Raw genomic sequence first — 144,179 nt, 5'->3', positions numbered from 1 at the left:
GAATCTAAAAATCTTACTCTTACTATGTTTGACATATTCTGTTATTTGGAATTTCAGGGACAAGTCTCAGCATGAAAGGGCACAAATCCTGGGGAATCATAATTCACCATTGTGTGATGTGGATTTAAATGTAAGTTGTGGTGAAATATTTTCGTTGGGTTAATTCTTACAAACTCGATCCTTATTTAAGTATATCATCCTAAATTTTCCATGGTGTTATCATGAAGCAGAATGAGCATGATTCATTAAATGCACTCTTGGAGATGGTGAATGGTTCACATGTGTTGTACTAATTCTCAATTCCATTCCTGAATACACTATGCAGTTCTTCACTTCTTCTCTAGCATCTGTTTACTTTAATTTTTTTGAGGATTCCTTTTTTAGATGTCCTCAACAGGCATCCTGCTTTCCTTACTTGTTGAGCATGTATAATGATTATCTTCCTTTTTATCACAGGAAATTCTTAATTTCGAGGTGTTTGCACGGCACTTGACTAATGAAGAACAGCAGCAGTTGCTAAAATATCTACCTCCTTTTGATACTGCCAAACTTCCAGACAGGTTAGTGCTGTGCTACATTATTGTGGGCGAGTATGGTGAGACAATAAATGATATTTCTATTTAGGAGAAGAGCCAGCCACTAGATATGCTGTTGTTGGCCAACTTTCTATATGCATTGGCAGATCAAAGCAATGTTTATAGTGTTTAGATCTGCAGAAACTAAAATAATTCCAGTTTATTCCCATCTCATTTAGCTTGCAAAATATATGTTAGCGTGGAGGAAGGTCACTGAAAATTCATATGATCATATTGGTAGTGCTGGTACTAGAACTGCTCTATTTGTTGTGTGTGTTTGTGTATGAGTGTGATGTAGATAGAGCTTAAGAATGTGACCAAGAATCCTGTCATCTTTCATGCACATTGCATTTTCTTCTAATTGTACAGAAAGGATTTCAAGAAGTTGAGTTATGTTCTAGGATTAATGATGGTTTATCTTCCATTTTCAGCATCAGAAGCATGTTTGATAGCTCTCAATTTAAGGAGAATATATCTTGCTTTCAACAACTGCTTGTGGAAGGGGTCTTTGATCTCTCCTTGTCAGGAGCTAAGCCTGAAGAATGTAATACATTGAAAAGGCTGACATTGTCCAATCTGTTGAAATCCAAATGGGTGGAGCATTATCATCAACTCAAGGTTTGAATTTCTTGTCCAGAATAGGAATGTCTTTACATAAGTATGTTGTATATAATTTTATTCCCTGGACAGTGGGTCTACAAATGTATTCCTACTTATGGTCTCTTTTTGGCTACAAAAGTGTAAAAATGCTACTGGAAAGTCACTTGTTGGAAGAGGATCAAATGTCATTGCATCAAGTAATTCAATTGCTGCCAAGAGATTACATGACAGCTTGGGTCAAAAAATTCCAGGTGAGACAATATATGTTAATGCTGGAGATATTGCTGTACATAATGGAGCTTCTTCTGTCATTTCTTTTTAACAAGCAAATAACTACTGATTTTCTATACTGGCATCTGATCTCGAGGATTTTACTTCAAAATGCTAAGAGAAAACCTTTTGTTAATGTGTGGCTTGTGCTCATACAAATGGGGAGAGAGAAATTAATTGTTTCCAACCTATACTGCAATTTTGGTGTATGAACTATGAACTGTGGAAAGAGAGATTCTAATTCTTCTATCATCATATCAGTTCAAGTTCTCTGAGGTGGGAAAACATAGATGTATTGTAAGGCTTCTGTCGTTATATTAGTTTTTCCGCATCATAAAGATTTTATATCACATAGATGGAGCACATTAGTTTGCTCACATACTGAGACATGCTAACTACAATTAGAAATTGCCCACCTGCAGGACATAATCCGTGATTATATCTTTGTAGGCAATTGCCAGCTGTATTTGAATTTTATTATCTCTTCATTTTCAGTTTTGTCATTTCTTTTTTATCTTTTTTTTTTTTGGTCCCCCATGTGTGCTTGGGCAGTAGTGGTTTGAATAGTGTGTTAGAAACTGGTCAGTTACTAAGCGGATACATACAATCCAAATTACATTATGGTATGAGCACTGAAAGTTAGCATGATCGTCTTCTTCACGTGTCACATTTGCATTAACCTTTTTCAGAATTTCAGTTGGAACTATTCTCAAAGTAGGGTTTTTTTCTTTCATCAGATGTAAAGGTGATGAAGAGCCCCAAAAGGATTAACATGAAGGCTACGTATGAAAACAAAGAAGTCATGGACAATGATGGCTCTTGCTTTAGTCCAAGAAGCCTATTTGCCTTGCCTCCTGATAGTGGCTCCCTCATGTTGGATTCTTTCCATTATGTTGATGAAAGTTCGGATCAGGATCTGCTACTGCATGTGCCATCCAATGGCTCATTTCCGCAGGCAGAGCTCCTTCATCCAACTTTAAGTTATGGGCAGCAGGCAAGCACTAGCAGTAGCTCAACATACCCACGTCTGGTCCGTCCCTGACAAAGTTTGAGAAATCAGTACTTTACTACTTTTGATCAGTAGGTCTATATAGATTCAACTTTTGCCAAATTCAGTGACTAGGTTACAATCTCTGAATGAGGTTTGATGGTTGCTGCTTTTTTCCCTTTGATAATTTCAAACTCTGGTGTGCTAAGGGACGAATATGGATGGGGCTTTTTTGTATAGGTTGACGACAGATTGTAATATATAGTTAAAAATGCACAAGGGATGGTGATTTCAAGAGTTATGTATGCAGTTTTAGTACTTGTATTGCTAAATAACTTCACAGACACTCAAAGCCTTGTTTCCACATGTTGCTGAGGGGAAAGATTAAAAAATAATAATAAAAAAGGGAAATGGAAAATAAAAGAAAAAAATAAAGGAGAAATTATCTTAAAAAAGTGACAAATGCATATCTGCAGAGTAGGATTTTCGAATATGATGAAGTGGGGAATAATGTGGAAAGAGTTGTGATTGAGGAGTGCAATTCTTGAAAACAAATTTTGATCTTGACTACCTATATCTAGGTGAAAATTTTCACCTATAGTTTCTTCCATCTTGGCTGTGGCAATTGTCAAAACTAAATCAAATTGGAAATCAAAGTAGCTTATCTGACTTTTTCTTTTGCTTTTTGAAGTTTTTTCTGTTAGTGGGTGTATGTGAAAGGTTGAAATCTGAAAATTTTTCTCAAAGCAGATTTTGGTGGGCAATAGTTATGAATTCAAATAAGGATATTCATAGCTATGAGTATTTCCTTCTACCATTAAGGCAAAAAAAAAAAAAACTCCGCCTAAGTAGTTTGTGCTTAGGAGGTCCCAAGCCCGGATAAAGGAGGAGGGTTGCGGTAGGTGACAAGCAGCGTAAAAATTTCGTTACACCTTATGATATGGATTCAAATGATATAAACGTTGAGGCGTCCTCTATTTACAATGCGCTACATTGGAGCCCGGGTGTAGTGAAAAATATGCAAGGGTGTAGGGTATTCACCGAAAGAGACGCGCTATGTCGGCGCCTGGGTGTGTTGTTAAATAAGCAAGGGTTCCCACATCATGGACGAGTGTGAGTAAAGAAGTTAGTCCATAGGACAGATAGTAGAACAGATAGTGGAATAGAATACAAGATAGGCATAGAGAACAATAAAAGATATCATAGAAGGGGATCAATTAGGAAAGAATAGGATAAGAGGAGAATCAGGGTTGGCACTTGGAATATTTGATCACCTACATGAAAATTAATGGAGCTTGTGGATACCTTGAAAAGGAGAAGAGTGAATATTGCTTGCATTTAGGAGACTAAATGGGCAGGAGAGAAAAATAAGGAAGTGGGTAATTCAGGGTACAAACTGTGGTTTACAGGAAAGGAGAAAAACAAAAATGGAGTGGGCATAATTATAGACAGGACATTGAAAGATACTGTAATAGTTGTGAAAAGAGTATGAGATAGAATTATACTGGTAAAACTAGTATTAGAAGGAGAAATAATAAATGCAGTTAATGCTTATGCCCCACAAATAGGACTAGATAGTGAGAGTAAACAAAGGTTTTGGGAAGATATGGATGATCTAATACAAAGCAATATGAATGAAGAGAATATTTTCATCCGTGGAGATTTGAATGGACATGTAGGAAGTGATAGGCAATGTTATGAGAATGTTCATGGAGGTTTTGGTTTTGGCAGCCGAAATGAGGAGGGAAAAAACATTATGGATTTTGCTATGGCATGCGACCTAATACTAGCAAATACCTACTTTATAAAAAGAGGGTCACATTTAGTGACTTTCAAAAGTGGGCAACATAGAAGCCAAATTGACTTCCTCTTAACCAGGAAGACAAATAGACCCTATGCAAGGATTTGAAGGTCATTCTGGGAGAGGCTTTAACAAGTCGACATCGGTTAGTGGTATTGGATGTCAAGTTTAGGAACAATTCAAGTAAGATTAGAACAAATAATGTAGCTCGAAAAAAGTGATAGACGTTTAAAGGAGTAAAGCAAGTGAAGTTCAAAAATAAACTTCTCGAGTCCGAAGCATGGAAGCTAGATATAGAAGCCAATGGTATGTGGATACAGATGACATCAAAGATTAGAGAAATAGCTAGAAAAGTACTTGGAAAGTCTAGAGGACATGGACCATACTCAAAAGAGAGATGGTGGTGGAATGAAAAAGTACAAAATACAGTGAAGAGAAAGAAGAAATGGTTTAAGAAATTACTTAAGCGTGATAATAATGAGGCATATGAACTGTACAAGATAGCAAAGAAAGAGGCAAAAAAGACAGTTAGTCAAGTAAGAGCACGGGCCTTTGAAAAGTTATATGAGAAACTTGAAACTAAAGAAGGGAGAAAGATATTTATAGATTAGCAAGGAGGAGAGGAAAAAATGTCAAAATTTCAATCAAGTTAGGTGCATTAAAGATAAAGAAGGAAAAGTGTTGGTGAAAGATGAGGACATTACAGAAAGATGGAGAAATTATTTTGATGATCTCTTTAATAATAGTCAAAATGGTAATAACGTGAATATAAATTATAAAGCAATAGAAAAGAATGTGAATTATACTAGAAGGATTAGATTTTTAGAAGTAAAGGAAACACTTAAGAGAATGAAAGTGGATAAAGCCTGTGGACCCGATGAAATACCAATTGAAGTGTGGAAGTATTTGGGAGATATGAGAGTGGCATGGTTAATTAAATTATTTAATAAAATTCTAAATTCAAAGAAAATGCCTGATGAATGGATGAGGAGTATTTTAGTATCTATTTTTAAAAATAAGGGAGACATACAGAGTTGCTAAAACTATAGGGGAATTAAACTCATGAGCTATACTATGAAGTTGTGGGAGAGAGTTGTGGAACATCGACTACGTCATGATATTTCTATCTCTCTCAATCAATTTGGCTTCATGCCCGGTCGTTCAACTATGGAAGCGATCTTTTTCATTAGAAGTTTGATGGAGAAATATAGAGATAAGAAGAAAGATCTACACATGATTTTTATTGATTTGGAAAAGGCTTATGATAGTATTCCAAGATATATCTTATGGAGAGTGTTAAAACAAAAGATGGTATCTATTATGTATATACAAGTGTTGAAAGATATGTATGAAGGAGCAATTACTATTGTGCGCACAGTGGGAGGGGACACAAGAGATTTTCTTATCTCAATTGGATTACACCAAGGTTCAGCTATAAGTCCTTGCCTTTTTATATTAGTTTTAGATAAATTGATAAAACATATACAAGAGAGTATCCCTTGGTGCATGATGTTTACAGATGATATAGTTCTGATAGATGAGATGCGGGAAGGAGTCAATAGAAAGCTAGAGCTTTGGAGAAGTACTTTAGAGTTTAAGGGATTTAAGTTAAGTAGAACGAAGACAATACATGCATTGCAAGTTCAGTGAAGGCCAAACTGGTAATAGGGAAGGAGTTAGTTTGGATGGAGTGGTACTGTCCCAAAGTAATCACTTTAAATATCTTGATTCAGTCCTTCAAGTAGTTGGGGGATGTGAGGAGGATGTGAGTCATAGGATTAAAGCTGGATGATTGAAGTGGAGACGTGCTACGGGAGTTTTATGTGATTGTAAGATTCCCAATAAGTTGAAAGGAAAATTTTACCGTACAGCCATACGACCGGCTATGTTATATGGTAGTGAGTGTTGGGCACCGAAGGAGTCGTATGTGTCTAAGCTAAGAGTTGCGGAGATAAGAATGTTAAGGTGGATGAGTAGCCATACTAGACTAGATAAAATCTGTAATGAGAGTATTAGAGAAAAGGTAGAAGCGGTGCCAATTGAGGATAAGTTTAGAGAAGGGAGATTAAAGTGGTTTGATCATATGAAGCGTAGACATACGGAAGCTCCAGTTAGACAAGTAGAACACATTAGGTTAGAGGATAGAAAAAAAAAGAAGGGGTAGACCTAAACTGACTTGGAGAAGAGTAGTACAACATGACCTAGAAGCATTACACATTTTTTAGTATTTAACCCAAAGTCGTTTAGAGTGTAGAAAGAGAATCCATATAGCCTATCCCAATTTTTTTGGATAAAGACTTAGTTGAGTTGAGTTGAGTTGTATTAAGGAAAAAAAAAAAAAAGATGAAATATGAGTTTCAACTTTATCATCTACCTAGTGACATTTTCTATAAATCAATAGCTGCAAAAAATTTCTGCTTTAATGCGTCTATCAAGCACAACCTTTTGTTTGTTTGTTTTTATTTTTATTTTTTGGGTGAAAGGAAAGATGTCAAAAGATCATCCTTATGAAATGAATTTGGAGTTCAGAGCCTCAAAACCCTTGTGGAAGTGTTTGTTAAATGGTCATATCTGCTTGACAAAGGTAAATATTAACAGTTGGTCATAAACCGACCATATGCAATATCCACACGGCAGATTTTTGAGCAAGTGTATAGGTAAATAACTTACTTTAGTAATAATTCAATCAAACATGGATAAAATAATATTGTTGAACAATTCAAATCTGGCCTTTTATCTTTTTTCACGTGATGATATCTTCCAGTGGTTGAGGAGTGGTGCCTCCTAAATCCAATCTAATTCAGATAATTTCTCCCAGTGGGGCAGACGAAGCAATCATCCATCTCATAACACTGTTAAGATCCCTGGAAATATGCTTGAAAATGGGTCACAGATCACAAGGTATGCTTGCTAAGGCTATCCTCTATTGGGGCCTACAGGGTAAACAAAACATGACATTTCTTCTCTCCTTTTACACTACTTGTTTGGGAGGCTAATTAGGATGTAAAATATACCAGTTTATTAATAAGAAAACAACCAGTAACCTAAATTTAATGTGAAGACCTTATCTTTTGAAAACCTGCTCATATCAAACACCATTATTAATTGAAGTCATACCATGCCACTATAATCTTACAGCAGAGGTTGTAATGCATGCATCATAGTGGGCCAACCATACTGCTGGATCTTAAACAGGGAAGCCAAGATTTTCGCTTTGCAAATTTAGGTTTACCTACTACACGCGTTAAAATAAACTTTTCGCACTAATCCTTTAATGTACATGGAAAATTATGGTACATTAGTAGGTTTCCTTGATTTCAGGGGGAAAACCAATGGAAAAGATGTTACCTTTCGCCCTTTCACCTTGTCTCCTTGACAAGAAGTAGTCATCTAGTGGTTCAAGGTTACTTTTTCTCCAAGGCTTTATGTTTAGTTAAGCAATAAGCTAAGGCTTGACTTTAGACAATTACTAATTCCAAAAAATATTATAATGCAATAAGAGGAAACAGGACGAATAGAAATTGTTATAGCCCATTTTAAGGAACAAGAGTAATTGGAATTTGCAAACTCATTCAAGGATCAATGATGACTGCAATATAAAGCTATTAACAAGACATGCTACAAAATAATTCCAGCAAACAAATTAGTCCAGCAAACAAGCAAAGCATTAGAATGACTTCTAGTTTGCAGATATAGAAGCTGTAAACTAAACAACTCATGCCTCAAAAATTAACCAACCATGCAAAATCCCCTAGAAGACCCGTTTTCACTTGAAACCTACTCCCTCTTATAATCATCATCATCTCCTACTTTGTTTCCCTCATCTGGCTGCTAAGTGCTAAGAAGACCTAAGGAAAATTTATCCCTCGCCTCTTTGCAGCCTCCAAGACGCTCACATTTGCTAGACTAGGATCATAATTATAGTCCTCAGGGAGAATGTTTAACACATCCAATATTGTGACCTCCTTAAAGTTCCTTGAGCACAGAACAACATCATGCACTGCTTCTCCTCCTACATTGGCATTGTTTCTGCACAATGACTTGGGCAATGCATGTCGTGCTCTAACATCTCTTTGTTTTTCCAGAGAATTTGCACCCACGGTGTTAGCGTATCTGAACTTGTCAATATCATCAATGTTCTTTGCCTCATCATCATTCTGCTTTTCTGAAAATTTTGCATTTAAGGATCTCTTTGCACCCATTGGTCCAACATATCTGAACTTGTCAATATCATCAATGTTCTTAGCTTTAATATCATTCTGCTTTTCTGGAAATTTTGCATCTGAGAACCTCTCACTAATATTGCACGGTCTATTAGCTTCATCATCTTCAATCTCTTCATTTCCACCTTCTATTCTACCTTCACTAATCTCTAGAACTGCAATATTTTCTTCAAAATTAGATTCCAGTGCCTCAGTATTAAAATCAAACTTTCTCTTTGCAGAATTATCTCCATGAAATTCCCTATCACCACCATCGACTTCTTCAATTTGATGATTTCGCAGTGACTTTAGGCAGTTGCTTGGACTAAAGCCCTCTAAACCTGAACTGTCAACAATTTCCCCCAAATTCTCTGTTTCTGTGTCTAAAGTATTTTTTGAAGTCTCCAACACCAAATTTTCATCCAAAATTTTTGATTTTTTTGACGAAGACTTCAATTTCTTTACTCTCGCTAATGTTTTCTCTGTTTCAGAGCCAAGACAAAGTTCTGTAGTCAACGAACCCACATTTTTATCCGCAGTTTTTGGTGTTATCAATAGAGACTCGCGTAAATCATCACTTGAAGCTAATTCTCTATTCATAATCCAAGTGTTCAAGGATTCGCAGCCAATTACATCATCCTCATGAGCTCGATCAACAACAGGAGATGAAAGCGAACCTGAATCGATTGCAATCCTATCCGTCAATTCCACTCCTGCGGAAAACCCTAGATCCGTATCCCTTCCCAAATCAACTGCTCTCAAATCATCCGCACAATTACCATCCACGGCCGCAATTTTCTCATTGTTTGCTACTCCCTCGTCCGCCGGATCGTCGCGATTATCGACCGCGACCGTTTGCTGTTGCTCCTCCTGGGATGCTGCCAGAGTGGACTCTTCGGGGGGCGTAATGAAAACGTCGTTATCGCGGGGGATATTATCGTCATCTTGATTCTCCTCAGGAGATTCCGGTGGAGAAACAATCATGATTTCAGTGGAGGCAACGGGGATGTCGCTGGACTCGCCACTGAAAAAGGGTTCATCCTCCGGTTCACCTGCGAACCGGCAACGACGCAAGTGTTCTTCTTGAGAGGAAGAGATGTGGCAGAGCGCTGCCACTGAAGCAAACGGATCGTCTGTCTCCATCTCTGTAAGGTTATCTTGTTAAAAGAAGAGATTGGACTCCAGAGAGAGACAGAGAGTGTGTAATATTTTCGGGCGCCCACGCATCTTATCTCTTCGGGTTGGGGTTTTTTATTTGGATTTTCTTCTTTTATTGTTTGGACTTTCCCGCCCTTTTTTTTTTTTTATGAACGGCGGTGATGATTAGTTGATATATAAGCGTTTCAATTATTTATTTTTCAACTTGATTAAACGATGCGTCGTATTCTCTTTTCTTTTTTTTTTTTAATATATATATTGGGCTTGGGCCGCTGAGCTTATGGTGGTAATCTTATGTTGGCATATAAATTATTAAAAAAAATATTAATTTAAAAAGTTAACATGATTTTTTAGTAAAAAGCAACAAAAGAAGCTAAAAAGTAAGAAGTAAATCGAAGGTTATATTAAATTTTCTTTATTATTAAAAAAAAAAGAGAAATTATAGTCATATATAGCGTTAATTTTTAAAATGAGTAACATATTAGGTTTTCTTCCAAAAAAAAAAGGTTAAATTTATTAAGCTAAGTTCAATACATACAATCAAAAAAAAAATTTATTAAGCTAAATTTATTAAGATATGTAGTGAGATATTATTAAATACATAAATCCTATGTATGATTAAATTTGGTATGACTAATCAAAGTTGTAATGTATTATATTATATATTTAATTATGTTGTTTGATAATACAAAAAAATTTGAGATATTGAAATGATAATTATATAATATAGTTAATTATATATATTTTTTATTTTTATTTATTGTCCATACTATCTCCACTACCACTACTACTTGAGTACTACTATTATTATCACCACTATTCCTACTTTGTTACCACAACTACCACTACCACCATCTATACACTACCACCACTACTCTATTACCACCATTATTATCACTATGACTTGACCGCCAACACTTAGTTATTGTTAACTCTACTATCACTTAACTATTATCACTATCTCATTTTATTACCACCACCACTATCATTTAACTACTGTGTTATCGCTACTATCACCATCACTTAGCTACTATTATCACTCTATTGCCAATCACAATAAACATTACTTATTATTAACATTACAAATAAATTAAATATTAAAATAAAAATTACCATTACATTACACTATTTATATTTTTATTTTATCACTAAACAGAGAAATATAATGATAATTATATTACATTATAACTTAATTATATTATATAATTGATTACATTGTATTATATTACGCTCTATCAAACATAACCTTAGATAATGATGGATTGGATTTTTCCTAAACTCACCACCTAGGTTAGATTTAATTGATATAAAGATGTGAGAATGAATTGATATATATGAAGATGGAACCTTGCATCGTCGGTTGTGCTGTACCCATCGTGAATCTCCTAAACACCACAGTAACCACCAAACTTGGCTTCAAACCCATGAATAAAACGCTCTAATTTTCATTTATTGATTCCTAATCTCTGAGTCATTTTGACAGAGATCTTCTCACTTTAGCAGGCTAAAATGTCTATAAGCTCATAATGAGAGTTAAGTTTTGTTTACACGAGGCCTTTGTATATAAATTCTATCCCTTTTCCCTTGTAATGATGCGTTGAGGAAATTTGATTTAGAAGACACGAGCCATGTATGCATCCAGAAAATTTCCATTTTCTGTTTTCCTCCTCTCCCTTGTTTTCACCACCCTTTGTTCCTCCCTCAACGTCTGGTCTGATTCGAATCTTATCGGGAAGGTTATCGACGAAACAAAAAATGTGACCCAAACCGCAGCCGACCATATAAAAAGCTTCATCGACGGCACAACTTCCACCCTCAATGATACCAAGAACGCGGTGGAACACGTCATTCAGGGGACTACAACCGCCATCGACGACACCAAGAACGCAGCTGAAAACGTCATCAATGGCACTGAAGATGCCTATCATGGAGTTCAAAACGTGGCGAATGACGTGAAAGTCAATGGAGTTTCCCATACGTCACTGCCTGATGAAGAGGGACGTATACTTGCCTTGCTTATTGGCTTCTGTTTATTCAATCTTTGGAATTAAATTTAAAAAATCCATATAGATGAAATTGGTTGTGTGTCTTCTTTTTTTTTTTCCTAGCCCACTGGGCACGCCTACATGAACCTCAACCATCACCCACTGGCAACGGCATTAGCAACTTCAAAAGTTGTGTTTTTTTTAAACGTTACAGAATTTATTTTGATTATTTTTGAGGGATTTTATCACAATCAGATTCAAGATTTTGTGTTGATTGAAAGGAATTTTGTTGAATTTTTAATGGGTTTGCCACTGTTTTTCAATTTTTCCTCAAATATAAATAAAAATAAATATGATTTTTGGATTCTTAATTGTATAATTATTTCTGTTGAATCTAATTTTTATTTTTAATGAAGGATTAAAAAAGAGGAGATTTCAATTTGAGTTTGCCACATAAAGGGCATAATACTGACTCAACCATTCATAAGAGATTATTTAATACATTCGATAAATATATACTCTCTCTCATAGATTCTACTTCTCTAGAATTAAAAAAAAATTGATTTATTTTTTCTTTAAAAGACACTATCTTTTAGTGCACTGATAAATAAATATCAAATAACCTTAAATATAATGCATTTGTGCAAGAGATTTATAAATAATATATAGAAAAAGAAAGAATATTTGATAATCTTATTGTACCAAAAAATATGTACAGTAATCATCTTATGTAGATTAAGAATATAAAATGAAATAAAATTCATTATTAAATTATAGTATTTATCATTGTAAAAAAATCATATATCATGGTAAATTAATAAAAGCGTAAGTGAAAATAAAGAATTTTATAATTAAAAATTAACAAATTTAATCTCGAAAAAAAACTATATAATAAATTATGGCATATTTTTTATATTTAGTACAAAATATACGGAAATATAATTTGTAATAAATAAAAAAATGTAGCTGCGAGGGATTATCAAGAAGAGTAATTTATAAATTAGTACGTGAAAGAATGTGAAAAATTACGTGTCAATCTTTTTTTTAATTCGTAATAATTTAATTTTAAAAATTTAATTCTGTTAACAGATTACTTCATGCATTCAAATTAATATTTAAATCAATTAATTCTGTTAATTTTATTATTTTTTTAATTTAAAATAATTTAATTTATAAAGTATTATTTTATTAATAAAATAGTACTTATATGTACTTTTATATTTTAATACAACTCAACTCAACTCAACTAAGCCTTTATCCCAAAAATTTGGGGTCGGCTATATGGATTCGCTTTTTCCACTCTGAACGATTTTGAGTTAAATCCTCAGAAATGTGTAATGCTTCTAAGTCATGCTGTACTACTCTCCTCCAAGTCAATTTAGGTCTACCCCTTTCTTTCTTTCTATCCTCTAGCCTAATGTGCTCTACTTGTCTAACTGGAGCCTCCGTATGTCTACGCTTCACATGACCAAACCACCTCAATCTCCCTTCTCTCAACTTATCTTCAATTGGCACCACTCCTACCTTTTCTCTAATACTTTCATTACGGACTTTATCTAGTCTAGTATGGCCACTCATCCACCTTAACATTCTCATCTCTGCAACTCTTATCTTAGATGCATACGACTCTTTCAGTGCCCAACACTCACTACCATATAGCATAGCGGTCGTATGGTCATGCGGTAAAATTTTCCTTTTAATTTATTGGGAATCTTACGATCACATAGAACTCCGTGGCACGTCTCCACTTCAACCATCCGGCTTTAATCCTATGACTAACATCCTCCTCACATCCCCATCTACTTGAAGGATGAGCCTAGATATTTAAAGTGATTACTTTGGGACAGTGCCACTCCATTCAAACTAACTCCTTCCCTATCACCAGTTTGGCCTTCACTGAACTTGCAATGCATGTATTCTGTCTTCGTTCTACTTAACTTAAAACCCTTTGACTCTAGAGTACTTCTCCAAAGTTCTAGCTTCCTATTGACTCCTTCTCGTGTCTCATCTATCAGAACAATATCATCCGCAAACATCATGCACCAAGGAATACTCTCTTGTATATGTTTCAGTTCATCTAAAACTAATGTAAAAGGTAAGGGCTTATGGTGATCCTTGGTGTAATCCAATTGAAATCGGAAAATCTCTTGTGTCCCCTCCCATGCGCACAATAGTAGTTGCTCCTTCATACATATCTTTCAATACTTGTATGTACCTAATAGATACCCTCTTTTGTTCTAACGCATTCCATAAGACCTCTCTTGGAATACTATCATAAGCCTTCTCCAAATCAATAAAAACCATGTGTAGATCTTTCTTCCCATCTCTATATTTCTCCATCAAGCTTCTAATGAGAAAGATCGCTTCCATAGTTGAACGACCGGGCATGAAACCAAATTGATTGAGAGAGATAGAAGTATCATGACGTAGTCGATGCTCCACAACTCTCTCCCACAACTTCATAGTATGGCTCATGAGTTTAATTCCCCTATAGTTTGAGCAACTCTGTATGTCTCCTTATTTTTAAAAATAGGTACTAAAATACTCTTCCTCCATTCATCAGGCATTTTCTTTGAGTTTAGAATCTTATTAAATAATTTAGTTAACCATGCCACTCCCATATCTCCCAAATACTTCCACACTTCAATTGGTATTTCATCGGGTCCACAGGCTTTACCTACTTTCATTCTCTTAAGTGCTTCCTTTACTTCTAAAGATCTAATCCTTCTAGTATAATTTACATTCTTTTCTATTGTTCTATAATCTATATTCACGCTATTTCCATTTTGACTATTATTAAAGAGATCATTAAAATAATTTCTCCATCTTTCTTTAATGTCCTCATCTTTCACCAACACTTTTCCTTCTTTATCCTTAATGCACCTAACTTGATTGAGATCTTGACATTTCCTTTCTCTACTCCTTGCTAATCTATAAATATCTTTCTCCCCTTCTTTAGTTCCAAGTTTCTCATATAACTTTTCAAAGGCCTGTGCTCTTGCTTGGCTAACTGCCTTTTTTGCCTCTTTCTTTGCTATCTTGTACTGTTCATATGCCTCATTATTATCACATTTAGGTAATTTCTTATACCATTCCCTTTTTCTCTTCACTGCCTTTTGTACTTCCTCATTCCACCACCATCTCTCTTTGAGGGTGGTCCATGTCCTTTAGACTCCCAAGTACTTTTCTAGCTACTTCTCTAATCTTTGATGCCATCTGTATCCACATATCATTGGCCTCCATATCTAGCTTCCATACTTCGGACTCAAGAAGCTCATTTTTGAACTTCACTTGCTTTACTCCTTTGAACTCCCACCACTTTATTCGAGCTACACTATTTCTTCTGACCTTACTTGAATTGTTCCTAAACTTGACATCCAATACCACCAACCTATGTTGACTTGTTAAAGCCTCTCCTGGAATGACCTTGCAATCCTTGCATAGAGCTCTATTTGTCTTCCTGGTTAAGAGGAAGTCGATTTGGCTTCTATGTTGCCCACTTTTGAAAGTCACTAAATGTGACTCTCTTTTTATAAAGTAGGTATTTGCTAGTATTAGGTCGTATGCCATAGCAAAATCCAGGATGCTTTTTCCCTCCTCATTTCGACTGCCAAAACCAAAACCTCCATGAACATTCTCATAACCTTGCCTATCACTTCCTACATGTCCATTCAAATCTCCACCAATGAAAACATTTTCTTCATTCGGTATGCTTTGCATTAAATCATCCATATCTTCCCAAAACCTTTATTTACTCTCCTTTGTCTAGTCCTATTTGTGGGGCATAAGCACTAACTATATTTATTGTTTCTCCGTCTAGTACTAGCTTTACTAGTATAATTCTATCTCCTACTCTTTTCACATTTACTCTGCGTCTTTCAATGTCCTGTCTATGATTATACCCACTCCGTTCTTGTTTCTCTCCTTTCAGAAACCACAATTTGTACCTGAATTACCCACTTCCTTACTTTTCTCTCCTACCCATTTAGTCTCCTGAATGCAAGCAATATTCACCCTTCTCCTTTCCAAGGCATCCACAAGCTCCATTAATTTTCCTGTAAGTGATCCAACATTCCAAGTACCAACCCTGATCCTCCTCCTATCCTGCTCCTTCCTAATTGGTCTCCTTCTATGATATCTTCTATTATTTTCTATGTCTATCTTGTGTTCTGTTCCACTATTTATTCTATTATCTGTCCTATGGACTAACTTCTTTACCCACACCCGTCCATGATGTGGGAACCCTTGCTCACTTAACACCACACCCGGGCGCCGGCATGGCGCGTCGCTTTCGGTGAACGCCCTACACCCTTGCATATTTCTCACTACACCCGGGCTCCGATGTAGCGCGTCGTTAGTAGAGGACGCCCCAACGTTTATATCATTTGAATCCATATCATAGGGTGTGACGAAATTTTTACGCTGGTTGTCACCTACCGCAACCCTCCTCCTTTATCCGGGCTTGGGACCGGCTAAGCGCAAACTACTTAGGCGGAGTTTACTTTTATATTTTAATAAGATTATTAAATTTTAAAAAATGAAAAATAATATTTTCTTTTAAGAAGAGAAAGTCATTCTCTCTGATCAAGAGAATATTTTTTGTTAACTCATTTTTGTGAGTATCCCAAACGTTAGAAAATGAAAAAAATTATTTTTCATAAAAATATTTTTTTACAAAACCAATGGAGTCTAAGAAATTATTTATTTTATATTTAAATGATTATATATTTTATAAAAATATTAAATATTTTTCATAGTTACAATTATTTAAATATAAAGTACTAAAAATAATTAATTAGATAATAATATACTTTTATAAATATAGTAAACAATAGTTATCAACAAATAATATATTTTACTAATTTTTTAAAATTTGTATACTATAATCTACAGTTTTATAAAAAAAATTATATTGTTTATAGTTATATTTTTCAAAAAATAAATAATTCTAAAATTTTTTTAACATAATTTTCAAGAAAAAAAATATACGAAAAAGTTTATTTAATATGATCCAACATAATCAATTTTGATATTACATAATCATACATAAATCATTTTAATATATAATTTATTTATAATTTGTAAATATTCTAAAAAATCATATTTTAAATTAAAGCTTTATTTAGATTATTTTTATTAAATAAATAATTCGGTTAAAATGAAATTTTAATTTAACACAATTTTTTAAATATAATTTATAATTATTTATAAAATAAAAAGGGAGGGAGAGGTGTAAGATGACATAAGGAAAAAATAATATTAACAAATTTATAAATTTTGGACATTAATGTAAACTAAGTATCTAACAGAGTTAACTGGTGAAAAAAAAAAATTCATATAGCATACTCTAATTAGTTTAAAATTAAGTTTTAGTTGTTATTGTATAAATAATAATATAAAAAATTAAATATTTAGTAAAATATATTGTTTGTTTTTTTTACTATTTAAGAAAACATATTATTGTCTAATTAATTATTTTAAAATAATTTAATATTTTTCATGTCTTGGCTATCTAATTTAAATGTATAAATTTTTGATATAATTGGCCAAATTTTTAAAATTTGTAAAAATTTTATTAATTATTTTTTGAAATTGCAGAAGATTATTATAATTTTATCTAATTTTTTTCCAATCAATTCTTTCACTTTAATTGATCATCAACTACTTTATCTATATTATAATATCCAACATGTAATAAAATTTTTAGTCATTTAGACAAATTGAGTAGCTTAAATCACAAAGTCTCTCTGCTCGTTACGACTAAATCTCATCAATATTTAATGTTAAATGGTCATTAAAATGAATTTATGAAAAGTTGGTAATAATGGTAAAGTTGAATTTTGAATGGCAGCTATAATTAAGTAAAAGAATGAAATTCAATAAAATTTGATAAAATTTTAATGATTTTTAAAAATTTGATTAATTATAGCAGTATTTAAATGTTTGGATTCAATAGATAAAAATGTAAAAATATTTATATATTTTTTTTATAATCATGCCTAATATTTTAAATTTAAATAATTATAATTTTGCAAAATATTTATAACATTTTATAAAATATATAACTATTTAAAGATAAAATAAAAAATTATTTGAATTTAAAATTTAAAATTTAAATTTAAGGATTATTTGTTAATATAATAAAACTTCACGAACTTAATAATTTTAACGAAATTAATGAAAAAAAAAAGATAGATAAATAGATAAAAGGGAAGAAGAAGAATAAATACATTATTTAATAAATAAATTACACACATTCCTAAATACATGAATTATAATATAATTATTTTAATTCATGTACTTAATCTCTTGTTTCTCTAAGTACATGAATTTAACTTACCTTATCTTAATTATTAATTATAGTAATTATCTAGTGAAATCATACACTTCCTAAGAACCTCATCCTGCAATGGTGTCCATGTACTTTACTTTTGTTACTACATCTTGCTTCCTTGACATTCATTTAATACCTTTTACAATTTTGGATTTAAGTCTATCCATTATCTCCCATGTATTATTTTCCTCAATTATTCCAAACTCCTCCTGCATTGTAAATCTCCATTATTCATTCTCTTCAAATTCTGCCTTTTATTTCTTCCATGCTTTCTTTGGATTTTCACAGGCCATTATTTTGGTGAAAATGACTTCTAACACTCTTGAATGAATACACCTTGATTTTCTTGCCATTATCTCTTCATATATTTTAATTTGAGCCATGGTTGGACCTGTCCCTAGTGGAGGAGGATCATCACCAACTTTAACTGTTTCCCATAGGCTTAAAGTCTTCATTTTTATCACCCATGTCAAATAATTTTCACTTGTAAACATTAGAGGTTCAGTCCCTGAGAAGTTGCTGGCAAACATCTTTACTCTCTCTCTCTCTCTCTCTCTCTCTCTCTCTCTCTCTCTCTCTACTGGTGTTTGATTTCTCCCCTTACAAACGCTTAAAATGACATTCTCTTAATGACTTATAAGTCTTTTAAGAAAAGGATTCTAATATCACTTTATATATATATATTTTATACATATCTTTAAATACGTGAATCATTATCTAATCATATTAATTTTTATATTGAAATTTTTATTTTTCTAGTTACATAAATTTAGTAATTATCTAAAAAAATTTTACATTTCCTAATTGAATCTATGGTTAATTTGGATGATAGGGATTAGTCTGTTAGATGAATCAAATTGCAGAAATTAAATTATTATAAATTAAAAATATAAGGACTGACCTGTTGTTTTTAATATGCCTTAGAACTAATTTGTAAATTACCCGAGCAAGATTTATAGCTATTGCCAAACGGCACCGTCTTTAGCACTAAGCTAAATAACACGCATTTCTCCCTTGGCATTTGCAGATCTGCCCTACTGTCCCCTCCTTCCATCCTCACGCCTGCAATATTGCTCCCCCTCTCTCTCTCTCTCTCCGTCTCTCTCTCTCTCTCCGTCTCTCTCTCTCCGTATGTGTTTGGGCACGAATGTTGATTTCCTATAAATTAGGACAGCAACACTTTTAATTACTTGGTCAGTGATCATCTAAACATCCATGGTTTCTTTTTATATGATTTTCTATTCGATATCTGATTTATTTTGAAATCTTATCTGATGGATGAACTTTGTAAGAAACCAAACATTGAGATGCAAATTATGTCTACTTTATTTTGATTAAAGGATTGTTGTTGCATTTAGTTGTTATTTATCATGGGTAGACAGAGCATTTTCCACTACATGCTTATAACTGGGTTTCAGATTTCATATGTTTATTTCCCGGGGAAATGTAGGAAACTTAGGTGATTTACAGATTGAGTTTTACCTGAGATATTAATACAGTGATGTGCCAATTCACACACATATATATAACCTGTTTTTTTTTTTGTTTTATTTATTTTTTTGTTATTCCCTTGGTTACATGTGAGTGCCAAATTGGCCTTGGGGTACACAATAACAATAAGTGTAGCTCATTCCATCACAATGGGATTTGAGCATGGGATTTCACTTGAGGCCCTGTGATAGCATCTTAAGATTAAGGAGAATTTGTTTAGTGTATTGGATTTATAAATATGCTTATGGTATTTTTTGTCACAAACAGCGGGCTGGTTTCATTTCGTATAAATCGCTGCAATTAACTGCGTAATAATGATGATTATTTTCGTTTTAGGTTGTTTCTGGGTGCTGCATCAATTTGTTTCATGAGTTGGAATGGGTTTTGCTGACAATACACTGCAAACAGAATCAAAAAGTGTGGTATCATTCAGCAACTGCAGCCATTCTGAGGGAAAATCGGGAAGACTGCCTATGGAAAATGGTCATTATGATTCTTGTGCTGGTTTGCCTAAGTATAAGCGGCGGAGAGTTTCAGCCGTTAGGGATTTCCCCCCTGGGTGTGGACGATTTGCCCCACGGATCTCTTTGAGACTGAATGGAGAAGCCATTTGTGTTGGTATAGCTGAGAATTCAGTAGACCAGGGGAAGTGTGGTGATGCATTTGGGGATGGAACTAGGCTTGAGTCCCAATCTCCCAAAGTGTTGGAAAATTTGGATCTTACAGATCAGCCAAGGCAAAAAAATCATGTGGAGTCCAAAGCAGAAGCACCAGTGGTATCATCTGATCCGATGGATGGGCTTATTGCAGTAAATATAACACCTGTTAAGATGCCATCGCCAGGAGCTCCAGACACTTTGAGTAATGCGGAGGATATTGAACCATTAAAAACTTTAGAACGTGCAAAGATTGATGTGCCAAAGGATATGGATAAAGTGGATATTTCTGCTCTAGTGGAATCCATGGTCCCACGAAATTATCCTCCTCCTCGGAGGATTTCAGCTTTTAGAGACTTCCCTCCATTTTGTGGAAGAAATGCTCCACGTCTTATTAAAGAGAGTGCAAATATTATTCTTGCTTCTACAGAGAACAGGAATATTGGTAAAGAGAATTGTGCTGAAGAAGAGCTGATGAAATGTGCAGTGAAGACTGATGTGAAGCAAGTGGGAGACAATGTTCAAAATGGAGATGCCCACAAGAATAGATTGGAGAGGAATATTTCTAGTCTGAGATTGGTTAATACTCAAGTTGAATCCGAAGGACCTACTTCTATGGATATGAAGAATCAAGATGAGTATGGAGCTTCTTGTGAGAATGAGATGAAGGTGATCCAAGAGGATTTACCAGAAGAAAGCATCAAATCTCCTCAGGAAAGCATTCAAAATCAATGTGACTTGAAGTCTGAGGCAGCCCCTGAATCAGGAAAGAGAATTATTGGAGGTCTGGAGGATAATTTAGAGATGGATTTTGCGTTTAAGATGGAGAAGAAAAGCTCAGGGAGAAAGCTTTTAGACTTATCTTTCTGTACAAATACAATGTTAGAGGAGGACAAAGAAGGTCTGGAGTTTGCATTGGACAGGGTTGTTGTGCAGGGTCTTATGGCTGCAGGGAATGATCCTTGGAGGCAGGGAAAAATGGCCCATAAATGTAAAACCTTGGCAGGTGGTACAGATAGAGGCAAAGGGAAGAAAAATGATTTCACAATCCAACAACGTTCTGGATCTGCTGTCAGGACAAAGAAGAACAATGTTGATAACTTTGGAGGGACACACATGAAGAAGAATAAGAATTCATCTCCTAGTGGCAAGGCTTATCAAGGCATAGGTCAGATGGTTGTATGGGATACAAAAGATGATGTTCAGCATGGTAGTGTATCTGATGATTTTCAATTGGTTAGGAGTTCTTGTAATTTTGGTGTGACACTTCCTCCTTCCTGTCCCAGCAGTTTGAGTGATAAAGCCGATGGTAATGATGTGTTTGTCACCAGAAACAAAGTTAGGGAAACATTGCGTCTATTCCAAGTTGTCTATAGGAAACTTGTTAAGGAAGAAGAGTCTAAGTCGAAAAATATTAAGAGGCCTGATTTAGCTGCAGCAAATGTTCTTAGAAAAAAAGGAAAATATGTAAACACAAACAAGAACATCATTGGCTCTGTTCCAGGTGTTGAAGTTGGGGATGAGTTTCAGTACAGGGTGGAGCTTAATATTATTGGTCTTCATCGCCAAATTCAAGGAGGTATAGATTTTGTGAAGGAAGGTAATAGTGTCCTTGCAACAAGTATTGTAGCATCTGGGGGCTATGATGATGATATGGATGACTCAGATGTTTTGATATATACGGGTTCAGGAGGGAATGTAAAGGTTGGAGATAAGGAACCCGAAGATCAGAAGCTTGAACGAGGTAATCTTGCTTTGAAGAATAGTGTGGATGCAAAGAATCCTGTGAGGGTCATTCGTGGAGTGTCTGAATCATCCAAAGCAAAAACTAGGACATATGTCTATGATGGACTATATTTGGTGACGAAGTGTTGGCAGGAAATGGGGCAACACGGAAAACTTGTCTTCAAGTTTAGGTTGGATCGAATTCCAGGTCAACCAGAGCTTGCTTGGAAAGTGGTGAAGAAGTCCAAAAAATTTAAAGTACGAGAGGGTCTCTGTGTAGATGATATCTCTAAAGGTAAAGAGTTGATTCCCATTTGTGCTGTGAACACCATAGACGATGAAAAGCCTCCACTGTTTGAATACATCACTCATGTTATATATCCTAATTGGTGCTGCCCTATTCCTCCAAGGGGCTGTGATTGTCCTAATGGCTGCTCTGAAACTGGGAAATGTTCATGTGTGGCAAAAAATGGAGGAGAGATCCCATATAACCATAATGGGGCTATTGTTGAAGCACAACCTCTGGTCTATGAGTGTGGTCCTTCTTGCAAGTGTCCTCCTTCTTGCTACAATAGAGTCAGCCAGAATGGTATCAAGTTCCAGCTTGAAATATTCAAAACTGAATCAAGAGGATGGGGTGTGAGATCTTTAAATTCAATCCCTTCAGGAAGTTTTATCTGTGAGTATGCAGGAGAGCTTCTTGAAGAGAAGGAAGCTGAACAAAGAATTGGCAATGATGATTATTTATTTGATATTGGAAATAACTGCAGTGACAGTTCTCTCTGGGATGGACTTTCAAACCTCCTAACTGAGACAAAATTAAGTTCTTGTGAAGTTATGGAGGAGAGTTGCTTCACCATTGATGCAGCAAAGTATGGCAATGTGGGGAGATTCATCAATCATAGTTGTTCCCCTAATCTCTATGCGCAAAATGTTCTCTATGATCATGAGGACAAGAGAATTCCTCACATAATGCTGTTTGCTGCTGAGAATATTCCTCCCTTGCAAGAGCTAACATACCATTACAATTATACAATAGATCAGGTTCATGATTCTGATGGCAATATAAAGAAGAAGAGTTGCTACTGTGGTTCTTCAGAGTGCACTGGGAGGATGTATTGACGCTGTCTAGCAAAAGAGTTGGATTTAGAAGCAGCTGTGTTTTACTTGTCAAAGTAAGTTGCTCTATGGATTAGAAATAAGTATATATCCATATAAATATGCATACCTCGACTGTTTGTCTATATGTTTCTCTCTCCGTTGTTTGTATTTTGAAGCAAGCATACTTCTTTCTTTTTTTTTTTTGTTTTTTTTTTATGACTAATTCCCTTTTGATAAAAGATGTATGTCTGTATGCATTTCCTTTGTGTATATTTTGAACACGTGTGAGTCCCACATAAAAATGAGAGTATTCATTTGATCTGTATATATGAGCCTTGGTGAACAACTGCTAATGATCCATGTCAGAAAGGGACTATTGTTTTGTTCAATATATATATATATATGGTAACTTGGTAAACTACTACTAATGACTAGACTTGGGGTTAGCCAGGTTTTGATAAGGATATTGAATTTCACTTTTATCATATTCAAGCATTATGGCATTCCATTCCTACTAAGATTCAACTAAACACAATTAATTAGAATCAACTGGCTGAAGTCAAATAGGTAAGGGCTAGTTTCTTGCAGAAGGGTCTCCATGCACCCATTTGTGGGGCCACAATTTTCTTGCCGCAATTTTCTTGATTGTGCTTCTTGTCATGTTGGCAACGTGTGCTAATACATGGATGCAGTGTCTTAATGCTGGAATTAGTTTTGTGCATATTATATTTACTTTGCTGATGCTTAAATTTATGCAGGGATTCTTATGTTTGCGACCAACGAATCGTAACCCCAGTCAGTTGTCATATGTTGTGGTCAATTAAATTAGTGGCTCGGAAGATCATTTGATAATGTAATCTTAGTCTTTGCAAATTCCAAGTGTTGTTTGTTGTGAGTTCTAGGTTTGTATATGCACTGGTAATTTTTAATTATCATCTTTGCAACGCATATAATAGAAAACAGAAGCTCTAGCGTTTTGCCTAGCCATTTTGAACCTATCTTTTTCCCTTCTGGAATATGCAAGTACAGTGCACAGATTATTTATGCAAGGGTGGTATAGTTTATTTTTAAATATCATATTAATTTAAAATAGAGTTCTAAAAATAACATTGCTGCACCCAACTGTGTATAGTTAATGAAATATAAATGGTAAAAAAAATTAGGAGGCACAAACTTGTATAGTGATACTCGTGCAAAAGTATGACAAGTATGCAACTTTATTCTTATCAGGAACTTATGAAAAAGGTACATGAATCCTTTTAATTTAAACATTGCAAATTCTGTGTTTATTGGCTTATGACATGGCAAAAAGACGCAAAAACTTAATGAGAACAATTAACACCCTTAATGGAATAACAACTAAAATCCTCACGACTGCAATTTTAAGTGAGCTGAATGGCTGAATCATATGCAACCCCAGCTCTCCAATCACCTGGAATAGCATTTGTTGCCTGTACCCATTTGAGCCCTGCACTTCCACTCACTTGGAACCTCATGGTAAGGTAACCCTTTGGTGGGTTAGCCATGTCAAAAACTGCTCCATAGGCCCTTCTCATGCCTATCCATTCCTTGCAATCTTCCTGCAATAATCCATTATAATAAAAACACATTATATTTGAAAAAATATATATTTTTTTATTTGTATTTATTTAATAAACTTTAACTCTATAATACTGAAGTTAATACCTGCCATATTTCAACGGCTACAATATCATTTTGGCCTCCTTGGTAGAGAATAACAATGGCCAAGTAATCAGGAAACCTGCTATGCTCATGGATCTTGAACATGATGTTGTAACCGGCGTACCGGCAAGAAATCCTCCGGTATTCTACATTGACGACACCATATGCAAATAATTCTAAGGCCATGTTTGGACGTGCCAATCTTGCATAAGCACTTGTGCTAAGGATGAAGTCGGTGTTGTCACCTTCACCATAGTCAGTCACCACTACATTCACTCCGTCGTCACTGCAAAGTTGTGGTGCCTTGCACCTAACCTGAATAATTATTCAAGAATAAAACCATCATTATCAACACCAACACCACTGTTTAATTAATTATTAATTAGTTAGTGCTTGCTTAAATAATCTTTTTGAACATATTAATTAGAGCAACTATTTTGGTAGGTTTGCCATATATGTGTTGCTCTAAAATTTGAGCATTCATTACCTGATAACAAGCACCACAGCCAGTGCCATTCTTGTACAACCTGGAAACTCCAGCCACATTAGCATCATTGACCTTCCTTCCATATTCTCCAAACCCACAAGCTCCAGCTAAATTACATGTAAATTGAATCAATTAGCATCATAGAACAAAGGCAAAAAATTTTAAAAAATATCATGATTTAATATGCAGACAAGGATTGAGACACATACTTGGTGTCCCTAAGCAATCAGGGCTACCATAGTAAGTTGCCCTAGAGTATGTGAAGCCTTGGGAGTAACATATTGCAGGTAGTATCACCAAGAAACAGAAAAGGCAATAACCATATTTAGACTCCATAGCTTAAAGGGAAGAAGTAATATTAATAGCAAACTAAGCTGAGGAAGAAAGAAATGAAAATGAGAAATGGTACTTATGGGATGGGAAGCTATGGAATTACAATGCCCTATTTATAGGTGAGAACTGAGGCTGCTGTTGAGGCAAATTGCAGCCTTCCTTCTTTCCATTTGGGCTAATAATTAAGGGTGTAGGAAGGAGAGAGATGTGGGAAGATTAGATTAGTGATGTGTCAGTCCGTGCAGGCTCCTGCATTGACCATGGAAGACACCTTTCCATGGTATTAGCAAGAGGATATATTGGCTAAAATCTGCCCAACTTCTTTTTTTATTTTTTATATATTATATTATTTTATAATATATTTTTCCTGTTTAAAATAGGATTTCTTTGAACGCACTTGTAGTAAGGGTTATGGTATTTGTGGTTGGCTGAATCTAAATTAAATAGATTGGTTTCCAAATCCTTTTAAATTGCCTTAAAAGTTTAATTACATTTCTATACTTATTTGAAAACTTTAATTTAATTTAATTTGTTTTTAATTTTTATCTAATTTAATTTAACCTGAAAATTAAGTTCTTAGTTTTTTTGTTTAAATTAAAAAATTTAATCTCAAAATCAAAAAATTAAACTTTTTAATTTTTTATTTAAATAAAAAAATTAAAAAATTTAGCTCATAAATTTTAATTTTTGAACTAAATTAAGTTTAAATTGAAACTTTTAGATTAAATTAAATAAAAAATTAAAAATAAATCAAATTAAACTTTTTTGATAAATATAAAATTAAATTAAATAAAAAAATTAAAAATAAATTAAATTAAAATTTTTTAATAAGTATAAAAATTAAATTGAATATTTCATCATTTCAAATTTGATTTTGAACTGGCTTGAGGGCGATTGATTTGACTTCGGTTGAGAACAAATAAAATTAATGTTTTAGAAAAATTAATTTTAATGAATTGATTATTTAGTAAAAAATAAATAAGAAGTGTAAAACAAATTATTGAATCAAAAGATTGTGTTGTGTATTTTTTTGTTTGAAATAAAAAAAAATTGCATAGAAAAATTAATTATGTTATTTTATTTTTTCATAACTATGTTAATTATATTTATATGCTATTTCTGATTATTTTAAATTGTGATTCAAAAAATTTATTTTCTTAGCTATTGCTCTAATTTCCTTAGTTTTTCTTAATTTTTTTAGTTCAATTACTTTAATCATGTTATTCAAAAACTTATTTCTTAAATAGTTTGGTTAAATTGCTTTAATTATATGCAAAAAAATTTTACCTTATATATAAAATTTTATTTAATTTTCCAAATTATTTTTTTTTTGAAAAAATTCTTCATTTGAATCGAATATGAATTGAATCGATAATTTTGAGAGGAAAGAGGCTAGAATTGTTCGGAAAAAGAAATCATATTACCATTTAATTGCTATATTAAAATAACATAAATTTTTAAAAAATATAGTTACCGTAAATTCAAGTTTATCAAAGGTGTGTTGGTAGCAAATAATGCGGCACTATACTAAATTATGAAACAATGGTTTATTTTGTTTTGACGCTTTGTAATTTGGACTCATTCTTTATGGCCCAAAAGCGCATCTTTCAGATTAGAAGGCTTGTCACTTACATGGTCTTTCACATTTCCCTCTCTTTGTGATGTGGGACTCGGTTTATTACTGCCTCTTACTCTAGATCTCAAGCAACGCCAGCCCTTAACTGCAGCGTTTTTTACGTGGCCACTGTCATTCCGAAGATGTGAGATGTTACAATTATCATTTCAATTAAAATTATAATGAGAGTCTCGTATAGTAATTGTGTATGTAATTTTCTATAAATTGGGTGTTAATATATGTTGGTGTACCCCATCATACTCCGCCCGACTTTTATCATTACTGTGTAGAAGATAATCCATACTTGTATGCCTTAAAAAAAAAAAAAAAAAAGATTAAGCTTTAATTTTTAATATTCTCTTACATCACATGTTTAGGTAGGATTCACTAAGTAATGGAAGACTTGAAATGAGATTGGGATCACAACTGAAATTTAATTAACATAAGAATCATGCAGAAAAATGCTACGAAATATAAAAAATCTTGTCTTTATTTTTATGTAGATAATTCCCTAAATGCATAGGCAGGCTTTGCTTGATAAGATAAATCGGTTGATATAAATTGCATCTAAAAGAAATACAAATCCAAAAGGTTTATAAGGGTAAGAGCCAATTAATTATTCAGTTCTAATCTTCTAATAATATTTAATCTAAGTTTAAGTAAATCTAATTTTCAGCTATTTTTTCACTTTCACTCTTCAATGATAATGATATGATATTAGAGCAGGTGATACTCGAAAGGGTTAGCAAAAGCTAATCCGAATACCACCTAATGGATAAAAAAAGAATAAAAATGACTCATTATATAGTGAAGGTGAATTCAAATTACCATAAGATCTAGGCAATTGGTAGATTGTTGGAGAGTTTATGAAGCTGCTTCTTTTATTTACGTTCAAGGTTGAAACAGGATTTGAACTGTGATCATTTGCAAAACTACTTAGTAACATGAGCTAGGGAATGAGTGCATATCAATTACTTACGTTTAGGTTCCTACAGTAAAGTCGGTTAACAAGCACAACTTAAAAATTTAATTCCTCTAATCTCTTTCGGCTTCTTCCCGGATAGGTACCTGCAATAATTATTGCTCTAGAAATAGCTTGTTGAGCTAAGGGCGAAGCTAATTGGAGGATCCCACCAGCCAGGCCACGTCCATTCAAGCCAACTGGAGTAAAGCGGTGGGCTATAACCAATAGGATTAACGCCACTAACCCATTGTTAGTTTGGTAGGAACGCACTGAAGCAAGGCTGCCAATCTAGGCAAGCATATAGATATTAGCTGTCCCTCGCGTCAATCGTTTGGATAAGAATGGGAAATTTGGTGTGGCAGCACTTGCAAAGATCTTACCAAGTTTTGTTAAACAAGTTGTTATTACAACTTTTTGAGCTTCAACGCACTTGGTCAGTGTTAGTATGCACAAGGCAAAAATGGATACCAAATCTAAGTATAAAATTAGGGCATAAATCAACTTTGGGGAGAAATTGGGGTAGGTGACTGATATTCCTAGTCTTCCACTTGGCAATTTCATAGCAGCCCACCAAGTTGCAAACAAGGAAGCCACTGCCAGTATCCATTACGCATGATTCTCACCCTCCCAAAATGAATCCATTCCTTAGCCATCAGGTTTTATTTATGTTATTGCGTTGCTTTTCTAAATTGAATATTTAGATTCATTGAGAAATTTTACTAGCAACTTAAAACCTCTGCTCTCTCCTTTCTCAACTCCACATAGTGGTGCAAAACAATTCCAGTATTACAAGTTTCAGCCATTCACAAAAAGAGAGAAGGAAACAAACTAAGTAGCTACAATTAAATTGATCTGCATGAAATTACATGCATCAATGCATGTGCATTCATATTTTTGCAATACATTATGTTACAACAAATGCTTGTTATACGTTTAGATTAACCACAGAAACAGCATAATCCATATCTAAAAAAGCTTCAAGGTTATAATATCCACAACCTTGCTCCCATTCAAGGCCACATTCCATTTCTTGGTTCGTTTGTGTCACCGTCAATTCAATATACTTCGCTTCAGCCAAATGCAAATTAACATAACCTAACAACATTCCAGAAAAGAGTTGGAAAAAAAAAATTACAGTTGAAATAATGAACAAGAATTAGCTTATTGATTCGTAATGAATTCAACGATAATTTGACAGTTCACATAGAGGGAGGGAGGGAAAGAGAGAGAGAGAGAGAGAGAGAGAGAGAGAGAGAGAAAGAGAGAGCATAGTTAAGATAGTGACTGTCACTATATTGCCATTATGGCTTATGTAATATGATATCTCTCAACACGGTGCCCTAACCACTGGAGACATAATGGAAGAGATGCTGTTGATATTTGGAACCTTAGATGTGTATGGTTGATAATAAAAAACAAAAAGAATTGCCACCAAGTAGCATCCCCTCCCTACATTTGCTAATTTGAGGATCAAAAAAGGGACCGAGGGTTGTATAGTGGTGAATGAAACTGATGTTACCAGAAAATAAAGTACACCACCAATTAACATTGCCTTTTCAATAATTTCCAATATCAAATCCAACAATCTTACAGAACAATAAAAAATGCATACAATGAAAAAGGCAAATGCAAGGTGTAATAACCCATGTTTAAATGTACAGTCAATCTACAACTTGGCTAATATACTTTTCCAGGTGTCTTTCTACTGAAATTTCAGGAAGAAAGATTCTGTAATAATTTTAAGGTGGCGTGGCCATGAAAAGAACAAGCAATTGCGTTCAGTTCCAGAGTATACTTCAAGTTACATACTAGAGCAGTGGAGTAGTTAAGAATAGCAACAGGTGCTAAGTGGATCCATGAATGTAAGGTATATGATAAGTGATTAAAGATATCCCACAGGATAGGTCATATACAGCTTAATGAGGGGCAGTGAATCATTATGATAATAATAATTTTATCAGTGTGCAGAGGTATTCTGGTCAGCACACTGGTAGTCTATACGTTGCTCCAGCCAGTTACCAAGGCCATACCTAGAGAGGGAGAGGAGGTAGGGGGAAGGGGGGTTGGTGGTTGTCAAAATATGTCTAAAAATAAAAATTTCCAAGATGACCTGCACTTATTCAAGTGACTAAATTCAGTATCAGTCTTAAGCACTGTCAAAATTGTAGTAAGTTTCAAATGTGGCACAAGTGATCAATTTATGGCCTGGTTGAGAATTTAAGGAAAAGTTGAGAATTTTCATACACTTTGTTGGAAGAAAGGAAGCGATGAATGTCACTTATGAACTAATAGATATACTATTATAAAACAATTAAATTTTATGTTCAAAAGAAATTTCACATCATCAAAATCTGACAATGACTTGCAGATGTACCTTCTCTGATTACTCACAACAATCACCAATCTAAATTTCTGTCAATCATATAAGCTGTGCCTTTTTAAGGTCAGAAACAACTCCACGGTCTTTGGTGCTCCTTTCATTATATAGTACCTGCAGAAAATCAAGGAAAAAGTAAACAGTGATGCATGAAACCAAAACAAAATTAAATAACTTTTTTGACTCAAGTACCTTGTCTATGATGCCATATTCAACTGCCTCAGCTGGATTAAAATATTTTGGGCGACTGATGTCTGCTTCAATCTGTTCAGGTGATTTTCCAATATGCTTCGCCAGGAGATTGACCTGTAAGATATATATATATATATATATATATATATATATATATATATATATTTTAAAAATGACCTTTACGATATAGTAGATAGAGGTAGTACATATCTCTCTCCATTGTCATATGTTGATGTATTGTGGCATAATCTATTTTAGGTAACCATTCAGAATGGTTAGAAAAATTATGACCAAACCCTACCAAAGAACTATGATTCCTGGTAGTCAGCAAGTGTGGTATTCTAGAGATTGGAAAAATATAATTAAAATGAGTAATATCTAATCAGACAGAAACACCAAAGCCACTATTAATTTTACCAATTCTGCTTTCACATTCTTGACTTCTTTTCTTGCAAGGTCGACATCTGTTGCTTGACCTTGAAATCTTCCTATTGGCTGTAGATTGGTAGGAAAAAAAGGCCACAAGAATGACAGATCTTCATGTTAGAAGTATCTGGTAGCAATTTATTAAAAGAACAGATTGCAGCATCAAATGGTCAAGAAAACACCTGTTTTATCATGATAGTTGATGAAGGTAGTGCAGATCGATTTCCCTTTGACCCAGCAGCCAGAAGTAAAGCTGCTTCTCCCCAAGCGTTACCAACACAGAGGGTAAATATAGGTGGCTTGACATACCTGCAGCAAAATAAGTCAGCCATATACAAAATAGACAATATAAATTCTCCTTAATAGTAAGGTGGTTTATGGTGTTCATAACAAAATTTTACAGTAAACTTACTGCACATCAAAGAATAGAACACAGACACAGATGAAAGGAACAAATGAACAATTATCTCTATGATTCAAGAGACATGTCTCGCAACAAGCATGTCGTACTCATATCAGAACTAAGTCTATTTCTATGAATATCTGCCGGTGGGCTTTGAAATAAGCAAAGAATCCATGATATGTCCCTATACAATGAATGCAAATATGTGTCTGTAATTTGTGAGGGAAAATAAATTGCGCTTCTAATATGCATATGGCTAAAACTAATTAGAAGATGGTAATTACATATTTAATGCAAAGTTTTCCTTCATATAATTCACATCAAGCTGGCTTACATTAGTAATGAAGGTATTTGTTATTAGGATCCCAGTCAGATTTGGATAATTCATCTCAATACTTAATTGTTAGAATAACCACGTGCTATGTTAAAGTGAACTATCCTTCAATAGTTTAGATCAGATAAAATGAAGAATCCAACCACACAATGCATTGGTACATGCAAGTTGGAAAAATTTAAACCCGATCTTTATGTCCAGTTAGTGTCAAACACAGTAAAATTTCATGGTCAGATGTGTCCATGCTACCATGAGTCCTCAGCATGATTATGACAGAAAAATGCAGGGAAAAAGGAAGAGGTGGTTTTGGGGGGTGGGGGGAGGTGGGGGGGCGGGGACTGGGCGAGGGGGTTTGGGGGAGTGGTGTGGGAGGAGGAGATGGGGTTAAGGATGAATGGCTTAACAGAATTTCATATAAAAAAAAAAAAATTCCATCATGTGGAAGGGCATTAAGCTTATGACCCCATAACATCATAGATTGCAAAAGCCTCTGTCTCATAACCCAGCTTTTCACCACCCTGAAAAACAAAAAGCTTTTGTTAGTGTCATAATCGATTACATAGACACCATAATTCAAGAAACATGCTCTGAGACTCACACACACACATCAGACGAAGGAAAGCTAGATAAAAGAAGAACAGTCAACCTTGGTTGTACCAGTGGAGTTTATATAGAGGTAAATAGGTTTCTCTTCATCCTCATACTGAAGGTAAAGAAATTCTGCAAGTATTAACTCTGTGACAGAAGGTACAAGAGACATGCCCAAGTAAACAATCCGATTCTTGAACAGGTAAGATGCTAAGTCAGGGGGAGGTTGCTCCCACGCACTTCCCCTAGTATAAGGAATAACCTGCCAAAGAAGACTGAAAAATAAACAAACAAATGTTTGCAATATGGGAAATTTTCAGACTTAATGCACAAGAAATATCTCAATTCACCAAGTAATATAGAATTTAGAACAGATTTATGACTTCACAAATTAATGCACAGAAGAACTATCAATCTTACAAGTGCATTTCAGTACTGATTTATTCTGTTGTTCAGATAAAGTTCAAATGAGAGATTAAAGAAGATAGGAATACGAAACAAAATAAATAAGCATCAGTCCTTCAATCACAGGTCAAAAACACTATGCTAAACCCTGTTATTCCTTGGTGGGCAGTGACCGCCAAAAATTATGAAGGAACTTTCACGAATTTTCAGCCCCTTCAAAGGTCTGGCTGGCATGCAATGTGTTGTGACACGTTTACCCTCAACTTTGAGTGTAGTCTCATTTTATTTGATCATATATAAGCTCTGGAACGTACCAATGAGATTAATAACCTTAGCAGAGTGGAAAATGATTCCCAAGTCTTTGGACGGAGGGTAGGAAGAAACAATACTCATTACGCAGTAATCCAAACAACAATGTTTATTCCTTGTGTGGAAAAAAAGCAAGGTAAACCTAAAACAATGGATCAAAAAGGGGAAGCAAAGGAATAAAGAAGCTAAAATTGAACTCACCATAGTGACAACGCTTCTTTTGCCTTTAGAACTGGAAATTGAAGCCGGATTGAGACATTCAGGTCGAATTTTTATGCCGGAGAAGTCGCCGATGACAGTTCCGCCGGCGGCGAAGGGGGACAAGAAGCTTGTTGAGAGAGAAGTTCTAGGAGAAGAGGATAAGGAAGAGAAAGCTAAGGTTCGGTTGGAGCTTGATGTTCGTAATGAAGCCAGTGGCGATGCTAACATGAGCGCGTGGAGCGCCAGGCTCGATGCTGTTGCGGCAGCGAACACCATTGACAGCGTAGCTAATTGCTGAGAGATTGAAATGAAGATGCGGAAACAGAATTGGCCGCCGATGCTCGATGGGTTTTTGCCTGTTAATGGATCACATAGTTACCCAGAAAGCCCAACTATGAAGCACAATATCATTGCCTTAAAGCCCAAAGATAAAAGCCCAATATCATCACAACAAGTAGGCAAAGAGCTTTTCTTTTGGAATATTCGAGCTCATTTTGTTTTAGAAATATTCCATTCAGAAAAATAAATAAACGAGTTTTGCCAAATGGGATATTCGATTAGCCCTAATCTATCTATATCAATTAACTTATTGTAATCCTGAAATTGATTTAATAAAATCGGATAAATTTCAATTGTCACGACTCAATTGCTGGGCCAGACCGGTACTAATACTTGGATTAGCATAAGGTTTCCGAAATCCATAGTAAGCCTAATTAATTCTAATCCAACTATAAAGTCCATAAATATAGTACAATCTTAAGAAAATAAATGAACAGAGTCTGACTATAAATTAGACTGTCCAATAGGGAGTATTAACTCATCCGATCTGTAAACACAAAATATCACAATCTGGGGGGCTCAGCTTACCCTCACAATCTTCAAAGCAAATAAATGATCAAATGGGAGCTCGCCTCCCTCATCCAAAGAAACATCTCATGCATCCAAGCATATCCTCAAAGTCTACAACACCATAAGATTAAGTTATTACAATCCCAGATAAGATTAATATACTACTGGTATATGCGGAGTTTTAAAATATGAAACAGAGAAAATAAAACATAATTAAGCTTTTCTAGTAAACTACGAGAAAGAAAATAGGTTATTATTAAAAAGTTCACCTGTCACCTGAGAAAAATAGTTGAACAAGGGTAAGTAGTTGACTTATAGAGTAAGATATTAATTTTAAATATAATTTCTATATAGAGCTAATGTATTGCTTAGATATGAAATGCAGCATAATCACATAACATTAAATAATTCAAGCAATATTCGTACAAATGATAATTTGGAGTACGCATACACCCGTGTATCACATCAACATATATACATATGGGAGCTGATCCCCTATACAACTCTTTTACTTCCAACACGTGCCAGCAAGGTCAACTCAAGCCGGACTTTCTCTTAATAATTCAAGTGCAGAGGTCAACGAGATCAACTCAAAGCTGTACTCATCCTAACTTATCCGCATATAAGGATCAGGTCCCAGCGAGTCAAACTCTAGTCGTGATTGCCCATCCTACCCATATCCATATCCACACCACACACACACAAACACATACACAGAGCTCCAAATTACCTTAACGCGACACAAGAGGGTGCCTACCATTTTAATATATATAAATGTAGGTGAATGCATGAACATGCCTTGAATATATGATAATATTGAAATTATAAATAAAATCAATATCTACTCACAGAATAACTAAAGATCATTGTGGTGGCTGGGCAGAAGAGGAGGGTTGACTCGGATCACCTAAACAATTATATTAATAAATCTATCAATATTAAATCAAAATAATAATTTAAAGAGTCAAGATATCGTAAGTTTATGTCGAAAATTCGGCAGAGTTTTTCCTGTAGTCAGAACCTACCCAACCTGCAAAGCAACTCAAATAATACTTCCAATTCCAATTGTCTCAGACTCACATCACAATAACATCATACTGCACCTCCTGGGCCCGCTAAACCAACCAAATTAAACTCAAAAATTCTATAAACATGCCCTGCAGTCGTTAGCATTGCTATTAAACTATTACAAAAGAAATTACAATTTTCTGACTATCCATGAATATTTTATAAATTTTATTCTAAACCTAATATTAAGCAAAAAGAGCAACTTGAAAATCGGGTTTACCTACGCTAATTCTTAATGTAACACCCCTATGTTCGGTAGTGCGTTCTACTGTTCCGGTGACAGTGTCTGTCCTGACAACTAGAATGCCTAGAACTACATTTAAAAGTTAGTGAGGAGACATAAAATAATGAAATACAAGAAAAGATAATACAAGAAAAACAAAGGAAAAATAATAGCAATGAAATGAAACTAAGTTAAACGAGCCAGCACCGCAGCGATGGGTGACCGCACGGGGAAGTTACGGCACAGGTAATAGCCGACCCCAGGACCGCAGGGAACCCTCGGAATTCAGTTTCGAGACATAGTTAAAGACTTATTGAAATACAAATGTCATTAGAAATATCAAAGAAAAATTAATTAATTAGTACAAAGAAAAATGAGAAATTGAGAAAATGATAAAAACTCGGTATTACCGAAAAATAGGGAATGCAACCCGAAAGGGGCATTGTGGTCATTTGACATCTCTAGTTTTCTTTTGACCTAAATGTCCATTAAAAATAAATGATATTACACTTTGGAAATGTCATGAAAAATTAAAATGGTGTTACATAATCTAAATAGTAACAGATATGAGGAAAATGTGGGAATTATGGAAAACTTGGATTAAATAAATCATAAACCTCATTAGTGCTCCACTAACATCACCTAAGTGGACCTTTAATCAGTTTTGGGACAGAAAATTCTGTCATCTTCAACCTTGGGACATCCAGCTGAAATTTCCTTTGGAGAAAACTCCATGGCCGATTGAGTGAGAGCTCCATGCAACCTTGGTTAAGTCACTTTTTCCATTAGATTCCTTCACTAAACCTTGTCCACATACCTTGGGCAACATACTTGGAGCAAGAAAGATAAGTTTTGGTGAGGTTTTGAAGAAGTCCAAAAGAGGTAAGTGTGTATTTTCCAATCTTGCTTCATTAAACTTTGAGTGGATGTTGTGGGTAGTTGATTTATGGAAGAATTTTTGAAGTTTGATGTTTTAATGGTGGTACACCATTCGGCAGCCATGAAACCTCACCATGAACAGCTTGTCCTCACATGTAAATGGTAGTTTAAGATGTTGATGTAAGTGTTTATGTGTGTAGGAATGATTTAGACAATGTATACTAAATGTATGTGTAATGGTGCATTTGATTTTGGAAGCTTGAAAGCAAATTTGAAGGAGATGTGTTCATGAGGTGATTCGGCAACCTTAAAGTTTAGTTTGAAATGTGTTGTTTCATGGTTTGGTTTATTGAATTATGTTGTTGTTGGTGGCAGCATGTATATGTGTATAATGGTTTGGAATTGGATATGTAAATGGGGTATGTTCATGTGGTTAAATGGTGTAAATAGACTTTGGAAAATTCTGTGTTATAGTGCGCATATTGAGAATGGTTACAAGCTATCCAAAATGACCAAAATGTGTTGTTAAATGTGTTAATGGTAAGGTACAAACCAGAATTGGCATGAAGGAAGTAATTTGGTAAGTGTTGAATATGTAATTGGTAAGTAATGAGGAGTGTGTAGTAGGGCAGTGTATGTTTTGGCTTAGAACCTTAAGTGTGTGACTCCAATTGATATGAGGCCAATTGGAGGTGAAACTAGGCACAAAAGGTGTCAACTTTCATGAAGGAAGCTTACCTAAATTCTGCCTAGAAGGTGACTTGAAAAATGACCAAATCCGGATTAGTAACTTGAAAGCCTGAAAATTGACCATTTGCGCAACAGTTAGTGTTTTGACCATAACTTACTCAAAACAAGTCCAAATGATCTGAAATTTTTACCATGAATAGACATAGATCTACAATTCTTATCAAGACACCAAAGCCCAGAAATGGCCAGAACCAAACCAAATAGCTTGCACAAGTTTAGGTACCAAAACTGGCCGAAATGAAAATGACCTAAAAATGACCTAAGCCTACCATTTTAGCGCATTCTGTCCAGCATTGGTAAATTGACCATAACTTGGTCTACACAACTCAGAATGACCTGAAATTTTACCCCGCGTGCAATAAGACATAGACCTACAAGTTTGTAGTTTGGACCAAAATCCGAAAACCGAGGGAATTAGATCGTCCGGCTAGGTCAAAAAAGTACACTGAAATCGGGTAAATAGCAATAAAATGCAATACACTTGGAAATGAAATTGGTAACATATACCAACACTAAAGGGCTATAAAATGTGACATATTGATAATATTAGAATTGACTCACTTAGAGTGCATCAAGGGTCAACATTATAGGTTGACTAATGAAATGAATTGAAGGGAATAATACCAAGAAAATTTAAATATTAGATTTTATTGTTAGAAACAAATTCATTGAGTACTGAAATACCTTAAATTGTGTGTTTCAGTTGAAAAGGATATTGAGAAGCATAAGGAACACTGAGTCAGGGCCAAGAGGCATTTATCAAAGGTTTGTGCACAATAACTTTGATTTCTTATTTTCTACTTAAAAATTTATTTGAACATTATAGTTTTAAATTGCTTCTATGCACAATACTTTTTATATTCACTGCTTTTACCAGAAAATTTATTTGGAGAAATGAGTTATGAATAATTTTTTATTGTTTTGGCTTTGGGAATATTATTTGAAAAATATTGTGTTGCCTACTTTACAAATGGAAATTTTGAGATAAAATGTGATTTGTGGTTTGTATGAAATATTGTGATTTGGAATTGTTTTGATTCACACTTAGCATGACAATGTTACTATGTTCCTCCTCCATTTATGGGGTGAGTGTGATTATATTCCTCCCTCTTTGACTTGTCAGTCTGAGGTGAGTGTGGATGAGTACTCATTATCTAGCTAGCTTCCTCCCTCATTGATTTCAATTAATGGGGTGAGTGTGTCTTGTCGTAGTGTACAACACGGCATGTTTAGAAAAGTTTGTGTCATGACCTAAGTTGTATTATTGATTGGCAACACTGTGTTATTTAGTTATTTGATCAAATTGTGTTATTGATTGGCAAAACTGTGTTATTCAGTTACTTGATCAAATTGTGTTATTGATTGGCAAAACTGTGTTATTCAATTGTTTGATCAAATTTGTGTTATATGAACTTCGTAAATTGTAAAATGGAATTGTGAATTATTTGATTTATAAATTGTCAATAAAAGATTTATATATTGCATTTCAAATTGTTATTGTGCACCACTGAGTAAATTTTGCTCAGCGATAGCTTTTCATTCTTTGTGAGTAGACAAGCCCAGATGTGAGACTAGGCTGCTTATACCACATTTTGAGATTTCGCCGGGTATATCGAGTATACTATATTGTGTAGTTTTTGTTGTAATGTATGTGCACTATATGTATATATTGTACTTAGTCTTGAGCAATTGTAAACTAAAATTGTAAACTATTTTGCCTGTAAAAGTATTGTGATAAATTTATCTTATCTTAGTTTTTTTTGAAAACATTGGAAAATTAATTGTTGAACTGAGTTGATAATGTTGAGAAATTTATTGTGTTGAACAAATTATTAGAGTTTGGGATTGAGGAATTATATATTTGAAGTGCTTTTTACAGGTTTTTGAAGAACTGTTTTATTCAAAATACAAATGGCACTCTGTCAAAATATTTATAGAAATTGTTAATACTTTAAATGTGTTATTTGGTTTCACTTCAGTTAAAAAATTTTTAACACCTGTCAATAGTGCTAACCACTATAAAAAGAAGTAAGAAAAGTTTTAAAATCCCTTGTAGTGTATTTAATGGGTTATCAGTAGACGAAGTTGATAATTCATTAGGTGTACTACGGGATCATGTTATGCCTTACAGAGGGGTAGGGTGTGACACTTAAACTTGGAGCACGTCCGAGATGTCTGAAAATAGTGGAAAACACTGTAATATTGACCCCCTTCTGAAGTGTGTTGGGCAGCTCTCCTGTCTGGCCCGAAAATACAGTCTCAATTGCCAGTAGAATTTCCTTGAAACAAGAACACCTACGCGAAACATACATTGCCAAAAGTTAAAATATAATTTTTATTTAATTAAACAGACTCGTTAAATACCAAAAAATTACTACTAAGTTCATGGGACCCATCAAATTTTCTGTCATAACCCAAATTATGAGTCGGACTAGTACTAGGAATTAGGTCAACATAAGGCCCCCAAAGCCTGTAGTAAGCCCAACTAAACACTAACCTATCAGCAGGCCCATATTTGGCCCAATTTTAAGAAATCAACCGGACAGAGTCCTGCCATAAAATAGACTATCCAACGGAGAGTTATTAACTTACCTCACCTATAATCTCAATAAAAATATATTTGGAGAGCTCAGCTCACTCATCAATCATCCACAATCCAGAATAAAATCAATTGGAGCTCAGCTTCCTCATCCATCATAGGTATTCAACCACTCAATTACATATATATAATGTTTAATAAGTTATAATCCCAAATATTAATAAATATTGTAGTCCCAAACTAAATAATATGTTTCTGTACATGAGGAGAGCTAGGATTTATATTTAACAATACAAAACATAAAATTAATAGCAGTAGACTTGCGAAGAATGAAAGCAGGTTAAACACATAGAAAAAAAGCTCTCCTGTAACCTGAAAAAAATAGTGAACAGGAGTGTGCATTCAACTTAGAGAGTAAATATTTATTTTACATACAATCTCTATAACTATTTAATTCTAATGCATCCTTGGAAATGAAATGCATCATCTTCATACAAATCATATTAAGTCACATTAAAGATAATCTGGAGCACTCACGCACCCGTATCAAATCCATACATATATGGAGAGCTTACCTCCCTATCCAGCTCTCTTAATCCAAGGCCTGCCAGCGAGATCAACTCATATGGACTTTCGCTTAATAATCCATATGCGGGGGTCAGCGAGATCAACTCATAGCCGTACTCACTCCGACTTCTTTGAAAAAAAAAAAAGGATCGGGCCCCAAGTGAGACTAGTTCAAGCCGATTTGCCTATCCTACTCGTATCCATATACATCATATACACAATCACTCATACACACAGCTTTAAATTATCAAAACACAGCAAGCAAAGTAATATCCTTAAGTATAAATGCAAAGCAGGGCATGCCTAATATTTAACTACATAAATATAAGTATAAGTGATGCATAAGCATGCCAGAGATATAATAATATTAAAATTATAAATAAAATAAATATCTACTCACAACACTTTAAAGGTTGCTGCGGTGGCTGAACAGAGGAAGAAGGCTGTCCCGGCTTACCTAAACAATATATCAAAATTTATTAATAAACAACTAGAAACAAAGCTGTAGAGAATCAAAAGACAACCATAAGGTTTTGTCGAAAATTCAACAAAGTTCTCCCTATACCTAGGACCTACCCATCCTACAAAAAAATTCAAATAACACTTCTAATTCTTAATTTCCCACAACCACAATACATCAATATCATATGGTCCCTCCTGAGCCCTCCAAATCAATCAAAACTCACAATTTGAAAAAATTATATTTTAGTCTCCGAAACTAACTTTTTAGCAAAAACCACATAAACTAGCTTTAAAAATTCTAAAATTTTGCCCCGTGGTCTTTAGCAATATTACTAAGCTAATACAAAATAAATTATAATTTTTTAACCTACTATGAATATTTTATGGGTTTTTAATCTAATTCAGACACTCGATAATTAAGAAAACTTAAGTTTCGGGTTTACCTACACCAATTTCGACGCTTAGGTCGCGTCCGGGGTGTCTAAAAATGGTGGGGTAGCCTATAATCTCAACCCTATTTTGAAGTTTTTCCGGTAGCTTATTTGTCCGGCCTGAAATTAAAGACCCAAGCAACTGTCGAATTTCCGCGAAACGAGGGTACCTACTCGACCAGGAGTTAGAAAAAAAAAATTTAAGGAATTAATTAAGCTCAATTGAAGCTCAGAAAAATATTACGAATTTCATAAGACCTACCGAAATTTCGATGTTGAAAATGGGTTCCTCACGAAGCTCTCATCGTGTAGAGCACGCTGGTACTCTCAGATTTCCCATAGGGTTTTCGGTTTGGGAGAAATTTAACCCAAAAATTAAAATGGGTTAAAACTTCTCGAGCAAAAATTGGACAAAATACCCGATGAAAATGGGTGATCTTGGTGTCTATGGAAAGCTCTCATCGAGTAGAAGGTGTTTGGGACAAGGCTCTATCCGATTGGTTGCCGGATCGGTCAGATTTTGGCCAGAAAAAGAGGCGGTGCTGCGCGTGACAAGAGAGGTTTGGGGCTTAATTTTTGGTGGTTTCTAGCGGCAGCCGGCGAACGGGAGGGTGCGAGGGTGGTCGCCGGTATGTGGGGGAGGGAGGGGAGAGGCTGGCCAGCTGTGGGAAGGAGGGAGGAGAGAGAAAACGAGAGAGAGAGAGAGAATGTTAGGGCGCGCAGGGAAGAAAGAAGAAAAAGAAGAAAGCCGGCTCGATTCAATCGGTTTGACTCAATCTGAATCGATTCGGCCGATCCGATTCAAAATACACGAAATTGAATTTTTTACTCTGCCCTGAGACTAAAAATGCAGCTCAAAATTTTCAAAAAAATTTTAGAAAACTCAGAAAATTTTTTGGAGTCTAGATATATTTTTAGTTTTGTCATGTGGTCTTTAAATTAATTTTTAAAAATTAACAATGTTTATTGACTTTGAAAAATCAAATCCGATTTCAAAAATTTGAAAAATTCCAAATAAATTTCTAAAATTTTTATACAATAAAATTTTAATATTCACATATAAAATAAGTATTTTAAAAATTAGGGGTGTTATATTTTCATGTCAGAAAAATTTAAAATTGGTGTTGTTGCGAAGCTCTCGATGAGTGGAGCGTGCTGGTGATCTTAGAATCAGAGTGAGGTTCACGGTTTGGGAGAAATTTAGCCCAAAAGTCGAAATGGGCTAAAATTTATTGGGCTTGATTTGCACAAACTGCTCAATAAAAATTGATGAAATAGGTGTCTTTGGAAAGTTCTAGAGGAGTAAAATACGAAGGAAATTGGACTCAGTTTGATTGGTGGTCGGATCGGCCAAAATCTACCCAAGAAGATGAAGTGGCGCGATTTGAAAGGGAAAACTTTGGGAGGCTTCGGTAGGGAAGGGTGGCCGGAGGTGTGCCAACGTGTGGGGGAGTTGGGGTGAGGGGAGGCCGACAGTGGGGATGTAACACCCCAAAATTTTAAATTTTATGAGCATTTTTGGTATTTTAATTTTATTTAAATTTTAGGAATTTTTTTGAGATTTTTCAGATTTTAAAATCGGGTTCTATTTTCCGAAAATATAAACTTTAATGATTTTTAAAAATTAATTTAAAGACCACGTGGCAAAACTAAAAATATATTTGGAGTCTACGTATTTTTCTGAGTTTTTTGGAATTTTTTCGAAATTTTTGGACCTCGTTTTCGGTCAGAGCAGTAAAAATTTAAAATTTTGTATTCGAATCGAATCAGCCGAATCGAATCAGCCGACCGGATCGGACCGGTCGAATCGGACCGGTCTTCTTCTCTTTTTCTTCCTCCCGCGCGCGACGTTCCCTCTTCCTTCTCTCTCTCTCTTTTCTCTCTCCTCCCTCCCCTGCCGCCGGCCAGCCACCCACCTCCTCCTGCCACCCGGCCACGCGCGCCACCTGTCACCCGGCCAGTGCCGCCCGAGCAGCGGAAGCGCTCGCGAATCCCCTCCCTCGCTCGCGCGGCGTTTTGGCTTCTCCGGCCAAAATCCGGCCTATCCGGCCACCAATTGGACCGGGTCTTGTGCCTAAAATCATATACTCGGCGAGAGCTTTCCATAGACACCAAGAACGCCGAAATCCATTGAACGGTTTGTCCGATTTTTGCTCGAGAAGATTTTAGCCCATTTCGACTTTTGGGCTAGATTTCTCAAAAACCGTGAATCGCACGAGAAAACCGAGGGTACCAGCACGCTCCACTCGTCGAGAGCTTCGCGGCGACATAAATTTCAATTTTTTCCCACACCGTTTTATCGGTGGGTCCCACGAAACTTCGCAGTGTTTTTCTAAGTATTTAATGAGCTTAGAAAATTCTGAAAAATTTATGTACTAACCCCCGTGTTATGGGCTTCGTGTAGGTATCCTCGATTCGCGGAAATTCGGCGATTGGCCAGTCTGCGAAATTAGGCGAACTGACCGTTCTGGAAAAATCTCCGAATTGGACCGAGGTTTTGGCTAGCCCCCCATTGTCAGACGTCCCGAGCACGTTCCTGAAGTCGGAATTGGCAAAGGTAAACCCGAACCTTGCTTTTTCGTAATTTTCTAGTGCTTAAATAGGATTAAAAATCCATAAAATATTCATGGTAGCTTAGAAAATTATGATTCTTTTTGCAATAGCTTAATAATATTGTTAAGGACCGCGGGGCAAAGTTTTAGAATTTTTAGAGCTTATTTGGGCAGTTTTTTCAAAAATGGTCAATTATAGGGACTAAATTGAAATTTTACATGTTGTGATGGATGATTGAATTGGTGGGCCCAGGAGGGGCTGTGTGATGCGATTGAGTTGTGGACATATGGATTGTGAATATAGAAGTGTGTTTTGAGCCCTTTTGCAGGTTGGGTAGGTCCTAGGTATAGGGGAGACTCTGCCGGATTTTCGGCACGACTTAGGACGTATTGGTCTTTTTCTTTGTTTGTATTGAGTCAAATTTATTAAATGATTGTAATATAATTGTCGTGGCCAGACGACCTTCTTCCTCCGCCCAGCCGCCACAGTGATTGTCGTCAAGTCTGTGAGTAAAATATTAATTTTAATTGTAATTTCGATATTATTATATATTCAAGCATGCCCATACATCACTTATATGCATATATTTATATAGTTAAACTCTAGGCACGATTTATGTTGCATTGATAACTGTTAAAGTGCCATGAATGTTGTTGCAGTAATTTGGAGCAGTGTGCGTGCGTTGGCGTGCGTGTGATGTGGTGTGGACTATGGATAGGACGGGTAGTCACGGCTTGAGTTCTTCGCTGGGACCCGATCCTTCGAGGGGTAGTCACGGCTTGAGTTCTTCGCTGGGACCCTCGATTTGGTTATTAAGTGGAAGTCCGAGCTGAGTTCTTCGCTGGCACCAGGTTGGATTTAAGAGAGCTGTATAGGGGATCAGCTCCCATATATTATGATTGATGCTACAGGGTGCGTGAGTGCTCCAAATTACCTTTTTGATGCTATGATGTGAATTTATTGCTGATGTTGCATTTCATTCCACAGGTTGCATTAGTTTTAGATAGTTATAGAGATTATGGTTAAAATTGATATTTTACTTTCTGAGTCGAACGCTCACTCCTGTTCAAAAATTTTTACAGGCCATAGGAGGATATTTTATTCTGGGTTAACCTGTTTTTCTACTTCACAGGTTGTTTATCAATATTTGTGTAATTTTATTTACTCCTAGAATTTCCGCATGTGGTAGTAGTAATTATTTGAATTTGGTCTGTAATATTATTATTATGTTGGACCTGTAAACTTAATATTCTATGTCTATTTGATGGATTGGATGAGGGAGCTGAGCTCCCATTTCTTTTATGATGCTATGAGTATGTAGAGGGTGAGCTGAGCTCCCCAATTGAGTATTATTATGTTTACAGGTCGGGTGAGTCGAAAACTCCCCGTTGGGAAGTCCATTTTTATGGCCGGACTCTGTCCGTTTGTTTTCTTGAATTTGGGCCCAAATGGGCCTTAGAGTTGGGTTAATGAATAGTTAGGCTTACTACGGGCCTCGGGGGCTTTAGGCTGGCCCAGGTCCTAGTGCCGGTCCGGCCCATAGGTTGGATCGTGACAAATGTGGTATCAGAGCTTAGGCTCCAGATTCTTAGGGAATGTTGTCTAAAGTGTTGGGAAGAGTCTACTAGGAGTCACATGCGGAAAAATAGGGTCCACATTCGTCTTGCATTGTCATCTTTGCTTCTAGTTTCTGCTTCAAATTATTATGTGTAAATATGAGTCTATAGAACTGTGTAATGTGCAGTTTTGAATTTTGTGGGCTAATGCTGCTGAATTTCAGGAAAATGCGTAGAAGCAGGAGAGCTACCACTGCACCAGAACCAGATGTGCCTGACGAGGTGTCGGACAGATGAGGCGCTTTGCCAGGAGGCGGGGTAGGAAGCCTAAAGTCGCTCAAGTAGAGGAGCAGCCACCCGATCTGAGATCAGATCCTTTATGGCACAGGTCCCATGGACCCCATGGCACTACTCTAGCCGGGTTGCAGAACTATCGACATGATGGCGCAAGATATGGTCCACCCTCCACAAAGCGTGATCCACCGCACCAAGAGGGGAACCTTACAAGCAGATCATAAATTTCAAGAAGTTGGTGCACGGTACTTATGATGTGTCGAGCGATGCATATCGGTTTTGGATTCCTCTGACGGCGAGAAACGAATTACAGTTGGTGATAGAAGGCGATAGAGTGTATGCGGCATGTCATGGGGCCTATGCCTAGACAATGGATGAATGACTACGTGTTACCGGATGGAGGGCTTGACATGGGCTCGGTTGTGGAACTTTTTATCAATCGGTTTGTGCGAGCTTGAGAGATCGAAGCGGTGGGCCTTTGAGGCCTTAAGACGAGAATGGCAGTGCATACATGAATATGCTCTGAAATTTTTGGAATTGAGCAGGTATGCCCCTACAACAGTAACTACAGAGACTATGAAAGTGAAAAGATTCCTAAAGGGCCTGGACAGGAGGTATGCAAACCTGGCCATGATGTCGTCGATCTTTTGATGTGGTAGTTGATCGAGCAGACAGATAGAGATTAGCTATCTTTGTGGATGACAATGGAAGAGCAAAGAAAAGCAGAGCGAGAGGTTCTACGGTGTTCCCCAAATGGGTACTCCGGATAGTGGTGGCGAGTAATTACAGAGGAAAGAGTAGGAACAAGAGAAGTGGTTTTAGACACAAACCACGAGGATTGAACCAGTGCGGATCGGCGGTGATCACGATTCGAGTACAGCGATTGGTGCAGTTCAGATCCTCTTTGCACCGTGTGCAAAGTGTGGAACAGGACATTCAGGACATTGTTTGATGGGGTCGAGTATGCCAGTGTGGCCAACCAGTCACTTTGCTAGGAATGCCCCATGTTGGCCGAGCCACAGATGGAGTCACAGGGTTACATTGCAAATGTTCCTCGCCGATTGTATCCGGTACTTCCAACATGGCGGTGATCGATTCGATGGCCAGGCCGAGGACAAGGGGCGTGGATTTGGAGGCGGTCAGAGGTAGAAGTCGATATCAAGGCTCGCCACTCGGGGTAGGGGTCAAGCTCGGGTTTTCACCACGACCCACCAGGGATGCTCGAGCTTCCAATGCGTTGTGGCGGTATTCTTACAGTACATTCTTATGAGGCTCGTGTTTTGATAGATCCGCACTCATTTGTCTCCCCTGTGTTTGCCATGAGGTTGGGTAGAAACCCTACAACTTTAGAGTGCCCTTTGTCAGTAGCTACCCCACTTAGTGACAACATAGATGTAGATATGGTTTTTCCGGGTAGCCCGGTGGTAGTGGATGGAAAGATCCTCCCAGCAGACTTGGTTCCTTTACCAGTAATGGATTTTGATGTAATCCTGGGGATGGATTGGCTGTCAACTCACTATGCCACTTTAGACTGCAGGAACAAAAAGGTGTATTTCCACATACCTGGTGTGGAAGAGTTTAGCTTTGATGGTGACAGGAGCGTGGCTCCATATAATTTGGTGTCAGCAATTAGTGCCAGAAAAATGTTGAGGAGTGGATGCCAAGGGTATTTGGCATTGGTGAGAGATACATCTGTAGAAGGTGTCAGCATGGAAAATGTTCCTGTTGTCAGAGAATTTATGGATGTATTCCCAGAGGAGCTTCCAGGGTTGCCACCAGGAAGGGAAATAGAGTTTTGCATTGATGTTGTGCCGGGTACAAACCCCATATCAATGCCACCTTACAGGATGGCACCAGCAGAATTGAAAGAGCTGAAGGAGCAACTATAGGAGCTTTTGGACAAGGGTTTCATACGCCCGAGCACTTCACCCTGGGGCGCTCCTGTGCTATTTGTAAGAAAGAAAGATGGGTCATTGAGGTTGTGTATTGACTACAGACAGCTGAACAAGGTGACTGTGAGGAACAAGTATCCACTTCCTCGGATCGATGATTTGTTTGATCAGCTCCAAGGAGCTAGATTCTTTTCCAAGATAGACCTGCGATCAGGCTACCATCAATTGAGAATCAGGAATGAGGACGTGTCCAAAATGGCTTTCAGGACAAGATATGGTCATTATGAGTTCTTGGTGATGTCTTTTGGACTCACTAATGCACCAGCAGCCTTCATGGACTTGATGAACAGGGTGTTCAAGCCATTTTTGGACCGTTTTGTCATCGTATTCATAGATGACATTCTGGTACACTCTCGGACCGAGGAAGAACACGTGTGGCACTTGAGGATGGTGTTGCAGACGTTGAGGGAGCACCAGCTATATGCCAAATTTTCAAAATGTGAATTTTGGCTAGAAAGCATCTCATTCTTGGGACACGTGGTTTCTAGTGACGGCATTCAAGTGGATCCCAAGAAAATTGAAGTCAGAATCGATTGGCTTAGGCCTACAACAGTCACTGAGGTGCGAAGTTTTCTGGGTTTAGCTAGCTACTATAGGCGTTTTATACAAGATTTCTCCAGGATAGCGGCTCCCCTAACTAAGTTGACCAGGAAGAATGTTCCATTCATTTGGACAGATGACTGTGAGGTGAGTTTCCAGAAGCTTAAGAAGTGTCTAACCACTGCCCCTGTGTTGACACTACCTGTGAGTGGTGAAGGATACACCGTGTATTGTGACGCCTCCAGAGTTGGCCTAGGGTGTGTTTTGATGCAGAATGGAAAGGTAGTGGCTTATGCTTCAAGGCAGCTGAAGAGGCATGAGCAGAACTACCCCACCCATGATTTGGAAATGGCGGCTGTAATCTTTGCACTAAAGATTTGGAGACACTATCTGTATGGTGAAGTGTGCGAGATATACACCGACCACAAGAGCTTGAAGTACATCTTCCAACAGAGGGATTTAAACTTGAGACAGAGGAGATGGATGGAGCTTCTGAAAGACTATGATTGCACCATCCAGTACCACCCTGGAAAGGCCAATGTTGTGGCAGATGCCTTGAGCAGAAAATTTTTTGGCAGTTTGGCGCACATTTCAGTAGAGAATAGACTATTGATTCAGGAGGTACATGAGTTGATGGATCAAGGTTTAATCCTAGATCTTTCAGATGAGGGGGTATTGTTGGCTCACTTTTCAGTGAGGCCAGACTTGAGGGACATAGTTAGAGTTTCCCAGCACAGAGACCAACAATTGATGAAGATTATAGAAAGAGTACAGCAAGGTGAAAGTGGTGAGTTTGGATTTGCCAATGATGGCGCCCTAGTGCAAGGTTCTAGGATATGTGTGCCCTGTGACACCCCTTACTCGACTACAGTGTAGCCGAGCAAGTTATGCCACTCAGTGTGTCAGAGCACTCTATTTTATCTTAATTCATTTTTATCATAGTTTGAAAATAACTTGTGAAATATAATTCATTTATTGAAATTGTAATTTATTTGAGGTTCCGAAAATTTTATAGAAAATCTGGCGGAGTACCGGCTAAAAATGGAGAAAACAGTTCTTTGGAACCTGTGAAAAACACTTCCTATGATCATATTCAATCATCTCAACTCCATTTATCAAAATCTCAACAATTATCAATTTCAGTTCTCAATCATCATCTCATTTATTAATCATGTACAAGTCATAAATAGACATCCACTCTTCCATTCACAAATACAATTTTCATTATTTACATGAATATCGAAATTTATTACATAAGTTCAAATACATATGCGAAAATAGAAATTAGTTACAAAATATCAAAATGAAATCTAGTGTCCTACCAATGCACTGTGGAAGGTGAGGTGACACGGACACTATGCAGAACTGTGAACTGCCTTACCGAATCTGTGGTCTACTGGGCCCTCTGTCCAAATCTTTAGTACCTATGCATTGCAAAAGCGACGCGCTAAGCATAAAGCTTAGTGGTGCCAATTGTCGCAATGGATTTTGCGGTCGCCTGGACGATCACTCACCGAAGTGGGAAAGAGTGAGGAGTCGCCACCTTAGTTTTGAGGGAAACTAAAGAAAACCATTTGAGAAGTTAAATTAAAAATGAAACCACTTCAAAACAGAGATTCTAAGTTCGGGGTCCGTAAACGGGTGGGGAAGGTGTTAGGCACCCCACCTCGTCCCTTAATAAGGGTAAGTAGATTTAATTCTGCGTCCTTTATAAATTAGTTAGGAAGGCTTAGACGGCAATGTTAATCCTTTTGGTAGAAGGAATATTTGATTTTTCACTAAATTTGGATCACCCAGATACATAAGTAAATGAGACAACCTTAGTGAACGGGTGTGAGAATCGGATAAGAACTCTCCTCCGATCTCTTTTAAGTTGTTTATTAAAATTTTGAGGGGAGACCGGATAAGAACCCTCCTCCGATCTCCTTTAGAGTTATTTATTAAAATTTTGGGGGGAGACCGGATAAGAACCCTCCTCCGATCTCCTTTAGAGTTATTTGTTAAAATTTAGTTGAGACCGGATAAGAACTCTCCTCCGATCCCTATAGAGTTATTTGTTAAAATTTAGTAGAGACCGGATAAGAACTCTCCTCCGATCCCTATTTAATGTTTATTAAAATTTTGAAGGGAGACCGGATAAGAACTCTCCTCCGATCTCTTTTTACGTTTATTAAAATTTTGGATTGAGACCGGACAAGAACCCTCTTCCGATCTCTTTCAGATTAACAGGAGCCTGGGAGGGATTTCTCCGATCTCCCGGATTTTTAATTTCAACTACATGACATAAGAACCTAAAGCTAAGGATTCTGGCGTTCTAAGATGCTGGGGATAAGGCTTCTCGATACCTTTTGACTAGATAGGGAAAACTAGACTTGATTTACCGACCTTCCATGCGTTCATTTTACCAATATCTATTTATGACCGATCTACTCTGTTTCGTTTACTTTGGTCTTATTCCACTTTATGACATCTTTGTCGAATTACTGTTTACGTCGGCCTAATAGTTTGGCTATCTTCCTGACATGTTATTCATGTTCTCTCTTTTAAAAGAGACCCCTAAGTTGCAGTTACCTATGTTTACTCAACCACTTACATACTACTAGGAGTTAGAAAACTTGCTTTCAAAAAAGATGAAGATTAACAAAAATGAACTGATCACTAAATAGATGGTTTGGGAGTGTCATTCTTTGGGGATCGTTTGTGCAAAAATAGTCTTGAAGAAAGTTGCAGATGTAAGAAGAACACAGGAAAATGCGGAAAGTAAATGCAGACACTTGATAAAACAGTGATATGAGCTCTTACAGTAACATTCTTTGGGGATCGTTTGTGCAAAAGTAGAAAGTCACAGATGTGAGAAGAACAAAGAAAATGCAGAAAGTAAATGTAAGCACTTAATAAAACAGTAGTATGAGCTCTTACCTGTAAGGAGCCAAATATACTAAAATAACTATGGGGTGTCAAATAGTGACAAGGCAACGGAGTGATTGGCCTGAGGGATGGTGTTCCTCGTGAACGGGAGGGTGCTTAGCTAAAATGCGATCAGATCAAGATGAAAAGAACCGAGTGGAATGAAGTTGAGTTTGGACATTTACAACAGCGATGCTAAAAGGCAGAAAGTGAGTGTGTGAACTGATAATGAACACACTGGAAATGTTGAGTTCAAGTATTCAGAATCTTTTCAAGAAAAACACTTGGAAAACTAGTTTCAAAAGTCTTTTGATTGACACTTCTAAGTAGCAGAGTAGCAAACTAAATGAACTTTGAGTTCCTCTGCTATAATAATGACCTCTTGTCTATTTTTGCCCGCCCTTGAGCAGCTTTTTATGCGGTATTTATAGGAATCGGGTGCTCTTCGTGAAGGGTCAGGATTTATTTTGAGGGAGATGGAGGGTCAAGATTTCGAAGGACATGATCGGAGGTTCAGGAATTAAAGAGAATCAAAATGAATGGTTGAGATCACTCTTCATAATATTTGTCCTTTTCTTCTTTCCATCTGACGGTCCCAAATTTCCTTGTCCGGAACGATCCGAGGGTTAAGAGCGAAAGACGCTGGTATTGTCGTCTTCTCTCTTGATCTAAGGGTTCCGGGTTTGTCCTTACAAGTGGGATCAACGGTGGAGATTGGGATGTACAGGACTGTCATGACATACCCTGGCACCTGTCAGCATTGCGGGCGATTCTTAGGCATGCGGTGAGATCTCGTCTGCAACGCCTTAACTACCTCGGCTCTGATTCTGACGATGGTTATTGGGATTTGTCTTATTCTTTTTGCCTACTGATCCCTCCTCTTTCTGATCTCTTTCACATGTTCTTTCCGACCTTTCATGCTGGTCTCCCACCTTCCGATCTACTATTCCGATCTTTTCCCTTCTTCAAGTCCGGTCTGGTCAAAGTATTAATTGTCTCTCGATTCCCGAAGCGTTAAGCCGTTTTCGCCAAAGAATAAATGCTCATTTTCCCTATATATACTCCCGTCGTGAGACATTTCTTTCATCTGATTTTCCTCTCTTCCTTTCTTACTTACCCTGTTCTAGCTGCTCCGGTGGAAGTTCTGGCTATAACTGTGGCTTTGATCTTTTTCCGATGGACTCCTTTACTCACCGACTGAAAATTTACGATCCCGGTGATCGCATGACCTTAACTTACGATGGTGAGAGAACTGGATTTGACCGATCTGTATTGCGGACCTCGGTTGTACCGATCTCGAGTCGCTCAACTGAGTTCATTCGGCTTCTCATCGCATTGGGTGTTCCGACAGCGTCTTTCCTCCACATTGGGTGTTCGGTCGGTTTCGGTGGTAACATCGGTGGCGATGTCTCTCATCTTCATGGGAGTCATAGTCACCCCATCCGAGCCGCACATCTATCCGATGTCAACAGTAGGTCTCTGGTCAAACACGTCTTCTGACTCAGCCACGAGACTAGGCTTTGACATAGGCTTTTTAGATAGGATGTTCCACCGGTCTCTAGAGATCGCCCAAATGATGTAATCCTTCAATGTAATCAGATCTCTAGAGATCGCCCAAATGATGTAATTAGACCTTTATCATAATCTGATCCCTAGAGATCGCCCAAATGATGTAATTATACCATTATCATAATCCGATCCTAGAGATCGCCCAAATGATGTACTCCTAACTTTGGCAAATAAAAATCTTGTTCCTCCAATTATTGCCTTATTTGATTATTTGCTGATCTCTGATATATTTGTCCGATTTGGATTCTAACAAAACGACTCTTAACTGATCTTTTATTCAAAATATTCAACTTATTATGCCGACCTCTACTTAACCGATCTCCTTGGGATGTTCGAGAGACGTGTCAGAACAGCTGGCAGCTCACGTTAACCGATGGACTGCATGGAACTTCGTGAGCATTTAATGCTCGGACTAGTATAAATAGGGGTAAGGGGCTAGCCAGTTGTTCTCTCATTCCATTTTCAATCCCCTGCTCACAACTTCGAAGTTCTCTCGCTTTCTCAAGTTCTTCCGACGCCGATCAGACTCCGGTAAGGGCTTTGATCCTCTTTTAGTTTAAATTCTTTGTTTCTTTTGAAAATGAGCGGTGCCGAAGGTCAGAGAGCGGCGAGCCCTCCTTCCATTCAGTTCTCGTGGTCATCGTCTGATGAAGAAGAGGCAGTTGGGCCAAGCGTTCAACAAGGACCTCCCAGGGTCTCCGCTCCAACTCGGGGGCGGGTCATACCATCAAGGCTCGCACCTTCTTCAGGGAGAGAGACTCTCCCTATAGATGAGCTACCGTCGGTTCTTCGTGAATCCGATCTGCAATCGTTTAGCCAAGAATATAACATTCGACCTGATTCGTACGAGCTAATCAAGTGCCACGGCGATCTTCGTGTCGATCACTCCTTTGAAGAGAATGACATGGTTATGGTGTACGAGGAACAGTTAAAGGCCGGTCTGAGATTCCCTCTAGACGATTTCTATAAGGAGGTCCTAAAACTTCACCGAGCGTGCATTGCTCAAATTCACCCTAACTCGTGGCGGATCTTGGTAGCCTTCAGAGGTCTATGCCGATCTAAGGGAATCAGACCTACGGCTAAAGTGTTCGCCGAGCTGCACAGACTAACTCGCCGAAAGGATGACGAACACTGGTTCTTTTAGGCGAAGCCTCATTGCGGACTCTTTTCCGATCTACCCTCATCCCTTAAGAATTGGAAGAACCGTTTCTTCATTCTGAGGAGCAAAGATCCGAGCTGCTTTGAGGACTTCTCTCGTAGCTGGTGGTACCAGGGGCCCTTGCTTCCAAGGCACATTACCCTGAGTCAGGAGGAAGAGTTAATAGTGATGGATCCAAGAGTCCGCCGCCACTCAAAAGTATTCTTGTTTGGATGCGTGATCACGAGCTGCACCATTGGACTATTCAATTGCTCACCGGCCAAGACCGCGAACTTCCGCTCTCTGACCTCGGCATTGGTATTTTCTATATCTCAGATCTCAGGACCTTAGCGGTCTCACTGACCTTTTCTTTGTGCAGGTATGGCGGGTGGTGAGGGTTCTAGGAAGCGGAAGAAGGAAAGGGAGATCTCCCGGAAGATAAAGGAGATGAAGCGTTCGGAAATGCTTCGAACACCTGGTCGTGAACCTGGGGAAGTACAAGGAGACCCGCCTCCACCTTGAGACCGCCGACCATCGGCCGTCCGATCTCCTCCTAGATCGGAAGAGCAGCCTCCGACTCTTTCAGTTGTCCCAAGCACGGAAAGGGGGCCTTCTCAATCTTCTGGGAGGACCTCCTCTCGTGGCGCCCAAAAGTTAATGGAGTCTTTGAAGAATAACCGGACTGTACGGGAGAACCCTGGTTTTGCCCAAGTCTTGGGGTCTTCCATCTTTCTTCGGGAGGATCGGGACAGGCTATCCTCGAGCAGCCTTGATGATATCTTGACTCACTCCATGAGTCTGAATGTGGAGTGCCTGGTGAATCAGACCATGGTTTGGGAAAAGGTCCAGTGCAGGTAAAGAGATCGGGAAGAAAAATCAGAATTGGCTTCCTCCGATCCCAACTCTCATCCGCTCGGATTATATATCTCAAGTTGAGGGACGGGCAAAGTACTATGAAGACAGGCTGTCCGATCAGACTCGTGTCCTGGCTGAAAGGGATCGGGCTCTAGGAGAAGTCCAGCGCTTGTGCCAACGGCCGCTCAGGTCGCCCAACTCATCGAGGAGCTTAAGGAGAAAGACGAGGAGCTTAAGGCGAAGGATGAGGAGCTTAAGGAGAAGGACGAAGAGATGGTGACAGGGATAGCCGGAGCCTATGTGAATGCTCACAAGGACCTCTTGGCCGAACTCCAGCGCTACCAAGAGGACTTCTCTGGATGGCCGACTGCCCCGAGGGCGATGATGAGGACAGTGAGGAGGAAGCCGAGGGTGAGAGAGAGAGTGAGCAGAATGTAAATCAGGCTGGGGGTGATCCCCCAGCCGAATAACTTGTACAAATTATGAAATGAAATGGAATGCCTCTTTGTTCAATGAAGGGTTGTGATCGAAAAATCTTAAACCATTGTTTGTCCGAGTATTTGATTGTATGAGCACAGCAAGACAAAAATGCAATTATTAATCTAAGTATAAGAGATCGGAAAGCACAATAAGCATGAGATCGGTGGGGAAGAAATGCTGAACGGGACTTGATTAAAATTGAAAATTTAACTTGAAAACTTAAGATCGGAACCCTCGTTAAACCGAACCAAGACCTTAGCTCTTAATCTTCCGAAAAGGAGATCGGCAATAAAACTGGTAAGAAAAGATCTAATGCTAGTTCACTTCATTTATCAACAGAGATCAGGGATATACCCGACGGGTCCGGAAATTCGACAGTGGGTTTGAGAGACCGGTAAATGATTTGAGAGATCGGCGGGGCTTTAACGAATGTTAGGACTTAGCATTGATTCAATTCCTTTTAAGGAGAGTTCGGAAATATGGTCATCTGGTAAAGAAAAATAAAGAGGAATCGGAAATGTCATTGGCTGGCCCAGGGAGACCTAGAGCTGGGGATCGGCTTCAAAGTCTTGTTGATCTTGGGGATCGGCCAAAATATGGTGTCGACACCAATAATACAAGAAAATATAATATGCAAATAAAATAATAATTTCCTTGCTATTGTGTTCATAAGAAATGAGTAATTACTAACTTATTGTTTAGTCGAGGGCTAATCATGTTTTATGATATTAACTTCTTCATGCATTTCGTTAATTATTTTCTTCATGATCTTGAGCTTCTTTGTATTTTTATAATCATTCCTGATACTTAATTTTCGTATTTTCTTTAATAATCAGTTCAATCACAGTTATACTTTTCCATGCCCAAGTAACCTATACTGGACGACTGGACTGGATAACGGGTCGTTGGCACTGGACACCGCGGTGCCTCGGGCTGTCATACCATGGGACGCAGAACGTCAACCACGCATGCAGTCAGTATGACTAAAAAGCCATGATATCACATAATCGGCATAAAAGCCATGAATACGGGCATAAAAGCCATGAATATGGGCATAAAGCCATGAATACAAGCATAAAGCCTTTCGCAGTACTGCTAAAACAATACCCTATTGGCATGCCAACCTATCCAAACCAATCACATTAGGCCTAATAGGGCATTTTGCACTTTTAAGTTTCATAATTTTTGAATTTCAAGTTTTCATGTCACTATTCATTTCATTAGTCAACTAAAATGTTGACTTTTGCATAAACAATAGGTACATTGGTTTTAGTACTCCCAACATACTACATTTTGTATTCAAAACTTGTTGGTTTTGGTAACTTTCTCAAAGCTTAGGTCATTTTGGCAAAATTGCCAATTTTTAGTTTTGGTGTCACTATTCACCTCATTGGTCAACAAAAATGTTGACTTTTGGATAGAAAATAGGTGTATTAGTTTTAACACCCCAAACATACCACATTTTGTATTTAAAACTTGTTGGTATTGGTTGCCAATACCATTTCTAAGCTTAATGCTAATTGAACAAAATTTTCAGATTTGGTGCTTCATCTTTACTGTTCCATTTGTTATTTTTACAGTGGGAATTTGAGGAAATGGTAAACATGAAAGTTGTTCCGTATTCTATCTAGTTGAATTTCCTTTTTTGAATCACTCCATTTGGAGTTTTGTAGCTCAAGTTATGGCCAAAATAAGTTTCTGCTCACGCAATCGCTCATGCTGCACTTTTGGGTTTTGGCAGATTTTGGTCCAAATTTGGTCAGTAATTTGATCAAGTTAAGTTCATAATTTGGCCTAACTTTCTTCATATGAAATGTTCTACTATGTCTTAGGTTTTCATCGGTTCAAGAATCGCCGAAATCCGAGTTTTCTAGAGAGAGTTATAGCCATCCAAACATTACTGCTCAAATAAAAATTCTGGAAATCTCAGTACAGTAAACTCCACTTTGCTCAATGATTTGATTAGGTTAATGGCATAATTTAGATTGGTGTCCTTCATGAAAGTTGTTTGTCTATATCTTATCTTGTTGCTGTAAAAATTTCAGGTCAATTGACCATATCTACAGTGAGTTATGGCCAAATGAACAGTTACTGTTCATTTGGTCATTTCTGCAGGGGCTGTTTGCAAGGTATCCGGATTGGGGCCAAGTTTTGGTCCTCTTGCTTTGGTCTTTTGGGCATGGTTTCTTCAGAAAAAAATGTGCCATTATAAGCCTAGTTTCATGTCCAATTGGACAAACACCAATTGGACTAACACAGCCCAAGTTATGGCAGTCCAAGTGGACTGAATTTTCAGTCCCTCTACTGCTGTCCTAGGGCAGCCTACATCTTCACTTTGCAATCCTATTTTTCAGTCCAAATTGTGCTCAACTTACCTAAAATAGTCACTAATTGACCATTAAAATGTTCTCTAACAATTTCCTAAGCCAAGTCAATTTTTCACTTCTCAAAACCCTAGTTTTCCCTTATGATTCACACATATACCTAATTAAGCACTTCCATTCATTATTTATGTGTATATACACCTTAAACATAATCTCTAATTCATTCTAAGTCCATTAAAACCATAAAAAATACTCCACCTTTGTTCCTTCCTTAGGGCAGCCGAAATTCATAAGGTCCATATACATAGATTCCATTCATTTAATTTACAAAACCTTACTCACTCTAAGTCTTTAACATGAATTAAAAGAGATTTAAGTGTAAATAGGCACTAACCTTTAGGTGGCAGATTTTTCAAGCTACCCAAACTCCTTATTTCTTCTTCTTTTGGCTGCCTAGAGGTTGCTTAGGATGTGGGGACAAGTTTTAGTGAAGATAACTTAGGGTTTTGAGGTGAGAAAGGGTGTGGATTCAAGCTTTGTAAGCATGAAAATGGAGAAAGGAAAAGAGAAGCATGAAACGTTTTATTGGGGAAGAAGAGTAGCTGCAGAAAATTCTCTAAAATGGTCTTCTTTTTCTGCCCATTTATGTATTATAAATGTCTTCCTTTAATTTGATTGGCTAAGGGGTTCTAATTACATCAAGCTTATGTCATTAATGCCTTTTTATTTGATTTTTCTTTCTTCTTTCTTTAACTCATTTCTAATTAAATTTTTACTAATATTTATTCATATTTTAGATCATAATAATTATTTAATTAACTAGACAAGTCGGCCAAAAATCACCTCTGAAGGCGAAATGACCAAAATGCCCTCCGTTTGGCTTAACGGGTCAAAATTGGCTGTACCGATTGAAAAATTTTTCTAAATATTTTCTTGGCATTCTAATGCCATAGGAACCTTAATGACCCTTCTCTGGAGTCCCAAAAATTATTTTATAATTTTTCCCCCGGGTCTAGGGCTCCTCGTTGCGAGAACCACAACTTCCCTCTGGTTACCCATTGCTTGGGCACCGGCTCATTTAACTTGGTTGTATTTTATTTCTAAAATTTTTCCTAAATTTTTCTTATTAATATTTGAGTTAATTATGGTTCCTGACTTTAGTTTAAATATTTTTCCGGACGTTCTAGTCGGCACCGACACCGTCACGGACGATGAGAATGTACGGAATTGCTACCGGGAGGATGTTACATGCCCGATGTGGACAACCTCAGGAATGAAATCATGCGAGAGGCACACTACACACTGTACAGTGTCCACCCAGGTTCCACCAAGATGTACCATGATGTGAAAGATAGCTATTGGTGGAATGGCATGAAGAGAGACATAGCAGACTTTGTGTCCAAGTGCTTGACTTGTTAGAAGGTGAAGTTTGAACACCAGAGACCGTCAGGGAAGCTGCAAGAGCTCCCTATCCCAGAATGGAAGTGGGAAATGATCACCATGAATTTTGTGACTGGGTTGCCTCGTACCACGCCAGGATATGATTCGATATGGGTAATTGTAGACCGTCTAACCAAATCAGCTCACTTCTTGCCTGTGAAGACTACATATTACGTGGCACGATGCGCGACTCTACATTCGAGAAATCGTCGATTGCATGGAGTTCCAGCTTCCATAATATCGGCGAGGGCTGATTCACTTCTCGGTTTTGGAGAAAGTTGCAGGAGGCACTTGGCACACAGTTGAACTTGATGCGGCTTTCCACCCTCGAGACGGACGATCAGAAAGGACAATCCAAACACTGGAAGACATGCTTCGCATGAGTGTCTTGGATTTTGGAGGTCAATGGGATGAGCAGCTAGCTTTGGTGGAGTTTGCCTACAACAACAGTTATCACTCCAGCATAGGGATGGCACCCTATGAGGCATTATATGGAAGAAAATGTAGGTCTCCTCTGTGTTGGACAGAAATGGGGGAAGCGAAGGTGCATGATGTAGACCTAGTGCAGTACACTTCAGAGGTAGTTCCTTTAATCGAGCAGCAGTGACTTTCAAGAGGCAGAAGAGTTATGCAGACCCCAGACGGAGGGATGTGGAGTTTGCAGTGGGCGACTATGTATTCCTGAAGGTTTCTCCAATGAAGGGAGTCATGAGATTTGGAAAGAAGGGCAAGTTGGCACCTCGGTATATTGGACCTTTTGAGGTTACTGATAGAGTTGGAGCAGTTGCCTACCGGTTGGAGCTACCACCCAACCTTTCTCACGTTCATCCCGTGTTTCACATCTCCATGCTCAGGAAATACATTCCAGATCCTTCTCATGTACTACAGCCGGATGTGATAGAGCTAAAAGATAACTTGACATCTGAGGAGCAGCCTGTAGCCATAGTGGACTACCAAGTGAGACAGCTGAGATCCAAACAGATCCCTATGGTTAAGGTTTTGTGGAGGAGTCAGTCAGTGGAAGAGTGCACTTGGGAGTCAGAACGGGACATGCGTAGCAAGTACCCTTATCTGTTCAATGTATAATTATGTACTTTATTCTGCCTTGTGTAAAATTCGAGGACGAATTTTCTGTAAGGGGGGAAGAATGTAACACCCCAAAATTTTAAATTTTATGAGCATTTTTGGTATTTTAATTTTATTTAAATTTTAGGAATTTTTTTGAGATTTTTCGGATTTTAAAAATCGGGTTCGATTTTCCGAAAATATAAACTTTGATGATTTTTAAAAATTAATTTAAAGACCACGTGGCAAAACTAAAAATATATTTGGAGTCTACGTATTTTTCTGAGTTTTCTGGAATTTTTTCGAAATTTTTAGACCTAATTTTCGGTCCCGAGGCAGAGTAAAAATTTAAAATTTTGTATTCTGAATCGAACCGGCTGAATCGAACCGGACCGGATCGGACCGGTCGAATCGGACCGGTCTTCTTCTCTTTTTCTTCCTCCCGCGCGCGACGTTCCCTCTTCCTTCTCTCTCTCTTTTTTCTCTCCTCCCTCCCCTGCCCAGCGACCACCTCCCCTGCTACCCAGTAGGCCGTGCGCGCCACCCTGCCACCCGACTAGCCGCCGCGCCTGAATGGTCGAAGCGCGCGAATCCTCCATCGCGCGGCGTTTTGGCTTCTCCGGCCAAAATCCGGCCGATCCGGCCACCAATCGGACCGGGTCTTGTGTCTAAAATCATCTACTCGGCAAGAGCTTTCCATAGACACCAAGAACGCCGAAACTCATTGAGCTCTTTGTCCGATTTTTGCTCGGGAAGATTTTAGCCCATTTTTACTTTTGGGCTAGATTTCTCAAAAACCGTGAATCCCACGAGAAAACCGAGGGTACCAGCACGCTCCACTCGTTGAGAGCTTCGCGGCGACATAAATTTCAAATTTTTCCGACACCATTTTTCGGTGGGTCCCACGGAACTTCGCAGTGTTTTTTCGAGCATTTAATGAGCTTAGAAAATTCTAAAAAATTTATGTACTAACCCCCGTGTTATGGGCTTCGTGTAGGTATCCTCGATTCGCGGAAATTCGATAGTTGACCGGGCTGCGAAATTCCGGCCAGACAGACCCGTTACCGGAAAAGTCTCCGAATTGGACCGAGGTTTTGGCTAGCCCCCCATTGTCAGACATCCCGAGCGCGTTCCCGAAGTCGGAATTGGCAAAGGTAAACCCGAACCTTGCTTTTTCGTAATTTTCTAGTGCTTAAATAGGATTAAAAATCCATAAAATATTTGTGGTAGCTTAGAAAATTATGATTCTTTTTGCAATAGCTTAATAATATTGCTAAGGACCGCGGGGCAAAGTTTTAGAATTTTTAGAGCTTATTTGGACAGTTTTTGCAAAAATGGTCAATTATAGGGACTAAATTGAAATTTTACATGTTGCGATGGATGATTGAATTGGTGGGCCCAGGAGGGGCTGTGTGATGCGATTGAGTTGTGGACATATGGATTGTGAATATAGAAGTGTGTTTTGAGCCCTTTTGCAGGTTGGGTAGGTCCTAGGTATAGGGGAGACTCTGCCGGATTTTCGGCACGACTTAGGACGTATTGGTCTTTTTCTTTGTTTGTATTGAGTCAAATTTATTAAATGATTGTAATAAAATTGTCAGGTGAGCCGGGACAGCCTTCTTCCTCCGCCCAACCGCCACAGTGATTGTCGTCAAGTCTGTGAGTAAAATATTAATTTTAATTGTAATTTCGATATTATTATATGTTCAAGCATGCCCATGCATCACATATATGCATATATTTATATAGTTAAACTCTAGGCACGATTTATGTTGCATTGATAACTGTTAAAGTGCCATGAATATTGTTGCGATAATTTGGAGCAGTGTGCGTGCGTTGGCGTGCGTGTGATGTGGTGTGGACTATGGATAGGACGGGTAGTCACGGCTTGAGTTCTTCGCTGGGACCCGATCCTTCGAGGGGTAGTCACGGCTTGAGTTCTTCGCTGGGACCCCCGATTTGGTTATTAAGTGGAAGTCCGAGCTGAGTTCTTCGCTGGCACCAGGTTGGATTTAAGAGAGCTGTATAGGGGATCAGCTCCCATATATTATGATTGATGCTACAGGGTGCGTGAGTGCTCCAAATTACCTTTTTGATGCTATGATGTGAATTTATTACTGATGTTACATTTCATTCCACAGGTTGCATTAGTTTTAGATAGTTATAGAGATTATAGTTAAAATTGATATTTTACTCTCTGAGTCGAACGCTCACTCCTGTTCAAAAATTTTTACAGGCCACAGGAGGATATTTTATTCTGGGTTAACCTGCTTTTCTACTTCGCTGGTTGTTTATCAATATTTATGTAATTTTATTTACTCCTAGAATTTCCGCATGTGTTAGCAGTAATTATTTGAATTTGGTCTGTAATATTATTAATATGTTGGACCTGTAAACTTAATATTCTATGTCTGTTTGATGGATTGGATGAGGGAGCTGAGCTCCCATTTCTTTTATGATGCTATGAGTATGTGGAGGGTGAGCTGAGCTCCCCAATTGAGTATTATTATGTTTACAGGTCGGGTGAGTCGAAAACTCCCCGTTGGGAAGTCCATTTTTATGGCCGGACTCTGTCCGTTTGTTTTCTTGAATTTGGGCCCAAATGGGCCTTAGAGTTGGGTTAATGAACAGTTAGGCTTACTACGGGCCTCGGGGGCTTTAGGCTGGCCCAGGTCCTAGTGCCGGTCCGGCCCATAGGTTGGGTCGTGACAGGGGAGGGGAGGAGAGGGAGAAAAAGAAAAGAGAAGTGAGGGAAAGGTGATGGGCGGGAAAGAAGAGGGAGGGAAAAAAGAAGGCCAGTTCGATTCAACCTGTTTAATCCGGTCCGATTTGATTCAAAGTACCAAAAATTTGATTTTTTTACTCTATCCTGTGACTCAAAATGAGACCCGAAAATTTCAAAATAATTATAGAAAACTCAGAAAAATTTGTGAAATCCAAATATATTTTTAATCTTGTCACATGGTCTTTAAATTAATTTTTTAAAATCATCTAAATTAATTGTCTCAAAAAATGAAAACCCAATTTTGAAAACCCAGAAAATTCAAATTAAATACTATAATATTTAATACATTAAAATATCATAATTTATATATAAAATAATTATTTAAAAATTCGGGATATTACATCAATAGTCATCCTTAAACTTTAGAGATCATAATAAAATTGTCTCTGAATTTAAAAATATAATATAAAACTTCTTTAACTTTGAAATTTTATACAATAAAATTCTTTTAACTTCCAATAATCAATTTATAAATAACAAGCTAATATGAATAATTTAAAGTGGTTAAAACGTAAATGATTGCTTTTTTTTTTTTTTAAAGCATAGCCCTTCTAATAAGTTATTATATATCTAGTGTTTTATTATTTTATATGGCTGAAATTCTTTTATGGTTAATTTGTAGAAAAAATCATAACTGATTTTATCACTATTATATAGAGGAGAGAGAATTATTCACGTCGTTATTATTTTAAATTACATTAAATTGGTTATTGAGGATTAGAAGGATTTTATTAGGCAAAATTTCAAAGTTTTGAGGGTTTTATATTACATTTTTAAGTTTGAGGACGATTTTATTACAATTCTAAAGTTTAGGAACGACTTTTGAAATTTATCCTAATAAAATCATAAATTTTTGTTACACTATCAATTGATTATTCTAGCTCAATTAATTTCAAACCAATTCCTTTAAAAAGAATTTAATCAATTAAATTCCTATTTATTATATAATTAACAAGAAATTTAATTAAATTAGTATAATAATTTTTTACTAAATAAACTCATGTAATATTAATTAAATAATAATAATAATATTAAAATACTTAGTATTAGCCTTTTTTGGATAATTACCACTTAGATCCTATTTATTTATTTACTTTGTATAAGAATCCCAGGTATTTTTATATATAGTGATCTACCATGAAGAAAAAGATGAAGCCTAAGCAAGAAAAAAAAAAAGTGATCATCTTTTTGTTATGTCACTCAAGGATGAACATAGCCATTAGTAGTGATATACTTTTGTAAAATAATTTATTTAGCTAGTTTAGTTAGGAATGGCAATGGGTGGATGGGCAGGCATCACTTCCATCTATTCTTGCCCCACAAAAGTTTGGAGTTGGACCGAGAACTTCCCTGCCAAGGAATAAGTCGTGGGACAGGTTTTTCCACGAGGACTTTTATTTTTTAATTTTTTTATTTTAATTTATTATCATGTAATATAAATTTATTTATTAAAAAATAAATTATAAAGTTTTAAATATAATTTTAATTATATATTTATATTTTTTTAAATTATAATATTTAAATATAAAAATAAATTATTTTTTAATAAAAAATAATAAATATTATTATACAAAATAAATTACAAAATTTAGGGTGAACGAAAGTCTCTCTATTTTAACCCCACACAATATTAAAGTAGGAAAAAATTGATCGGATTCATATCGGATTGGACCATTGACATCCTTAAGTTTAATCTACGAAGTCATCCATGCTAAATAAAATTATTTTACAAAAGTTCATCACTATAAAATGACTTTTCAGACACTTTAGCTCTGGTAAATCATGTGCGTCAGAAAGCTACCATTACCAGAGTTCAGCAATTCCTGATGGAGTTGGGCGAGTGTGGCTGCTGTGACTGTGTTCATGCGGTTAGAGAAGCTAAGTCGGTGGCTCATTCGTTGGCAAAATTTGCTAGTTCTCTTGATGTTGAGCTGATTATTATGGAAGAGGTCCCTCGTCCATGGCTTGCTTTGTAGCTAAGGATGCATTGTCCTGCTGGTTGTTTTCAATGAAAGCTTTTTTCCCTAAAAAAAGTATACTTTTGAAAAGTATATCACTATTTAATGACTTTTCAATATATATATATATATATATTAATTTATTTAATCGATTAGGCAACTTTAATATCATTAAATTAAAACCATTGGTTGAATTCCTGTATATATTCTTATCAATTCATCAGGAAATCAGTCTCATAGTATAATTTATCACTATTACCAAAAGTTTGTCTATCCTCTTCCGTCCTTTCATAGCTTAAGCTGAAGTAATCTCTTCATTTCCTCTCCCAGTTACTAGAATGATCCGCCTCCTGAATGCTACTGAAGAAGGAAACATAGATGGTCTATATGCAGCTATTGGAGAGAATCCACATATTTTCGATCAAATTGAGGAGATCCCATTTGCTGATACTCCATTACATGGAGCTGCATTTGCAGGGCATATCCAATATGCCATGGAGATCATGAGATTAAGGCCATCATTTGCTCGGAAGTCTAACCAAAAAGGGTTCACCCCCATACAAATTGCATTTCAAAAAGAGCATATTCAGTTGGTGCTTGGGCTGGTAGACATGGACAGTGACCTTGTCCAAATCAAAGGGAGGGAAGGGTTAACTCCTTTGCATTATGCAGCTGAAAATGGAAATCGTCATCTGTTGGCAAGGTTTTTGTCAGTTTGCCCCAAGTCCATAGGGGATGTTAATATTCGAAACGAGACTGCTCTGCATATAGCTCTGAAAACCAATAAGCGTGAAGCTTTTGAGTTCCTTGTTGATAGGCTTCACTGGGATTGCCATGAAGAGGCGCGATACTGGGAGAAGAGGATCCTAAACCGGAAGGATGTGGAAGGCAACACTGTGTTACACATTGCAACATCCAGAAATCAACCCCACGTAAACTATCAGGAACCTATTAATTACTTCCAAATGTCAAATATGAACATCTAGCGATTTGTCTCTATCTTGTAATTTTTAGGGAATGTAATTTTTCTCTCTTTTATAGATTCTTAATGGCTAATTAAAGCAGTTAATTTATATAGTGATTATGATTTTTTTTATATATGTTTATATTGAGGTATAGATTAATAATAATTTAAGTAACCATCTTTGAATTCATTTAGTGTATGATTAACTTATAATAAAATTCTCATAACAGGTAACTCATAATGGTGGCCTAAATTATGTGTTTCTTGTTCATGCAGCTTGTGGGATTGTTAATTGGACGCGGAATTGATGTAAATGCCAAGAATGTTTACGAGCAGACAGCTTTGGACATTGCAGAAATAAATCGTTTACATGAGATTAGTCATTTGCTACGTGACGTTGGAGCAGCTAGAGCTTCTTCGCTTTCTGCCGATAACACCATTGCATTCTTAAGGTACTTTATTCCAATACACAAGTATGATGGAATTTATTCAGTGTTTTGAAATCCAAACCGACTTGGTTGGTTCAATCATAAAATTCAAGAATTATTATAGCTGGTCTGATTCATTTCTAAAAATAAAAAATTATAGAATCTAGTCAAAATTCATAAAATCTGGTTAAATCCGATTGGCTCGGTCATTGGCCACATAGGTCCATCAGATTTTAGTCTTTTGTTTTGTTAAATTTTGTACAAAATAATATCGTTTGTACACGTGGCAGTCAATAATCCCTTTTTTTTTTTACGTTCTTAACACAATAATAATATTTGATATCTAAAAGGTAACTCTGAATTACGGTTATAAATAATATAAATTTATTACTGTCATTTTTAGATAATTAATTTTGGAGAGCGATTATCCACTAAAAATTAAATAATATTAATTGAAATTTAAGAGTAAGTTACATAAGTTGATTAAATATTAAAGTAATATACTTCTGATATATAAGCTAATATACTAAAATTAATTTATAAAGGATTATATTTATTAAGTTAATATTAGTTTAATGTATATTAATATTAATTTATAAAAGACTATTAATTGCATGACATAAATTTAATATTGATTGAATAGTATCTAATATAATATAAATTTAATATGCTAATATTGAAAAATAATACACTAATATCAGTGTATAAAATATTATTAATTACAGAATAAAAATTTACTCTCTTCAACCAATTTAATAGCTTTTAAGATTTTTTTCACAAAATAAAAAAAAAATTGAATAATATTATTTTTTTTAAAAACTAATAATTGATTAAAGATTCTTATGATATCATTGAAATATAGAAAAGAGATAAATGTATTGAAAGTAATAATAGATAAGAGTAAAATTTAAAAAAAAAATTAATACTTTCTTTATTTTTTAAAATATTAAATAAAGTAGATTTTTTTTTTCCAAATGATTTGTTACAATTGGATGAGGGAGTAATATTTATTGAATTTCTGTTCAATTTTAGTTTAACTTTAAATTCTTTGATTATTTGTCTTCATCTGTTTTCATCGAATTTTAGACCTGGCTGAATTTAAAAAATCATGAATTTATCCAAATAATTGTTGTTTTTTTTTTTTAATTTCTTATGATACTAAATAAATTGGAATGTCAATTAAATAATTTCGAAGAGCAATTTAATTTGGTAAATTTCTGGAGTATATTTCTCATCAGAACCGACCAGAGGTTGAACATGGCAGCTGAACAAGGAGATATTATTGCCCTGTATTCAATTATAAGGGAGGACCCATACCTTCTAGAGCGCATCGAGAATGCCTCATTCATCGATACTCCACTGCACATATCTGCATCCAAAGGGCACACCCAATTTGCCTTAGAGATCATGTGGTTAAAACCATCGCTGGCTAAGAAGCCAAACCAAGATGGGTTTAGCCCTTTGCACCTGGCTCTGCAAAATGAGCAGTTCCAAACAGTGCGTGGCCTCCTAGATGCGGATAGAAACCTGTTAAGCGTCAAAGGAAGAGCCGGTCAAACACCTCTGCATTATGTAGCGGAAAGGGGAAATCTTGATCTTCTGACAGAATTCTTAAGAGCTTATCCTAAATCCATTCAAGACTTGACAATTTACAAGGAAACTGCCCTGCATGTTGCTGCTAAAAAGGATATGTGGGAAGCTTTTGGTGTCCTATGCGGATGGCTTCAACTTACTGGGCAAAATGCAATCCTAAATTGCACTGATGATGAAGGAAATAGTGTATTACACATCGCAACATCCAAAAATCAAATTGAGGCAAGTTGTCCTCCTGGTTTTCTGCAAATATTCCAAGAAATGTCCAGGTTATTCCATGCACATGAAACTCTCTATTTACTAAGGTTTGTCTTTGTAATGCAGGCGGTGAAGTTGTTAATTGGAGGTAAAGTTGATTTAAATATCAAAAATATGAATGGTAACACAGCTTTGGACGTCTTATATGAATCCCAAACACAAATGATGATTAGGAGCAAAATAAGGAAAATACTATGTCGTGCTGGAGCTTTAAGATCTTCTTCAATTCCTCATACCACTACCGTAGCAGATAATCTAAGCAAAAAGAGGACAGGCCTTGAGATATGGGCACTATCCAGGTACCGCGAAAAATTGATAATGTCAGATCAAAATCGCAATGCCATACTTGTGGTGGCTGTACTGATAGCAACTGCCACATACCAAGCAGTGCTCAGCCCTCCAGGAGGAGTTTGGCAGGGTGATCCTACTTTGCTTTTTCCTAACACTGACAGCCAATCCAGATATATCAACGCAGGAGCATTCGTGGGAAGACCTGTCATGTTCGATCTGTTACCCTTAGTGTGGTATTTATTCTCGGTTTTGAACACAGCAGCATTTATTCTATCAATAGGAATAATCTACAATCTCTTGCCAAGGCGGCCTTTGATCGTTCTACCACTAGTGATACCCCTATTTCTTTGCTATGGGATATCATGGTACGCCGTGCAGACTGGTGGAATAAATTTGTTCATCGTAGGGGTTGTTATTGTGGCGATATTAATACTGCTCTTCCGGGGTTTCATTGCATGGTTTCAAAAAGCTTGGCGTGATCTGGTCAAATTGATGGCTCACAACCCCAAAATTTGAGGTCGTATGATGGATTTGTCACAAGCATAGAAATCAATTGGTTCGTGAAAAATATAGTAACGAAATGATCAATTGGTGCCTGAGCTCATCATGAGACTTGTCGAATGAAATTGAAGCTCGAATTAGAAGATGACCAAGAATAGTTCTTGCTTTCTTTCTTATTTGAAGAAAAAGAGAAGCAGACCACATACTAGTAAACTTGCAAAAGGGACGTTTCAATGATTTATTAAATTAAAAAATTCAATTTAATAAGATATAAAAAAAATAATTTATTATCAAACGCATATATATATATATATATATTAGCAAAACACAAGCATGCAAACGCTACACAATATGTGTAATTTGGTGCTTGATGAAACATCTGAATAGAAAATGCATCTTTCATTTCATTTTCTCGATAAACAACGTATTGATATTTGATAGTGTAGGTTGCAGCCAGTACCATGCATTCAGAGTAAAAAAATTTGGGTAGATGTGCATGCAGTCTAAGTGCTCTGCCTATATCCAATAAGTGCCTATGTTTTCTTTCCATTATCCCATTTTATTGGGATGTGTAAGGGCAGATTCTCTGATATATGATACCTTTATTATTGAGCAGTTGTGCACAAATTTGATTTATGAGCTCAGTTCCATTATTAGTTCTTCTAGTTTAACCTTGACATTGAATTGTGTTTCAATATATTGAAGAAAAACAAAAATAATTACGGGACATTGGGCTTTATGTTGAAGCATGCATGTATATCTAGGTGAATTATTGTTGTTATTATCTACAATAGCAAGAAAGTAATTTGCCTCATTTATCGAAGAAGTAGCTTATGGTCCCAAAGATTCATATGTAAGAGTTCTAAATGATTTTGTGTGATTGTAGTCATTACACAAACTTTATCACATTGAAACTTAAAATTTTGTCTTATATTTTTTTTAGAGATAAATAAATAATTATTTTATTTATTATTATCTCTAAATGTAATTAATGATAAATTTCTTTATTAATATTTTTTAAAAACAAGTTATTTTATCTGCACATATACATTATTTATTTCTAATAGTATATTATTGATTTTAATTTAAATATAATTTAAATTAAAAAATTATTTAAAATAAATATAATTTAATTAAAAAATTAATTGCCAATGGAGCTCAAAAATAGAATAAATTATTAAATACTCTCAATGCATGTGTATTATTACTCACAAAATTGTGAGTTCTATATTTTAAAATTTAAAAAATAATTAATTTTTTTATAAATAATGAGTATACTAATTTTTAATATATCAGATACACTCAATAATTTGCAAAAAATGAGTCCCTCTCGCTGTCATTTTTTAATGTAGGGAGGGGAGGAGTCTTTCTCTTATAGGAAGAGCCAACTCCTCCCCACCACTTAGAAATTGATGTCGAACAAACTCCCAACGGGTGTTTTTTTATTTTTATTTTTATTTTTATTTTCATGTTATTATTTTTTCTATTTTATAATTTATAATTTAAAATTTCAAGTTATATAAATAATTTCTTATGATGAAAAATTAATGACATATTATAATATATAATTAAATTTTATTATGTTTATTATAATTTTTATAAATTTTTGAATTAAAAATTAATTAAAAATAATATATACAAAATTTTTAAATATTTTAATATATGTATAATCAATATAAACTAAAATCATCAAAATACATGTAGTTAAATTGTAGAAGTGTTTTCAGCTAATTTTCGAGTTTTTTTAAATGATTTAATTTTAAAAATTACTTTGTGATATAAATGTAAGTTGTTATATAATAGAGATATATGAATTCTTTTGATTGATATTTTAAAATATTTTAAGATTTAAAAATTTATTATTGTCACGACCCATCCTATGGGCCGGACCGGCATTAGGATCTGGGCCAGCCTAAAGCCCCCAAGGCCCGTAGTAAGCCTAACTATTCTTTAACCCATGACTAGACCCACAATTTAGGCCCAATATGCATATAAAATAATTTAAATTAAACTGTTACAATTGTATTTTGGGCCAACTTAACCTAGTAATTATCAAAAACTAAAATTAGGAGAGTCCAGCTCAAGCCTGTTACCTCATTTATAACTATTTAAAACTCATAAAAATTTTTCATTTGTTAATACAAAAACTTAAATTCATACAGTCCCTGACAGGCTTAATGCTACTACTAGCACATGCGGAGTCCTAAATTATAAATTTGGAGAATAATAATATAATTAAGAAATTTTTATTTTCATAATTGCGAGGAAAGGAACAGGTTATTCTGAAAAAAGTCTTCTTCTGTAGTCTGGAAAAATATGGTGAATAAGAGTGAGCGTTCGACTCAGAGAGTAAAATATCAATTTTAACCATAATCTCTATAGTTATCTAAAGCTAGTGCACCATGTAGAGTGAAATGTAACATAAAATGTGCCTAATATTTTACTACATAAATATATACATATACGTGATGCATGGGCATGCTTGAACATATAAAAATATCGAAATTACAATTAAAATTAATATTTTACTCACAGTACACCGAGGACTATTGTGGCTGCTGGATGGAGGAGAATAGCTGACATCGATTACCTAATAATTAAATTATAAATTTATTAGTACTAAGTCAAAATAAAACTCTAAAGAGGCAACAGACAGCCTAATTCATGCTGGAAATCCGGCAGAGTTTCCCCTATACCTGGGACTTACCCAACCTGTAAAAGACTTCAAAATAGACTTCTATATCTGCCAATCACACAATCACAACTCAATCATATCACAAGACCCCTCCTGAGCCCACCAAACAGTCAACAATCCACAATTTGAAAAATTACAATTTAGTCCCCATAACTAGTCCTTTTACAAAAACTATCCAAATGAGCTCTAAAAATTCTAAAATTTTTCCCCGCGGTCTTTAATAATATTATAAGGCTATTGCAAAAGGAATTATAATTTTTTGATCATCTACGAATATTTTATGAATTTTATTCTAAATCGATATTAGCAAAAAATGAGCAACTTGGAGTTTGGATTTACCTATGCCAATTCTGACACCTGTAACACGTCCAGAATGTCTGAAAATGCTAAGATTGATTGTAATATCGATCACGTTTTGAGACAGGCTGTCGGGCTGCCGGATCTGACTGAAAACGCGGTCCCGGCGCCGGTGAGCTATCCTCGATCCGATTGCACCTAAATTAAGTCCAAATTGTGTTAATAATTATCATAAAATTATTTTTAAATTTTGAGAATCGAAAAAGTTCGAAAATCTCACCAAACGATTTGGACTGTCCGATTATCGCCTTTTTCAAACGGTGTCCGATCGGAGCAGGATCGGTCCTATCTCGAAGATCTCGTCGTCCTGAGTCCATCGGTGGCCTCGGATTTCCAATTCGATGGTCGGATCGCTGGAAAAGTGGCTGGAAAGCCACTGCAGTCACTTTCTCTCTCTTCGAAACTCGTCGGAAACTCTACTATTTCGGGCATGGCTGGTCGGAAAATGGAGCTGGGTTCGTAGGGAGTTAGTGGCACCTTAGATCGCCGGCGTTGGTGGCCGGAATCGGCCCGACTTCTCTCTCTCTCTCTCTCTCTCTCTCTTCTTTTTCCTTTCCTTTCTTCTCTCTCTTTCTCTTCCTCCCTGCCGCTTCTTTGGTGGCTACCGCTCTGCCGACGCCGTCGGAGGTGGGGAGAGCCACCAGGCCAGTCTTTGGTGGTCGGCTGAAAGACGAGAGGACGAAGGTGAGGGGGAGGGTGACGCGGGAGAGAGGGAAGAGGGCTGATGCGTTTTTAATTTTCTGCGTTTTTTTTTTTTTTTTTTTTTTAATCTTTTAATTACATTATTAGTTCCTCAACTTTTTAGGGGTTTACAATTAGGTCCAAATTATTTTTATTTATTTATTTATTTATTTGGGTTGTTACAATTATTACATATATGATTGATTGCAACTTTTAATTATTAGTATTTTTTAGCTTAATAATTAAGAACAATATATTAATTAGAAGCTTTAATCTTATATAAATTAGATTGAAAGAGAAATGTAATTTCTTTATTTTAATACATACAAACATAATACAATAGAAGTATATATGTGTGTATTACATGTTTAAATTTTTTAAAAAGTAACTTTTATTATTTAACTCTTTATAATCTACACACACTTAACATCAAATATAATTTATTCATATATAATTTAATTAGTTATTAAAAATATATATTTTTTGACATATGGGAAAAAAGAATTTTTTAGTGACAAATTAAAATAAAGTACTTAAAACCTTTTATTTAAATAAAATTAACCTTAATGAATTAGAAACAAATAATATAACATTTAGAGACTAATAAGTTTTTTTTTAATCAAAATCTTCATTTTTAGAAACAAATAATTTAACATTTAAATACTAATAAATTTTTGTCTCAAACAATTTATTTTAGAAACAAAATAATTTAACATTTAGAGATTAATAATTTTTTGCCTCAAAAAGTTCATTATTAGAAATAAATAGTATAACATTTAGATACTAATAAAACTTTACCTCAAATAAATATTTATAATAATAAATATTTTATTTGCCTCAAAATATTTATCTCTAAAAGCTAATATTGCAGTAGTGAGTACTTTGTGAAAATGATAACTTGGATTGCTTGGTTGAAGGGTAGACTTGAAACTTAAAATCTTTATCTATTTTTGGATTGTGAATAAGAAATATGATGTATTTTCTGCAAAGAATAATGACCTAGTCATGCAAATAGAATATGAAATATTGACAAAAGTTTAAATTTGAAGGTTGGTACAGGGAACACATCTTGCAAATGTAAAGTTGGATGAAGAATGATAGTTCCTATGTTATTATTATCTGAACTAAAACAAGAAAAAGAGTGAATTAAACTTGGACTTTTATTCAATTGGCTAAAAACACACACAAAATTACAGCAACTAAGCTCCTTAATAAAGCTTCTGCTAACGGTAAAAAAGCATTAAAATAGGATAATGGTCCACTAAGTCCTACTATTGCTCAACTAGCTAACATACCCAAAGACTCTGCAACTTTTATGCAACAAACTACTGCATATGCTAAAGACTAGAACAACTAAAAACAGGACACGTAAAAAAGAATAAACAATAACATCCAACAATTCCTCCCTTAAACTGAAAGTTTCACTTTCAGTTTAATATAGTTGCTACAGGACACCTTTCAAACTTGATTATCCAAAGTGCAGACACCAAGTAATTTTATGAACTTCACGAATGATGCCAACTTAAGGGACTTAGTAAATACATCAGCAACCTGATTTTCACTTCTGCAATAGATGAGATCAATTACTCCATCTTTTGTGAGATTCCTTAAGAAATGAAACTTCACATCAATATGTTTACTTCTCCCATCTAGAACAGGATTTTTGGAGAGCTTTATTGCTGAACTGCTGTCACAATAAATGGGAGTAGATCCTTTCTACTGGAGATGAATTTCTTCAAAAACCTTGCACAACCAAATTGCTTGACAGGCGCATGTTGTTGTTGCTACGAATTTAGCTTCTGTAGATGATAAAGTCACGATTGATTGCTTCCTTGAAGACCATGAAATTGCTCCCTAGCCCATCATAAAAACATAACCAGATGTGCTCTTCCTATCATCCAAATCTCCAGCATAATCACCGTCAATAAAAGCCAATCAAGTCTGACTTTTCTCCTTTCTTGTAAAACAAACCATAATTAGTAGTTCCTTGCAAGTAGCAAAAGATTCTTTTTATAGCTAGAAGATGAATCTCCCTTGGACTTTCCATGTATCTGCTAATAAGACTTAGAGCATGCATAATATCAGGTCTTGTGGCCATTAAATACATCAAACTTCCCACTATTTATTTATAAAGAGTGCTGTCAGCTCTTCTATTTCCAGGCTCTTTAATGAGCTTCAAACCAATCTCAGTGGGACTACTAACAGAATTACAATTCTTCATTTGAAACTAGTCCAAAATCTCTTGAGTATACTTCTTTTGTGAAATAAAAATTCCACTAGCAGATTGAGCTACTTCAAGACCAAAGAAATAATGCATCATTCCAATATCAGTCATATCAAATTCCGTCATCATGGACTTTTTAAAACTTTCAGACATGGAACTATCATTTCCGGTGTAAATTAAATCATCCACATATAAACAGATAATGAGCATTTCTCCCTTATCATTAAACTTTGTAAAAAGTGTATGCTCATATGGACATTTCTTAAATCCCTTCTTAGAAAAATAAGCATCTATACTATTATACCAAGCTCTTGGAGCTTGTTTTAATCCATATAGTGCCTTTTTTAATTTATACTCCTTATGTTCTTCTCCAATCTTAGTAAAACCAGGAGGTTGATCAATAAATACCTGTTCATCTAAGTCTCCATGTAAGAAAGCCGATTTGACGTCCAATTAAAAAATGGGCCATCAGTTTTGAGTAGCCAAAGCAATCACCAATTTGATTGTATCAAGTCGTACAACCAGGGCAAAAACTTCTTTATAGTCCACACCAAACTCTTGCTTATAGCCTTTAGCTACTAAGCGTGCCTTGTACCTATCAACTTCACCATTCTCGTTCAATTTTGTCTTGTATATCCACTTGACACCAATTGTCTTATGCCCTTTTGGAAGCTTAATCAACTCCCAAGTATTGTTTTTTACAATTGTTGCAATTTCTTCATCCATTGCCTTCCGCCATTTTGAGTCTTTAACAGCCACTTCAAAAGTGGTAGGATCGCAATATGAAAACAGAGCAAAATGCGTAAGTGGATCCTCAAATTGGTCAATTCCAGTTACCTCATAATCTGTCATCCATGTAGGTCTTTTTCTAACACGTTGAGGTCGCTCCTCTACTTATATAGGAGCTGGAATTGGTGGTTGAGCTGGAATTGATGGTTGTTCAGTCTTCTCTAGCTGCTGCTTTTCATCTTCAAAATCTACTAGAATATGGTGTTGAACTCCTTTTTCATTCCATGGCCAGGTTGCTTCTTCATCAAAAAAACACATCACGGCTAATAACAATTTTCTTGGTGTTAGGATTATATAACTTATAAGCTTTTGATTGATTACTAACACTAAGAAAAATGCATTTTTCTCCCTTATCATCTAGCTTCTTCCTCTTCTCATCTGGAATATGGGTATAGGCAATACAACTAAAAATTCTGAAATGGTCAACATTTGGTTTTCGTCCGCTCCATGCTTCCTCCGAAGTCATACTTTGAATAGTGAATGTAGGACTTCTGTTCAATATATGAATGCTCCAAGCAACAGCTTCAGGCCAAAACCTTTTTGGGACACTGCTCCTTATTAGAATGCTTCGCACCATGTTGAGGATTGTACGATTCTTCTGTTCGCAAACACCGTTTTGTTGAGGTGTGTAAGCTGCTTTAAGTTGCCTCTTGACTCTATTGTTCTCACAAAAATTTGTAAATTCTTGTGAATTGTACTCTCCCCCATGATCAGTGCGAAGAGCTTTTATTAGGCTGCCAATTTCTTTCTCAATAAGCACTTTAAAACTTTTAAAGGCTGTAAATGCTTCAGATTGTTCTTGCAAAAAATACACCCATGTTTTTCGACTAAAGTCACCAATGAAGGTTATAAAATATCTTACCACCATTGGAACTTGGTTTTATTGGTCCACAGAGATTTGAATGAACCAATTCCAGCACCTTCTTTACCCTCCATGATTTGCCTTATAGAAATGGACTATGGTGTTGTTTGCTAACAACACAGTTTTCACAAATTTTTGAAGGAGCTATAATTTGAGGAAGACCAATCACCATGTTCTTTTTATGTAGGGTTCTCAGTCCACCAAAGTTCAAATGCCCATAACGAAAGTGCCACAACCATGTCACATCCTTTAATTTTGCTGAAAAACATGCATGTTGAATATTATGGAGATAGAGAGGAAACATTCTGTTTTTAGTCATCTTGACTTGAGCAATTAAGCCCAAGTTGGCATCTTGAATTCTGCAAACTCCATCTTTTATAGAAATTTCATAACCTTTCTCTTGCAGTTGACCAATGCTTAGAAGATTGGTCTTCAAATCTGGAACAAAAAGGACATTTGAAATTATATGAGTAAAATCTCCATTGGTTTGAATTATTACCTGCCCTTTTCCCATGACTGCAACTTTGGAGTTGTTCCCAAACTTCACATTATCTTGGAAAGATTCATCAAGGGTGGAAAAAATTGACTTATCTTCACTCATATGATTGCTGCAACTGGTGTCTAGATACCTTAGGTTTTTGTTAGTTTCCTCCTTTACATGACAAACCATCTAAAAAGATATTTCTTCTTTCTCTTTTTTTGCAAAGTTAGATTCCTCTCCATGCACTTTAGACAAATCTGGTCGGCATTCTGATTTATAATGACCATACCTGTGGCATCTATAACATTTAATTTTGGACTTGTCTGATGACTTTGAGTTGTAGCCACCTTGTCTTTTTCCTCCTCCTTGGCATTGATTTTCTTGGTGCTGACCTTGTTATTGATTTCCATAATTGTTATTACCTCTACCTCTACCTTTGCCTCTGTCTTTGCTATTGCCTCTGCCGTTGCCTCGTCCTCCAATTCGATTATTTGAAGTTAAATGATTTTTTGTTGAGGCCTTCAATACTAGCTCCTCATTTTCTTGCTGATTAATTTTTTGTTCATGGATCAACAAAGAGCTCCGTAATTCATCAATTGAAAGCATATTAATATCATGAAATTCTTCTATAGAACAAACCACGAAATTAAATTTTGGTGTCATAGTTCGAAGAATCTTTTCAACAATTGTAAATTCCTCTGACTTGTTGCCGTGGATCCACATCTTGTTGACTACTGCCATCACTCATGAAAAATATTCTATAACTGACTCTCCAGATTTCATTCGAAGAGTTTCAAATTTCGAACGAAGTGCTTGAATTTGCTACCTCTTTGCCCTTGTTGATCCTTGATATTTCTTCTTCATGGAGTCCCAAATCTGGTTAGAGGTATCCTTAGAAAGAATAGTTTCCAAGATTGAGTGATCAATTGCTTGAAATAGATAATTCTTCGCCTTGAGGTCCTTGAGCCGTTGCCCTTCTAGTTCAGTTCTTTGCACATCAGTTATTGTCGTGCCAACTGCTGGTTCAGTAATTCCTTCAGAGACGACTTGCCAGTGCTCCTTGGATCTGAGGAAATTCTCCATCAGAATGCTTCAATGGTCATAATGACCATCAAAGCGAGGAATTGCTGGTTGAACAAAAGTCTCGATTGCCATTGTTTTGCTATTGCAAAAAAATAATAATAATAAAAATAAAGGTCCTGCTGCACCACTCTTATCTCACATCTTTTTTTTTCTGTGTGTTTCAATTCACTCTTCTAACCTAGGTCTAATACCACTATCTGAACTAAAACAAGAAACAGAATGAATTAAATTTAGACTTTTATTCAATTGGCTAAAAATACACACAGAATTATAGCAACTGAGCTCCTTAAACAGAGCTTTTGCTAACGTTAAAAAAGCATTAAAATAGGATAATAATCCACAAAGTCCTACTATTACTCAACTAGCTAACATACCCAAAGACTTTGCAACTTTTATACAACAAACTACTGCATATGCTAAAGACTAGGACAACTAAAACTAGGACACGTGAAAAAGAATAAACAATAACATCCAACCATTATAACTTGATTGTAGGATCCAATTGTAGGTATATGGCCATGATGGTTTAACAAGAACAAAATTAAATGTTGATGAGGAGCCATATGGTCAGTAGCTATTATCCAAGATTCCGCAGCTAATATTTCAGCAAAATAATAGTGATACTGGGTATGCTTTACTTTTGATATAATTGGGATATTTTTTTTAGCTTTATTGTTAATATCTTTTTGAGCTTAATTTTGAATTAATTGTTCTTATCTTGTTTATATCTCATGAGTTAAATGATTTAATTTATTTTGCCCTTTTTTCATTCATTTAATTAATTTTGTTTCACTTGCTAAGATATCTAACTCATAATTTCTCCATATCAGCTTTTTTAGAACCACCACTTAGGCTTCTAATGTTCCACGAAGCCACCACTGCCATTTTATTCTAATCACAATCTTTACTCCAATGGCCACTACCTAAAAAACCCACCTAGAAAATCAATTTTGCCTCTATTTATTACAGGGGACAGGATTGACAGCCATCTGACCAGCTAGATGATCGACCACCACTTTTTCCCTCTCCAATTTCTCCTTGCCATACTTGAAATTAGACTCTATTCAACTAAAAAGAAATGTTGAAGAAATCTGCTAAAAATGGAAAGATCGACGTGCTATATAAGTTGCTTACACAATATCCACATCTTCAGGACAGCATCCTTATGGTTGATACTCCTCTACATGTGGCTGCAAGGGCTAGCAAAACCCATTTTGCTATGGAAGTTGGAACCCTAAAGCCATCATTTGCTTGGAAACTAAGTGAAGATGGAGTTAGCCCCATGCACTTGTTTTTGTGAAATGGCACATTGAAACTGCGAGAAGGATTGCAACAGTGGATTGCAACCTCATCAAGGTCAAAGGGAAGGATAGAATTGCTCCTTTGCACCTTGTAGCGAAAATAGGAGATATTGATCTCTTGGAAGATTTTATACTTGCTTGTCCATCAGCCATCCAAGATTTGACAGTTCGCCGCGAGATTGCTGTGCGTGTTGCTGTTAAACACAAAAACTTGCAAGCTCTTCCGGATGGCTTCATAGGCAAAATATGTAAAGCACCCTAAATTGGAAAGATGAGGAAGGGAACACTATATTGCACATTGCATGTCACACCCATTTTTAACTTATAAAGACTGATGATGTAAAATGAAAAACTGACAGAGTTTCTTTTAAACTCTAGCTAAAGGAACATATGAATCTGTTAAAATACATATGATATATAAAATATGACTCCATGCCAGTCAAACATATTAAATACACATATACGATCAAGAGGGAATAATAAGATGGATAAAAGTAATTACGTAACTCGGTATTATGACAATGAATGAATAAAATTAATTAGTTATTAAAAACCAATACATTTTAAACAAAATAAAATATTCTAAAATTAAGAAAATAAGGAAAATTTAAATTAATTAAAGTTAATTTGCATTTTTATGTTAATAGTACTGTGAATACTTAAAATTTATTGACATTAATCATCTAATAAATTACATTGTTTTTTAAGGAAAATGTGTAGCGATAAAATAGTCAAAGTTATATATATATATATATATATATATATATATATATATATATATATATATATATATATATATATATATATATATATATATATATATATATAAAATCCTGAACAATATAAAAAGTAAAGGAGGATGATTTAAAAAAATATAAAAATTAAATATATAAAAAAATTTGAAAATACAAAATAACGTAACTTTAATTAAGTAAAATATAGTTATTGCCATTTGCTATTATGATAATAAATGACTAAATTTAATTTGCTGTTGAAAATAAATATATTATAATAATATTATATCATATACAAAAAATTAACAAAATATTATAAGAAAATAAATTAATGAATACCAAGTATAAATAACATGTATCATACATTAAAAGAAACTAGAAATATAAAATAAATATATTATATTTTCTTAATTAATTTGATTATAATCAATAACTAATTAAATATTTTTTATTACAATTATTTCTTTATTTTTTATTAATTTTCATTCGGTTAGCATTTTTAGAACTATTTGAAAAATTAATTTGATTCAGCTAACTGATTGCTTACCTCTAAACCCTCTAATCTATGGAGGATGTTATTATTTTGAAACAAGACTGTTTTACATATAGCTCCACAAATCAATAAGCTTTTGATTTCCTCGCGTTGGTAACTTCCCTGAGACTGCCACAAAGAGGAGCGATACGTTAATGATAAAGTTTTTAATTAATTATATTTAAATTTATATTAACATTTTAAATAATTATAAGTCTATCAAAATTGAATTAAATTTTTATTAATTAAATAATTATTAATTATTATTTTTTAAAATATTTTATGAAAATATAATAATATAAAATTTTGATAAACAATATAAAAATATACATCATTTAACTTAACATTTTAAAATGCATTAATTAATAATTTATTTTATTATTTTAAATTATGTTAATTTAATTTTTTAATATACAAGGTGCCGACATTTTTTAAGGGCCCCCAGATAATATATATAAATTTTGCACCTTACAAGAGATCTTCATATGTTAACACCGAGCGATCTTTCGACCTTGGTTTCCTATGATTTTGACCTTGGTTTCATATGTCAAAATTATATGATTTTGACTTGGAGTATGAGCAATGGTTCTCATACTCCGATTGGTACAAGGATGCTTTGCACATCTCTTTCTCGTTCACATATAATTTTATCAAAATCTGGTATGAATTATCTAAATTAATCCTTGAATTTCCAAATGGTTTGATATTTTTTTGTAAACCTCAACTAAATATGGTGTTTTCTTTCTGTATTTTATTTTATTAAAATAAAAATTATCAAAATTTAAATCTTAACTTACTATATTACAAAATATGCACTTCACAAATAAGATATTTATTAATATAATTCTATTGTTAGATTTATTTAGGTTAGAGATCTAAAATAAATTTCATCTGTGTTTTTATTTATTATAGCTCTGTTCATATCGTTGAAAATAATTTGTATATAAAAAATATTTTTAATGAACTTTTTTTTAAAATATTACATCACACACACACAAGTATTTTCATATTTTAATAAAATTATCAAAATTTAGAAAATAATTTTCTCCTTAAAGAAGAGATGTATTTTTTTTAAAAATGACTTATTTTTTATTTCACTAAAAAAATATTTTTTTATTAATTAATTTCTTAAATATCTCAAATATTAAAAAATTTAAAAAATATTTTTTAAAAAACAAACGAAGTGTAAAAGTAGTGTAATCTTTTGAAAATTAGCATAATTTTTTAAAAAAATTTAAAAGAATGAAATTTACTCTTTTATGAATGATGTGCACATATATGGAGAGTATATATATATATATATATATATATATATATATATATATATATATATATATATATATATATATATATATATATATAATCGTGGTTATAGGAAGTGGACAGTGAAAAAAGGAATATGCAAAATTGTGTCCCTTTGCCATGGCTATTTTCCAACCTACAGCGGGCAATCCAACATTCACTTACCTTGTATAAGTAATTAATATGGATCTTCGATATTTATCTCTTTTGTGCAATATATAATAAATCATTTATATTATAAAAATAAATAACTAAATTATAGATCACAAAATACGTATATCTATATTATATATAAATGTATGAAAAATGAAAATATTAGTTTTGTACAAATTATTTTTTATTTTTAAAATTAATTATAATATATTTTTATTATATAAATTAATTTTAAAGTTTTTATATATTTAAAATTCTTAATTTTATAGTTAATGTAAATTTAAAATTCTTAATTTTATTTATACTTAATTTCTATTAAATATAAAATTTTATAAAAAATTAACTAAAATAAAAAAATAAAAAATAAAAAATATAATTTAATCGTATATAATATTAAGTAAAATACTTTATTAATATCTAATTTTTCAGATTTATACAAGTTAATATTATTTTAATTATGAAAAAAATAAAATAAAATATATGCAAATCAAACTTAAAAAAAATAAAACAATAGAATTTAAATAAATTAAATAAAATGAACTAATTTGTATTTATTATTAATTTATTTTAATTTTTAAACATTTTCACCATTTATGTTTTTAAAACTTATTATTATATTTTTTTATTATATTACATTTAAGTTTATAATTAAGGTAATATTATACGCAATAATATAACAAATAACTTTTAAAAAAATATGATCAAATAAAAAAATAATTTTTAAATTGATAAATATTTTTATTTATATAATTAATTAAAATGACATTAGAATTAATATTTAATTTAAATAATTAAATATAATATTTATAATATAATGATAATATTATATAATATATAAAAAATTAATAAAAAATTATATAAAAAAATTAAATCACTAGTTTTTTAAACGAGTAAAATAACATGTAACGTTGTAAAAAAATTAGTCCATATTAATTATCAGCGGAAAAAATAATTCTTCAATCATTAATTTTAATATATTTATAAAAATGACCTGATCATTTCATATGTATATCCCATATTAATTTTGTTTTCACTTTCTTTTAAAGAATTGAATTGAGACTAAAATCTATATCAAACAAATGAATGATGTTTTTATATTAAAATCTGATTCATTATCATCTATAAGGTGAATTAAAAAGAAATTCCTTGGTACGTGATTGACTTTTTCCTTTGTGTTTAGAGGAATATGCTTCTTGTCTCATTTTTTTTTTTAATAATTCAAATTATCTTATTCTTATATGACATAATTCATTTGGTGTTATCTTAACTTATTTTATAATCTTTAGCTAAAGCTTCTATATATAAATTATCATTTTCAGTAAACGTACCTCAACTGGGTCATGGGTCGGCGTCAACGGGTCATCGAATATCAGGATTATAGAAAGAAAAAAAAAAAGAAAATACAAACCCATTACAAGGAGTTATCATATATATTCAAAATCTGCTAATAATAAATACATATATGAAAATTTATTCACTTAAAATCTTAAAAAAATGATAGATTTAAAGAGATATGTTTAAAATTTATTTCAAATATATATAGATTATTAAAAAAATAAAAAAAAATTAGAACGTTAATCTTTATGAATTTTTAAAACTTTTAGTGCAAGAGAAGATTTAAAATATATTGAGCTGTTATTAGTGTGAAAATGATAGATCAAATTCTTAAAAAAAAAAAAGGATGGATCACTCTCTCTTTTTATTTTTTACCATTGTTTTTTTTTTTTTAATAATATTACCGTTTATTTCAAGGCAATGTGCAATGCAGTACCTGCACAGTTGTCTTGTGACATTCTCGAAGCTGGTTCTTAATTTGTTAATTTATATTTAATCACTATCTGCAAAAACATGCTATATACATACTAGGATCTCAAAATAGTTTCCGAGGGCTAATTTCAGCTTTTATTTCAAGGAAATACTTACTAGTGGCAAGGTATATTAGGATACAGGCACTTGATCGATGTAATAGAAAAAATTTTTCCTTATTCTTGAAAGACTATTCAACTAAAAAGAAAATGTTGAAGAAGGCTGCTAAAAATGGAAGGGTCGACGTGCTGTATAAGTTGCTTGCACAAGATCCACATCTTCTGGAGCATCTAGATAGCATGCTCATAGTTGATACTCCTCTACATGTAGCTGCAAGGGCTGGCAAAACTCATTTTGCTATGGAAGTTGCGAGCCTAAAGCCATCACTTGCTTGGAAACTAAATGAAGATGGAGTTAGCCCCATGCACTTGGCTTTGCGAAATGGGCACGTTGAAACTGCGAGAGGGCTTGCAACAGTGGACTGCAAGCTCATCAGGGTCAAAGGAAAAGAGAGAATTACTCCTTTGCACCTTGTAGCGGAAATAGGAGACATTGATCTCTTGGAAGAATTTCTACTTTCTTGTCCATCATCCATCCAAGATTTGACAGTTCGCCGCGAGACTGCCGTGCATGTTGCTGTCAAACACAAAAACTTGCAAGCTCTTAAATTTCTTTTCGGATGGCTTCATAGGCAAAATATGGAAAGCATCCTAAATTGGAAGGATGAGGAAGGGAACACTGTATTGCACATCGCAGTTCTCAAAAATGACCCAAAGGTAAACAATCCACTTCTTCAAATGTTTGATTAATAATTTTAATTAATCTGCTACAATAACGATACAAAATGGGATTTCTAACAAGTGGTTTCTTTTTCTTGCGATTATACCAAGGCTGTGGAGTTGTTAATCAATAATGTTGATAACCATGCTAAAAATGGCAACAATATGACCGCTATGGACATCTTCGAAAGCCAATGCAAATCTCAAAATGGCGAAATTGGAGATATCCTCCATCGTGCTTCTTTCATTTCAAGTTTCCTGAATTCACTCATCAGAAAACGAGACCACTACTTGGGATTTAGAGTGGCTCCCCAAGGCCCAGAAATTTTCACCATTGACACTCGCAGTATAATACTTGTTGTAGCTGTACTGATCGCAACAGCTACCTACCAAGCTATACTCAGCCCTCCTGGCGGATATTGGCAAGATACCTATAGCCCACCGGAGAATAGCACCAACTCCACTACCAATGACATTGATGAAGAGCAACGTGGATCACATCAAGCTGGAACAATGATTATGAATGCATTTGAGAGTTCTTACTTCGCACTTCTTAACAGTTCAGCCTTCTGTGCATCTGTGTGCACAATTGTTGTTCTTGTTATGGGGCTTCCTTTTGCTTTCTTTCTTGAAGCCTCTACTCTCTTCATCTCATGTTCCTATTTTGTTTCGCTACTTACCATCTTCCCATATTCGGATAGAACCACAGTGTGTCTTCTTCTGCTAATTGGGGTGATATTGGCTTGTGTTCATCTCCTGGCATTTGAGGCTCACCGGCGTAAGAGAGAAAAACGCAAGGTGGGAAAATATCAATGGAAGTATCAACTGTTCACTCTAAATCCTGGTCAAATGTGCGAGAATTCATCCAAGTTCTTCTCTTTTCTTTGGAGATTTCTCCTTAAACCTTCACCGAAAGCATCATCCTCTTTAGAATATCCTCCTTTGTAGATTTTTCCGTAATCACGTCTCCATTTGTTTTCTTAAGGTGATTTATGTTCACAACGTAAGGGAATCAAATCAGTAGCTGATATTCTGGCCAAGCAAGGTTTGAATCGGCTGGATGATTTTGTGGCTGTTCTTTAATTTTCTCGCCTTCTACTGATAGCATTGCTGGGCTTAGGCAGAATTTCAGCTCCTGGATTTCTGCTTCCTGTTTCAGCCACTTGAGCACTCTGAAATGCGCAAATTCAGGGAACTTTGCTTCCAATCCCCATCTGTGGCTGCAAGCTTTGTGCTCGAATTCTGATAAGCTTAGCGTCCAGTTCTTTTCCTGTTTTGGCTTGTGTTGAATTGTAGACTGCATTATGGTTCTGTTTGCTTTTATTTCGGATATGGTCAGGGTCTGGTTTTTGTAATATTTCTCAGCTTTTTTCACCTAGCATTCTACGTCTAAAATGTGGTGTTTTGGAGTGGCGTATCGACCTAAATTTAGTCCTAATAATGTTCACAATGGTTGGTAGTTATAACACTTGTTTATTCATCATTAATCTGCTATTTCATGTCGGCCATTTTACATGAAATATTTGATAAATTAGCAGATTTGATAAAATTTATAATTTAATCTATTTATTCAATTTTTCATTCAAATTAGTCCCTCTAAAATTGCAAAATTGTGAAATTACCTCCAATAAATTTTAAAAGCAATAACCTACCTAGTAAATATTTTCAAAGCATGAGCACAATGTTGTTAATGTGTGTGGATTCCAATGACACTTACATCATAAGATTCCAAGCAATCTTCCAAAGTTTTTTTTTAAATCAGCTCTAAATTGTACTACATTAATTCTGATTTCCCTCAAAATAAGATATATAGATAGTCTAAGTATCACTTAGATGCAAAACTTGAAAACTCATTTCAAATCAAATTTTTCCATATCAAATGTTTTGTTGAACTATTTTGTTTATATAGTTTAAATCAATGGACTCTTTGTTTATATATAAAATTAGGATTTAATTATTCAATTAGAAAATATACAGAGTTAGTGTGTTTTAGTCATTTTTATTATAATTAATGATAAATTAAATGAAAAATTAGATTGATGGATTAAATTGTAGTTTTTGCCAAATTTCAGAAACTAAGGCTACGTTTGTTTCACGAATAATATTTTCTTGAAAAAGATTTTTTGTATTTTCTGGTGTTTGGGGGTACCCAAGAAAATTGGTTAACAGAAAATATTTTCCTAATCAAAGGAAAATGACTTCCATTTAAAAAAAAAAGGAAGTAATTTTCTGTTTTTTAAATTTTGAAAATCTTATTAAAATGTGAACATATATATATATACATGAAATAAATAAATGTCATTAATTTAATATTATAACCAAACAATGAAAAATATTTTAATGAAAAAGAAAATATTTTCCATATACAAGTTATTTTCCGTAAAATAAATGGAGCCTAAATTATAATTTAATCTTTTTTAAAATTAATTTTAATAATTATTTGATTGAGAAAGTCAATTTAGTATAATATGAAAAATTAATTCATAATTATACTTTTAAATTAATACACTAATGATATTGATACCGTCTCTAAAGGTATAAAATATCAAATTTAGATTTTACTAGAAGCTAAAGAAATAAAAAAAAAAACTTTTAAATTAATGCGATAAAGAATAATTTATAAATCTTATAAAAAAATATTTTTTTATATATATCCAATTCATATATATGTTAAGTTGGACTTTGGTAATTACAAACAGCCATGAGGTTGAACTAGACCAATTGTCTTTCCAAGCACATTAGCACATAATGATTGAGCTGCCTGATTTGAGTAGGTCAAATTTACATTCTGTAAGCTAATCCCACTGCATGGATATTTGGAACTACAATCAAAATTTATTGCTATTGCAGTGGCTGATGTACCACGAATGCCTTGATAAACTATATCGCTAATCTTTACACCCGATACCTGTACAACATGAAATAATAATTCAGTAATTAAGAAATCATCATTTAATTTTTAAATAATCTTTTCATTAGATTTATTAATCATTTAATTACCTGATCAGGGCAATTTAAGTTGTGAGGACAGTAATGTTGGTCAATGAGAATGGGATTTTGAACATTTTGCATAATAGCACCTATGAATCGAACCCTTTGAACGAATCCATTGCTTGGTCTAGCCCATGATTTTATCCCAAATCCATTTTGGGTGTCTGCCAAAACTGTCTTTGTGACTGTTACATTTTGAACTCCTTCCTCTTGTAAGTCCTTAGCCAAGCTTCCAATGCTGTAAATATAGGTAGTATTAGTAAGAAACAAAATTTATGTTATATAATAATAATAAAGTAACTTACAGGATCCAGAATCAATATATGACCTAATGCCATGACCAGGGCCGCATTTGACTCCTTCGATCCACAAGTTCTGAGTGCCAGGGCCGATGGAGATGCAGTCATCTCCAGTTTTAATCTTGGAGTTCATGATAACGATATTGCTGGATAATTGGACGTGAATACCATCTGTGTTTGGGCTGTTTCCATCAGCTATTACACTGATCCTTTCAACATTCACATTTTGGCACCCATTGATCACAATGTGGAACATCTGGCTGTTTAATGACAATAAACCCTTTATCTTTATGTTGTTGGAGTTCGTAAAGCTCAGTGACTGCACCAACACAAAAATTCAAACTACCCATTAATCCAGTTCTACTAGAATTAACGAATATGATCTTAGGCATTAGAGGCAAAATTAGTGAAAGGCGGTAAAGTAGTACCGTAGCTCCACTGGGGCAATTGTTGCCTTTGGCTTTGCAAGCCCATAAGGGTGAACCCTTAGCATCAAGTGCTCCACCCACAATGGAAACGCCAGCAACTCCTTCGAAGCTAAGCCAATTGGCAGCTTGACCAAGAATGCGATAATCCCCTGGAGCCACCAGAGTTCCATCGATCCGAATGGTGATATCAGGGCTTTTGCAAGAACCTGTAAAGACCATAGAGCCGAGCAAATACCTTCCTTTAGGCATATAAATCATGGTTGAATCTGTAGAGCCACAGGCTGCAGCCCATGCATCGAGGAAGGCCTTGGTTGAATCGGTTACTCCATTTGGCTTGGCTCCATAACTTAAGACGTTAAAGTTTGTCGTGGCAGATGATGAAATGATATGCAAGGCGAAGAAAATGAAGAACAAGAAGAGTAATCCTGCCATGTTAATTTGCTTGATCAAGCAGTAGGAACAGGAGAGAAGCTAATTAATAACGGTAGCGCTTATGACTTAAGACTTATGAGCAATTCGTAGTGGGAAGTTGGAAATGTGATGAGTTAGTTGGTGGGGAATTAAGTTAGATTTAATAAGGTATTTATATGTATAAATTCCTTAAGAGCAACTGTTATGGATAAAGAGGAATAATGTAAGGGTTAATTAATTAAGAGAGCTTATTCAAAAATGGAAATTGAAAGAAAGCTGCGCCAGAACACGAACAGCGCCTCCAGTTTAAGTATTGCTTGCTTCCTTCATTTGCAATTCAGAGCATACATTCCTTTGGCTTCGTAGACCATTCAGAGAAGTCAATTTCTGATTTTCTGTGAAGAGCATTTGGTCCGGCCACCTCCTCATTGCTTAATCAGCTTGCAATTAATGGAACAATTAATTTGTCAACATTATCCTGATTGTCAAAATAAGAATGTTAAATTAAAGAGGTCTGTTAACGTGACAATTAATCAATGCATGCAGAGTTCCCTTTTATCCATGTATGAAGCCCTCTAACTTCCAAGAATGGCGACATGGCCTGGCGCCGTTTCTTGTATTTCATTGTTTCCATGACCGTACTCTCATACCAACTAAAGAAAAGCAAAATTAAGAAACCATAGGATTTGGACAATATAAACTCCAGCATTAATTAATTACCTGCGATATGATTAATACAAAGGTAAGTAAGTGTATAATTGATAAGAATTAAAATCAAAAGTGAAGGTATAGATACCTTAAGTCATTAGGCCTTTCTAAAATAATCTTCTTACTGTCCTATATTGGCCTCATCTTGACTTCAACCTAATAAGTATTAAAGAGGAAAAAAAATCAGAAAACATTAATTTTTGTAAAAACAATTAATGAGTGTTGGTTAATTTAGAAATTTAACAAAAAAAATATATATTTGTGTCATAAAAATTTTTTTTTTCCTCCTTAATTTAGTTTTCATGTCACTGGATAATTTATATATTCTTTATTAAAAAGGAGTAAGGATCACGAATGAAGAGAAATATTTAAATGTTCTTGAAGCATATGCTCCATCATAAAAAAAAAAAAATCTCACTTTTTATAAATGAAAGAAAATTTAGCATTTATATCTAAAGAGCCCGATATATTTAATAACTTTTTACAAAGGAACTAAAATATGGTATGTTAATTAGGATAGGAGAATGTTTAGACTATCCACTTGTAAGTACCTCATTATGTCTACCGAAACAATTTGAAAGGGTATGGATATTTAATTACACTAAAAAATTTGTTAATCACACAGTATAACCTGCCACACCCAAGGTTGTGTGTTTATTTTTTTCACTTGAAATTCAAGATTGCACCCAAACTTACAAAATTACACATTGCCAGAAAGTTCATATAATTTTGGTTTTTACACAGAGAAATTTTTACCTAAATTTAATTTATTATGAATTTAAGATACAAATACGTAGTTCATTACATAACCCAAATGGCATCCTCCTATAGGTAAAGGTTTCATATGGACAAGTGAAAGTAGTTTTCTCTTGATCATTTGGATGGATAGGGATTTGGAAAAATCCCGAATACCCACATAAATAGCAAAAATAAGAATGCCTAACTAGTCTTTCTAACATTTGATCAATGAAGGGAAGTGGGAAGTGGGAAGTGATTTTTTTTAGTGGCATTATTCAATTTTTTGTAATCTATGCACATTCACCAACTAGTCACTGTTCTGGTGGGAATTAATTTATTATTTTCATTTTTAACCATTATCATTCCAACTTTTTTATGGACAACATGCATTGGACTCACCCATGTACTGTTTGAGATATGATATATTATCCCTGCATTAAGCAATTTCAAAATTTCCTTTTTAACAACTTCTTTCATATTAGGATTCAACCTCCTCTAATGCTCAATAGATGGCTTACAACTTTCCTCCAAGATAATTCTATGCATGCAAAAATTTGAACTTATTCCCTTAATGTCATCTATTGTGTATCCTCAAACCTTCCTATATTGCCTCAACACTCTTAACAACTTATCAACCTCTAAAGTGCTCAAATTTGCATTTACAATTACTAGATAAGTGTCATTGGGGCCAAGAAATTCATACCTGAGCTAAGAAGAAAGTTGCTTAAGTTCTACCTTAGGTGTATCTTCTTCCTTGAATGATGGTTGCTTAAATTTAACTTTTTTTCCTCCTGTGTGAGTTGAAAAACTGATGCAGAAGTAAATGGTGGATTGCTCTCCAATTGTTGGGAAAATGCAGCCACACTAGGATTATCATGATCTATGCTTCCTCCATGCACCAAGCAATTTCAAGTGGATCTTCCAGATATCTATTTCTGAAATGTTCTTCAACAAGTTCATCAATGATATCAATTCTCAAACAAGTATTAGTTTCAGAATGATGCTTCTTCATGGTGTTATTAATATTAAAAACTAATTGATCTTCACCAATTCTAAGAGTTAGTTTTTCACCTTTAACATGTAATACCCCTACATGCATAGTCATATATATATATATTACTGTTTCGGTGACCGGTGTCGGTCCGGACAATCAAGAGGCTTAGAATCATATTTAAGTTACCTAGAAAAACACTGAATAAAAATTAATAGTGATTACCAAAAGGAAAAATATAAACAAGAAAAATAGAGCATAAAAGGTTAAATGAGCCGGGGGTCACAGCGATGGGTGACCGTACCGGGAAGTGACTGCGAGGTCAATTGTAACTCTAATTTCGTATGGGACATTATGACACCGCAGTCCTAAGAATTATTGCGAAGCTAGTGGAAATGAGAAAATCACAGAAAAGAGTTGAGAAGTAGATCAAATAATTAGATCAGGATTCCAGAAGAAATACAAAATTATTGGTAAACCGGATCAGACCGGCGAGGGGCAAATTAATTAATTCACCCTTAGAGGTGACTCTTGGCCTAACCGTCCAATAAAATGTGAGAAATTAAAATTTTGAAATATAAATTTAAATTGAAGAAGTATGGAAAAAGAAAGGAAAAGAAAATAAAGGAAAATTAAAAGAGATTAATGACATGAGCATGATGATGCCAAAATGACTTCATAAATAATTTTCATTTAATTAATTATTTGACCAAGTCAAATAAAGATAAATACACATAAAATAAAAAAGAAAAAAAAAATTCATTTTGTCTTCTTCAACTCCCGTCCCTCTCTCTTGGGTCTCTCTCTCTCAAAAATCCTCCACAACCAAGCTTGCTCAAGCTTTCAAACTCCTAACCTCACCCTAAAATTTCATAAAGTCTCCACTAAAAATCCTTAACTAGACCTTGGTAAGAAGCTTGGAACAAGAAAGAAAGGGGGAAATTGAAAGAATTGAAGATTGGAAATTCAAGAAAAAGGTTAGTTATCAATCCTTTAATCTCTCTTTAAATTTATGCATATACACCTGAAACAAAGTAGAATTTGAAGAAAAATGAAACAAAATCCATTATGTGGGGAATTTAGGGAATTTTGGTCACTTTAGGGGGAAATTTAATTTGATGGATTTGATGAAATTAGAAGTGGAAATGAGCTTGAATAAGTGTGTAGATAATGTTTATACACTTTAATTGTATGAATTGAACCAAGTAGAAAATTAGGATTCTTGATTTAGGGAAATTGAGGAAAAATTTAGGGGTTTTTGAAATTGAGGAAAATTGACCTAATTGAGACTTAAAATGATCAATTGGCCAATTAGAGTGTAACACCCCAAAATTTTAAATTTTATTATTTTATGAGCATTATTGGTATTTTAATTTTATTTAAATTTTAGGAAATTATTTGAGATTTTTCGGATTTTAAAAATCGGGTTCGATTTTTCGAAAATATAAACTTTGATGATTTTTAAAAATTAATTTAAAGACCACGTGGCAAAACTAAAAATATATTTGGAGTCTACGAATTTTTCTGAGTTTTCTGGAATTTTTTCGGAATTTTTGGACCTCGTTTTCTGTCCCGAGGCAGAGTAAAAATTCAAAATTTTATATTATGAATCGAACCGGCCGAATCGAACCTAACCAGATCGGACCGGTCGAATCGGACCGGCCTTCTTCTTCCTTTTTCTTCCTCTCCCGGGCGCGTTCCTCCTCTTCCCTTTCTCTCTCTTTTTCTCTCTCCTCCCTCCTCCCCTTGCCGCGCCGCCACCTCCCCTGCCACCCCAGCTCGCCGGCGCGCCGCCTCACCCCTCCCCCACCACCGGCCGCCGCCTGGAACGCCGGAAAACGGCGCCCGAAGTTGAGCGACGAGCGCACGCAACTGTTGGTCTTCCCGGCCGAAATCCGGCGGATCCGGCTACCAATCGGACCGGGTCTTGTATCTAAACTCATCTACTCGTCGAGAGCTTTCCATAGACACCAAGAACACCGAAATCCATTGAGCGGTTTGTCCGATTTTTGCCCGGAAAGTTTTTAGCCCATTTCGACTTTTGGGCTAGATTTCTCGCAAACCGTGAACCCCACGAGAAAACCGAGAGTACCAGAGCGCTCTACTCGTCGAGAGCTTCGCGGCGACATAAATTTTGAATTTTTTCAACACCGTTTTTCGGTGGGTCCCATGGAACTTTGCAATATTTTTCCGAGCATTTAATGAGCTTAGAAAATTCTGAAAAATTTATGTACTAACCCCCGTGTTATGGGCTTCGTGTAGGTATCTTCAATTCGCGGAAATTTGACAGTTATCCGGGTCTGTGAATTTCCGGCCAGACAGACCCGTTACCGAAAAAGTCTCCGAATTGGATCGAGGTTTTGGCTACCCCACCATTGTCAAACATCCTGAGCACGTTTCCGAAGTCGGAATCGGAAAAGGTAAACCCGAACTTTACTTTTTCGTAATTTTCTAGTGTTTAAATAGGATTAAAAATCCATAAAATATTCGTGGTAGCTCAGAAAATTATGATCAATTATAAGGACTAAATTGAAATTTTATATATTGTGATGGATGACTGATTTGATGGGCCCAGGAGGGGCTATGTGATGTGATTGAATTGTGGATATATGGGTTGTGAATATAGAAGTGTGTTTTGAGCCCTTTTGCAGGTTGGGTAGGTCCTAGGTATAGGGGAGACTCTGCCGGATTTTCGGCACGACTTAGGACGTATTTGGTCTTTTCGTGATTTGTATTGAGTCAGTTGTGTTAAATAATTGTAATGTAATTGTCAGGTGAGCCGGGACAGCCTTCTTCCTCCGCCCAGCCGCCACAGTGACCGTTGTCAAGTCTGTGAGTAAAATATTAATTTTAATTGTAATTTCGATATTATTATATGTTCAAGCATGCCCATGCATCACTTATATGCATATATTTATGTAGCTAAACTCTAGGCACGATTTATGTTGCATTCATAACTGTTAAAGTGCCATGGATGTTGTTGTGGTAATTTGGAGCAGCGTGCGTGCGTTAGCGTGCGTGTGATGTGGTGTGGACTATGGACAGGACGGGTAGTCACGGCTTGAGTTCTTTGCTGGGACCCGATCCTGCGGGGGTAATCACGGCTTGAGTTCTTCGCTGGGACCCCGATTTGGTTTATTAAGCGAAAGTTCGGCTTGAGTTCTTCGCTGGCACCAGGTTGGATTTAAGAGAGCTGTACAGGAGATCAGCTCCCATATATTATTATTGATATTACTGGGTGTGTGAGTACTCCAAATTACCTTTTTGATGTTATGATGTGAAAATGTTGCTGATGTTGCATTTCACTCTACAGGGTGCATTAGTTTTAAATAGTTATAGAGATTATGGTTAAAATTGATATTTTACTCTCTGAGTCGAACGCTCACTCCTGTTCAATATTTTTTCAGGCTACAGGAGGATTTTATTGTGGTTAACCTGCTTTTCTCCTTCGCAGGTTGTCTATTAATATTTGTGTAATTTTATTAACTCCTAGAATTTCCGCATGTGTTAGAAGTATTTATTGAATTGGGTCTGTATTATAAATTTTTACTTTGGACTTGTAAACTTATTATGGTATGCATAATTGATGGACTGGATGAGGGAGCTAAGCTCCCATTTATTTTTATGATGATTTGTGTATGTGGAGGGTGAGCTGAGCTCCCCAATTGATATATATTGTGTTTACAGGTCGGGTGAGTTAAAAACTCCCCGTTGAAAGGTTTATTTTATGGCCGGACTCTGTCCGGTTGATTTCTTGAAATTGGGCCCAAATGGGCCTTAGAGTTGGGTTAATGAATAGTTAGGCTTACTACGGGCCTCGGGGGCTTTAGGCTGGCCCAGGTCCTAGTGCCGGTTCGGCCCATAGGTTGGGTCGTGACAAATGTGGTATCAGAGCTTAGGCTCCAGATTCTTAGGGAATGTTTGTTTAAAGTGTTGGGAAGAGTCTAATAGGAGTCACATGCGGAAAATAGGGTCCACATTCGTCTTGCATTGTCATCTTTGCTTATAGTCTCTGCTACATATATTGTGTATAAATATGAATCTATAGAGCTGTGTAACATGCTGTTTTGAATTTTGTGGGCTAATGCTGCTGAATTTCAGGAAAATGCGTAGAAGCAGGAGAGCTGCCACTGCACCATAACCAGATGTGCCTGACGAGGTGTCGGCACAGGATGAGGCGCCTGCCCCGAGGAGGCGGGGTAGGAGGCCTAAAGCTGCTCAAGTAGAAGAGCAGCTGCCACCAGTTCAGGATCAGTCTTATATGGCACAGGGTCCCATGGACCCCATAGCAGCTACTCTAGCTGGGTTGCAGAGAACCATCGATATGATGGCGCGGTATATGGTCCACCCTCCACAGCAGCAGCAGTCCACCACAACAAGAGGGGAACCGTACAAACAAATAGTCAATTTCAAGAAGTTAGTGCCTGGTACTTATGATGTGTCAGACGATGCATATCGGTTTTTGGATTCCTGCAGACAGGCAGGAACAGAATTGCAGTTGACTGATAGAAGACTTATAGAGTGTATGCAGCATGTCATGGGGCCTATGCCTAGACAATGGATGAATGATTACATATTACCTCGGATGGAGGGTTTGTCGTGGACTCAGTTTGTGGAACTGTTCATCAATCGGTTTGTGCCAGAAAGCTTCAGAGATTAGAAGCAGTGGGCCTTTGAGGCCTTAAGACAGAATGGCAGGTCTGTAGATGAATATGCTACATAATTTCTAGAATTGAGTAGATATGCCCCTACAGCAGTAGCTACAGAAACTATGAAGGTGAAGAGATTCCTAAAGGGGCTTGGCAGGAGGTATGCAAACCTGGCCATGATGTCTGATCAATCTTTTGATGTGGTAGTTGATCGAGCCAGACAGATTGAGATTAGCTATGCTGTGGATGACAGCGGAAGAGTAAAGAAAAACAGAGCAGAGGGTTCTACCAGTGTTCCCCAAATGGGTACTCCGGATAGTGGTGGCCAGAGTAACTACAGAGGAAAGAGTAGGAACAAGAAGAGTGGTTTTAGACACAAACCTCAAGGATTCAGACCAGGGTACGGATCCAGCAGTGGTCACAGTTCAGGGTACAGCAGTTCTGGGTCTGGTTCAGGATCCTCCTTGGCACCTTGTGCACAGTGTGGAAGAGGACATTCAGGACCTTGTTTGATGGGTTCAGGAATATGCTTCAGGTGTGGCCAACCAGGTCACTTTGCTAGGGAATGCCCCGTGTTCAGCGAGCCACAGATGGGGTCACAAGGTTCTATTGCAAATGTTCCTCGACAGTTGTATCCTGGTGCTTCCAAAGATGGCATGGCGGCCGATCGATGGCCAACAGGCCGAGGACAAGGGGCGTGGATTTGGAGGCGGTCGGAGGTAGAAGTCGATATCGTGGTTACGCCACTCAGGGTAGGGGTCAAGCTCGGGTTTTCACCCTGACCCATCAGGATGCTCAGGCTTCGAATGCAGTTGTGGCAGGTATTCTTCTGGTCTGTTCCTATGAAGCTCGTGTTTTAATAGATCCGGGTGCTACGCACTCATTTGTCTCCCTTGTGTTTGCCATGAGGTTGGGTAGAAACCCTACAACTTTAGAGTGCCCTTTGTCGGTAGCTACCCCACTTAGTGACAACATAGATGTAGATATGGTTTTTTCGGGTAGCCCAGTAGTAGTGGATGGAAAGATCCTCCCAGCAGACTTGGTTCCTCTACCAGTAATGGATTTTGATGTAATCCTGGGGATGGATTGGTTGTCAACTCATTATGCCACTTTAGACTGCAGGAACAAAAAGGTGTATTTTCACATACCTGGTGTGGAAGAGTTTAGCTTTGATGGTGACAGGAGCGTGGCTCCATATAATTTGGTGTCAGCAATTAGTGCTAGAAAAATGCTGAGGCATGGATGTCAAGGGTATTTGGCATTGGTGAGAGATACCTCTGTAGAAGGTGTCAACATGGAAAATGTCCCTGTTGTCAGAGAATTCATGGATGTCTTCCCTGAGGAGCTTCCAGGATTGCCACCAGGAAGGGAAATAGAGTTCTGCATTGATGTTGTGCCGGGTACAAACCCCATTTCAATGCCGCCTTACAGGATGGCACCAGCAGAATTGAAAGAGCTGAAGGAGCAACTACAGGAGCTTTTGGACAAGGGTTTCATACGCCCGAGCACTTCACCCTGGGGCGCTCCTGTGCTATTTGTAAGAAAGAAAGATGAGTCATTGAGGTTGTGTATTGACTACAGACAGCTGAACAAGGTGACTGTGAAGAACAAGTATCCACTTCCTCGGATCGATGATCTGTTTGATCAGCTCCAAGGGGCTAGATTCTTTTCCAAGATAGACCTGCGATCAGGCTACCATCAGTTGAGAATCAGGAATGAGGACGTGTCGAAAATGGCATTCAGGACAAGATATGGTCATTATGAGTTCTTGGTGATGTCTTTTGGACTCACTAATGTACCAGCAGCCTTCATGGACTTGATGAACCGGGTGTTCAAGCAATTTTTGGACCGTTTTATCATCGTATTCATAGATAATATTTTGGTATACTCTCGGACCGAGGAGGAACACGTGTGGCACTTAAGAATGGTGTTGCAGACTTTGAGGGAGCACCAGCTATTTTCAAAATGTGAATTTTGGCTAGAAAGCGTCTCATTCTTGGGACACGTGGTTTCTAGTGAAGGTATTCAAGTGGATCCCAAGAAAATTGAAGCTGTAACAGATTGGCTTATTCCTACAACAGTCACTGAGGTGCGAAGTTTTCTGGGTCTAGCTGGCTACTATAGGCGTTTTGTGCAAGATTTCTCCAGGATAGCGGCTCCCCTAACTAAGTTAACTCGGAAGAATGTTCCATTCATTTGGACAGATGACTGTGAGGAGAGTTTCCAGAAGCTTAAGGAGTGTCTAACTACCGCCCCTGTGTTGACACTACCTATGAGTGGTGAAGGATACACCGTGTACTGTGACGCCTCCAGAGTTGGCCTAGGGTGTGTTTTGATGTAGAAGGGAAAAGTAGTGGCTTATGCTTCAAGGCAGCTGAAGAGGCATGAACAGAACTACCCCACCCATGATTTGGAAATGGCGGCTGTAGTCTTTGCACTAAAAATCTGGAGACACTACCTATATGGTGAAGTGTGCGAGATATACACCGACCATGAGAGTTTGAAGTACATCTTCCAACAGAGGGATTTAAACTTGAGATAGAGGAGATGGATGGAGCTTCTGAAGGACTATGATTGCACCATCCAGTACCACCCTGGGAAGGCCAATGTAGTAGCAGATGCTTTGAGTAGAAAATCTTCTGGCAGTTTGGCGCACATTTCAGTAGAGAAGAGACCGTTGATTCAGGAAGTACATGAGTTGATGGATCAAGGTTTAATCCTAGATCTGTCAGATGAGGGGGTATTATTGGCTCATTTTTCAGTGAGGCCAGACTTGAGAGACAGAGTTAGAGTTTCCCAGCACAGAGACCAACAATTGATGAAAATCATAGAAAGAGTACAGCAAGGTGAAGGTGGTGAGTTTGGATTTTCCAATGATGGCGCCCTAGTGCAAGGTTCTAGGATATGTGTGCCCGATGTGGACAATCTCAGAAGTGAAATCATGCGAGAGGCACACTATACACTATACAATGTCCACTCAGGCTCCACCAAGATGTACCATGATGTGAAAGATAGCTATTGGTGGAATGGCATGAAGAGAGACATAGCAGATTTTGTATCCAAGTGCTTGACTTGTCAGAAGGTAAAGTTTGAACATCAGAGACCGTCAAGGAAGCTGCAAGAGCTCCCTATCCCAGAATGGAAGTGGGAAATGATTACTATGGATTTTGTGACTGGGTTGCCTCTTACCACGCGAGGATATGATTCCATATGGGTAATTGTAGATCGCCTGACTAAATCAGCTCACTTCTTGCCTGTGAAGACTACATACTCTGTGACACAGTACGCCCGACTCTACATTTGAGAAATAGTCAGATTGCATGGAGTTCCGGCTTCCATAATATTTGACAGAGGGCCCCAGTTCACTTCTCGATTTTGGAGAAAGTTGCAGGAGGCACTTTGCTCACAGTTGAACTTTAGTACGGCTTTCCACCCTCAGACAGATGGACAGTCTGAAAGGACAATCCAAAAACTGGAAGACATGCTTCGCATGAGTGTTTTGGATTTTGGAGGTCAATGGGATGAGCAGCTAGCTTTGGTGGAGTTTGCCTACAACAACAGTTATCACTCAAGCATAGGGATGGCACCCTATGAGGCACTATATGGAAGAAAGTGTAGGTCTCCTCTGTGTTGGACGAAAATGGGGGAAGCGAAGGTGCATGATGTAGACCTAGTGCAGTACACTTCAGAGATAGTTCCTTTAATCAGGGAACAATTGAAAACAGCTTTCAGTAGGTAGAAGAGTTATGCAGACCCCAGACGGAGGGATGTGGAGTTTGCAGTAGGCGACTATGTATTCCTGAAGGTTTCTCCAATGAAGGGAGTCATGAGATTTGGAAAGAAAGGCAAGTTGGCACCTCGGTATATTGGACCTTTTGAGGTTACTGATAGAGTTGGAGCAGTTGCCTACCGGTTGGAACTACCACCCAACCTTTCTCACGTTCATCCCGTGTTTCACATCTCCATGCTCCGGAAATACATTCCCGATCCTTCTCATGTACTACAGTCGGATGTAATAGAGCTAAAAGAGAACTTGACGTTTGAGGAGCAACCTGTAGCCATAGTGGACTACCAAGTGAGACAGCTGAGATCAAAACAGATCCCTATGGTTAAGGTTTTATGGAGGAGTCAGTCAGTGGAAGAATGCACCTGGGAGTCAGAACGGGACATGCGTAGCAAGTACCCTTATCTATTCAATGTATAATCATGTGCTTTATTCTGCCTTGTGAAAAAATTCGAGAACGAATTTTCTGTAAGGGGGGAAGAATGTAACACCCCAAAATTTTAAATTTTATTATTTTATGAGCATTATTGGTATTTTAATTTTATTTAAATTTTAGGAAATTATTTGAGATTTTTCGAATTTTAAAAATCGGGTTCGATTTTCCGAAAATATAAACTTTGATGATTTTTAAAAATTAATTTAAAGACCACGTGGCAAAACTAAAAATATATTTGGAGTCTACGAATTTTTCTGAGTTTTCTGAAAATTTTTCGAAATTTTTGGACCTCGTTTTCTGTCCCGAGGGAGAGTAAAAATTCAAAATTTTGTATTCTGAATCGAACCGGCCGAATCGAACCAGACCGGATCGGACCGGTCGAATCGGACCGGCCTTCTTCTTCCTTTTTCTTCCTCTCCCGCGCGCGTTCCTCCTCTTCCCTTTCTCTCTCTTTTTCTCTCTCCTCCCTCCTCCCCTTGCCGCGCCGCCACCTCCCCTGCCACCTCAGCTCGCCTCTCACCCCCTCCACCACCGGCCGCACGCGAACGGAAACGGCTCCATGATTGAGCGGCAGCGCCCTACTGTTGGTCTTCCCAGCCGAAATCCGGCCTATCCGGCCACCAATAGGACCGGGTCTTGTGTCTAAACTCATCTACTCGTCGAGAGCTTTCCATAGACACCAAGAACACCGAAATCCATCGAGCAGTTTGTCCGATTTTTGCCCTGGAAGTTTTTAGCCCATTTCGACTTTTGGGCTAGATTTCTCGCAAACCGTGAACCCCACGAGAAAACCGAGAGTACCAGAGCGCTCCACTCGTCGAGAGCTTCGCGGCGACATAAATTTTGAATTTTTCCGACACCGTTTTTCGGTGGGTCCCACGAAACTTCGCAGTGTTTTTCCGAGCATTTAATGAGCTTAGAAAATTCTGAAAAATTTATGTACTAACCCCCGTGTTATGGGCTTCGTGTAGGTATCTTCAATTCGTGGAAATTTGTGATTGTCCGGTGCGTGAATTTCCGCTGCATGCACTGTTCTGGAAAAGTCTCCGAATTGGATCGAGGTTTTGGCTACCCCACCATTGTCAGACATCCTGAGCGCGTTCCCGAAGTCGGAATCGGTAAAGGTAAACCCGAACCTTACTTTTTCATAATTTTCTAGTGTTTAAATAGGATTAAAAATCCATAAAATATTCGTGGTAGCTCAGAAAATTATGATCAATTATAAGGACTAAATTGAAATTTTACATATTGTGATGGATGACTGATTTGATGGGCCCAGGAGGGGCTATGTGATGTGATCGAGTTGTGGATATATGGGTTGTGAATATAGAAGTGTGTTTTGAGCCCTTTTGCAGGTTGGGTAGGTCCTAGGTATAGGGGAGACTCTGCCGGATTTTTGGCACGACTTAGGATGTATTTGGTCTTTTCGTGATTTGGATTGAGTCAATTGTGTTAAATAATTATAATGTAATTGTCAGGTGAGCCGGGACAGCCTTCTTCCTCCGCCCAGCCGCCACAGTGACCGTTGTCAAGTCTGTGAGTAAAATATTAATTTTAATTGTAATTTCGATATTATTATATGTTCAAGCATGCCCATGCATCACTTATATGCATATATTTATGTAGTTAAACTCTAGGCACGATTTATGTTGCATTCATAACTGTTAAAGTGCCATGGATGTTGTTGTGGTAATTAGGAGCAGCGTGCGTGCGTTGGCGTGCGTGTGATGTGGTGTGGACTATGGATAGGACGGGTAGTCACGGCTTGAGTTCTTCGTTGGGACCCGATCCTTCGGGGGTAATCACGGCTTGAGTTCTTCGCTGGGACCCCGATTTGGTTTATTAAGCGAAAGTCCGGTTTGAGTTCTTCGTTGGCACCAGGTTGGATTTAAGAGAGCTATACAGGGGATCAGCTCCCATATATTATTATTGATATTACTGGGTGTGTGAGTGCTCCAAATTACCTTTTTGATGTTATGATGTGAAAATGTTGTTGATGTTGCATTTCACTCTACAGGGTGCATTAGTTTTAGATAGTTATAGAGATTATGGTTAAAATTGATATTTTACTCTCTGAGTCGAACGCTCACTCCTGTTCAATATTTTTTCAGGCTACAGGAGGATTTTATTGTGGTTAACCTGCTTTTCTCCTTCGCAGGTTGTCTATTAATATTTGTGTAATTTTATTAACTCCTAGAATTTTCGCATGTGTTAGAAGTATTTATTGAATTGGGTCTGTATTATAAATTTTTACTTTGGACCTGTAAACTTATTATGGTATGCATAATTGATGGACTGGATGAGGGAGCTGAGCTCCCATTTATTTTTATGATGATTTGTGTATGTGGAGGGTGAGCTGAGCTCCCCAATTGATATATATTGTGTTTACAGGTCGGGTGAGTCAAAAACTCCCCATTGAAAGGTCCATTTTATGACCGGACTCTGTCCGGTTGATTTCTTGAAATTGGGCCCAAATGGACCTTAGAGTTGGGTTAATGAATAGTTAGGCTTACTACGGGCCTCCGGGGCTTTAGGCTGGCCCAGGTCCTAGTGCCGGTCCGGCCCATAGGTTGGGTCGTGACATAGAGTGTGCTGGAATGGTGAGAAGTGAAATTGAATTCGGATTGGTAGGGGTCCAATTCTGGACAGCCAGACCTTGGTCCACTTAGTGGATGAAAACTGAAATTCTACTGCTCCAATTGGTGTGAGGCTAACTGGAGATGAAATTAGACACACAATGCCACAATTTTTGTGTAGAAACCCTGCCCTGAAAATGACTTTAAGTTAGTGAAAAATTAGGTCAAACCCGGATTATGTACACTGCCACTGTACAGAAATGACCAAATGAATAGTATTTGTTCCTTTGGCCGTAACTTAGTGTAGGAAGATCCAAATGACCTGGATTTTATACTGATGGAAAGCTGAGACATAGCACTACAACTTTTATGAAGAACATAAACTCAAATTCTGACCATAACCTATCCGAAAAGTCAGCTGCAATCGGCACACCAAAACTGCCAAAAGAGAATTGGTACCCAGAATTCTGGGTTAAAACCAATATGGCCAGCCACCTTGAAGTTAACATAACTTGAGGTACAAAACTCCAAATGGAGTGATTCAAAAAGGCAATTAAAGCTAAGACAATAAGGAATAATTTTGATGAAGGAAAGTTGGCCAAATTCCCACTGTAACCAGACCAATAGAACAGTAGAAAACAATAATCCAAAACTAAAAATTTACAATTTCTCTTAGGAGGCTTAAAAATTGAAATAACAACCAATGCCAACAAATTTGACACTCAAAATGTAGTATGTGGGTGTAATTGGAATTCACATACCTATTAAGAATGAAAAAGTCAACATTTTGACTTAAGTAGTGCAATGAATAGTAACCCCAAATTACCAAATTCAAAGAATTTCCATTTTAAGCAAGTTTAGGTGTACATTGAAGTATGCATGAAACTAACTGTTGGATTAATTATGAAACCTGATACTGAAACATTGTAAATTGTGTGTTTCAGTTGAAAAAGAGACTGAGAAGGAAGATAAGGAAAAGTGAGTCAAGGCCTAGAGGCGACTCATTCCAGGTTTGTGCACAATAAATTTTGCTTTATTATTTTCAAATTAAAATTGGTTTAGATATGCATTGTAACTATTTGTATTATTTATGAGATTTGATAAATGTGGTGTTGCCCCTTTGTGTATGGAAATTTGAAATGACAATTGATTTGTGTTTTGCATGAAATATTTAAATAATCTGATTTAAATTGGTTTCGGATTCACACTTAGCATGACAGTACCATTATATTTCTCCTCCATTTATGAGGTTGAGATCAATTATTTTTCCTCTCTCTCTGGCTTGCCAGTTGAGGTTAAGATCGGATGAGTACTTATATAGCTAGCTAGCCACCTCCCTCATTCATTTCGATTAGTGAGGTTGAGATTGCTTTGTCGTGGTGTACAACACGGCATTGATCGAAAATTTTGTGTCATGGCCTAAGTTGTGTATGGATTGGCAACACTGTGATTTGCAAATTATTTTGGCGAAATGGTATTATAAAAGTGGACTTCAATTTCATGAAATGTTTTGTGAATGGAATTAAAAAATGTGTTTATCAATTTCATGTATTATGATTGTGCAATGGGTTAAAAATATGTTTATTTTTGTATGTTTTATTTTTAGCAACTTTAAATTGTTATTGTGCACCACAGAGTATAAATTACTCAACTATAGCTTTACTTGCTGTCACAGATCAGGGAAACAAAAAAAAGCAGTAGAGTGAGCTGCTAAGTTGACAGGGGAGCTCCATTGAAGTTTTGTACGGGTATTTATTTATACCCTTATAAATTAGTTTAATGTAATATTTATTCATATGTATCATTTGTATTAGTTGAGCAATTGTATAGTAAAAATTTGTAATAATATTATTTTTATTTTTCTTATTGCAAATTGAGACCTGTTTCTGTAAATTAAGTTAAATACAATATTGATGAGTTTATTGAACTGTTTTGAGAATGTTTTGAGTTGTGTATTTTGAATTGAGATTTGGTTGAATTGAGAAATATTGGCGGTTGGGATTTGAAAACTATATGTATTGGAAGTATTTTTATAGGTGTTTGAAGAACTATTTTTTTCAATTTTAGACGGCACTCTGCCGAAATTTTTATAAAATTTGCGAAAAACAAAATTTACCAAATTTCTTACTTCGTATTTAAACTCCAATTAAAGGTTTTTAACTAATGCTTTAACATTATTTTATGAATTGAAATGGGTTAAAATCCCTTGTAGTGTATTTAATGAATTATCGGTAGGCGAAGTTCGGGGATTCATTGAGTATACTACGGGATCATGTTATGCCTTACGAAAGGGTAAGGTGTGACACAACAGCAATTAGTGCTCCTGCTGTAGCTAAAAAAGGCCTTCCCAAAAGAATTAGGATATTAGAATCCTCTTCCATGTCCAAAATGACAAAGTCAATAGGTATATAGAACTTTCCAACCTTCAGAGGCACATTCTCTAAAATCCCTTTTGGATACTTAATTGGTCTGTCAGCTAACTGAAGAGAAATGTGGGTTGGTTTAAGATCTCCCATATTGAGCTTTTCATAGATGGAAAAGGGGCATAAGGCTAACACTAGCCCCTAAATCACATAAAGCTTTTGTAGAATATGATTCTCCAATATGGCATGGAATTGAAAAACTTTCGGGGTCTTTGAGCTTGGGAAGAAGTTTCCTTTGGAGTATGGCACTACACTCTTCTATCAGGGCTGCAGTCTCATGATCTTCAAGTCTCCTCTTGTTTGAAAGTGTTTCTTTCAAAAATTTTACATAAGAGGGCATTTGTGAAAGAGCATCAATGAAAGGCACATTTATGTATAGTTTTTTCAAAACTTCAAGGAACTTCCCAAATTGCTTATCAAGTTTGGCTTTCTGAAATCTTTGTGGAAAAGGAAATTGTGGCTTGTAAGGCTCTGGAGGTATATATTTCTCTTCTTTCTCCTCAACCTCCTCTTTACTTTTTCTTGAACTCTCTTCTTTTTCATTTTCTAGTTTTTCACCCTTATCAACTTCTTTCTCATTTTCTCTTTTCTCACTTTTTTCACACTTTTCATTGTTTACTACCTTCCCACTCCTTAATGTGATAGCTTGACACTACTTTCTTGGGTTTTCCGGCTGACTTGGAAGTTTTCCAAAAAACTTGATACCTAAGGAAGACGCTTATTGTGCAATCTGGTTTTCCAGCATTCTGTTAAGAGTTAGCATCTGTTCTAGCCTTGCTTTCATTTCTTTCATCTCTTCATCATGCTTAGTTTGGTTGGTAAGAATCTGTTGTAATAAAGATTCTGTGGTAGAACCTTGCTCTTACTGTTTTGGTGGAGGATTCATGTTTCTCTGCTAAAAATTAGGCAATGGTTGCCTATTTTGCTGATATGGAATTCCTTGTTGCTGTTGTGGTTGAAAATTCTGATTTGGGACTTGGTTTTGCTGATTTCCCCATGAAAAGTTAGGATGATTCCTCCAAGCTAGATTATATGTTTGAGAGTAAGGATTTCCTATCTGTTTGTTTCCATAATCACCAACATATGCAGCCTACTCTCCATATTCTGCTCCATAGCTCATTGTTCCTTCTATATAGGCAATCTGTTGTGAACTTCTAGATGATGATGATGAACTGACCAACATACTTAAATCTTCCATCTTCTTTGCCAAAACATTTAAAAGTGCATAAACTTTGCATTAATCATGTTGAATGGATCAAGGTTATACATTCCAGCAGCTTGCCTCTTTTGAGTTGGAGCTGGTCCTCTTGGACTACTCCAAAGATGAGTATTCTTTACAATTTTCTCCAACAGCTCATAAGCTTCATCTTCTTGCTTCACAATAAATTCTCCTCCTATTTGAGCATCAATAATCCCTCTAATTGCAGGAGTAACATTGGTGTAAAAATTCTAGTTTATCATCCATTTTGGAATGGCATGATGTGGACATTGTCTCTCTAACTCTTTCCATCTCATCCATGATTCATAGAGAGTTTCATCTTCTCTTGGTCTGAAAGATGTCATTTGATTCCTCAATTCTTGAGTTTTTCCAAGTGGAAATATTGTATAAGAAATGCATCAGTGAGTTGCTCCCAATTTGTAATAGAATTGTGAGATAGAGAATCAAGCCAATCTAATGCTCTATCCTTCAAAGAGAATGGGAATAGCTTCAATCTTGTTGCATCATCAGATACTCCAGGTTGTTTTTGCATATCACAAATCATAGAAAACTTCTTAAGATGTGTGTGTGGATTTTCTAAAGGATGTCCCCCAAATTGGGAATTTTGAATCATTTGAAGTACCCCAAAATCCATCTTATAGCTATTTGCATCAATTCTTGGTCTTGCTATACTCTCTCTCAAATCATCAAAACGAGGGAATACATGATCCATCATACTTCCCCTAGGCACATTAGCATTTACAACTTCTTCACCATGAGCTTCATTTTCATTGTTTTGATTGTTTCCACCATTGCCACAAGCAATTCTAACTCTCTCATCAGCAACTTCTGCTTCAATTTTAGCTGCTCTCAATACTTCTTTCCTTTTTCTGGTTTCTTTCTTATTGGCTCTATAAAACTTATCAATTTCAGGATTAAACAATAAGGATGTATCACTTGTGCTTCTAGCTCTTCTCATAAAAGATCAAGAGTACCTAAAAAGAACAAATAAACTCAAAATGAGAAGATAATAGAAAAGTTTAACTAGAAACAACTAAAATGATCAAGAATTTAATCTTAAACAAACAACTCCCCGACAACAGTGCCAAAAACTTGATGTGGCCTAACCGCAAGTGCACGGGTCATACAAGTAGTATAGAAAAGATATCGTTTCCTCGAAGAGTTATGTTAATGATTGAATTTTTGATATAAAAATTGACTAATTTAAGCTAATTTTGTAAATCAAGTGAATGATTGATAGAATTAAGGGTGTAAAATCTATTTATGCAAAATTAACAATCTAATTATCAATATAAATGATTCAACTCAAGCAGCAGCAAATAAAATGACCAAATTGAAATATGGCAAGCAATTAAATTCAATTAACAATTAATAATATTAAAAAGGGCGATTCTAGAGTTTGGAGATTCATATTCAAACTATTTTGAGATTTTTAAATTGGTTATTCAATCTTATGGAAATTATGGGTTTTAAGGAGATTAATTCTTAAATCATTTGAATACCCTTTCGAGTGAGACAAAGAGTGCCTTAATTAACTTAATCCTACTTTTGTGGATTTAAAATTAATCAAGACCCATTAGATTCCTTAATTAATCTATAAATCCTCTGAATCCTTAATCTATTTCTATATCTAAATTAATTAAGTCCAATTTCTTGATTATCTATCACAGGGTTTTCTCTTTTTGGTATTTCAATCATGGATTAAGAACAATACTTAATGGGATCCTATACTAAGCATATAATTAGGCACATAAGAAATGGATAAAGCCTTATAAAAACCACAAAATATGGATTACCCAATCAAAATCTACAAAATATCTTAACTATTACATCCCAACTCCAGAATCTATGAAAAACTACTCACTATCCATAATTATTATAAGAGATTCTGAGTAAATATGGAAATAGAACTTGAAAATACACTAAGAACTAAGAAACCCAATACAAGAAAGGTAGAAAATGATGAAGAAAAGAAGAAGAATCCAAATCTGATCCAAAAATGGGAAGTGATGCCCCCTTGCTCTGTTTTCTGACGTTTTCTCTGCCTCTCTCCACTTTCTTCTTTTTCTCACCTTTCCAAAATGAGATAAGGACACTATTTATATTTTTCTGACAAATAACCCTAAAATGGTGTGTTTGAGGAAGGGATTCACGAGTAAAAATTCTTCTACTAGCTCATTATGAAGAATTGCACAAGTTGTGCAAGCTTCCTATGCAGATTATAAGCAAATTTGGTGGTTTCAGGTGCTTCACGTGATTCTGCACAAGTTATGCAGGCTGGTTGTGCAGATTTTTCATGCTTTGGAGTCCTGCGTGAAAGTGCATACTAGTTGTGCAAGTTTCGGCAGGTTTGGGTGCTCCTTCCATGATGTTGCATAAGTGAGATATGAGACTGCATAAGTTATGTAGTAAGTTATGCAGGTTTCGGCCACTTTGACTGTTGCCTTCCATGAAGCTGCACAAGCAAGGCATGAGACTGCATAAGTTATGCAGCAAGTCATGCAGGTCTTCGTGATGCTGCATAAGCGAGGAGTGAATCTGCATAAGTTGTGTAGCAAGTCATGCAGGTTTCGGCAGGTTTAAAAATTGCTTCTTCTTCCTGTGCAAAAACTGCACGACTTGTGCAGCAGGTTATGCAGACTTTGAAAATTTTGCATTCTTTAACCTTCAAGCTTTATTTTGACATTTTTTGCTATGAAATCACTCCTCACTGGCACAGTTACTTTTTAATCCCTCAAAAATACTATTTTACCTACAAAACAAAGTAAATTACAAATTAACTCAAAAATTGATAATCATGAAAAATTATCTAAATAACTAACAAATAAAATTAGTTAAAAGTGACTATGCAAAATGCATATATCAGAAGGCCACACGGTATTGCATCTTGCATGTCAAATGATTTTCGAGGAGAATCAAACAAGGGCAATTTTTTTATTTACTGACTTACACTTTAACTAATTCACCTATTCTGTGTAAGTTTTTTTTTTTTTGGTTTCTTTTACTCATTCCTTATAATTATGTGTATTGGCTAATGTTATACTCAATTCATATAGGCATTTTAGGGTAGTTTTGCACTCATATTTTAGTATATTTTATGTTTTTAGCTTTATTTTATCTTATTTGTTAATTTTAGATACTTTATATTTGATTTTCATAATTTTTGTTGTTTTGATAGGATTTTGTGGCAAAATCGAAGATCAATGAGTGTAATAGGAAATAATTGGAAGAGATTTGAAGTTCTTTAAGCATGGAGGAAAGTTGAAGAAATCAAGCCTTGAAAGAGCAAACTAGCCGAAATTTTCCTGAGACTTTGCTTAAGGTCATGCTTAGGGTAAAGCGACAGTACTTAAGGTGCAGCACAAGTCAAGCATGAGCAGAAAAGTCCATTCTACTCTAAGTCTGCCGAGATTTGCTGAAGGTCTACTTAACCTTAAGTAGACAGTGCGACCAGAGGCTAAAATTTGCTAAGAAGCTGCTTAGGGTTGTCAACCCTGCGTAATGCCCGTAACGTGAATAGTGCTGCTGACTTGGATAATTTTACACCTCATTTCCTATCTACTCCTTGTCTTTTATTTACTTTTAGGGCAACTTTTAGGGACCATATAAATTTATCATTTCCTTATTTTTGCCACAAGAGGAAGGGAAGAGAAAGAAAAAAAAAGGAAAGAAAAATAGAATAGAGAAAAAGGGAGGAGACGCCATTTTCTTTTGGGGAGGAGCTACTGCACCAGTTTTGGAGCTCCAGAAAGCAGGGACTTTGGTTCTTCCACTTGTGTTTTTCTATTTCAGTCCTCTTATCATGTTTTCCTTTACTTTTCCATCAATATTTCTTGTAAATACCATCAAGAGTGAGTAATTTCTTTAGATTTCAGAGTTGGGAAATATGTCTTAGATTAATTTGTGAATTTGGACTGGGTATTTCCTTATTTTATATGAATATGAGTTTTGATTCCTTCTTTGTGTGCTTGATTTACTTGCCTAATGTTGGTACCCATTGGGTATTGTGTTAATCTTTGATTGAAGGACCGAAAGGTGAAAGTCATTGATGGGTAAACATGGATTGGAACTTAAAATCACCTAGATTTAGAAATAAACTAGGACTTTAAGAGGAATTAATTATTGGTTACAAAACTTAATGGGTTTTAAAGTAATCAAATACATACGAAAGTAGGTTTGGTTATTTTAGAATACACTTTGATTTGCTTGAAAAAGATATCAAAGGGATTTAGAATCAATTTCCTTCAAACTCTATTTTTCCCTAAAAAATTGGAGTGCCCAAGACAAATCCCAATTAATTTATGCATAAACCCCCAACTCTGGAATCACTTTTACCATAATTAGACTTTCGTTTAAATTACCCATTGTTAATTTTAGTTTAATTGCAAACTAGAATTAGAATTTATTTGTTTGCTCTTTACCCATTTCAATTAGATTAATCAATTTACCTTGCTCATTTACATTTACCATTTATTCATTAATCATTAGCCCAAATAATCGCTTCATTCATAGTTTAGTAATTAAACAGCAAATCCTCTTGGGAACGATACTTGATTCATCACTTTATTACTTGAGACGACCCGTATACTCGCGGATTTTGCCACATCAAGTTTTTGGCGCCGTTGCCGGGGATTTGATTTTTGTTTGATATTGAACAATTGTTTGTTTGGTTAATTTGGGCATTTTATTTCATTTCTTTTTACCATTTTACTTTGAGAATTTGTTTATTTTTGTTTTTCAGGTGCTTTATTTTATGAGAAGGACAAAAAGTGAAGAAATCAATTTATTCTTTGACCCAGAAATAGAAAAGATAGCAAAAGCTTTAAGAGCAGAATCTAAGAGGAGAAAAGCTGAAATTAAAGCTCAACAACAACAAGAAAGAGCACAAGAGCAAGAGCAATTACAAGAAGAAATGGCCAACAACAACAATAACAATCGCTCTGTGAAAGATCATGCCTATCCTAACATTGGAGATTTCATGCCAAGTATCACAAGACCAAGGGTAGAAGCTAATAATTTTGAATCAAGCTCGCACTGTCAGATGGTGCAACAATCACAATTTGGAGGAAATCCAAGTGAAAGTCCACATGTGCATCTAGCACACTTTCTTGAGATCAGCGATATGTTGAAGATAAATGGAGTTTCTGATGATGCAATTCGACTCAGATTATTTCCTTTTCTCCAAGGACCGAGCTAGAGAGTGGTTACATTCTTTGCCACCGGGTTCTATCACAACATGGGATGAACTTTCTCAAGCATTTTTAGCTCAATATTTTCCACCAAGCAAGACAGCTAAGCTGAGAAATGAGCTAACTTCTTTTAAACCTAGAGATGATGAGAGCTTGTATGAAGCATGGGAGAGGTACAAGGATTTGCAAAGGAGATGTCCACATCATGGGATTCCTAAGTGGATGCTTGTTCAACACTTTTACAATGGAGTTTCACCAGCTATTAGAAGTACAATTGATGCATCTTCTGGAGGTGACCTTATGGAGAAATCTGAAGATGAAGCTTTTTCTGCTCTTGATAAAATTGCTTATAACAACTACCAATGGAGTTGTGAGAGGAATGAGATCAAGAAACCAGCTGGTATGTTTGAGCTTGATTCCATGAATATGATTAATGCTAAGTTTGATGCTTTGACAAAGAAGATGGACAAGCTAAGCATGAAAGTAGATTCTTCAGCCGGAGGTTCTAGTAATTCAGTAGAAGTTGGAGCTGCAAATGTCAATTGTGCAGCAGATTTTTCTGCACATAATCAAGATTTTTCAAGTGAGCAAGTGAATTATGTGGGGAACTACAATCAAAGACTAGGTGGTAACTCATTTTCTGCAACTTATGATCCAGCATGGAGAAACCACCCAAATTTCTCTTGGGGAGGTAGACAAGGGCAAAATCAGAATTTTCAGCAACCTTCTGGGTATCAGCAAAATCAGAATTTTCAGCAGAATAGAGGCCCTCCTCCTGGAATTTCTAAACCTCAAAATGCACCTGCTCCACCTCTACCACAACAAGCACAACTAGACAAGACAGCTAGATTGGAATCTATGATTAAAACTCTACTTGTGAGCCACCAAAGTCAACAAGAAATGATTTCTCAATTAGCATCTAAAGTAGATCAAATGGCAACACACAACAAGATGTTAGAGAATCAAATAGCTCAACAAGCTAGCTCTTCAAGTAACAAGGCATTTGGGAAGCTCCCTAGCCAGCCAGAAAATTCAAGGGAGCATTGCAAGGCTATTACATTGAGAAGTGGAAAAATATTGGAAAATGGAGATAAAAAGATCGAAGAGAAAATTGAAAAAAAGAAAAACAGAAAAGGAGATGAACAAACTGAAGTTAGAATTAAAGTTGAGAAAGAAAATCCAGTGGAAGAAAAAGGAAGTAAGGAGAGGGAAAGCAAAGAAGAAGAACCTAAATATGTTGCACCTAAAGCCTACATGCCACCTTTACCATTCCCACAAAGGTTTCAGAAAGCGAAATTGGATAAACAATTTGGGAAGTTCTTGGAGGTATTGAAGTCTTTGCATGTGACTATTCCTTTCACTGATGCTTTAGCACAAATGCCTTCATATGCTAAATTTTTGAAGGAAATTTTATCTAACAAGAAGAAATTGGAGGAATTTGAGACTGTAGCTCTCACGGAAGAAAGCAGTGCTATTTTGCAAAATAAGCTTCCACCCAAACTGAAAGATCCTGGAAGTTTCTCCATACCATGTCACATTGGGGATATCAGTATAGATAAGGCTTTATGTGATCTTGGAGCCAGTGTTAGTCTGATGCCATTGTCTATCTATGAGAAATTGAGATTGGAGAAATGAAGCCTACTACCATATCACTACAGTTAGCAGATAGGTCTATTAAATTTCCAATTGGGGTGATTGAGAATGTTCCTCTGAAAGTTGGAAAATTTTTCATACCAGTGGATTTTGTGGTATTGGAAATGGAGGAGGATGTACACGTTCCTATTATTCTTGGTAGACCTTTCCTTGCTACTGCTGGAGCTGTGATTGATGTAAAAAATGGGAGGCTTACATTAGAAGTTGGGGAAGAGAAAGTTGAATTTAATTTGTTTCAAGCAATGAAAAAGAAAAATGATTCAAACTGATGCTTGAGAGTTGATGTGATAGATGAAGAGGTTAGAGAAGTGCTTAAAAAGCAACATCCTAAAGATCCCTTAGAAGCTTGTTTGGTTCATAACATCAAAAAAGGGGATGAGATTGAAGAAGCTGCAGAATATGCTACAATTTTGGAAGGAAATCCACCATTGCCTATGGCTGATATTGAAAAGATTGGGAACTTGAAGCAAGAAACAACTTCATCATCAAAGCTTGAGAAAAGTGAAGCACCTAAGGTAGAGTTGAAACCTCTTCCAACAAATCTCAGGTATGCTTTTCTAGGTCAAAATTCTACATATCCTGTGATTGTTAGTGCTAAATTGACTGATTGTGAAGTTGAAAAATTATTGAGAGTTCTTAGGAAGCATAGAAGAATAATTGGTTATACCATTGATGATATTAAAGGAATACATCCTTCTGTGTGCATGCATAGAATTTTGTTGGAAAATGACCATAAAAACTCTCGAGAATCACAAAGGAGATTGAATCCAAATATGAAAGAGGTTGTGAAAAAGGAGATCTTGAAATTGCTTGATGCAGGTATTATTTACCCTGCTTCGACAAAGAATTGGGTAAGTCCATTCATGTTGTACCTAAGAAAGGGGGCATCACAAGAGTGAAAAATGAAAATGATGAACTAATACCTACAAGGATCAGAATCGGATGGAGAATGTGTATAGACTATAGGAAATTGAATAATGCAACCAGAAAGGACCATTTTCCATTACCATTTATAGATCAAATGCTTGAGAGACTAGCTCATCATTCTTATTTTTGCTATTTGGATGGCTATTCAGGGTTCTTTCAGATCCCTATTCACCTGCATGATCGTAATAAAACTACCTTCACATGTCCTTATGGTACCTTTGCATATCGAAGGATGCCATTTGGACTATGTAATGCCCCTGCTACATTTCAAAGATGTATGATGTCCATATTTTCTGACATGATTGAGGGTATTATGGAAGTGTTCATGGATGATTTTTCTGTGTATGGTAAATCTTTTGATGAATGCTTATCTAACTTGTCTAAGGTTTTGCAGAGATGTGAAGAGTTCAATTTAGTTTTGAATTGGGAAAAGTGCCATTTTATGGTACAAGAAGGAATTGTTTTGGGACATCTTGTGTCAAATAGGGGTATTGAGGTGGATAAATCAAAGGTAGAAATTATTGAGAAAATGCCACCCCCAACATCTGTGAAGGGAGTGAGGAGTTTCTTGGGGCATGCTGGATTTTACAGGAGATTCATCAAGGATTTCTCTAAGATTTCTAAACCTCTTACCAATTTATTAAGTAAAGATGTGGAATTTAATTTTGATACTAATTGTATGAATGCTTTTTGCAGGATAAAGGAAGCTTTGATATCTGCTCCTATTATGCAGCCACCCGATTGGTCATTACCTTTTGAGTTAATGTGCGATGCTAGTGATTATGCCATTGGGGCTGTTTTGGGACAAAGGAGAGATAAGAAGGTGTATGCAATATACTATGCAAGTAGGACCTTGGATGATGCTCAAATAAATTACTCTACTACAGAGAAAGAGTTCTTGGCAGTAGTATTTGCAGTGGACAAATTCAGGTCCTATCTTGTGGGGTCAAAGGTAATAGTGTACACGGATCATGCAGCTATCAAGTATCTCCTTCAGAAAAAAGAGGCTAAACCTAGATTGATAAGTTGGGTGCTACTCCTTCAAGAGTTTGACTTGGAAATTAAAGATAAGAAAGGAGTAGAAAATGTGGTAGCAGATCATCTATCTAGATTGAGGCAAGAACAAGGAGATAATTTGGGAAAAGAGCCCCCAATAGATGATTATTTTCCTGATGAGCAACTGTTAGTAATCATGAATGCACAAGTCCCTTGGTATGCAGATTTTGTGAACTATCTAGTGTGTGGAATCCTTCCACCTGATCTAACATGGCAGCAAAAGAAGAAATTTCTTTTTGATGTGAAGGATTATGATTGGGAGGAGCCATTTTTGTTCAAGAGATGTGGAGATGGGCTGATTAGAAGATGTTTAGCTGATGAGGAGATAGGGAATGTTATTAAAGATTGCCATTCTTCACTTTATGGGGGTCATATGAGTGTGACAAAGACTGCAGAAAAAGTTCTTCAAGCAGGTTTCTTTTGGCCACTCATGTTTAAGGATGTGAGGAAGTTTGTAAATGCATGTGATAGGTGTCAAAGGATGGGTAATATCTCAAAGAGAGATGAAATGCCCCTCCAAAATATATTGGAAGTGGAACTATTTGATGTATGGGGCATTGATTTCATGGGACCTTTTCCATCATCCTTGGGACACAAATACATTTTAGTTGGAGTAGATTATGTGAGGAAATGGGTTGAAGCTATACCATCTCCAACTAATGATGTTAGAGTTGTGATTAAATTCCTTAAAAAGTTCATTTTTACAAGATTTGGAACTCCACGTGCCATTATAAGTGATGGAGGTTCTCATTTTTGCAACCATCAATTTGAAAGATTATGACAAAAATATGGAGTGAAGCATAAGATTGCAACACCCTACCATCCACAAACTAGTGGTCAAGTGGAGATCTCCAATAGAGAGCTGAAAAGAATTCTTGAGAAAACAGTGAATAGTTCAAGAAAAGATTGGTCACTAAAGTTAGATGATGCTCTTTGGGCCTATAGAACAACTTTTAAAACTCCTATTGGCACCACCCCATTTAGATTGGTTTATGGGAAAGCTTGTCATCTACCTTTGGAGTTGGAGCATAGAGCATATTGGGCTATAAGGACACTGAATTTTGACTTAAAAACTACAGGAGAAAAAAGAATACTGCAACTCAATGAACTTGAGGAACTTAGATTGGATGCTTATGAAAATGTCAAGCTTTACAAGGAAAGAATTAAGAGATGGCATGATAAGCATATTAGGAGGAAAGAATTTCAGGAAGGGGATGTTGTTCTTCTATACAACTCTAGGTTAAGGTTATTTCCAGGAAAATTAAAGTCAAGATGGTCAGGGCCCTACACTGTTATAAAGGTATACCCCTATGGAGCTATTGAGATAGGTAATGAAACCTCAGGGACTTTTAAAATTAATGGGCAGAGATTAAAGCATTATATTGTTGGAGAACCCACACAAAAGGTTGTAGAGGTTTCATGGCTTAGTTCTCCAATCATGGATATTTAGGTGATTTGGAGTGGAAGGTCAAGCTTAAGACCTTAAACAAGCGCTTCTTGGGAGGCAACCCAAGCGTATCCTTTTATAGTTTGTTAATTTTCCATTTCATTTCATTTTCAGTTTTCACCCTCATTAAACTCAAAAGTGACATTTGTTTATCTTTTGTAGGTCATTCATGAAGATTGGGCAAATTAACACTTGTAGCAAAAAGAAAGAATTGAAGGGGGCAAGTATAAGCAAAATTCTGCAATTTATCCAGTACCTGTGAACAGTAACACCTTTAAACCTGTGCTAAATTGCTGATATTGCAATCTACTTGATAGCACATGTTTGATTTTGTGTTTTGTGTAAATTCTGTGAAATGCAACTTAGATAAGGATCAATTTTGATATTTAGGACTGATGTGAGCTTTATTGAAGTGCAAAAATAGTGTTTGTTAAGTTTTACCTTTTAGTGTATATATAGTTTTTATAGTCTGATAGGAATTTGCATGTTTTTGTTTGAGTTGCTGCTAGTTTTTGTAATCTGCAGATTTTTTGTTACTGTTTACGCTACTGTTCATGCTGCTTAAGAAGTCAATTTCTATGTCTTTTCTGTAATTTTTGATTGATTGGAACTTGTCTCAAATGCTGCTGAAAATGTGCTTTTGGTATAAGTTTAGAAAGAAGACCATTTCATTAAGTGTGCAAAAAGGTAATCACAATTAGTGCCTTAATTGAAAAATGCTTGCATGAGCTAAATGAAAATATATTGTGTTTGATGAGTTCTAAGAGATGATTAACTTAAATCCCTCAATTTTATGGTGTTTGTGTGTATTTGGTAACTGCTGAGGGTCATAATAGAATTCCATAGCTTTTGGACTGTTTTTGGTAAGCAAAACCACAATTTTTCCCAAAACCTGCCGAAACTTGCTGATGACATTGCTTGTCAAGCAGAGTCTTAAGCAAATTCTGCTGAACCTTATGCTTAACCCCAAGCATAGCCCATATTACCACAAGTCTGCCCCACAGTTTAAAATAGCCCAAAATGTCCGCCAATTTTCCAAAAGCCTCACCCACACTCCCAATAAACCTCGTCGACTCCTTTCCCACGCCATTTTTTCCGGCAATCTTTACAGGAAGCCGAAAGGTTTCTTTCTTTTCATTAAAATGGTAAGAACTAAAATGTGGTCTTCCCACAAATCCAAACTCAGTAGATTTCGACATTCTGTCAAATCAAAAATGGGTATTCCATCCTCATTGCCCACAAACCCTAACCCCAGCCCCAGTCCGCCGCTCCCTCAGTCACTGCCACCACAAACTCCGCCATTACCTCAATCGCCACCACCTCAGTCACCACCACTACCCCCAAGCCAAATACCACCTCTCATTCCGCCGACTCCCCTCTCGCCGCAAACCGAACCGCAAAATGAAACACCAATTCTCGACACCCATTCCCCAGAACCAGTGCCTGAGCCTGCGCCTACTCAAACGAAAACCAAAGGCAAAACTAAAAGGGCTGCAGGTAGACCCAAGGAAACCCCTGTCGGAAAACGGAAACGAGTACCCTCTCTTCCTTTCGACCTAAATTCTCCACCTCAGCCGTCCTCTGAACTACCAAGAAAAGGACTGTGTCTTCTCGCAAACTCCAAAGACCAAATGGTCCAAACACGCATTCTCGCCTCCCTTACATTCTCCAGCACCTGCGTCATCTGCCGATAATATAGAGGAGGTAATTTCTCCATTACCTTGGGCTTTTAGGGATATGGATACGAAAAATGCCTATGAGAAATTAGTTTCTAAACCTATTTTGGCAAACAAGTATATGGATGAGCAGATTTTGAAAGAATTAGGCATTTATGACTCTGTATTTGCCTATTTGGATGCTGTTAGCTGGACTGATTTTGCTAAAATTAGGGAACCAGTGTACAAGGATTTGACCCTGGAATTTTTGAGTTCCTTAAGGCTGAATTTCAAACCAACAGTGCCTGAACATAAAGATGTGATATATTTTCGATGTGCTGGAATTGATAGGGAGTTAGACATGGATGCTATGAATGCAATTTTTGGTTTTCAGGATTCGGGGTATAAAAATATTGAGTGGCAAAGAAACTGTTTATGACCCTGTTCAATTCTGGAAGGATATTGCACCTTTTGGGGGTTATTATAGACAGAGGACTGCAAAAGCCTCTAGGATAGTTGATCATGTATTGAAATACCTCCATAGGTTCATTTCTTACACTGTTTTAGGAAGGGGACACAGTAACAGTATTGTGGGTGCTGGTGACTTGTTTCTCTTGTGGTGCATGAAGGAGAGAAAACAAGTAAGCACAGCCCATTTCATAGCTACTCATTGGCACCAAATTGTCACGAAGCATACTAAAGGTAGTATAGTTTTTGGGGGGTATATAACTGCTATAGCAAACTCATTTAGCTTTGATGCTAGTCTATATAAATTGCTGCCAGTTTCTGGGGAATCATATATAGACAGCACAATGTTGCTGCATATGGATGTTTGTGAGAAAATAGGCCATACCTATACTCTGTTACAGCAGCATCCTGATACCACTGGTACTACAGACCCCACTACCTTTGCACCAGCAGAACCACAACCAACCACTACCCCACAGTTTTCAGCAGACATTTTGTCCCTCTTAAGATCCTTGGAATCCAGAATAGCAAGTTTCACTGTCCAACCATCTGTTACCTCACCTGACACCACAGAAATTTTTGCTACCTTGAAGAGCTTAGAAATCAAAATTGAAACCATGGGTCAGCAGCAGGTTAACCAAAAGAAGAAGCTAGAAAAGAAACTTAAAAAGAGATTTTTATCTCTTAAAAAGAAACAGAAGCAACATCAGCTTCAAATGTTGGAGCTTTACAACAAACTGGCCCAATCCTACAACAATTTATATCATTGGGGCCAAGCCATGTTTCAAGAAATGAAAGACCTCACAGAAAATTTGGAAACTGCTTCTGAAGCTTCGGACCACAATGAACCTACTGCAGAACCTGAAGCAGATCCTGACGCAGCACCAAAGCCTTGACAGCAGAGCTTGATCAGTAGCAATAGTTCTAATTTCTGTTTTAGGTTTATTTTGTAATCTGTTTATTTTAATTTTCAAACTTTGGTAATAGTTGTAATACTTTGGTAATTAGTTTTTATGATTATACCTGCACTTCTTTCTTTTAGTTTACTCTATTTTATTTTCTGCTATGGACATAGTTACTCTGTGAATGCTTTTTGGTTTATTTTTTTTTTATTTAAATGTTAGATTTTATTTCTTTACACTTTTTCATTTTCTTGCACATTATTTTTGCACTCTATCTTTTTCTTCAATCCTAATTTCGCTGACATTGATGAGTTGCACAAATTTTCTTTGAGCCGCATCTGTTTCACATCATTTGGAGGTAACAGTTTACCCTTTTACCATTTATGCTTATGGTATGTTGCCAATGCTTATGCTTTCGCTTTACCCTACGCAACAGGTTAAGCAACATCTTAAGCAGTGTAAATTCATACATTTGGGATACTTTTCCACATTTTTTCTCTCTAAAGCTTCATTGTCAATATCACTTTGAGCTAATTTTGAAATACTTGAGCCTATATTGATTTAATCCCCAATTGTATATATTTCATTAATTGATTAGTTCACACAATTTTGCCCATCTTTGCATTCATTTTAAACATTGAGGACAATGTTTCATTTGAGTTTGGGGGTGAGGGCAAAATTTTTGCAAAATTTTCTTTAAAATTTTCTTTCATTCATTTATTGCATTTCATTCATCCATATATAGATAATCCATACACTTTTACATATACCACACACATGTCTATACCCATATACATACATTTGCATATAGTTTTCATATAGATTACACTTAGTTTTAATTTGATTTATGCATTCATTTTAGGATCATGCATATCATAAAAATAAATTTTTACCTTATCCTTAGAGGATTGAGAATTGCTTTGAAGAGCAATTGAGCTTACTTTTAGAAGGGTTTGATGGATAGAAAGTTCTAGATAGGTGCAAAGTTATTAGATTCTTACTTTAGTTTATATCTTCTTAGCCAAGGGCCACCCAATCAATTGCATTGACTTTGAGTGCTTAGAGAAAACTCTAGGGTGAGAAGTAGCTAATTGATGTCTCACCAATCCTAGAACAATCTTTCTAAACCTTTCAAGGCGAAGTTATAGCATGCACTTGAAAAAGAAATGATCTAGGCATTCTTTGAATTTTAAACCCACATTTTAGCCTTAGCCAACCTCACTTCAAAATTTCCTTTGAAACCAATTTGAGCCTACATTTATCCCTCTTATTTCTTTGGAACCCACACTAATGCCTAGCCATAAACCCAAACACTTACCTACCCTCCATGAGAATAATTCTTTGAATGATGGATACACTTAAAAAATAATAATAATTAGTTGGGAGTTTTGATTTAAAAAAAAAAAAAAAGGAAAGAAAGCTAGCAAATTCAATTATGGTATGCAAAGTAATTCACCACCCAAGTACACAAAGAAATGAGTTTGGGGGTGAATTGAAAGGGACAATTATAATTCAAGTCAATGTTATTTATGTAGTCCCTCTAAAAGCTTCAAAATTATATGCTAGCATTGGTGAAAAGTTGTAAAGTTCCTTCTCCCAATTGATATATAAAAAAAAAAAATTTGTGTATCTTGATCTTTTAATAATTTGATTATGCTCATATTTTGTTACCTTTATCCTTTTCTTGTTAGCCACATTATCACCCCCTTAGCCCCATTATAACCCTTGAAAGTCCTTTTGATCTTTTGATGGTGTTTTGTTACATTAGTGGAGATTGGAATAGGAGAATTGCCTATGGGATTGTGATATCACTAATACATTCATTTACTTCCATCATTATTTGAGACACTTTAGTTTGTGGATTACCCTATAGTCTATTTAGGCATGATTATTCTTTGTGATTGATTGGTTTGGGTTTAATGATATGGATAATTGACCCAAGGCTAAGTGGTGATAACTTTGGTAAGGATTGAATTCTTTGCATCTTGAAAGTGGGTATATGGTGTGTTGGTGGCTAAAGGTAAGCTTGAGAGTTTGGATAAGTAATTTTCATAAATTTAAGGTAAGGTACCCCAAATTGCATTAATTGTTTTTAAATTGCTTGAGGACAAGCAAAGGTTTGAGTTTGGGGAATTTGTTATACTCAATTCATATAGGCATTTTAGGGTAGTTTTGCATCCATTTTGCCCTCATATTTTAGTATATTTTATGTTTTTAGCTTTATTTTATCTTATTTGTTAATTTTAGATACTTTATATTTGATTTTCGTAATTTTTGTTGTTTTGATAGGATTTTGTGGCAAAATCGAAGATCAATGAGTGCAATAGGAAATAATTTGAAGAGATTTGAAGTTCTTTAAGCATGGAGAAAGTTGAAGAAATCAAGCCTTGAAAGAGCAAACTAGCCGAAATTTGCTTGAGACTTTGCTTAAGGTCATGCTTAGGGTAAAGCGGCAGTACTTAAGGTGCAGCACAAGTCAAGCATGAGCAGAAAAGTCCATTCTACTCTAAGTCTGCCGAGATTTGCTGAAGGTCTGCTTAACCTTAAGCAGACAGTGCGACCAGAGGCTAAAATTTGCTAAGAAGCTACTTAGGGTTAAGCTGAACCCTAAGCAGAATGCCCAGAACGTGAATAGTGCTGCTGACTTGGATAATTTTACACCTCATTTCCTATCCACTCCTTGTCTTTTATTTACTTTTAGGGCAACTTTTAGGGACCATATAAATTCATCATTTCCTTATTTTTGCCACAAGAGGAAGGGAAGAGAAAGAAAAAAAAAAGGAAAGAAAAATAGAATAGAGAAAAAGGGAGGAGACGCCATTTTCTTTTGGGGAGGAGCTACTGCACCAGTTTTGGAGCTCCAGAAACCAGAGACTTTGGTTCTTCCAACTGGGTTTTTCTATTTTAGTCCTCTTATCATGTTTTCCTTTACTTTTCCATCAATATTTCTTGTAAATACCATCATGAGTGAGTAATTTCTTTAGATTTCAGAGTTGGGAAATATGTCTTAGATTAATTTGTGGATTTGGACTGGGTATTTCCTTATTTTTTATGAATATGAGTTTTGATTCCTTCCTTGTGTGCTTGATTTACTTGCCTAATGTTGGTACCCATTAGGTATTGTGTTAATCTTTGATTGAAGGACCGAAAGGTGAAAGTCATTGATGGGTAATCATGGATTGGAACTTAAAATCACCTAGATTTAGAAATAAACTAGGACTTTAAGAGGAATTAATTATTGGTTACAAAACTTAATGGGTTTTAAAGTAATCAAATACATACGAAAGTATGTTTGGTTATTTTAGAATACACTTTGATTTGCTTGAAAAAGATATCAAAGGGATTTAGAATCAATTTCCTTCAAACTCTATTTTTCCCTAAAAAATTGGAGTGCCCAAGACAAATCCCAATTAATTTATGCATAAACCCCCAACTCTGGAATCACTTTTACCATAATTAGACTTTCGTTTAAATTACCCATTGTTAATTTTAGTTTAATTGCGAACTAGAATTAGAATTTATTTGTTTGCTCTTTACCCATTTCAATTAGATTAATCAATTTACCTTGCTCATTTACATTTACCATTTATTCATTAATCATTAGCCCAAATAATCGTTTCATTCATAGTTTAGTAATTAAACAGCAAATCCTCGTGGGAACGATACTTGATTTATCACTTTATTATTTGAGATGACCCGTATACTCGCGGATTTTGCCACATCAGCTAACTATGCAGGCGATTAGGTTGTTAGTTGGTGCGGCTGCATCTCCTCTATTTGCAAGCATTTTCCCTGTTGTTGGAATGGTTTGCCCTCGTCTTGCTAGAATAAAGGTTGATTTAAACTCTAAGAACTCACAAGGTCTAACAGCTATGGACATCCTGGAACGTAAGAGTCCAGGGAATATAAGGAAAGCACGAGCTATGCGACGCATTGGGAAATTTTCCAAAGGAACCATTTTTCGTATTGTCTCTAGCCTTGCATATTATGTAGGAAGAAGTGCCTCGGTAGTTGAGCAATGGGCAGTCAAGCGACTTCTGTTCAAACAATTCAGAGATATAGAAAGGAAAAGTCGGCAAGCATAACTCATATTTTAATTGTTAATATTAAAATTTATTTTGTATAATTATGTTGTTGACTTCGTCTCTCTCCATTATACTTGACATTGGGTAGTGTCTGCGTGCAACATCTCAAATTATGTTGTTGACTTGACGTTTATTTTGTGTATTTTTTTGCCAATTTGGGAGTTTAGTGCCATCATCTAACATGATCTACCAAAATTAGCCGACCAGAACATGCTAAAATTTGAGTTTCCTGCTCGCCCTCCTCGAGACCTAGCCGATCCAAGATTCGATCAATAATCAACCTGCAGATTTGAGATATGGATAAAATAATCTTAATTTGTCTAAGGTCGAAGTTGTTTTTACATTCAGTCAATATAACTTTAGGTAAAGAACACTTTGGATTAATTGCATCGAAAATTCTAAAATTTGATATTTCTTACAATTAAAGAAATAAAGAATAATCTATTCGTGCATCTTTTTCAATGGCGATTAATGTAAAATACATATAGAGTTTGGTTTTCCTGATTACAAACAACCATCAGGTTTAACTAGGCCAATTGTCTTCCCCAACACATTTGCACAAGAAGATTGAGCTGCTTGATTTGAATAGGTTAAATTTACATTCTGTAGTCTGATCGTACTGCATGGATTTTTCGAGCTGCAATCAAATTTTATAGCAACAGGCGTCGCTGATGTTCCTCTAATTCCTTGATATATTACATCATTGATTTTTACACCTGATACCTGTTGATAACACGAATTATACAACTCATTAATTAACAAAGAACACAGCATTCATTTGTGGTTTATTCAAGAATTTTATGGGATTTCTTAATTATATATTTACCTTGTTGGGGCAATTTAAATTGTGAGGACAGTAATGTTGATCAATGACAATGGGATTTTGAACATTATGCATAATTGCACCCATGAATCGAACTCTTTCGACAAATCCATTGCTTGGTCTAGCCCATGACTTGATCCTAAATCCGTTTTGAGTGTTTGCAAAGATTGTTCTTCTGACGGTAACATTTTGAACCCCTTCTTCTTCCATGTCCTTAGCTAAGCTTCCAATGCTGAAAATAATATAATAATGTATATTATATATTTGCAAGTTAATTAATTAATTAATTATATAGAAGATGAAGAATGCATGAATATAATATCTGACCTAATGCCATGACCAGGGCCGCATTTAACTCCTTCAATCCACAAGTTTTTAGTTCCAGGGCCAATGGAGATGCAGTCATCTCCTGTTTTAATCGAAGAGTTCATGATAACAACATTGGTGGATAATTGGACATGAATACCATCTGTGTTTGGGCTGTCTCCAGCAGCTATCACTTTAATCCCTTCAACGTTCACATTTTGGCAACCATTGATCACGATGTGAAACATCTGGCTGTTTAATGACAATAAGCCATTGATCTTTATGTTGTTTGAATTGGTAAAGCTTAGTGTCTGCAAGAAAAACTCACTACCCATTAATCTATTCTGCTGGAATTCAATAATAAGATTTACAAAATAAAGAAAAGGGTTGTGCTGTAGTACCGTAGCGCCATTAGGGCAGTTGCTGCCTTTGGCTTTGCAAGCCCACAAGGGTGATCCCTTCGCATCAAGTGCCCCACCCACAATGGAAATGCCAACAACTCCTTCGAAGCTAAGCCAGTTGGCAGCTTGACCCAGAATGTGATAATCTCCTGGAGCCACCAGCGTCCCATCAATCCGAATGGTGATATCAGGGCTTTTGCAGGCACCTTTAAAGACCATAGAGCCAAGCAAATACCTTCCTTTAGGCACATAAATCATGGTTGAACCTGTAGAGCCACAAGCTGCAGCCCATGCATCAAGGAAGGCCTTGGTTGAATAGGTTGCCCCATTTGGTTTGGCTCCATAACTTAAGACATTGAAGTTTGTTGTGGCAAATGATGAGTTGATGTGCAAGCCAAGAGAAACGAAGAACGAGAAGATAATTAATCTTGCCATGTTAATTTGCTGAATGATGAGAAGATATCGAGGAAGTTAAAGAAAAGCTAACAAGGGTGGTGGTTATTAATTAGTACAGAAGTAGTGGGAAGTTGAAAAGTGAATTGGATGAAGGAGGTTTATGCCTAAATAGTGTAATTAGAGTAGCAGTTACAGAGATAAAGGGGAATAACAAAATGTAGAGTTTAAGGGAGCTAAGGGAAAGAAAGCTGCGCCAGAAAGCACGTACCAACACAAAAAGCTGCAAAATGTACAAGTATAATGTATTGCTTGCTCTCCAGTGTTGACAACCTATTGCTCGACTGCGTGATGAAGAGCATTTGGCCCGGCCACCACCTGGTTATTATTTCTTTGAATTTAATTAAACTTTTTTTTTAAAACATGATTATCCCTATTTGGCAACTGTTAACGTGACAATTAATCAGTTTCCTGGTCATTTGCAAGGGTGGCCATTTATTTTAATTTTACGAAAATTTTCATATGTAAAATAGGGTCGCACTCTATTAGTTTTTTTATTATTATTATTTATCAATTTTACCTTTATTTGACTTTTTAATTTCTTAATCCTTTTGTATTTTTATTATTAATAACAATTAATATATATATATATGAAATTTACTGTTCTTACTATTATCATTAATTGATATGTGATTTTTAGTTTCTTAGTACCTAACATAAAAATTTAAATAAGATTAATAAACATCTATATTTATGAATTATAATTATAAAAAAGAAAGTTTTTATCATTAATAATTATTAATACGTGTATATTAAATAAAGTTTATTAATCTTATTAATATCACTAATTAATATTTTATTTTAGTGTATCAAATATATATATATATATATTAGTCCTATTTAATTTATGGTCATATATTATTATCATTAATAAACTTTTTGATTTCTTAATTCTTAAAATAACATCTATATAAATATTTTAAAACTAAGTCATGAAATAAGACCACAATATAAAATTGAGTTATGATGCAAAGATAAATAAATTAATGACAAGTAAAATAAAAATAATTAATGAATATAACAATGGCATATAAAAAGTCATAACTACAAATATATATTCATGAATGAATAACATGTAAAATTACTCTTAAAAAATAATTCTACTAAATTTTAATAGTAAAAAAAATAATATAAATTTAAAATCATTATAAATTTCTGTCATCAAACCTTGAAGTTATAGTAAAAAGTATATAGAAATGATAAACAAGAGTTTCTACAAATATTTATTAGGTATATTATTAAAATTTAAATTTGTTTACATTTAAAATATTTTTTTAAAAATTTAAATATTATAATTTTATTATTTATTTTATTAATAGTTTTAAAAAGTAAAATCCATATATCTGCGCAAATGCGCAGGTAAATGCTAGTCGTAACTAATAACTCACCACAAGCAACAATGCTGTAGTGACTACTGAGTATTAGTTTCAGCTTTTGGTTTCATCTTTCAATTACCTTTCAGTCCCCGAACATAATAAATTTTTTCATATTAATCATTAAACTATAATTTTTAAATATTAAGTTGGAACGCTCAACTAATCTTAAAAAATTAATGCATTCATGCTGATAGAATGAGATTATTTAATGTTATATATTTTAACAATTATGTATAGTGCTTATCTAATATAAGCTCCATTTCATATATTAACACAGAATCAAGAAGAGAATAGATGAGTTTTTTTTTTTTACTATGTAACTTATTTAGTTAGTCAGTTAAAGAAGGAGTTAATTAGTTAGTTTTAACTTTTTTCAACCTTTAGTCGCTTAGCTAACTATTTCCTATATATAAAGAACAATATTGTTTCCTGATCAATACAAGTTTCATTTTTTCACTTTCTCACAAAAATTATATAGTGTCAGAGCAATTTCCTTTCTTTTCTCTCAAATTTTGCCCTCTTTAAGATTTCTTCAGTTTTCATTATGTTTTTTCAATGACTAACCAACCGCTTCAAGTTGCAAATCAAGATTACCTGCAGAATCCATCAAACCCCTATTTTTTTCATCCTAATGAGAATCTAGCACTTATACTTGTATTACCTGTTCTCACAGGAAAGAATTGTCACTCTTGGGCTCGAGCCATGAAAATGACACTTCTTTCGAAGAATAAGATGAGATTTATCGATAGCACATTACTAGCTCCTGCAACTATAGATTTGATGTATTCAGACTTGGGAAATGTGTAATACAATGGTACTTTCATAGATCACAAGATCCCTATCGCCTTCTATTGCTTAGACTATTATCTGGTTAGATAAGGCTTCTGATGTATGGAAAGATGTAAAAGAAAGATTTTCACAATGAGATATTTTTAGAAATTTCAATCTGCAAGAAGAACTCTATGCCTTTAAACAAGGTGATTTTATTAGTTACTGAGTATTTCACTGAATTAAAGACTCTTTAGGATGAATTGATTAATTTTAGGCCTTTTCCTATATGTTCATGCCCTAATCCATGTTCTTGTGGTGCAATTGATACTTTTGCTAATTATCGGAAAATTGATTACGTGATTTGGTTTCTTAAGGGTTTAAATGATAGATTTGCTGGTGTAAGATCCTAGATTATGCTCATGGATCCTTTGCCCTCTATAAACAAAGTCTTCTCATTAGTTGATGATGCATACATTTTGCATAGTCATTTAGGTCTAGTTTCATAGCCATTTTATTTTATTATTAGTCATTTTTAGCCAATTTCATTAGTTATTTAGTTAGTTTTTCATAGTTGTCAATTTTGCATTAATTTGTAATTTTTACTTTGTTTTGTAGGAAAAATGGTGTTTTTGAAGGACTGAAGAGAAATTTTGCCATTGAGGAGTGACTTCTACAGCCAAAGATGTCAAAAACAAGTTTTCAAGCTGAAATATGCATTGACCAAATTGTGCATAACTTGCTGTATAAGCTATGTGGATCTGCATAAGGAGAAAAATAACTGTTCCAATACCTGCCGAAATGTGCATAAGGAGACTGCATAGCTTATGCACATTCACGCCTCCCTTATGTACTTTCACGGAATTGTGCATAACCTATGCACCAAGTCATGCAGTTTCGCATAAGTGAACCAGAAACCAATTAAATCGCATAAGGGACTGTATGACTTATGCAGTCCACTTATGCAGTCCCATAAAGAGTTCATTAATGAGCTGGCAGAAGATTCCCTCAGAAAATCCCTCCTCAAACACACCATTTTAGGGCTCCATGTCAGGAAATGCTATAAATAGTCCCATTTCCCATTTTAGAAGGGGAGAAAAAAAGGAGAAGACAAGGAGCAGAAAAGAAAGGGAAGAGGAGAGGCAGAATTTGAAGAGTCACTTTCACCTTCCACACTATTTTCAACCAAGATTTGCATATTTCTTTCTTTCCTTACATTTCTAGTGCTTAGTTTCTTGTTTCTTAGCTTAGATTAAAGCTTTATTTCCGTTTAAACTCAATATATCTTGTAAGCATTATGGGTAGTGAGTAGTTTACCTTTGATTCTGGAGTAAGGGTTGTAATATTTGAGATATTTTGTGGATTTTGATTGGGTAATCCATATTTTGTGGTCTTAATGAGTTTTATTCATTTCTTATGTGCTTAATGACATGCTTAGTGTAGGATCCCATTAAGTGATGTTCTTAATCCATGGTTGAGGCACCAAAAGGAGAAGGCCTTGTGATAGATAATCAAGGAATTGGACTTAATTAACTTAGATCTAGAAATAGACTAAGGATTAAGAGGATTCACAGATTAATTAAAGAACTTAATGGGTCTTAATTAATTCTAACTCCACGAAAGTAGGATTAGTTTGATTAAGGCACTCTTTGTCTCACTCGAAAGGGTATTCAAAGGATTTAAGAATTAATCTCCTTAAAATTCGTAAGTTCCACGAGATTGGATAACCAATTTAAAAATCCCAAAATAGCTCGAATATGAAATCCCGAACTCCGGAATCGCCTTTTCATAATTGTTAATTTTTAATCGAATTTAATTGCTTTCCATTTTAATTTTGCCATATAGATTTCAACTTGCTTATTTCAAATTGATGCAATTTTAGTTTAATTAATACATTGTTGGATAGATTATTAATTTTGCACATATAGATTTCATACTCAAATACCCATCAGTTTATTACTTTAATTTCAAGAATAGTTCAATTTAGTCAACTTTTTATATCAAAAATTCAATCATTAACACAACTCCTCGTGGGAACGATATCTTTTCTATATTACTTGTACGACCCGTGCACTTGCGGTTGGGCCACATCAAGTTTTTGGCACCGTTGCCGGGGAATTGTTTGTTTAAGATTGAATTCTTGATTATTTTAGTTATTTTTAGTTTTATTTTTGTTATCTTTTCATTTTGTGTTTGTTTGTTCTTTTTCAAGTACTTTTAATCTTTTATGAGAAGAGCTAGAAGCACAAGTGACACATCCTTATTGTTCAATCTTGAAATTGAGAAATTTTGTAAAGCCAACAAGAAAGAAACTAGGAAAAGAAAAGAAGCTTTGAGAGAAACTGAATTAGAAGCAGACATGGCTGATGAAAGAATGAGAATTGGTGATAATGCTGGAAATGATCGAAACAATGAAAATGCAGCCCAAGGTGAAGAGGTTGTAAATGCTAATGTGCCTAGGGGAAGTATGATGGATCATGCTTTTCCTCGTTTTGATGATTTGAGAGAGAGCATAGCAAGACCAAGGATTGATGCAAATAGCTACAAGATGGATTTTGGGGTTCTTCAAATGATTCAAAATTCCCAATTCGGGGGACATCCTTCTGAAAATCCACACACACATCTAAAAAAGTTTGCTATGATTTGTGATATGCAAAAACAACCTGGAGTGTCTGATGATGCAGCAAGATTGAAGCTATTCCCGTTCTCTTTGAAAGATAGAGCATTGGATTGGCTTGATTCTTTACCTCACAACTCCATTACAAATTGGGAGCAACTCACTGACGCATTTCTTGCACAATATTTTCCACCTGGAAAAACTCAAGAGTTGAGGAATCAAATGACAGCTTTTAGACCAAGAGAAGATGAAACTCTCTATGAGTCATGGATGAGATGGAAGGAATTAGAGAGACAATGCCCACATCATGCTATTCCAAAATGGATGATAAACCAGAATTTTTACACAAATGTTACTCCTGCAATTAGAGGAATTATTGATGCTCAAACAGGAGGAGAATTTATTATGAAGCATGAAGATGAAGCTTATGAGCTATTGGAGAAAATTGCAAAGAATACTCATCTTTAGAGTAGTCCAAGAGGACCAGCTCCAACTCAAAGGAGGCAAGCTGCTGGAATGTATGATCTTGATCCGTTCAACATGATTAATGCAAAGTTTGATGCACTTACAAATGTTTTAGCTAAGAAGATGGAAGATTTAAGTATGTTGGTTAGTTCATCATCATCATCTGGAAGTTCACAACAAGTGGCTTATGCAGAGGGAACTACCAGCTGTGGAGTAGACTATGGAGAGCAAGCTGCATATGTTGGTAATTATGGAAATAAACAAATGGGGAATCCTTACTCTCAAACCTATAATCCAACTTGGAGGAATCATCCCAACTTTTCATGGGGAAATCAGCAAAGTCAAGTCTCAAATAAGAATTTTCAACCACAACAGTAACAAGGAATTCCATATCAGCAAAATAGGCAATCATTGCCTAATTTTCAGCAAAAAAATATGAACCCTCCACCAAAACAGCAAGAACAAAGTTCCACCACAGAAGCTTTATTACAACATATTCTTGCTAACCAAAATAAGCATGATGAGGAGATGAGAGAGATGAAAGCAAGGCTAGAGCAGATGCAGACACATAACAGAATGCTGGAAAATCAGATTGCGCAACAAGCATCTTCCTCAAGTACCAAGTCTTTTGGAAAACTTGCAAGTCAACCAGAAAACCCAAGAGAGCAGTGTCAAGCTATTACTTTAAGAAGTGGGAAAGTTGTAAATAATGAGAAGAGTGAAAAAAATGAGAAAAGTGAAAATAGTGAGAAGAGAGAAAATGAGAAGAAAACTGATGAGAGTGAAAAACAAGAGAGTGCAGAAAAAGGTAAAGAGGAGGTTGAAGAGAAAGAAGAGAAATACATACCTCCAGAGCCTTATAAGCCACAGCTTCCCTTTCCACAAAGATTTCAAAAAGCCAAGCTTGATAAGCAATTCGAGAAGTTTTTAGAGGTTTTGAAGAAGCTATACATAAATGTGCCTTTTATTGATGCTCTTTCACAAATGCCCTCTTATGCAAAATTCTTGAAAGAAATTCTCTCAAACAAGAGGAAGCTTGAAGATCATGAAACTGTAGCTTTGACAGAAGAATGCAGTGCTATCCTCCAAAGGAAACTTCCTCCAAAGCTCAAGGATCTAGGGAGTTTTTCAATTCTATGCCACATTGGGGAATCATGTTCTACAAAAGCTTTATGTGATTTAGGGGCTAGTGTAAGCCTTATGCCCCTCTCTATTTATGAGAAGCTCAACATGGGAGATCTTAAGCCAACCCACATTTCTCTTCAGTTAGCTGACAGATCAATTAAATATCCTGAAGGGATTTTGGAGAATGTGCCTCTGAAGGTTGGGAAGTTCTACATACCTGTTGATTTTGTCATCTTGGACATGGAGGAAGATTCTAATATTCCAATCATTTTGGGGAGGCCTTTCCTGGCTACAGCAGGAGCATTAATTGATGTTAAGGGAGAAAAATTGACTCTTAAAGTTGGTGAAGAGCAACTGGTTTTCAATATTAATAACACTATGAAGAAGCATTATTCTGAAGCTGATACTTGCTTAAGAGTTGATATCATTGATGAGCTGGTTGAAGAACACTTCAGAAAAAGATATCCAGAAGATCCACTTGAAAATTATTTGGTTCATGGAGAAGGCATAGACTATGACAACCCTCATGTGGCTGCATATGCTCAACATCTAGAGGGAAGTCCACCATTCATTTCTGCTCCAGTTTTTCAACTCACACAAAAGGAAAAAGTCGAATCTAAGCAACCATCATTCAAGGAAGAAGATGCACCTAAGGTAGAACTTAAGCAACTTCCTTCTCAGCTCAGGTATGAATTTCTTGGCACTAATAACACTTATCCAGTAATTGTAAATGCAAACTTGAGTACCTTAGAGGTTGATAAGTTGTTAAGAGTGTTGAGGCAATTTAGGAAAGTCTTAGGATACACCATATATGACATTAAGGGAATAAGGCCACACTTTTGCATGCACAGAATTATTTTTGAAGAAAATTGCAAGCCATCTATTGAACATCAGAGAAGGTTGAACCCAAATATGAAAGAAGTTGTTAAAAAGGAAATTTTGAAGTTGCTTGATGCAGGGATCATATATCCCATCTCAGACAGTACTTGGGTGAGCCCAGTACATGTTGTCCCAAAAAAGGGTGGAATGACAGTTGTCAAAAATGAAAATAATGAATTAATTCCCACCAAAACAGTGAATAGTTGGCGAATGTGCATAGATTATAGAAAATTAAATATAGCCACTAGAAAAGATCATTTTCCACTTCCCTTCATTGATCAAATGTTAGAAAGATTGGCTAGGCATTCTTATTTTTGCTATTTAGATGGATACTCAGGTTTTTTTCAAATCCCTATCCATCCAAATGATCAAGAGAAAACCACTTTCACTTGTCCATATGGAACCTTTGCTTATAGGAGGATGCCATTTGGGTTGTGCAATGCACCAGCCACTTTTCAAAGGTGTATGATGGCAATCTTCTCAGATTTCATTGAAGATATAATGGAGGTTTTTATGGATGATTTTTCTGTTTATGGATCTTCATTTGACATATGCTTGGCTAACCTTTCTAAAGTTTTGCAGCGATGTGCAGATACTGACCTTGTGTTAAACTGGGAAAAGTGTCATTTCATGGTTCAAGAAGGGATAGTGCTTGGACATCTGGTGTCTAACACAGGAATAGAGGTTGATAAAGCCAAAGTTGAAGTGATAGAGAAGATGGCTCCTCCTACCAATGTCAAGGGAATTCGAAGTTTTCTAGGACATGCCGGGTTCTACAGACGCTTTATCAAGGATTTTTCTAAAATAGCCAAACCTTTGTCTAATTTGTTAAGTAATGACACACCATTTATATTTGACCAAGAGTGTTTGGATGCCTTTTACAGGTTGAAGCAAGCTCTTATCACTGCACCGATCATGCAACCACCTGATTGGAGCCTACCTTTTGAAATTATGTGTGATGCTAGCAACTATGCAATTGGAGCTGTTCTTGGTCAAAGAAAGGACAAAAAGGCTTATGCTATTTATTATGCTAGTAGAACACTGGATGAGGCTCAAACAAATTATGCAACAACTGAAAAGGAATTTTTAGCAATTGTCTTTGCATTGGAAAAGTTCAGACCTTACATAATTGACTCAAAGGTGGTTATATTTTCAAATCATGCAGCCATCAGGTATTTGCTCCGTAAAAAGGAGGCTAAACCTAGGCTCATTAGGTGGATTTTGATGCTATAAGAGTTTGACTTGGAGATTAGAGATAAGAAGGGAGCTGAAAATGTAGTTGCTGATAATCTTAGTAGGTTGAAATTGGATGATGAAGAATTGGATGAAATCCCTATTGATGAGTTTTTCTTGGATGAACAACTTTTCTCTCTTGTTGCTAAACTACCTTGGTATGCAGACTTTGTGAATTATCTATCTTGTGGAGTTTTACCTCTAGGAATGACATGGCAATAAAAGAAAAAGTTTTTGCATGAGGTAAAATTTTATAGATGGGATGATCCTTTACTCTTTAGGAGATGTTGTGATGGTCTAATTAGAAGATGTATTCCTGATGAGGAGACACAGAGTATTATGCATCATTGCCATGCTTCTGATTATGGAGGACATTTTGGAATCTCTAAAACAGCTAGCAAAATTTTGCAAGCTGGTTTCTTTTGGCCAAATCTTTTTAAGGATGTGAAGAAATTTGTGTTGGAATGTGATAAATGTCAAAGGAGTGGAAACTTGTCAAAAAGAGATCAAATGCCCCTAAATGGTATTCTTGAAGTAGAATTATTTGATTTCTGGGGAATAGATTTTATGGGGCCATTTCCTCCTTCATTTGGTAATAAATACATTCTAGTTGGAGTTGACTATGTGTCAAAGTGGGTGGAAGCTATTGCAACTCCAACTAATGATGCTAGAGTGGTAGTGAAATTTTTGAAGAAATTTATCTTGAGTAGATTTGGAGCTCCAAGGGCTATAATTAGTGATGGTGGTTCACATTTTTGTAATAAGCAATTTGAGAGCTTAATGAGGAAGTATGGTGTAGTGCACAAGATAGCTACTCCATACCACCCTCAAACTTCAGGACAAGTTGAAATTTCTAACAGAGAACTCAAATATATCTTGGAGAAAACAGTGAACAATTCTCGGAAAGATTGGTCTATCAAACTAGATGATGCTTTATGGGCATATAGGACAGCTTACAAAACCCCTATAGGAACTACTCCCTTTAGGTTGGTGTATGGTCAGTCTTGTCATTTACCTGTGGAGCTAGAACATAGAGCATATTGGGCCATTCAGACCTTGAATTTTGATCTTAAGCAAGCTGGTGAAAAGAGACTATTGCAACTTAATGAGCTTGAAGAATTGAGGATGGATGCTTATGAAAGTGCCCGTATTTACAAAGAAAGAACTAAAGTTTGGCATGATAAGCATCTTAGAAAAAAGGAATTCAAAGAAGGTGATTCAGTTTTATTGTTCAACTCAAGATTGAAATTATTCCCTGGAAAACTTAAATCAAGGTGGACTGGTCCATATAGAGTTTCTAAGGTTTTCCCTTATGGAGCAATTGAAATTTGGAGTGAAAAATCTGGGAATTTTAAGGTCAATGGAAATAGATTGAAACATTACATAACTGGAGACCCGATAAAGGGAGCAAGCTGTTACAATCTCTCCAATCCCTCACCTCTTTTCAGTGAAATTCATGAAAAGTCCAGCTAAGGACTATAAATTAGCCCTCTTGGGAGGCATCCCAAGTCCTTTTATTTTGCTTTTGCTGATTTACTTTTACTTTCATTATTTTTGTTTTTATCTTGAATCTCCCCAAATTCAATTTTTGACATTGTTGAATTTTGTCCCTTGTAGATGTATTTCAATGGAGGAAGGTTGGTGAATTGCTGGGGAGTGATTCTTAACTTGAAAATTTTGTCCTTCAAACTCTCCCAAAAACTGATTGGTTTTTGCTGCATAACCTGTGCAGGGGCTATTACCTAGTTTATGCAAAGAGGAAGAAGAAATTCTGCAGCAAAGAGGGTGTCTGCAGCAGATGACTTATGTTTCTTGGTGAGGTTGGATGTGTAACTTTTAAGTATTTGTGCTTTTAATGTTAATATGGTGGTAAGTGGGTCATCTTTGTAGTTTTGAGCCTATTTGGGTTGTGAGATTCAAGGTGGACATATTGCATTTTCTTGGCATAACTTGGAGAGTTCATTTCTCATTTGTGGAAAAATGCAACTTTATGCAGATTTTATTGAGTTTTATGTGTTAAATGTTGATTTGCAGAATTTGAGTCAAAATGGCATGGTTCACAAAGGCTTTTATGCATGATTCACTTCTACAAGTTTATGTGATGCAATTTTGATGGACTTTGTATATATTGATGTGTTTTTTATGATAATTTCTCATGATTTATGGTTAATAGAATTATATTTCTTCATCCTAGGGTATTTTTCACACTTGCAAATTATTTTCCATTGCAATCTCAATCTTGTTGAATTGTGCATAAGCAACTGCATAGCTTATGCAATCCTGCATAACCACAATTCTTGCCATTTTCATCTCTGTTGCAAACTGTATAAGGAGAGTGCATAGCTTATGCAATTCTGCATAACCTCATTTTGTCAAATTTCATATCTGTCAAAACTTGCATAAGGTGAGTGCATGACTTATGCACGTTTGCATAACTTCAAATTCTGCATTTTCTCTCTCTGCCGAAGTCTGCATAAGGAGAGTGCATAACCTATGCACTACTGCATAACCAGAAACTCCAAAAATCAAAAGTTGCCAAGAGGTGCATAAGGAGAGTGCATAACCTATGCACTACTGCATGACCACCAACCCAAAATCCCAAAAGTTGCCGAGAGGTGCATAAGGAGAGTGCATAACCTATGCACTACTGCATGACCACCAACCCAAAATCCCAAAAGCTGCCGAGACTTGCATAAGCAGAGTGCATAACCTATGCACTACTGCATAACCGAAAACTCTGAAAACCAAAACCCACCGAGAGGTGCATAAACAGAGTGCATAGCTTATGCACAACTGCATGACCACCAACCCAAAATCCCAAAAGCTGCCGAGAGGTGCATAAGGACAGTGCATGACTTATGCACTTGTGCATGAGCTATTTCTCTGAAGTCCAAAACAAGTTGAAACATGCATAAGTAGGGTGCATAAGTTATGCACACCCATTAATCCCCTTATGCAGTCTTACACAACCAAATCCAAAAATTTTCGTCGGCACCCATTTCTCCCACCTCCCGTCTTTTCTGTTCACAACCTTCCGTTCCCCTCCATTTCTCCCGACATTTTCCTCTTATTCTTCTCCACACCCATTTCCGCCTCCCCAGCCCTAATTATCCCGTGCATATTTTCTTTTCCCCTCATATCCTCCATCTTCTCCATCGGCAATGGAGTCGCCTCCCCATTCCCGTCCAGTTTCCCCCTCTCCAGGTTTCACCACTGTCAACGCTACCTCCCAATCCCGATTCCCCTCCACAAGCGACACCCCCAGCACCCTCCACAACCACATATAAACGAAAAATAAGGTCGAAATCCACTAGGCCCATGTCATCTGCACCTCCTCTCTCAAAGCGCAACGAACCACCCACCACCCCAAGGTCAGAGCCTCCACCCAAAAAGCCAAAGACTTCAGCCTCCACACCCTCTTCCAGCAAAAAGCAATTGTCAGCAACTTCACAGGTCTCAAAACTCCCTTGGTCCCTTTCTGATGCAACTCACAAAGCAACATTTAAATGACTTAAGGAAAGGAAGGTGCAACCCACTAGGTATATTTCTGTGGACTCTCTCCAGTCACTTGGTTTATTTGACAATGTGGTTGACTATCTAGATGGTATGGGTTGGATGGAATTTGTGCACAAGCAAGAAATTGTTTACCCAGCTTTAGTTTTGGAGTTTATTTCCTCATTCTCTGCCACCCTGAAATTGCATGATGTAGATTTTAAGCCAACTATGAAATTTAGATGTTTGGGGCAAAATAGAGAGTTATCATTGGATCAATTTCATAGCATTCTTGGTTTTGCAACTGATGGGCTATTTAGAGTGCCATATACAGGGGTAGAGGTAGCAAACAAGGGTATTTGGAATGCTGCCCAATTTTGGAGAATTATCACAAACCAACCTCAAACTTTCTCTGTTGGCAGATCAAAAACCTCTCAAATACTTGACCCTGCACTTAGGTTTATTCATAGACTGATTGCTAGCACTATTTTGGGCAGAGGGACTAGTTCTGGTGCTGTGGGGAAATCTGAATTATTTATGTTATGGTGTGCATTTCACAAGGTCAAGGTTTCTCCTGGTTATTTCTTTTGTGAGCATGTGCTGCATATTGCCACCAAATCCATAGGTGACATTGTTTTGGGTGGGCTCATAACTGTTATAGCTAAGCATTTTGGTTTTAATCCTGAAGAGCACCCAATACCAGCACTTGTGGACACCTTATATTTTGATGCTGCACATCTATCCAAAACAGGGTTCAGTTTGCCACATTCTGACATTGCACATCCAGTAGCAGAAACTGAACCCACTGCACAACCAGAAGCCCAACCTGTCCCATCAGTCCCACAACACTTTCCTGAACCTACACCACCCCCTCAATCTGCACAGGAGACCCCAGCAGCTTTTGCACAGCCCACACCTCCTACAGCTGAACCCTCCTCATCCACAGCCCCTCCTGCATTCAACACTAAAGCCTTATTCACCTATTTTGAAAAGGCTTAGTGATGATATATACTTTGTGGATAGGAAGCTTGACACTAGTCTTGATGCTCTCAAGGATCGTCATGATCACCTATTTGACCTTGTCATGGAAACCAGGGACAAGCAGAAAGAATTGAAGGATATGGTGAAGAAACTCATGATTTTTCTGGGAATGCCACCTCCACCTCCATCACCTCCTCCAGCACCATCATTTCGACAGCAGCTAGATGCAACCAGCCCCTTAGCAACATCTATGGACAAGGGCAAAATAATAGAACTAGACTAGTTTTTGTTTTACTTTTGTTCAAACTTGTAGGACTTTTTCTTTGTACATATGTTCAAACAATTATAGTTTGTTTTGAATTCTGTTAGTTTGTTTTGAATTACTTTGTTTTGAATTCTATTTTTATTACAGTTCTATTGGATGGCCATTACATTAGTTTTTCATTGATTTTTATTACCTTTTGCCCTTTTGTGCATAATTGTCCATATATTGTATATTTTTGCATGCTTCTACTGGTGGTTGCACATTTTTCCTTGCTAATCATCATGCAAAGACTTCTACATATACCGCAGCCGTGTGAATTCTTATGCAATTATTTTGCTTAGCCTGTGTAGCCCTTTCGCCACTTATGCAGAATCGCATGTCAGAACCCTTATGCAAATGTCTGCATAGCCTGGCACTTTATAGCCACTCATGCAGAACCGCATGGCTTATGTATCCTACTTATGCACATGTTCTGGACAGCACTTTACTCTGCATAACCTGTGCAGCTTCTTATGCATCCCTTTATATCTTGAATTCTCCTCTTCTCCATACCAGGTAACTCTTTCTTTTTGCTCTTAATTTTCACTAATCCTGGTTATTCCCTTTGCTTTGAGTTTTGATATTGCATTGCTTGAGACATTGAGGACAATGTCTAATTTTGAGTTTGGGGGTGCATTTTGATTTTTGCTTCATTTTTCACATTTTGAGTATAGAGCATCCCATCCCATTCCATTTACATATATTGTAAATATTTTACATATACATCCATACATACATATACATTACACATTTACACACACATTATACATCACTTAGAAATTGTACATATTGCACACAAATAGATTCCCTCCATTTAGTTAATGCATTACTCATTTTTAGGAATCATGCATCATGCATTAAAATCTTTTGCCAAATCCCTTGAGTATTGAAAAGCTACCTATGAGAGTGATTTGACTTACCTTTAGTTGGCTTTGTGGATTGAAAGTTTCCTAAGAGATGCAAGGTTTTGAAGTGTCTATCCCTCGCCTATATCTTCTTAGCCAAAAAGCCACCCAACTAGTCATTTGGAGATGGAAGTGTTAGAGGGAGTTATTGGATATAAGGTAGTCAAATGATGTCTCACCAATCCTAGAACAAATTTTCTAAACCTTTCAAGGCGAAATACCAACTTGTACTTGAAAAGAGAAATGATTAGGCATTCTTTGATTTAAACCTTCTCATTTTAAACCTTTGGCCCTTTTTCCCAATTAAAATTGACCATTGCAAACCCCTTTGAGCCTTTTTGTCCCTAATTTTTTCTTGAAATCCTTATTATTACCTAGCCAATGAACCAAACACTCCAACCCTTTTCATGAGAATAACTATTCATAATATTAGGTACATAAAAATAAAAAAAAAAGAAAAAAAGAAAAAAAAAAGAGAAAAGAAAAAATACAATAAAAGGGAGAAGAAATGCTTGTCATCTTCTAAAAAAATGTGCTAGTATATGTGCTTTTTACCATTGTCATTCGAAATGAAAGAAATCCACCCAAAGTATTAAAGGAAATGAGTTTGGGGGTGGCAAATTTTAGGGACAATCATCAAAAGAAAATGCAAAATACAAGTTTAAAGAATCAAATGTCCCTTCATTTTTATGTGTTTTGTAAACTATGCTAGCACTTGACAATCCTCATTGAATATTTCTCTCCCCCTTATATATAAAAAAAAGAAAAATATAAAATAAAATAAGAAATGTACCTTATGTTGTCAAAAATTGAAAATATTCTCATGCTTTGAATCATTTTTACCAATCTTTCTTCTTAGCCTCATTTTAAACCCCATGGCCCCATTGCATCCCTAAAAAGACCTTTGATTTCTTGATAGTACTTGCTACATTAGTGGAGATAGGAGTAGGGAATTTGCCTATGGGATTGGAAAATTATCTATTCATTCATTTAATTCCATCATTCTATATAGAGACACTTTGCCTATTGATTGTCCTAGAATTTCTTTTGAGCATGACTTTCTCTTTTGATTGGTTGGTTTGGGGATTTTGAATGATAATTGACTTGATGGCTAAGCGGTGAAAGCTTGGATAAGCATTAGATTCTTTGCATTTTGAAGGATGGGTATATGGATTGCTGGTATGGCTAAAGGTGTGTTAAGTTACTTTAATAGGTGATTTTCATAGCTCTTTGGATAAGGCACCCCTAAAATTTTTTGCATCACATTTTAAAGTTTGCTTGAGGACAAGCAAAAGCTTGAGTTTGGGGGTATTTGATGCATACATTTTGCATAGTCATTTAGGTCTAGTTTCATAGCCATTTTATTTTATTATTAGTCATTTTTAGCCAATTTCATTAGTTATTTAGTTAGTTTTTCATAGTTGTCAATTTTGCATTAATTTGTAATTTTTACTTTGTTTTGTAGGAAAAATGGTGTTTTTGAAGGACTGAAGAGAAATTTTGCCATTGAGGAGTGACTTCTACAGCCAAAGATGTCAAAAACAAGTTTTCAAGCTGAAATATGCATTGACCAAATTGTGCATAACTTGCCGCATAAGCTATGCGGATCTGCATAAGGAGAAAAATCACTGTTCCAATACCTGCCGAAATGTGCATAAGGAGACTGCATAGCTTATGCACATTCACGCCTCCCTTATGCACTTTCACGGAATTGTGCATAACCTATGCACCAAGTCATGCAGTTTCGCATAAGTGAACCAGAAACCAGCCGAAAACTGCATAAGGGACTGCATGACTTATGCAGTCCACTTATGCAGTCCCATAAAGAGTTCATTAATGAGTGCGAAGATTCCCTCAGAAAATCCCTCCTCAAACACACCATTTTAGGGCTCCATGTCAGGAAATGCTATAAATAGTCCCATTTCCCATTTTAGAAGGGGAGAAAAAAAGGAGAAGACAAGGAGTAGAAAAGAAAGGGAAGAGGAGAGGCAGAATTTGAAGAGTCACTTTCACCTTCCACACCATTTTCAACCAAGATTTGCAGATTTCTTTCTTTCCTTACATTTCTAGTGCTTAGTTTCTTGTTTCTTAGCTTAGATTAAAGCTTTATTTCCATTTAAACTCAATATATCTTGTAAGCATTATGGGTAGTGAGTAGTTTACCTTTGATTCTGGAGTAAGGGTTGTAATATTTGAGATATTTTGTGGATTTTGATTGGGTAATCCATATTTTGTGATCTTAATGAGTTTTATTCATTTCTTGTGTGCTTAATGACATGCTTAGTGTAGGATCCCATTAAGTGATGTTCTTAATCCATGGTTGAGGCACTGAAAGGAGAAGGCCTTGTGATAGATAATCAAGGAATTGGACTTAATTAACTTAGATCTAGAAATAGACTAAGGATTAAGAGGATTCACAGATTAATTAAACAACTTAATGGGTCTTAATTAATTCTAACTCCACGAAAGTAGGATTAGTTTGATTAAGGCACTCTTTGTCTCACTCGAAAGGGTATTCAAAGGATTTAAGAATTAATCTCCTTAAAATTCGTAAGTTCCACGAGATTGGATAACCAATTTAAAAATCCCAAAATAGCTCGAATATGAAATCCCGAACTCCGAAATCGCCTTTTCATAATTGTTAATTTTTAATCGAATTTAATTGCTTGCCATTTTAATTTTGCCATATAAATTTCAACTTGCTTATTTCAAATTGATGCAATTTTAGTTTAATTAATACATTGTTGGATAGATTATTAATTTTGCACATATAGATTTCATACTCAAATACCCATCAATTTATTACTTTAATTTCAAGAATAGTTCAATTTAGTCAACTTTTTATCTCAAAAATTCAATCATTAACACAACTCCTCGTGGGAATGATATCTTTTCTATGTTACTTATACGACCCATGTACTTGCAGTTGGGCCACATCAGTTGATCAACGGGAGAGACAAATGGATATAGGAGAAGTTGTTAACTCCAAAGTGTTTGTGAACACAAAAGTGATGAATACTAGAAACAATTATCAGAAAGGGAACAATTATAGCAGAGGTCAGAATATTCAATTTAATAAGAATGTAACCGGAAAAGTACATAGTGGATAAATGCTATAGAAAACATGGATTTCCTCCTAGTTTTAAGTTCAGAAACTCTGGACCTTTTGCTAATTAAGTCTTTGCTGAAGAAGTTACACATCCATCTGATAACACTGAGTCAATCCAAGTAGTGAATTCCTCTGATTCTTCAAGTATGCCTTTTACTCAAGAGCAGATACAACATGTAACACCCTCCCGGTAACCACTTCGTACATCCTACTGTTCCGGTGACCAGTGTCGGTCCGGACAGCTAGAATGTCCGAAAAAATATTTAAACTAAAGTCAGGAACCATAATTAACTCAAATATTAATAAGAAAAATTTAGTAAAAATTTTAGAAATAAAATACAACCAAGTTAAACGAGCTGGTGCCCTAGCGAGGGGTAAACCAGAGGGAAGTTGCGGTTCTCGCAACGAGGAGCCCTAGACCCGGGGGAAAAATTATAAAATAATTTTTGGGACTCCAGAGAAGGGTTATTGAGGTTCCCATGGCATTAGAATGCCAAGAAAATATTTAGAAAAATTTTTCAATCGGTACAGACAATTTTGGCCCGTTGAGCCAAATGGAGGGCATTTTGGTCATTTCGCCTTCAGAGGTGATTTTTGGCCGACTTGTCCAGCTATGTAAATAATTAATATGACATAAAATATGAAGAAACATTACTAAAAATTTAATTGAAATTGAGTAGTGATGAAAAGAAAAGAAAAATCAAAATAAAGCAATTTGTGACATCATAATGATGTCATTTATAAATTACCAACCAATCACAAGCTAATAAGCTTTCTTAAATACTTAAAAGAGACAAAACAAAGACCAAAATAATTAAAAATCCAGCAGCCATCATCCTCCCCAATTGCAGCCGAAATCAAGCCTTGCCCTAAACCTCCATTTTCTTCATTTTCAAGCTTGAAAAACCTCTCAAACCTCACCCCAAAACCCTAAGTCATCTTCACTAAAATTTATCTACACACCCTAAGGAAGCTTTAGGCAGCCAAAAGAGGAAGAAAGAAAGGAGTTTGGGTGGCTGAAAATTCTGCCACTTAAAGGTTAGTGCTATATTTTCACTCTCACTCCTTTAATCCTTGCTAGAGCATCATTTTAAGTAAAGAAATTGTAAGAATTTGAAGTAAATCATATATGTTAGAGTATCTTCAATTTTCGTCAGCCCTAAGGAAGGATGAGTTTGATTGTTTTAATGAATTTAGAGTGGCTAGAAATGATGTTTAAGGTATGAATATGTCACACCCTACCCCTCTGTAAGGCATAACATGATCCCGTAGTATACCTAATGAATTACCAACTCCGTCTACTGATAACCCATTAAGTACACTACAAGGGATTTTCAAAAACTTTTCTTACTTCTTTTACAGTGGTGAGCACTATTTACAGGTGTTAAAGACTTTGATGAACTGAAGTGAAACAACTAACTCATTTGGTTTATTTGGAATTTCTGTAAAAATTTTGGCAGAGTGCCATCTATATTTTGGACAAAACAGTTCTTCAGAAAACCTGTAAAAAGGCACTTCAATATGTATTTGCAAATCTCAACTCCAACATATTTTTCAACTCAAATCCATAGTGATTTTTTGAAGACTGAGATAAAGGAAATATAATACAAAACTATTCAAGTAAATGAAATCTCAAATTTACATTTACAATAATTTACATTTAATTACATACCAAAATGTTTTACAAGAGTTTTATACAACTGCTC

At 35.9% G+C, this 144,179-nt stretch overlaps 9 protein-coding genes and 3 non-coding genes across 14 annotated transcripts in view; 6 read left to right on the top strand and 6 right to left on the bottom strand.

The window, feature by feature from the left end:
• Positions 1-2,779, top strand: part of LOC110648351 (GATA transcription factor 26) — a 7,029-nt gene extending 4,250 nt beyond the window's left edge. Inside the window, exons 4-8 of the mRNA XM_021802568.2 lie at positions 58-130; positions 457-560; positions 1,007-1,193; positions 1,315-1,426; positions 2,183-2,779. Coding sequence (XP_021658260.1) covers positions 58-130; positions 457-560; positions 1,007-1,193; positions 1,315-1,426; positions 2,183-2,487 — 781 coding nt within the window. The 3' untranslated portion in view covers positions 2,488-2,779. The remainder of the gene's footprint in view (positions 1-57; positions 131-456; positions 561-1,006; positions 1,194-1,314; positions 1,427-2,182) is intronic.
• Positions 2,780-18,973: 16,194 nt separating this feature from the next.
• On the top strand, positions 18,974-23,869 carry LOC110648349 (uncharacterized). Of its 2 annotated transcripts, XR_009151338.1 has the most exons (3): positions 18,974-19,106; positions 19,741-22,960; positions 23,645-23,869. XR_009151338.1 is itself a non-coding variant. In XM_021802565.2 (2 exons), exon 2 carries the CDS (start codon positions 19,782-19,784, stop codon positions 22,905-22,907), a length of 3,126 nt encoding a protein of 1,041 aa, XP_021658257.2. In that variant the 5' UTR covers positions 18,979-19,106; positions 19,741-19,781; the 3' UTR covers positions 22,908-23,211. The 2 variants fall into 2 exon arrangements, 1 of the variants encoding a protein (XP_021658257.2); XM_021802565.2 differs by lacking the exon at positions 23,645-23,869 and having other exon boundaries at positions 18,979-19,106; positions 19,741-23,211.
• A 216-nt stretch (positions 23,870-24,085) lies between these two features.
• LOC110648350 (expansin-like B1) lies at positions 24,086-25,533 on the bottom strand. The gene is made up of 4 exons (XM_021802566.2): positions 25,266-25,533; positions 25,057-25,163; positions 24,573-24,884; positions 24,086-24,466 (listed from the first exon to the last, which is right to left on the bottom strand). The coding sequence occupies exons 1-4, from the start codon at positions 25,390-25,392 to the stop codon at positions 24,269-24,271; spliced, it is 744 nt and encodes a 247-aa protein (XP_021658258.2). The 5' UTR covers positions 25,393-25,533; the 3' UTR covers positions 24,086-24,268.
• A 3,255-nt stretch (positions 25,534-28,788) lies between these two features.
• Positions 28,789-33,550, bottom strand: LOC110648354 (ATP-dependent Clp protease proteolytic subunit-related protein 4, chloroplastic). Its single transcript, XM_021802570.2, has 8 exons — positions 33,204-33,550; positions 32,347-32,550; positions 32,163-32,218; positions 31,146-31,272; positions 30,955-31,032; positions 30,538-30,651; positions 30,343-30,459; positions 28,789-29,063 (listed from the first exon to the last, which is right to left on the bottom strand). Exons 1-7 carry the CDS (start codon positions 33,477-33,479, stop codon positions 30,388-30,390), a joined length of 927 nt encoding a protein of 308 aa, XP_021658262.1. The 5' UTR covers positions 33,480-33,550; the 3' UTR covers positions 28,789-29,063; positions 30,343-30,387.
• Positions 33,551-64,555: 31,005 nt separating this feature from the next.
• On the top strand, positions 64,556-69,027 carry LOC110660842 (uncharacterized). Its single transcript, XM_058153496.1, has 3 exons — positions 64,556-65,319; positions 65,628-65,803; positions 67,018-69,027. The coding sequence occupies exons 1-3, from the start codon at positions 64,726-64,728 to the stop codon at positions 68,435-68,437; spliced, it is 2,190 nt and encodes a 729-aa protein (XP_058009479.1). The 5' UTR covers positions 64,556-64,725; the 3' UTR covers positions 68,438-69,027.
• A 14,604-nt stretch (positions 69,028-83,631) lies between these two features.
• On the top strand, positions 83,632-85,149 carry LOC110660825 (ankyrin repeat-containing protein BDA1-like). The gene is made up of 2 exons (XM_021819259.2): positions 83,632-84,198; positions 84,313-85,149. The coding sequence occupies exons 1-2, from the start codon at positions 83,632-83,634 to the stop codon at positions 85,147-85,149; spliced, it is 1,404 nt and encodes a 467-aa protein (XP_021674951.2).
• A 1,741-nt stretch (positions 85,150-86,890) lies between these two features.
• On the bottom strand, positions 86,891-88,351 carry LOC110660833 (polygalacturonase-like). The gene is made up of 4 exons (XM_021819266.2): positions 87,920-88,351; positions 87,521-87,810; positions 87,202-87,430; positions 86,891-87,109 (listed from the first exon to the last, which is right to left on the bottom strand). Exons 1-4 carry the CDS (start codon positions 88,349-88,351, stop codon positions 86,891-86,893), a joined length of 1,170 nt encoding a protein of 389 aa, XP_021674958.2.
• A 17,755-nt stretch (positions 88,352-106,106) lies between these two features.
• Positions 106,107-106,213, top strand: LOC131183570 (small nucleolar RNA R71). The gene has a single exon (XR_009151616.1). It is a non-coding gene; the product is annotated as a small nucleolar RNA R71 (small nucleolar RNA).
• A 4,935-nt stretch (positions 106,214-111,148) lies between these two features.
• Positions 111,149-111,255, bottom strand: LOC131183735 (small nucleolar RNA R71). Its single transcript, XR_009151760.1, has one exon. It is a non-coding gene; the product is annotated as a small nucleolar RNA R71 (small nucleolar RNA).
• Positions 111,256-117,340: 6,085 nt separating this feature from the next.
• Positions 117,341-117,820, top strand: LOC131182846 (classical arabinogalactan protein 9-like). The gene has a single exon (XM_058152187.1). It carries the CDS (start codon positions 117,341-117,343, stop codon positions 117,818-117,820), a length of 480 nt encoding a protein of 159 aa, XP_058008170.1.
• A 5,920-nt stretch (positions 117,821-123,740) lies between these two features.
• LOC110660834 (polygalacturonase-like) lies at positions 123,741-134,027 on the bottom strand. Of its 2 annotated transcripts, XM_058154168.1 has the most exons (5): positions 134,014-134,027; positions 124,767-125,193; positions 124,387-124,676; positions 124,063-124,291; positions 123,741-123,959 (listed from the first exon to the last, which is right to left on the bottom strand). In XM_058154168.1, exons 1-5 carry the CDS (start codon positions 134,025-134,027, stop codon positions 123,741-123,743), a joined length of 1,179 nt encoding a protein of 392 aa, XP_058010151.1. The 2 variants fall into 2 exon arrangements, with proteins under 2 accessions (XP_058010151.1, XP_021674959.2); XM_021819267.2 differs by lacking the exon at positions 134,014-134,027 and having other exon boundaries at positions 124,767-125,201.
• Positions 130,187-130,294, bottom strand: LOC131183511 (small nucleolar RNA R71). The gene has a single exon (XR_009151562.1). It is a non-coding gene; the product is annotated as a small nucleolar RNA R71 (small nucleolar RNA).
• Positions 134,028-144,179: the final 10,152 nt, after the last annotated feature.

The sequence above is a fragment of the Hevea brasiliensis genome, chromosome 9 (assembly GCF_030052815.1).
Source record: "Hevea brasiliensis isolate MT/VB/25A 57/8 chromosome 9, ASM3005281v1, whole genome shotgun sequence".
NCBI classification, from domain to species: Eukaryota; Viridiplantae; Streptophyta; class Magnoliopsida; order Malpighiales; family Euphorbiaceae; genus Hevea; species Hevea brasiliensis.
Note: the sequence above shows the minus strand (reverse complement) of the source record. Positions and strands in the feature narration are given on the sequence as shown.

Coding starts and splice junctions, on each gene's coding strand:
- LOC110660833 (XM_021819266.2), bottom strand. CDS start 88,351: ATGGCAGGATTACTCTTCTTGTTCTTCATTTTCTTCGCCTTGCATATC. Junction 87,811..87,919: donor ATTGCCCCAGTGGAGCTACG/GTACTACTTTAC, acceptor GTGTTGGTGCAG/TCACTGAGCTTTACGAACTC. Junction 87,110..87,201: donor ACTTAAATTGCCCTGATCAG/GTAATTAAATGA, acceptor CATGTTGTACAG/GTATCGGGTGTAAAGATTAG.
- LOC131182846 (XM_058152187.1), top strand. CDS start 117,341: ATGGGTATTCCATCCTCATTGCCCACAAACCCTAACCCCAGCCCCAGT.
- LOC110648354 (XM_021802570.2), bottom strand. CDS start 33,479: ATGGTGTTCGCTGCCGCAACAGCATCGAGCCTGGCGCTCCACGCGCTC. Junction 31,033..31,145: donor CAACTATCATGATAAAACAG/GTGTTTTCTTGA, acceptor ACCAATCTACAG/CCAATAGGAAGATTTCAAGG. Junction 30,652..30,954: donor AGAATGTGAAAGCAGAATTG/GTAAAATTAATA, acceptor TATATCTTACAG/GTCAATCTCCTGGCGAAGCA.
- LOC110648350 (XM_021802566.2), bottom strand. CDS start 25,392: ATGGAGTCTAAATATGGTTATTGCCTTTTCTGTTTCTTGGTGATACTA. Junction 25,164..25,265: donor TGATTGCTTAGGGACACCAA/GTATGTGTCTCA, acceptor CATGTAATTTAG/CTGGAGCTTGTGGGTTTGGA. Junction 24,885..25,056: donor GCTGTGGTGCTTGTTATCAG/GTAATGAATGCT, acceptor ATAATTATTCAG/GTTAGGTGCAAGGCACCACA.
- LOC110660834 (XM_058154168.1), bottom strand. Junction 124,292..124,386: donor GGCCCTGGTCATGGCATTAG/GTCAGATATTAT, acceptor TATTATTTTCAG/CATTGGAAGCTTAGCTAAGG. Junction 123,960..124,062: donor ATTTAAATTGCCCCAACAAG/GTAAATATATAA, acceptor TGTTATCAACAG/GTATCAGGTGTAAAAATCAA.
- LOC110660842 (XM_058153496.1), top strand. CDS start 64,726: ATGATCCGCCTCCTGAATGCTACTGAAGAAGGAAACATAGATGGTCTA. Junction 65,320..65,627: donor CATCCAGAAATCAACCCCAC/GTAAACTATCAG, acceptor TTGTTCATGCAG/CTTGTGGGATTGTTAATTGG. Junction 65,804..67,017: donor AACACCATTGCATTCTTAAG/GTACTTTATTCC, acceptor ATTTCTCATCAG/AACCGACCAGAGGTTGAACA.
- LOC110648349 (XM_021802565.2), top strand. CDS start 19,782: ATGGGTTTTGCTGACAATACACTGCAAACAGAATCAAAAAGTGTGGTA.
- LOC110660825 (XM_021819259.2), top strand. CDS start 83,632: ATGTTGAAGAAGGCTGCTAAAAATGGAAGGGTCGACGTGCTGTATAAG. Junction 84,199..84,312: donor TTCTCAAAAATGACCCAAAG/GTAAACAATCCA, acceptor GATTATACCAAG/GCTGTGGAGTTGTTAATCAA.